General features: G+C 46.9%; 3 protein-coding genes across 3 annotated transcripts; 2 read left to right on the forward strand and 1 right to left on the reverse strand.

The window, feature by feature from the left end:
• Positions 1 to 18,288: 18,288 nt before the first annotated feature.
• On the forward strand, positions 18,289 to 77,804 carry Urb1 (URB1 ribosome biogenesis factor). Its single transcript, XM_087899341.1, has 39 exons — positions 18,289 to 18,478; positions 22,605 to 22,744; positions 23,579 to 23,730; positions 24,625 to 24,757; positions 28,660 to 28,756; positions 31,321 to 31,406; positions 32,667 to 32,801; positions 33,302 to 33,426; positions 36,058 to 36,253; positions 37,829 to 37,966; positions 41,256 to 41,429; positions 42,139 to 42,268; positions 42,888 to 43,004; positions 43,392 to 43,504; positions 45,659 to 45,778; positions 46,992 to 47,108; positions 47,454 to 47,592; positions 48,176 to 48,346; positions 49,256 to 49,449; positions 51,123 to 51,338; positions 52,118 to 52,297; positions 52,746 to 53,595; positions 54,170 to 54,368; positions 55,316 to 55,502; positions 58,157 to 58,215; positions 59,774 to 59,970; positions 60,895 to 61,005; positions 61,114 to 61,177; positions 62,024 to 62,195; positions 62,404 to 62,512; positions 67,649 to 67,809; positions 68,286 to 68,397; positions 69,541 to 69,647; positions 70,140 to 70,283; positions 71,743 to 71,852; positions 73,192 to 73,389; positions 74,312 to 74,553; positions 75,673 to 76,272; positions 77,085 to 77,804. Exons 1-39 carry the CDS (start codon positions 18,361 to 18,363, stop codon positions 77,348 to 77,350), a joined length of 6,879 nt encoding a protein of 2,292 aa, XP_087755467.1. The 5' UTR covers positions 18,289 to 18,360; the 3' UTR covers positions 77,351 to 77,804.
• Positions 77,805 to 81,726: 3,922 nt separating this feature from the next.
• Mrap (melanocortin 2 receptor accessory protein) lies at positions 81,727 to 92,050 on the reverse strand. The gene is made up of 3 exons (XM_048422858.3): positions 91,582 to 92,050; positions 83,183 to 83,282; positions 81,727 to 82,258 (listed from the first exon to the last, which is right to left on the reverse strand). Exons 1-3 carry the CDS (start codon positions 91,685 to 91,687, stop codon positions 82,060 to 82,062), a joined length of 405 nt encoding a protein of 134 aa, XP_048278815.1. The 5' UTR covers positions 91,688 to 92,050; the 3' UTR covers positions 81,727 to 82,059.
• Positions 92,051 to 102,205: 10,155 nt separating this feature from the next.
• Mis18a (MIS18 kinetochore protein A) lies at positions 102,206 to 120,548 on the forward strand. The gene is made up of 5 exons (XM_048422746.3): positions 102,206 to 102,545; positions 104,863 to 104,929; positions 113,263 to 113,385; positions 117,614 to 117,710; positions 120,052 to 120,548. The coding sequence occupies exons 1-5, from the start codon at positions 102,230 to 102,232 to the stop codon at positions 120,124 to 120,126; spliced, it is 678 nt and encodes a 225-aa protein (XP_048278703.1). The 5' UTR covers positions 102,206 to 102,229; the 3' UTR covers positions 120,127 to 120,548.
• The last annotated feature ends 21,428 nt before the right edge of the window (positions 120,549 to 141,976 follow it).

Genomic DNA, 141,976 nt, shown 5'->3' on the forward strand with positions numbered 1-141,976 from the left:
GTGGCCCGTGAGTGACTGTCTTAGAAGGAACCACAGTCTGGGCCAGCACAGGAGTCTCTCTACTCTCAGGCTCCCTGGACACCCAGGCTAGCCTTTTGCGGAAAATGAAGCTCATCCATCTTCCTCTATACCCCCACCCCCAGTACCCTTGTGCCACTAATCAAAAGGAAATTCTACCTCATCCCTTTTCCTTCCCTCAGTCAAATATCCCAAACGTGGCACTCCATCAAAAGCCGTGTGCAGAGGAGTGTGTGGTTCAAACATGAGGGGAACTTTGTAAAGTCAGTCTCAGCCACAGAGAAGATTGCTTCCCACCAATAAAGTTGGTGGTTTGAATATGGAATGTCTCCCGTTGGCTCACTTTGAGCACGTGGTCCCCAGTAGGTGGCGCTGTTTGAAGTTATATAGGAAGTACGTCATGGGGCAGTCTTTGAGAGCTCATAGGCTTGCCCCACCTCTTTTTTCTCTCTCTCTCTCTGCTTTCCGCTTGTGGGTGAAGATGTGATCCTTTGGCTTCCTATGCTGGCTGCCTGCTGTCATAGCTCCCCCACAGTTCTTGAACTCTCCCTCTGGTATTATAAGCCAAATAAACTTCTCAGTAAGTCACTTAGTTACAAACGCGAGGGGAGGGGAGGGAAGGGAAGGAGAGAGGAGGAGAGTCACCCTCTATACCCCTACACTCTTTCTTCTGTGATAGAGTTTGAAAGCTAAAAAATGGCTACAACCATTTGATGATCGGGAATTCACATCAATTCAGTCTGAAAAGCAAATGTCCCTCAATGCTATGGCACTTGCCTAGCATACATACACCTGGACCTAGGTCCAATCCCAGTTTTGGAGAGAAAAAAAAAGAGTGAATTCGGCCTGATAGAGTGAATGATAAATTGTTTTCAACCCTTTGAGACACAGGGAAACTAACAAAAGATATCATTTATCCACCCTTTATAAAATGATAGATAGAAACACTGAGGATACAAGTTCAGCCAGAGAGAGAACCCGGAAGAAGCCCCCTGTACTGAAAGGCACAGCCATCAGGAATAGATGCCAACATAGCAGCACTCCCTCTGTATGCCATGCACCATTGGACAAGTTTGCTTCACCCTGAGTGAATTTGAGGTGCTTTTTTATATCCACTACATTCATCGTTAGTGGGAGAGGCTCCCTTAAGAACATTATAGATTGGGTGTCTTTTTTTTTTCCTTTTGAAACAACCTCTGTGCATTTGCTAGCTCTACATTGCAGGCTTGTTTCTCTCCTCCCTAGAGAGCTTGGCTACCTCTACACATATATAAGTATGTTGTAGAAGATGTTCCCGGTCTTTGAACTTAAATTTCAGGTCTAATCACGTCTTTTCATCTGGGCTATCAAGGTAAGACTTCAGGTTTCTGGTGAAGATGGGATATGGCTATTCTGAGAGGACGTAAGCAGCCATTTGTCAGTCTCAAAGAGACCAACCTTTCAGCTCAGGAGCGGGAGACGTCCTGTTCTCCAGGCCTACAGGGGCTTAGTCTCAGAAAGAAAGAAATAGCTGCTTGTTTTAGAGCTGTACCGCAGAGCCACATCTACAGCAGAGAGCCTGGTTAGTGAGCTGCAGAAGCTGGAATGCACTAGGAAATTTGTGTAGACAATGTTTAGTCTACTGAAGGGGTCTTAAAGAACATGTGTATTGGGGCTGGAGAGAAGACAGATCAACAGTTAAGAATACTGTGGCTGTTTTTCCAGGGGACCTAGGTTCAAGTCCCAGCATTTACATAACAGCTCACAAGTGTCTCTAATTCCATTTCCAAGAGATCCAATCTTCTTACCTCCCCAGGCACCAGGGTGCACCTAGTCCATAGACATACATGCAGACAAAACCCCTATACATGTAAAATGAAGAGGGGAGGAAGAACATGTATACAGTGGCTAACTGATATCTGTACCTATAGTCTGTCTAGAGCCATTAAATACACGGGGTCCAAAAGTATAGTATCTACGGATACTCAAATAGCCATTCTAGAGACCTTCAGTGTAATTCCAGCTCTGCTGAGAGGCAACCACCAGTGATGGTTGTCTGATCCCATTGCAATATAGGTGCATACACACACACACACACACACACACACACACACACACACACACACATTGGAGCTGGGAGGTGCGTGTAGGAACATCCTCAGCTACAAAGTGTTTGAGGCCAGCCTGGGCTACAACAGACTCATTTTTTTTTAAAAAAAAAAAAAAAGTAGGGGGCTGGAGAGATGGCTCAGAGGTTAAGAGCACTGATTGTTCTTCCAGAGGTCCTGAGTTCAATTCCCAGCAACCACATGGTGGCTCACAACCATCTACAATGAAATCTGGTGCCCTCTTCTGGCCTGCAGGCACACATGCAGACAGAACACTGTAAACAAAACAAATAAATAAATAAAAAAACTTAAAAAAAAAAGTGGCAAAAATCCATTTTGTGGAGGTGGAGAGAAGGCTCAGCAGTAAAGAGTTTATGCTGTTCTGGCAAAGGATCCAAGTTTAATTCCTAGCGCCCACATCAGTGGGTTCCTAAACGCCTGTACCTACAGCTCCAGGGGATCCAACACCTTCTCCTGGAGGTGTGAGTGCAGGCCCTGAACTCGCATGAACATATTTCCACTGAAAGATGAGCACACGTTAAATAAAAGCGTTCTTTTAAAGGTTCAGGGGCTGGCGAGACGACTCAGTGGTTAAAAGCTCCTGACGCTCTTGGACCCAGGTTGGTTTTCCAGGGTCCACCCGGTGGCCCATGACTTTCTGTAACTCCACTTCCAGGGCATCCAGCGCTCTCTTCTGACCACTGAGAACACCAGGCACAAGCATTCAGGGAAACACATGAAATAAAAATAAATGTGTCTTTTTAAAAAAGAAGTAGACAGTATGCATTAGACTTTTCTAGGTTTTGGGTGACTTGAAAAGCTGAAGTCACATTCAATTGGTATTTCAAAGAAAAGCAAGGGTCTAAAAACTCGGGCTTGTCACAGAAGTCCTGGTGACAGGGATGCCGCTGGGGAGAGGAGGAGGAAGATGTCAGTCACAGATGGTTGTGAGCCAACTACTTGGGTACCAAGAATTGAACTCTGGTACCTTCAAGAGCTATATCATAAGTACTCTCCATTGCCGAATCATCCCTCTGGCCACCGTGACTATTTCTAATGCAGGTTTCGTGACACTAACTATATTGTCATGGAAAACCATTATTGCCACCCACCTCCAGAGCTCCGTCCATCATGCAGCATGGAACTCTAACCGACGGAACAGTCACTTTCCTCTCCCCTCTCCTAGCCTGAGGCCGTCACCACCCCACTCTGTGGCTGTGTATTTAACAGCTCCAGCAGGCACAGGTAAACAGAATCATACCAGGTTGGCCTGCTCTGGATGGCCTAACTTCTCTGTTCATCCCTGTTGTGAGGAGTGTCGGGATTTCATTTATTCCTTCCTGTGGGTGAACGATGTGCTCAGGGTTACTGATAGTCACACAGCGGATGACCACATTAACAAGGCCGTGACTGAGTCTTCAAAAAAAAATATAAAGGTAGTCACAGACAGCACATGCCAATCCAGTGAGTTTGCTCTTGGTGAGCAGCGGCAAAAGCCTTCGACAAAGGTCTGGAATAGGTGAAGGAGAGGCTGGGAGGCTCAGGCCTGGTGTACAGGTGGGGTGCAGCTTATAGAGATGCCTGAACATTCACACTCAGCAGGGAAGCAAATGCTCCAGTGAACTACCAGCACAGCTCTCTGCAGCTGGGGATCTTAATCTCTGTCTTACAGGTGTTTACAGTGGCCCATGAATTTAAAAAAAAAACATATGTGATGGCAAAATATAGAACCTAAAATTACCCATTCTATGTCTTTGCCGTGTATGCTTCATTTAGTTCGTGCACACCGAGCATCCGGATCTACTGTCCTTCCCCACGGCTCTTCATTGCCTCAAATCTCCAGCTGTTGCGTCGGCTACCTTTCTCGTCCTGGTGACCAAACATTTGACAAGAAACGACTTTGTCTTAGTGCACAGTCTCATGGGAGAAGAAGGTGTGCACTCACCATGGTGCGGTCTCCTGACTATCACACCTAGCTAGAGCCTTGCTAACATCTTTGGGGATCGGTAAGCAGAGAGCTTGGCAGGAATCTGAGTCTGTTTATAACTCTCAAGTCCTGGTCCAATTTCTGCTAGGAAGACACCATATCCAAAAGTTCTATAACATCCCAAAACAGTACCATCAAAGTTGGGGACTGAATATCCATACACATGAGCCAGTGGGACACATTGACACTCAGCTCACAGTAAGTGATTAAATAGCAGCTCCACACTCCTCTGTCCCCATTTCCTGGGAAAGGCTTTCTGTCTTTACTGAGCACGATGTCTTTAGAGCTACCCGTTCTGTATGGTATGTTAGGATTTCCTTCATGTTTAAGGTAGAAGACAGCCATTGCACATGTAGTCTAAGAAGTCTACGGATCTGCTCCCACACCGTGTTAGCATTTATCCCTCAGGACAAATTGGGCTGTTTCTACATTTTGATCATTTTGACTAATCCTGCTATAAAAACTTAAATTATAGGTAATCATTTTCAATGGAAGATTTAAAACTACTCAGAACAAGGGCAATCAAAACCCAACAAAGACAAGTCAGAATCAAACCAAAGTGATCTCTGGCTGGTTAAGGACACAGAGCAGAAGGCTTCTAATTTTCCCTGTTCCCAAAGAGCTTTGTGTCTTAATAATTCCTCATGGGGCCCCTAGTCAAACATACAAATGCCCAACAACAACAACAAAAAAAAAAACCTTGAACATTTTATGTTCATTAAATGGATCCACAGAGCTTAGTGAGCTACAATAACTAATTAGCAGTTTGAAAAAAATACCGTTTAGTAAATTGAAAGGAGGAATAGTTTCATTTTGTTCTTAAAGAACCGCAGTTGTTTACTGACAGGGTGTGTGTGCCTGTTGGGTGTGTCATGGCTGCTGTCCTACGGGCAATGCCACCCTCCTATTTCCTGTTCCGTGTTGACTTCTGTCTGCTTCCTCCCCCCTTCACCGCAATCACAGTCACCACCAAAACCCAGATTGGTGAGCTGCGATGTCAACCAAAGGAAGGCAGTACAAGGTGCTGGAACAGCCGGCTTGAACCAACAGTGCGTGTGGGGACAGAGAGCTGCCAAGAGCTGCCGTGTCTCTTCTGATATGTACCAGTATTCCAAGACAGTCTTTGTGTTTCTTCCTGGATCCTGGGCCCTGTGGTACCCAGGTTGGGAACTGGAAATTGAAATCATTCAAATATTACCAAGACCTTATCTAGTGCCACAGATGCTGTGTGAGCCTTTCCGGAGCTGATTCTCTCACCAACCAGTCTCGACGTGCACCCCAGGTGTAGGGCTACTGCATGGTGTGCTGCCGTCTAGGAGCCCCTGCCAGAATCTGTGCCTTGCTGCTTGGACTGTCGATCTCCAAAACAGTTAGCTAAGGAAACCTCTTCACAGGTTTTATTATAGCGATGTAAAAACTGGCCTTTTGTTGCCCCGCTATGATCATGTTGCATCTCAACGTCTTACTACACCTAATACTCTCTCTGCCAGGTTACCATGATCCTTCTCCCTAACCAACTACAGTGTCTGCTGACCTGTTCATTCCAGTCCCCCATCCATGTTCTCTGTCTGCAGAATACTCTCCAGTTCTGTCAGTCTTCCTGCACCTTCCCCCAAACACCACCTGAAAACATAATTACAGTTGGATTTAGAAGTACAGGCTTCCTTCGGTATAACAAGACAAAACTTGATACTATTAAAATATCAGTGCACAAAAAGGAAGCAGAACAGTAAAGACCAAAGTAAATACAGAAAATGATGTAAATACACGGAGTCATAGTAATTAAAATAGACAAGCCAGGAGTCCTGAGAGAAGCCAGATGAGATGCTGGCAGTGTCAGGGCTGGTGCTGAGTTGCTCCTGGAAACCCACAAGCCCAGGCTGCTTCCCTACAAGTGAGATGTTGACACACCCCAAGAGGAAGAACCCCAACGTTAAAAAGCAAAGAGGTATGCTGCCACCCTGGTGGGAGGAATTTATGACTGCCTTTTGCAGTCTGCCACATCAGCTGCTTCCAGTAGATTTTGAGTGCTTTCTTTATCATCTGTCAAACACGTAATGTCCTCCGGGGGTCTTCTCTGTTCTCAAATCTGGCAAGGTTTCCTTCTTCCGAAAGACGGAATGGTGTTCCACTGGATGTGTCTATCATATTGTCTTTATACAACCATCTGGACATTGACTTCTGTAAGCCAATTCTTGTAAGTCAGGCTATTACCATGAACCCAAGAGTATAGATAGCATTTCACGATCCTGATTTCAATTCCTGATGTTAAGAGTAATAAGCCAGTCACAGAAGGACAGATACTGTATTCCTATTACACTTTCATGCAATATTTAAATAGTAAAACTCACAAAACCAAGAATAAGTTCATGCCTGGATGTAGTGATACACTGTAGCGACCCCAGCACTCAGGACCTGGAGAAGGAGAATTGCCCTGAATTTGATGGCAGCCTATGACACAGACTGGGTTTCAGGCAAGGATGAGCGGCGTGGTGAGACTGTCTCATGGGCAGAGAAAGAAATGGGAGTTTGTTACATGATTGTTATAAAGTTGCAGTTATGCAGGATAGTCCCTAAAGTTCTCACAACCCTAAACACCCTCCAGGCACACAGGCAAACTGGGAGGTGATGGATATGTCTGATACTTTGGTGGTGGTGATGGTTTCATGGGCAAACTCATTAGTTTATGTATGGCCATTATGTGCAATTTACCACTTATCATTTATGCCTGATCAATGATTCCTACAAGTTGTCCTCTGGTTTCAACAACCAAGCCATGATGTGTATATCGCCACATATACTACAATAGATAAGTCAACATAAAGGTAGAAGAACGCAGACCATGATCTGCTGCTGGAATGTTGCTGCTCCTAGGTCTGCCAAACAAAAAGAAACTTATGAATATAGTCATAAACCTAGGCAGAAGACATATTTATATTTATTTCTGTCCATACATCTCTAGGTATGTTAAGATGGACATTATTTTGAAATCTTTCATCTAATCTCTACTAAAGAGTTAATTACAGCCTTACTGACTTGGGGTTTCTATTGCTGTGAAGAGACACTATGGCCCTGGCAACTCTCATAAAGGAAAACATTTAATTGGGGTGGTTTACAATCTAGAGGTTTAGTCCATTCTCATCATGGCGGGACATGATAGCATTCAGCAGACATGGTGCTGGAGAAGGAACACAAGAGTTCTACATCTTGGTCCTTAGGCAACAGGAAGTGAACTGAGCCTACACTGAATGTAACTTGAGCATAGGAGACCTCAAAGCCTGTCTCCACAGTGACACACTTCCATCAACAAGGTCACACCTACTCCAATAAAACCGCACTTCCTAATAGTGCTACTCACTATGAACCTATGGGGCCAACTATATTCAAACGTTCACACTTACTCCCCAGCTCAATGTGTAATACAGTGAGATACATGGCTCTGCCACCCTCCAGATGTTGGCTCAGTTGTGTGTTTTTATCCCAGGATACACAGCATGCTTCCAAGTCATAAATCTACATTTCCATGGCATCATATCTGCATTCTGTTTTGTTGAATCATTTCTCTATTTTTTTTACCACCACCATTCTAGCTTGATGATTCTAAGGCACATATGTCTTCTTGGCAAGATGTCTTCTGCTATTTTGAAGTTGACTTAGCCATTTATAAACCATTATGATTTTTTTTAAAGATTTATTTATTTATTATGTATACAACATTCCTTCCATGTATGTTTGCATGCCAGAAGAGGGCACCAGATCTCATTATAGATGACTGTGAGCCACCGTGTGGTTGCTGGGAATTGAACTCGGGACCTCTGGAAGAGCAGTCAGTGCTCTTAACCTCTGAGCCATCTCTCCAGCCCTAAACCATTATTTTTTTTATACAAGTTAAATCAATGTGTCTTGTTTCTTAGTTCTGATAGGGATGATTAAAACTTCAGAACTGTTTTTAGAAAGAATTGACAAGTTTATAATGTGAAGATATTTTCCATGAACGTAGTATGTCTATCTAATTTGAGTTTCTTGCAATTCTTACAATTTTCTCTTTATAATTTGTTTGTAGTCTTCTTAAATTTAGAGTTAATTTATAAGTTATAACTTTCACCTTTTGTAAATACAATCTTGTTTTCTATTGTACTTTTAAAATATTTCTATTTTTTATAACTTTATTTTTATATGAGTTACAGACGGTTGTTGTAATGATTGTCCTGTCTCTTTAAGAGACAAGCCACGCCCACTCCCTCCCCCATCCGCTAAGGCAGACATGTCTTCCTTTCTGCTTGCAGCCTTAGTTTCTCTCTCTCTTTTTTGGCTCCCTCTCTGAGAGGCAGCTTCAGTCTCTCTCCTCTCTCTCTCTCTCTCTCTCTCTCTCTCTCTCTCTCTCTCTCTCTCTCTCTGCCTCTCTGTTCTTCTCCCCTTCTCCCTTCTCTTCCATAACTACTAAATAAATATCCAGCCTCACTCTGCATGGCCTGCCTGCGTCTGCCACATGGCTTGCTGCCTTCAGAAACCTGTGGCATGGTCTTACGCACAGTCCCTGCCTAGGACTAGCTGTTCTCAGGACCCCTTGCCCACTGCCTGCCACCGCTGGGGATCCTGCAGCAAGCTACTCAGGGATCTGCAGCAATTTTTATTAATCCATTACAGTTGTGAGCCAACCTGTGAGTATTGGGTATTGAACTCAGATCTTCTGGAAGAGCAACCAGTGCTCTTTCCACTATGCCTATTTCCAGCTCCCTTTCTCTTATTTCTAAAATTATGTTTATGTCTGGGCACCTGAGTGCAGTGCCAATGGAGGACAAAAGGGGCATCAGATCCCTGGAACCAGAGGTACAGGAGACGGTCCTCCACTTGATAATGGGTGCTGAGAACTAAACCTGGGTCCTCTAAAAGGGCAGTCTGTGCTCTTAACCACCCCGACCACTCCCAACCTCTCACTACACTTTTAAATTAGTTGTTGTTAGTACAGATTTGTACATGCAGAATTCCAAACTTGCTCTAATATGTGGCAACTTTAGTTTGTATTTCTCTTGAAATTTGGGTGCAGACAATGTTTTTTCTCTCGGTTGCCTTGATTTATCTCCTTAACTAGGACTAGTAGTATAGACTAGGATAGACAGTGAAGAACTCTATCTGTTCTATTTTTCTGTTCAGGATGATGGCTGTATGTTTGGGGATGTGTAATCATATTCAAAGGGAGGATGTTCCTTAGCCTTCAGTTCTATGTGAATTTTAAAGACAACCATGGATAGTTTTTTCGAAGACTCATTTTTATTGCCTCTCAAGAAAGTTGTTTTTCTTTAATCCATTAATGTGGTAAATTATATAAACAAGATATTAAATGAATCTTCTGTTTCTAAAGTGCAGTATTGGACTCAGTTAGCTAATGTTTTATTTATATAAATCTATGTCCATAATTGAGTAAGAACATCATTTTCCTACTTTGAATTTTCTTTAGCTGGTTCTTTTTTTTTTTTTGGTTTTTCGAGACAGGGTTTCCCTGTAGTTTTGGAGCCTGTCCTCTTTTAGACCAGGCTGGTCTCGAACTCACAGATATCTGCTTGTTTCTGCCTCCTAAGTGCTGGGATTAAAGGTGTGCGCCACTACCGCCCAGTTTGGTTTTTTAAAATGTACATTGTGGGGGACCAACCTCGACAAAAAATACCTCTTAGCAGGGTAGAGGCATGGGGATTTAGAAAATATTAGTAAAGAATATTAAGACATGAAATAAAATAATAAAACAGAGAAACATATAGGATAGTATCGGGAGGGAATTCCAGTGAGTAATGAAATTTGCCCACGTTTAATTTCCAACTGCTTAGAATACCCCTGACCCCAAAAGGTAGGAGTGAGACAAAAGACTGAGAGATACAATGAAATGAACAGACCAGTTGAAGGTGCAGGCTGCTGTGGCTAAACATTCTGTTTCAAGAACAAAGCAAGTCACACTCATACCCTAAACCAAAACATTCTCTAGGCAAACCATTCCCTGGGTGGAAGGGTGGAATCCAAAGTTATCTCCTTAAGGAAACTGGAACTTAGTTGAATCCTTAGACTTTTGTTTGAGAAGGGAACAGATCTACTTCTCTAGATCTGGAGTACAGGGTCTGGCTATTAGCCACACCTGTTGACAATAACCTTGAGAGGGAAGAACTCTCTCAAATTTGTCTAGGTGAGACCTTTGAGGTAGAAGCACAATAATCTTGAAGGAACTAGAGTTAAGTTCCAACTCTCTGACCTTTGGTCAGAAATAGGCTCATATTTTCTGGCCTCCACAGTATGTAATGTTTTGATTAATTGTTTGAGAACTTATATATGCTTACAATGTATTTTGATAATTTACCCTCCATTCCTCTCTCTAACCCCTCCTAACTTTGTGCCCTCTGGTTTTGTTTGTTTGTTTGTTTGTTTTGAGATAGAGTCTTACTACACAAACCCAGCTAACCTAGAACTCACTACACAGGCCAGAATGGCCTCTGACTCATTTGCCTCTGCATTCCAAGTGCTGGGATTAAAATGTCACTACTCTGTCTCCTTTCTCTCTCTGTCTTTCTGTCTCTGTCTCTCTGTAACTCACCACGTTCAGTCTGTGCTGCCCATATGAACATGGATGTAGAGGATATGGGGCTATTCACAGGAGCACAGCTGATTTACCACGGGCCATGCCCTTAACAAAAACTACTTGTTTCCCAAGTAGCCATCAAATATCATTAGGGGTGTGTGTGTGTGTGTGTGTGTGTGTGTGTGTGTGTGTGTGTGAGAGAGAGAGAGAGAGAGAGAGAGAGAGAGAGAGAGAGGAACCCCAACTCTGTGCTGTAGTGTTAACTGACTCTGGGGGTTCATGAATGCAGAAGTCCCATCACATCCAGAAGGTCTATTTCTCTTTGGTCCTCCCCAGCCTCTGGCTCTTACATCCTTCCTGTCCCTCTTCCTGGATGGTCCCTTAGGGGAAGGGAATGTGATGTAGTTATCCCACTCCGGTCGAGCACTCCACAGTTACTCTTCACTTTAACTAATGCTGAGTGTCTGCTCCAACTGTTGCCCAGTGCACAGCAAAGAAGCCTCTCTGATAAGGTCCGAGAGCTGTACTACCTGTGGGTATAGAGATAAAGATTTAGAGGGTGTTTCGATACTATGTCCAGTTAGCAAAATGTTATGTTCACCCCTGGGGCCTTAGAGCCTTCCAGCCTTGGGTTCTTAACTAGATTCTAGTCTAGTTCTAGGACAAGGCATGAGCTTCCCTTTGCAAAGCAGATCTTAAATCCTACCAGAAAGGGGTTGGTGACCCTCATATAACGCATGTGCCATTATCGCGTCCATGGGCACATGCCATGCTGGTCATGCAGGCAGTTCGTGGAGTTCACAGCTGGGTAAGACTGTTGGTTAGCAATCTGCATAAGCTGGTTTTCTAGTTTCTGTTTTGTTTTCTCAGTGCTGGGGATTAAACTCAGGTCCTAACACTTGCTGTATAAATGTTCTACAACTGATCTGCATTCCAGCCCTTTGGATTTGTACTTAGGGTTGTCTTACCATCAGAAAATACGTTGAGATTCTTTCTTGTTTGCTTTTGTGGAACAAGCTGAGGAAGTATGGATTTCATTAAAGATGGTTAGAGCTTGGAAAAATGATGAGTATCGTGGGGAAGGTTTATTTTATAACTTAATGACTGCGTATGTTTTCAATTGTTCTAGTTTGTTTTTGTACCAGCTTTGGGACTTTTGTCTTTCATATCAGCTTGTGCATTTCTTTTAGCTTTAAAATTTTGGAGTAGCTATTTATAATTTTAAAGCCTGTATTATTGGGTTTGGAGAGATGGCTCAAAGGTTTTAACCACTTTTAAGTGCTGGCTGCTCTTGCAGAGGACCAGGGTTCAGTTCCCAGCACTCACATAATGTCTCACAACCATCTATAACCCTAGTTCCAGGGGATCTGATGCTTCTTCTAGCTTCTGTAGGCACCAAGCTTGCTTGTGCTGCAAGACATACACGCAGGCAAACCATCCATATCCATACAATTATAATAATAACATTTTTAAAATGCCCATGTTGTGTGCTAATTTCCTCTTTTACTTCTATAGTTTTTATATTCTTCCATTTTATTCTCCTAATTAATCTTGTCACAGGCTTGTATTTATAAAAAGAGAAAACACCAGCTTCCCTGGAAGGCTGTGACTGTTTCTCAGATGTTTGCTTGCCCACTCGTTTATTCTTTTTAGTTCTCATTTCCGTTTATGCTTTGCCCGCTCTCATGCTTTACCCTTTATCACCAGCTCACGTGTTTCCCATCTCCTCTGCCTCCTGATGGACGTGTTTTAAAGCCTAGAGCCTTCCTGTACACTCGTGTGCCCAGCAGAGGTTGCTCCCTAAAGTTCCATTTGTTGCATTTCAACACTGAGTTTTGCTTGTGCTTTCCAAAGACGACTTAGTAGAAATTGTATCCTCCACTCAAGACGCGTGGGAAAACCTCTTCTCAAGGCCTGGTTTTACAGGGTGATGGCAGAGAACACAGCCTGTTACCTTGGGGCTAGTCCAGAATTTATGAAGCCCCACTGTGGCCTAAAGTGGTCAGCTTTTATGACCATTCCGTGTCATAAAAACAACATGCATTCTCTGTGTGTAAACAAATTCTCTTACAGTCTATTAATTTTAAAACACTGTTATTTATATGGTCCTCAAATTTTTAAGATTTCTGTTGGATAATTAAGATGTCAGAGCAGTTTATATAATAGCTGTGAAATGTATCAGTTGATAGTTTCTGAGTTCACTTTAGGTTTTTGCTATTTTGACACTAAAAGTTCTGCCCATGAGCGCTATGACCTAGTGTTTCTGAACATCCCCAGTCTAAGACAACAGCTATCAGCATGATCTGTGTTGACTGAGGATGTAGCCCTCAGAAACACGAATTTAGTACCTTGTGTACCTTCTGAATGGATTTGAAACTCCATCTTCGAAAATGCGCATGTCTCAAGATTGTAAAATGTAATATGAGGCTGGAACTCAGGCAGATTGATGTCAATGTACTGAAGTTATTTTTCTTCTTTGCCTATGACCTGACTCTTAGTTCCACCTACACCTCCCTTAATGACACAGTGACTTAAACACAGCCACTCAAAATTCACTGGGGTAGTGTACTCCAAATCTTATCTTTTGAAGTAGAGAATTATCCGTGGAGAGGCCTTGAAGTCTTACTGTTCTCCAATTCCTGATGGCGAACTCACCAATCGTCCTTGTTTTCCGAAGGTTAGCCCAGAGAACTTTTGTAAGGCAAGACATTTTGGAGGAGGGAGGAAACGCTGGCAGCCTGGGGAGGGAGGTGGAAATAGGAACAAGTCCAAGGACAGACATTGACCAAGAGAGCAGTTCTGGGGAAGCTGTGTCAGTTGAGACCACAGATGATGGGGCAGGGTTGGAGGGGGGAGGCATCAGGAAGATGCTGTGTGTCTGTGCGCAGAGTTGCGTGGGTGAGCAGTGTCCTAGCAAGCTTTCATTGTCAATGGACACAGCCTCGAGTCAGCTGAAAAGAGAATCTCAACTGAGAAATTGCCTAGATCAAATTGACCCCTTGGAGGTCTTTGGGGGAATTGTCTTCACTGTAATCAGTGGCCCAGCCCACTGTGGGTGGCACCACCTCTAGGAAGATGGCCCTGGGCTATATAGGAAAACTCAGGAAGGCCTAGCCATGATGGAACCAGCAAACAACACTCCTTCATGGTTTCTGCTTCAAGTTCTCCTTTGAGTTCTTGCCTCCTTCAGTGATGGACTGTGACCTGAAATGTAAGTCGCATTAACCCCTTGCTCCCCTGTCACTCTTGTTGAGAATGTGGGGAGATCCAAGAAGACAAACTTCACCTACAGGGCTTTGCCTTTAAAATCAGTACTAGCTTCACACAGCCACTTTGGTCTACATTGAATAACAGGAATATTTTCTATTATTCTTCATTGTTTCCTTTGAACGGAAAAAAATTCAACAAACTCTATGTTTCTGCTTTCTCTTCCTCTGTTTACTATCATTTCAGGAAAATATCTATGATGAAATTCCCTGGAGTTTCTGACCACAACGTCTTCATTGCTCAGACAATTGTAATGTGCCCTCTTCACTTCCCATCTTGAATTCTTGGTGTTTTGGACTCTTGGTATGAACTGCTTATTTTCACTGACTTTATCAGATATGTTACACCCTTAGTGACCCTCTAGTGGGGTAGTGGACTGTGTTATGTTATACTTTTTTGAATCTATTATGGTTGATTATAAAAAGCAATGCCCATGGCCACTATTGGTGGAGGTTGGCCTTTTGTGGACTTGAGGGTCCAGATGCTTGCTTCCCCTTGCTGTCCCAGGCATACTGTGTTCTTCACTAGAGTTCATGGACACTGTCTTTGAAATAATGTAGCATTTTATTTATATACCATTGTACAGGTAATTAAACTGTCTTGATCTCAGTGGATATTACACCAAAATTCCTGTCAACATCAACACATATCAGAACTTGAATCAGAATGGAGAAAGGAATTCCATGGCTCTGATTTCTAGAATGTAACTCTGCCCATGAGCTTCTATCAAGGTGAAAGAATGCAGATCAAACTGTCAAGAGAAATTCACCTCAGGGCTGTGGCCATAGATCCCCTTAGCAAAGGGTTGGCCCAACATGCTTGAACCTCCCATGGGCGAGGATGCTCTCTCTAACCCTCACCTCCTGCATCTCTGATAAACATAGTTTAGAATGAACTTGATATGGATTCTAGCTGGGCAGCTCCTTTAATTTAAACCAAGGTAAAAAAAAAAAGCCAGACTCATGGTGTGTGTGTGTGTGTGTGTGTGTGTGTGTGTGTGTGTATTCCAAGATAGGGTTTTTCTGTAGCTTTGAAGCCTGTCCTGGAACTAGCTCTTGTAGATCAAGCTGACCTCCTGCCTTTGCCTCCCAAGTGCTGGAATTAAAGGCGTACACCACCACTGCCTGGCTCAATTTCCTCTTTAATACCTTTTTTTTCTTTTCTCTTTCTTTTTCTTTTTCTTTTTCTTTTTTTTTTCTGGAGCCTGGAACTAGCTCTTGTAGACCAGGCTGGCTCGAACTCACAGAGATCCGCCTGCCTCTTCCTCCCGAGTGCTGGGATTAAAGGCGTGTGCCACCCCCCGGCTCATTTATATTCATATCTGTATAGATATTTATTGAACTTATTGGACCTATATGTGTTCTAGGCAGTGGAAATGGAACCTTGGACTTGTGTCATACATTTAGTGCACATTAATAAAGATTTTTTTTTTGTCACCAAAAGGTAATAAAGACAAAAAAACTCCCACAAAATAAACAAACAAGAAACAGACAAACAGAAACCGGAGGATAGTACAAAGACAGAGTGAAGAACGGACGAGAAGAGCGCAGGTGAAGTGAAGGTTTGAGACACTAAAGGCCAGGCTGAGGCTTCAGAGGCTCTGAAGTGGGTACCAGCCTGGAATGTTCTGAAGCAATGATGCTCAGCCTTCAACAGACCAGAGCAACCTTGGAGACTGTGATTGCTTGAGTATGAAATAACCCTGTTTCTGCGTCTGAGCGTTTGGTCCCCAGCTGCTGGCCCTAGTTAGGAGGTAGAAGCTGATACTGTAGTCTCGCTAGCAGAAGTGAGTCCCCGGGAGCAGGCCTTGAAGGTGATATCTACTTCTGGGTTGTGGTCCATAAACCAAATAAGTTTCTGTTTCCTGATTTCCCAACGCGTGAAAAAGTTGCGCAGCAAGCCCCCACCTCCGTGGCACCTCCGTGGGTGAGCTGCCCCCAACACTGAGTCCTTCCTCCCATAACGGATTGACAGTCTTTGAAGCTCTTAGCCAAAAGAAATCCTTCTTCCCTTGTTCCTGCCAGGTCTTCAGTCACTCACAAGAAAAGTAATTAACACAGGGACAAATGACAGAGCTTTTCCTGGAAAGTTAACTCACTATTGGCTAGAGCGCTTGGCGTTGGGCTAGCTATCGAAGACCTGGCACTGGTGATTTAGCGAATTCCTCTTAGCCAGTCTTAAACACCCGTCTGTAAGTCTGAGTCAGTATCTCCCATTGAGTACTTATTCAGCTAAGGCTAGGTCAGACATAGCAAGCGTCTATGCAGTTGGGGTCAGCCTGCTGGGTGTACTGGTAAATTCCTCAGTCTCCCTAATTCTCATCTGTCTGTCTGTCTGTCTGTCTGTCTGTCTGTCTCTCTCGCGTGCGCTGTGTCTCTGTGTGTGTGTGTTGCACTTACCACAGCATGCATATCGAGGTAAGAACACCACTTGTGGGAGAGGGTCTCTCTTTCCACAATGTGGATTCTGGGGTTTGAACTTAGGTTGTCTTACCAGCCCACTCTCACTCTTTATTACCCCAGTACAGAGAGATGGTGATTTTCCCCAGCATCACAAAAACTGAACTCGGGGTTTTTGACTGCTTTTTACTTCTTCCTGCTGCTTTTTTTGCGGGGGTCCTGGTGACTGTCAATGAACATTAATTAATCATCAAGGAGGATCCCTATGGACAATTGGTTACAAATCTGCCTTTATCCTCTTCTCTTATTATTACGTGGCTTTGGTTATTCTTATTTTTCTGATGAACCTGTCACCAAAGTATTTCCATAGGTGCAATAGTCTTTCTAGGCCATAGGCTCAGAGTTAAACACAAGAGTTTTTTCTTTTTTTTAAAATTCATTTATTTTATACACATTGGTGTTTTTTGCCTTCATATATATCTGTGTGAGGGTGTTGGGTCCTGTGGAACTGGAATCACAAACAGTTGTGAGCTGCCATGTGGGTTCTGGGAATTGAATCCTGGTCCTCTGGAAGAGCAGTCAGTGCTCTTAACCGCTGAGCCATCTCTCCAGCCCCCAAGAGTTTTTTCTATTAGGGACTCAGAAATCATAGTAGCCACAAAGGACCACATTCTTAGATGCTTAAAAGTTATTTGCTTCCTGCTGGGCGGTGGTGGCACACGCCTTTAATCCCAGTACTCGGGAGGCAGAGACCAGTGATCTCAGTGAGTTCCAGGCCAGCATGGTCTACAAGAGTTAGTTCCAGGACAGGCTCCAAAGCTACAAGAAGCCCTGTCTCAAAAAAAAAAAAAAAAAAGAAAAGAAAAGAAAAGAAAAAAGATGTTTGCTTCCAAAACCCAAGGCAGTGTCTCCTCAGACTAGAAAAGCATAACAGAGAATTTCAGGAACCATCAAAATGCCCAAGTCACAGGCTAGTTCAGGGTTTAAAATACGTATCTCATTATTGATATGATCTGTTTTTAACAAAATGTAGCTGTCTGCTTTTACTCATTTTTACTTTTCCACATTATGCCAGAGCGTTTAATGCAGCTTGTAAATCAACAGTTTACAAAAACAAAAAGTAGCATACTCCCTTTCCCTCTCAGAGTCATTCTTTAAACATTATGTTACTTCCTGTTCTTCAGCCCAGGACTGGGGAGAGCGGGCTTTGCTGTCTCCATTTTAGTGAGGGAGCGGAGATGTGGACACCCTACTTTGTCCAAGGAGTTTTCTTAAATGTTTATTTTATTTGATCGCCCCCCCCCCCGCACTACAAGAAGGACTATATGTAAGCCCACGAGTCTAGGAGAGCTTCAATAAAGTTTATTTGTAGTGACCTTTTACCAGCTCTGCCCATTTGGCTAGGGGTGTGACATAACCTGGAATTCAGGGTTAGGGACGCCAGCCAGGGCTTCTCAGCACTAAGTGCACTTGACACCGGGCCCGCGAGAATCACCCGGCCTACACGCAGGGGCTCGAACCGCAAAATATTAATCCTGTGGAGTTGTTCAGGGGACACCATCAAGGAGCCCAGAGATAAAAAACTGAGCTCTTTCTGGGCGTCGGGGAAGTGGCGTTCGGGAAGGGTCTGGAAGTTCTTCCTGCTCAGGGACCCCAACAGCACTGCTTGGACAGGGGGACCGCTTTGATCCGCCCAGACTGCCGCAGCTAAGGCTGTGTGGGGGGCGTGTGCGCGGTTTGCTGGGACGAGAAGATGAGAGCCACAGGTGAACCCCTGCCCTCCAGGCCCCGCCCTCAGCACTAAGCACCGCCCCGCGACTCTGCCCCAGCAGGCTCCGCCCTGTAGGTATTTTTACTTCCACGCCCCCTCCAGCAGGCCCCGCCCTTTCCGTCATTCTCCACCCTAAGACCGCCCCTTCCACCGGCTTTCCCACTCAGGCTCCGGCTTTTCCTCCAGTCCCGCCCCTTCCTTGCCGCCAGCGCTTCCGGTCGCGTGGGTTTTGGGGAGCGTGCTGGTGCCTAGAGCCGGCGGTTTGGGCCATGGGGGTCCCCAAGAGGAAGGCGTCCCCCGCGGCCAGAGGCAAGCGAGCACGTGTGGAGGAGTTCACGGGCGTGCAATTCAAGACCCAGCTGAGGGACGCGCAGGGCCCAGGGCATGGTGAGTGAGGCCGGCGTGGGGACAGTCCGCCACAGTCCTCTCACGGTTCTGGGGGACACGGGGGTTCCGGTGACCGCGCGTCCGTGCTATGCGGCCACACCCCGGGCAGCCTTCCAAACCTGCCGACCGGGATGGTCAGGAAAGCAGAGGAAGGGATGTCGTTCACATGCGAGCGTCAGCCCGGAGCAGTTGAGCCGGAGAGCTTTCTCACCCTGGACTGTCGGTAGCCGGCCCCTTAGACACCCCTAACCCCCTGCCAGCCCGGAGAACGACCGGGGGGGGGGGGGTGTCACGTGTGACAAGTCCCGTAAGGACCTCCAGCTCCTTGTCAAGTGACTAGTGACTGAGATGGACCAGATTCTGTAACTTGTTCTCACTTGGTGAAGAGTGTGACCACACTTCACAGCTTTTTATAAATTGTTTCACGTTGGTTATGAGGGAAACCAGAGTTGAGCATGTTGTGCTGTTTGGACATGAACGCTGTGGTAAAATAAGCTAATGAAATATTTCTCTCAGGTTAACTAAACTAGGTAAATATAAATAATCTTTCATAGGGCTTGGTGGCGCAGGCCTTTAATTCAGCACTTTGGAGAGGGAGGCAGAGGCACCCGATTCTCTGTGAGTTCGAGGCTTGCCTGATCTGCCTAAGAAGTTCCAAACCAAGTACACCTGATTTCCTCCGTTAGGAGTGCTAGTAGGTCAGGAACAGATTTGGAACTTGGTACAAGTGACATCCAGGCAGGGAGCTGCTGCTGACATCCTGAAGAATAGTAAGCTGTCTGTGTTCTGAACTGCTGTGGGCTGACTGACAGCCTAGGGACTCAGGAAGCACTGTCCAGAGAGACTGTTTCAAAAAGGATTCTCAACTAATTTTTTCTTACAGTTTTTATTTCTAAACTCTTGGTGCCCACCCTTGATAGTTTGCTTGGGAGCTGATGCCTTTTTCAGCACAGACTCCAGCCTTCCACCTTTGCATTGGCCACACATTAGCAGCTGTTATTTGTGAGGTAGAGATTAAATGGGTGAACAAAACTCTGACCCGGGGCTTGCCATTGTGGATAAAACCGGTATTGGTAAAGTCACGCAATCGCAAGTCTTCCAGAGTAGACAGCCATGCGTTGTGTCCAAGGTGCCTGGGACCTTCATCTGTGAGATCGAAGGCCTCCCCCAGGAAGTAGGTTTTCAAGATTGTAGAACCGTGTAGGAGTCTTTCTGGCAGGAGCAAAGAGCAAGCTTGGTTACTCAAAAGCCTATGTCTGCATCTCAGGGTCTGACTAGAGAGCAGCATGCCATCTGAGCAGGTGTCAAGGGAGAGCTAGCATGACAGGCGGTGGGCAGTGTGAAGGAATTGGAAGATGTGGCAACATTGACGTCTAGGTGAATGTGGGAATGTGTAGGTTTTTGTTTGAATCTAGTTTCAGATTTTCCCCCTCTCCCTCCCTATTGGTACTTGTTGACTTCCTGTGCTAGAAATGCTGCCAAGGATAGGATTGGTGGGTGGATGTCAGGGATTTTTCCTTTATGCTCTCTTCGTGCAGTGGAGGGGAGCTTTGGGGTCCTATTGGCAGAGGGTGCTCATTGGACCGGGGTCAGGACTAAAGTGATGATCAGTGAGTCAGGATCTAGAGCAAGAAAGGGTCTGCTTACGTCTGGTTCTCTTAAAGATGCTTGCCCTTCCCTGGTGATGGAGAAGGCCTTGCTGTGATGCTGGCCCTTCCCTGGTGATGGAGAAGGCCACGCTGTGATGCTGGCCCTTCCCTGGTGGTGGAGAAGGCCACGCTGTGATGCCCTGGTGGTGGTGGAGAAGGCCATGCTGTGATGCTGGCCCTGCCTGGTGGTGGAGAAGGCCTCACTGTGATGCTGGCCCTTCCCTGGTAGTGGAGAAGGCCACGCTGTGATGCTGGCCCTTCCCTGGTGGTGAAGAAGGCCTTGCTGTGATGCTGGCTCTTCCCTGGTGGTGGAGAAGGCCACGCTGTGATGCTGGCCCTTCCCTGGTGGTGGAGAAGGCCATGCTGTGATGCTGGCCCTTCCCTGGTGGTGGAGAAGGCCGCACTGTGAATACGAGTGTACTAAAGGTTAAATGTTCCTCCCAGATCCCTCCTTGTGCCCGGTCCATCCGTTCACTTGGCGGTCCTCCTGGGTGTCTCTGGAGCGTCCTCCGTGGTCTTTAGTCTCTGTTGTGCTTATGGCCAGAGCTGCCCAGGCTTGGGCTCTTTCCATAACTCCCATTCCACAAGCAGCATGAGGTGATCTCTGAAAGCCGTTGCTCTGTGTCGCTCCTCTCATGGCGTCTTTTGATGCGATCCTACTGCACTAGGTTAATAACCAAAGCTTTTGCTGCTATTCCATCTCGCCTGCCTGCTTGTCTTCATCTCAGGCCGTCTTTCCCACTCGCCCAACCCCAGTCCCACTGTGCCTGCCCTCACTTTGTGCCCCCAGCTCACCCTTTCATTATCAGGCAGCAGCAGGTGCCACCTTCCTAGCCCTTGGTCAGAATCACACTCTGCAGTTATAAGCTCTCGGCAGCCTTGCTCCTGCTTGTCTTCATAGCACTCACTCTGTAATACATGTCTGCTTAAGGGAATGGTAGGGCCATAATAGCAGCTACCCATGGAATGAATATTGGTCTCATGCAGTCTACCTTGTACCACCTTGGTGGAGGCCATTTGCGGTTCGGTGACCAGCTCATCCCAGGTCTGGTATAGTAAGTGCTCAGTGTACAATGAGTGGAAGGATGGGTGTGAGCTGGCAGGTGTAATAGACAGCAGTTCCCACCCCAGAATACCCTGCTCTTCTTGGAGTTTGAGTTTGGCAAGGGTTTCTATAAGAAGGTGTTAGAAGTGCTCTCCCTGCAACGGCAGCCCTTGGACTCCGTGCTGTCTGGAAGAGGAGTCGGTATTGTGAGTGAGTGAGTGGCTCTAGGACCTGCGAGTACAGCCGCCAGGATACGGGACACCTCCGTGACAATGTCATGGCCCTTGCTTGTTTCCTCCCTGGTCTGCCGCAGGTGCCTAGGGCTTGTTTCCTCCCTGGTCTGCCGCAGGTGCCTAGGGCAGCAGCACTGCTTAGACAGAGCGCTTGGAAAGGTTTGAGCTGGGAGGATTGCTGACGGGGAAAACGCTGCACTTGTGAGGTCGGAGCAGGCCTTGTGAGGTTAGCAGAGACCTGGATGTGAGCAGACGTCACCTCAGTGCTGCTGGCTTCGAAGGGTGCACTTTGTACTGTATGTGAACCAGAATTAGCCCCTTTATACTTTATAAGCTCTGTTAGGTATGTCCCTTATCCCTACTCATTTCATAGATGAGGTACTCAAAACTCAGGGTTCAGTGACTTGCCCATCACCGTGAAGCTAATAGGTTGCCACTCTAGGATGTAGGTCCAGGTGTTTGGGTCAAATTTAGGTTTTTGCCTGCTATGTTCTCACCTGGTATTCTTGTGGTATAAGGCCTTGCTCCTTGATCCTCACACCTGACCGGATGTTACAGAATGGCTTGAATCAGCCACATAGAACTGCTGTTCGAGAAGGAAGATGTGGTTGTCTCTATGCAGCTTATGACCCTCACCTGCAGACCCAAGTCCTCTTCTAAGGCTAGAGCCGTGGTTGCGGCCTGAGTTTGCTCACCACCGGCTTCATTCCTATGTTGCCCTCTTTGAGTGTTTTTATGATGTTCACCTGGGTTCATCTGTGAGGGGCTACCATAACCAAATACTGCATGCTAGATGCTGAACAACGTTTATGTTCTTGCATTTCTGAATAGAAAGAACTCAGAATCATGTGCATGAAGGCTCTTTCTGGATTGCACAGAATGGTCTCTCTCCATGTCCTCATATGACCTCATCTCTTCAAGGAGGATCTCTCTGGTGCCTCCTTCTTAGCATTAGGATGCCAGTCCTATAGGATTGGGGCATCAACCTGATGACCCCAGTCATCCTTGTTTCTTGGGAGCCCTGTCCTCAGATAGTCTTGTAGGAGTTACAGCCTTAACCTGACCCTTCAGTTCAGTGGGTTCTCTGCCTCTTCAGGTACGTTAGGTGTGGGAATCGCAGAACAAGGAAAGTGTGGTTTAGTAGGGGCTGTGAGGGTTTCTGAAGAGATGTCTCATTGGCCTCTTATCTCTTTCTTCAGCTTTGGAAGCCTTTGTCTCTGCTGCCAAGCAGCTACCACAGGAAACCACGTGTGATGTTGTTGAGGGCTACATCAAGATTTCCATGGAGTGTGCAGAGATTTTCCAGCTCCTAAGTGGAGAGAAGCGGCCTGAGAGTGAAGTAAGTGCTTCTTACCTGTGTGATGAAGAGAGGCCGGCGTGTGTGGCACAGAGCTTGGCAGTGTGATAGCAGCTGCTTTAGAAGTGAGCTCTAGTCCCAGCGCTTTGCCTCTGTGGCCTTTGAAATCGTTTTAATGGGAAAGAGCAGCTTTTCTTTAATAGTTTATAAGGAATGTCGTAAGTCAAGGTGACAGTTTGTTAAAAATATTTATTCATTTATTTTTATGTCTATGAGTGCTTTGCCTGTATGTATGTATGTATGTATGTATGTGTACCCGTTGCATGCTTAGTGCCACAGGGGCCAGAAAAGGGCGTTTGATCTTTGGGAACTAGAGTGCAGACAATTGTGAGCTGTCATTTACGTGCTGGAAACTGAACCCAGATCTTCTGCAAGAACAGCCAGTGCATTCAACTGCTGAGCCGTCTCTCCAGCCCTAGGGTTATAGGTTCTCAGAGTGCACTTGGTTTGCTTTAGCGATAAGCCCTGCTATACTCAGAACACGTGTGGAATTGATTGGTTTTACAGAGGTTGGAAATTGGAACTATTTTTGAGCTTGTTGATCTCAGGCCTCTTGTTGTAAATCTAGAGAACTGAATGTCCTCAGAGCGGTGAGCTTCAGTCTCAATAGAGTTTTGTCCTTTGCTTTCATCTTGTGCTTGTGAAGCTTTAAGCAGCCTCTTGTCTGTTTCTGGTTCAGAAACAGACGGTGGCTGAGGCTGGTAAACTCTGGTCCACTTCCCTGTTGTTTAGGCTCAGGATCTGGGGAAGGCCTAACTTTGTAATTTGGTAAGACAAGAATGAAATGATCAATAATGTTCACTTATGCCTTTGTAGGTGCAGCTAATATTTCAGGTTTTTGAGGCCATATTACTGAGGACAGCCAGTGATCTTGCGCATTTCCATGTGGTGGGTACCAACATCGTGAAGAAGCTGCTGAACAACCACATGAAGCTCCTGTGTGAATCCCTCTATGCCTCTGGTTACAGGTGGGTGCCTGCCTGGGTGGCCAGACACCAGCCTTTGTGTATGCTGTTACTTAGACTTTAGGGACTGTGTCTTTACCAGCCCCCCCCCCCCCTTCACCAGTGACTAGCAGGGACCGTTGCTGACTCGTCACATCAAGTGTCCTTTCTGCTCTAGCCACCTTGTAACATCCTTCACTGCCCTGGGGCTCAGACATGCCTGTCTTGCCTAGATGGTTCTTCTCTCGGGTGGTCATGGGCTCTGTGTTCCGCAGCACTTTGCAGAGGCGAAGTCTGTGTGGTCTTAGGTCAGTAACAGTCCCGTCAGTCTTTTCTGTCTCCATGTCCCACTTTAGTGTCTGCATGTAGACAAATATCTGTGCAGCTGACACAGGGGTCCACATCTGTGCACTGTCTTCTTCCCCTAAGTATGTATATGGAGGATCATAGCCTCTTACTTTTCCAGTGTCTAGAGCATCACCTTGTGTGGAGCCACCACTTCTGGCAAGCTCACTTTTGGAGATACCTCTTTGAAGTGATCCTTTGTGTCTCCAAAACTCAGTGACTTATATTAAGGCTTATACCTTAATCCCAGCACTTAAGAAGCAGAGGCAAGCAGATCTCTGTGAGTTCAAGACCAACCTAGTCTCTACATAGTGAGTTCCCCTTCAGTCAAAGCTACATATATAGTGAAACTGTCTCAAATAATAACAATTTTTTTCTTGTCTTTGTATTAGAATCTTTCCTTGGCTTTTAAATTCCTTTTAAAGTTTTGTTGTACTTAAAAACTATGAACGAAAAGAACATTTGTGTTTCCTTTTTCCCGGTTTTGGGTAGCAAATCTAAGCCAGGTGTGTACTGGGCTTCCTGATAGTGCTTGCCTCTCCTCCTCACACTTGGTTTCCTGTCCCTGTGCAGGTTGGCTCGAGCCTGCCTAGATCTGATGGCTGCCATGGTGACCCAGGGTCCTGAAGCTGCCAGGGATGTGTGCAGCTGTTTTGATTTGAATAAAAAAGCCTTGTATATCCTGGTGACCAAGAGAGATTCAAAGGTGAGAATCTCCCAGTGTTGTACTTGTCCACAATTCCCTTCCCTTGGTCTCTACACCTGCCAAAGACCATGCCTTTGAGTAGGGCAGCAGCCTTTCCCCACCCGGCTTCAAAGAGAGGCCTCAACAGAGCCTGAACAATTGGGACATCCAGGAAGATATAGGCCTTGCTAAGGAGGCGAGGTGGGCTCTGGGCTCAGAGAAGAGTTTGTAAGCACCCTCTCCTCTGAATTTCTTGAAGAGCCTTGCTCTGCCCTAGCTGGGGTTGTCCAGCTCCCAGGCCTCTTGTCTTCTGTCCACTTTAGAGAAATCCTTTAGAATTCAGCCCAGAGGACTCCTGGGCTTTGTGGTACGCTTATAATGGGTAGAGGCTGGATGTGCCTGTAGTAAGGATTTGCGGGCAGGCCTGCTTTTCGCCTCACCCGGCTCCCGCACGGCTAGCTTAGTCCCAGAAATAACAACACACAAATTGTATTCATTTAAGCACTGCCTGGCCCATTATCTCTAGAGAGTTAGTTACTGACTAACTCTCATATCTTGATATTAACCCATTTCTAATAATCTCGTGGTAGCACCACGAGGTGTGGCTTACCGGGAAAGATTCAGCATGTCTGACCTGATGGCTGGCTCCATGGCGTTTGGCTCATAGCCCTCTTCCAAGCATTTTGTTCTGTTTACTCCGCCTACCTAATTTTCTGTCCTATCAAGGGGCCAAGGCAGTCTCTTTATTGACCAATGAAAATAACACAATAGACAGATAACCCTTCTCCATCATGTGCCAGTGAGAATGAGGGCAGGAATGCTCAGTTTTCAGGAGCACTGCGAGAGTTTAGTGGTAGCTCTAGAGGCGTCGCGTGGGTTTGACAGAGCTCTGGGGAAGGAAACCCAAGACCAAATCTAAGTTCCCAGCACAGAGGCCAGCTGCAGGTCTTGGTAGCGCCTGTTCATGCTTGCCAGATTGGCTCCTAATGGTGCCCAGTGGTGTGCATGGCCTAGGCCCAAGTGCTCCCCTCCTCCCGAAAACAGAGCACAGTGAACACATACCACCCCATTTGTTGAGGTGGAGTACTATGTTACTCTGTATTTCCTGTGTAATGGTATGCTAGCTAGTTGTCCCAGTATGCCTGGGGATTAAATTTCATAATTGTTAAAAAGTAAACTGAAGGGTTAATAATGGTGCCAGGTGACTCTGATGGCTCTAGGAGACTAGCCTGGTGGTGAGGGAAGAAAGTCCGGGTCTTAGTGCCTCGTAGGCACTGTGCTTTATTAGCATGTCGACAGAGTCCCATCAGTGGGTAAGGGTTTTGGACATGAAATGCGTCTATAATGAAAAGAGTGTTTGCTGTTTACACAGTTAAGGCAAATGTTGAAGTTCTTTGGTCTTATCTGGCAGTAGGCCTAGCAGTGAGTATCTATCAGATAATCTATTCTCCCTCTCCCCCTGATTTAGTTATCCAAGCTGTCTAAGTAAAGTAGACTAGTGTAGAGGGGCCACCCAGACAGCCTGGATGATGGAAAAGCTCAGCTCGGGCTTCCCCTCCCAAACCCTGGCTGCAGCAGCTGGTCCACCTCCGGCTCTCAGGGTGGGCTATTTTACCTCTAGGACCTGTAAAATGGAAGCTGTCACATTTATTGTCACAATTCTTATACTGAATTGTGTGGTCTGCATAGGCTACCTTAGGGGCTTTGTATATGTGGTCAGTGACTCCGTACATCAAGGTTTTGTTTTTGTTTTTTTTTTTTTTAAAAGACACCAGGGGCTTTAAAAATAGAGCAGCACAAGGAAGCCTGTGTCCCAGCCTTAGCTGGTGCCAGCGCCTTTGCCCACTTAGCACCGCACCTTGTCAGTTGACTTTTATAGCAAATTGCAGACATGAATCATATCTCAGTATAAATATTTCAGCATGCACTCTTAGCAGAAAAATGTCTGTTTGAAAACAAAGCCACAATGCCATTATGGCACTGCCACCATTAATAATTTCTCACCATGAACACCCAGTTTGGTCTTCCTCGCTTAAAGAACTTTTTATACTTTTTATACCAGTTCCAACTGGTTCCAAACAAGATCCATTTGTTTGTTGTATTTGGCTGGTAGGTTTGTTGAGCGTCTTTAAATACCTCAAACACCTGACTTTCCCCTTCTTTATCTGTGGTTGGAGATGGAGAGTCATTCTGGTTTGTAAGGTGTATTTCAGTGTTCATGAAGAAACAGGTCAGGGCCCTGTTTACCCAGCCAGTGAGAGCATTGGTAAAGCCTGTGCTAGGGAGTGGCTTTGCCAGTGTTTCAGTCTATTTTAGAAAGTGTTTCAGAACAAGCGTAGAGAATGTCAGGATGTTTCCTTTCTGGGGTGACAGCCCTGTGAGGTCATGGGGTGGGAACGAGGAGTAGGCATGGGCTGTCTTTCCGTGAGAATGGGATACCTTGGAAGGATCGGTGGAAATGGAGGCCTGGCAGTGGCCAGCCTGGGGAGGTGGACATCCTTGTCTCTGAGATTTGTCAGGCTAGTTTTTCTACAGTGTAGGATTTGAGGTTAGTTGTCGTATAGGATGGGAACCAACAGGCGGTAACCAGATTCTTTTCATTTAGAAATTCTTTGTTGGAGGAACCACAGGAAGATCTAGTCTAACTCTGCTTGTATCCACAGTCTAGAAAAATCTCAAGTGACAATAAACTGGGACTAGGGATCCCAGGGCCCTGACTCTCAGTGCTTCAGTGGATGCTGCTGCTAATACTGCTGCTGCTGATGTTGATGTGGATGCTGATGCTCTCCTAACTCATTCGCACAGTGTGTGTGCTCCCCTTGGCTGGTGGTGAGCGCTGGATGAGATGACAGTGATTCAGTGTTTGCCATAGTGCTTGGCATGCGTGGAGCAGGTGCTCAGTAAACATTGTCATTGTCCTCACCACCATCACAATGACTGCTACCACCTCTTCTGTTGCTGCCAAGTTGGCCAGGAGGGTCTGGAAGGCAGGGATGCTGACTTCTTGTCTTAATATTTCCTGGCAATGCATTAAGGCACCTTGGAATAATTTGGGACTGAAACAGTTTTCAGTTTAAGTGGTGGAGGCTCTCGGTACACATTCAGTGCTGGAGCAGCTGTGGAGACCTGTGCCTTCTCTTCTTGTGTTGAGACATGAATGTATCTTAACAACACTGTGGGAGGGAAGCTGATCACATCCTACAAGTAAACAGAAAATAGAGACAAAATAGGTCCAGCCTGCCACACTCAGGAAAACCTGCAGCCTTCGGTCCTCAAGGGTATGGAAGGTCGATACCTCCTGTCTTGTGTGTGTGTGTTGCCCTCAGCCTGCTCACTGACTTCCTGGGAGCCTTTTGTGGCTGTTCTGTCCTCACTGTCTTGTCTTTGTGTGCTGCCTCCCTGGGTCATGCTGATGCCTGTGGGCTGTATCCTGGGCCGTCCGTGGGTTTTTAACATGAAGCATCTGTGCTTTAGTTTTTACTGTGATTTAGTAACTTATTTACAATATTTAATAAAAACCAGATAGCACCACATTGGCTTTTCATCAAAAGCAGCACCATGTCTCCATTATCTCTGGCTTTTCTAAAAACACAATAGATTATTTTCATTAGCAAACAAGAGGGAATGGATCCCAGCAGGCCTAAGGATCTTTGGCCCTATCCTAGAGTGAACTAAAGAAATGTATGTCATAAGTCAGGGAAGGGGCACAATTGTTTTCAGCCATACTTTTGTATAGAAAATAGGACTCTAAAAAGAGGAAAAAGCAGAGAAGACTTAAGGGGTTGGGGAAATGCAAAGAAAATTAACTTCCCATAAAGAATGACGAGACCACAAAGCTGGCGATACTAATTTGGAAGGTGAATGTGCCTCTGTGTTCCTGTCTCTAATGGCTGCCTGTGACATGAGTCTCCTTTGTCCTCCAGGGAGTGCATGACGTCCGGCTGGCCTACATCCAGTTCGCCCTCTCCTTCCTAATTGCGGGTGATGACAACACTATCGGGCAAGTGCTTGAACTAAAAGGTGGGAGTTCCTCTCTGTCCTTTGGAAAGCCTGGAGTTCAGAAAAGCCTACTGCAAATGGTTTCTGCCAAAAGAATCTGCAGCCTTGGTAGCTGCGGTCTGCACTGCAGAGCTCAGAGGTCGTGTTTGGGGGCAAGGCTTTGAGCAGTTGTGTGTTGATAGCACTGGTTGGTGGCCTTTGAGGCTGTCACAGTGCTGGGCACAAGCTGGGGCAGGTGAGGAGAGGATGCCCAGAACCATGGCCTGGTTGCCTGACCTCCTTAGCACCGCAGCTTTAACATCCTGTATTTGTCTGTTTTTCTGTGTATGGGTGTGTGTATGTACACACCTGTGTGTGTCCACACCACATGCATGTGCTACCTGCAGAGGACAGAGGAAGGCGTCAGATGTCCCGGATCTGGAGTTAGAATCAGTTTTAATCTGCTAATGTCGGTGCTGGGAATCAAACCTGGGTCCTCTGGAGGAGCAGCTTGTGTTCTTAACCACTCAGCCATCTCTCCACTCCCAGTAATTGCATTTTTTTTTGATTTTTTTTTTTTTTTTGAGACAGGGTTTCTCTGTAGCTTTGGAGCCTGTCCTGGAACTCGCTCTTGTAGACCAGGCTGGCCTCGAACTCACAGAGATCCGCCTGCCTCTGCCTCCCAAGTGCTGGGATTAAAAGCGGTTGGGATATAGCTCAGTGGTATAGCACTTCCTTAGCATGTACAAGAAGTTTGATTCCCTGCATCATCATAAGTAACATAGATAGATAAATTTAATTGCCTTAATGACTGCTCCCCATGCTATCAGAATATCAGGGCACCAGGGAACTCCAGTTTGACCACCTTCTGATGACTGCTTCCTTTGTGCAGCCTTGTTAGAGTTTATTTGGAACATTAGTGTCTTACTAAGCATTTCAGAAGGATAGTGACTGCCCTGGGGTAGCACATGGCAGTTGCTCAGTCAGAGTTCTACAGTCACACCTCATGTCCTGGCAGAACACTGGGCTGAGGCCTTGGAAGAGTCCTCAGTGTGTTACAGCCTAAGTGTTTGGTGACCAGTCCTTCTGTCTCCCCAGGACAGGGATCTGAGCTTCACGCAGCAGGTGAGGGTAAGAGTGGAGGCAGGACTGTATGTAGTTAGCCTGGGCTGTGTGGTGGCTCTGCTGCTCTTGTGGCAGAGCATTATGGGAGGAGATCTACAAATTTGCTTAGGGTCTGCAGTAATGTCTTTCCTTGCTGGTGTGGCAGAGTACCCAGCAGAAGCAGCTGAAGGACGGAGGGGTTTGTTCTGGCTTGTGTTTGGGGGGAACAATCTTTCGTGGCAGGGAAGGCATGGTGGCAGGAGCATAAGGCAGCTGGTGACAGTGAATCCATGGCCAGGAAGCAGAGAGAGAGGAATGCTGGTACTCAGCTCACCTTCTCCTTTTTATTTAGTCAGGGAACCTAGCCTATGTTGTTGACAAACAGGGCGGTCTTCCCTCTTGAATTATACTTCTGGAAGCGCCTTCCTAGATGTGCACAAGGTTTGTTTCCATGGCAATTTGAAATCTAGTCAGGGTGACAGTGAGAATTGACCATCGTAGAGCCTCAGTTCCCCTGCTCTTCCCGGGAACTAGCTCAGGGTTAGGCTGTTGCTGTTAGGGCTCCCCGTGGATCATCTCACCGCCTGGCCTCTAAAGGGTGAGCAAGTGCCCGTTTACACTGCCAACAGACAGCTATGCAGGGCAGTGGGCCTGTGCGTGAGGCTTTAAAGACGTTTGATGCCGCAATTCTGTGTTTAGTCCGTTGTCCAGGGAACTAATTAAGGATGTGATAGAGGATTGGTTATAACTGGCGGACAGTCGGTCTCCTGACTGTCCATTAGCAAGGGAGGAGGTGAGCAAATTGAGTACTAGATTGTCAGGTGGAAAATACACACAGATGTCAGTGTTTGAGTGACAGGTGGCTGAGTGTAGAATAGCATTTCGTGAACGCTGGACAGAGACTGTGGACCCAGCAGAAACCAACAGTCAACTCAGATATCACAGTGGATCATGGTTGACTTGAAACATTGGTTTGGCTTTAAAAAAAAAAAAAGAAAGAAAGAAACAAAAACAACAACAGCAACAACAACAAAAAACCAAAAAGATGTGTTTTCTGGTGTAGAAATTGTATGTTGCTTTAGGCAGGTGTGGATCAGGTGAAACTGTAATTGCTTTGGCGCCCGTGTCACCTCTACGCTTTAGTTGTCTTCTCGGTAGAGGAAAAGGGCTCGTCAAAGTGAAAGGCGAATAGACTACTTCCCACCCCACCATCCTCAAAAATGATGGTTTGCTTAAGTGGGAGAGGGGTTCTCAAGGACTGTGTCACAGGATGCTCTCCCAGATAGGACCGAGTTGCTTTTGCTTCATGTAAGAAAGCATTAAATGTGGCTGGGCCAGTACCAAGCATCCTGCAAGTCCTGTGGTCATTTTGCCCTGGGCCGTGGAGCAGGTTTGTTCTTGAAAACTTGTGTAATTAGTACAGAACTGGAACCAGGTGTGGTGTTGTTTGCTCCTTGTTTCAAAGCACCCCGTGTTTAATTCTTTGCAACTTTTATTTTCAGAATTTATCCCCTGTATTTTTAGCTCAGGCATAAAGGAGGATAAGATTTCTACCATCAACATTTTGTTGTCTACACTGAAAACAAAGGTATGTGTCGACCTGGGCTGTCTTTGAGAAGGCCTAGAGGCCTGCCTCGCCCCCCCCCCCACCACCACCACCACTTGTATTTCAGAGTTGAGACAACACTTATTAGGCTTAAACTTGGTCTTGGTGGGGAGTTAGTCCTGGAGCTGGTCCCATCTGTTACCATAACAGCAAAGCTGCCGGTCTGAAGTTCATGGTCCCTCAGCCGCAGTGCTTTGACCTGTGAATGTAAGTGATGCCTTCTTTACTCATCTGCCCGTGCTCACTTGAGTCGTGCTGCACATTCCGCCTTTTTCAGGTGGTGGAAGGATCAGGACTTTTCTACTGAGATGTTTTCAGTGATCAATGAAAAAAACTGACTCTCCAAAATGAAAAGTCAAAAGCCAAGGTTACTAAGCACGGACAATACATTAGGTAGTATTTGCCGTAGTGATTCTCAGCTAAGGATGTCTGACTCCTTCTCCACCAAGGGGAGACCATTTAGAGATGTCTGGAGGTGGTTTTGATTGTCACAATGGGACGGTCCCACTGGTCCCTTGGGAAAGAGACCAGTGATGCTGCAACATCCCACAGTACACCTCCCGGAGTGGGGCTTGAGAAACCTGCTTACACCTGAACCTGCGGTTAGCTTTTGCATCAGTACCACCCAAGGATACATTTGGAATACTTGTTCCTGGACCACAGTGACAGGGATTTGGGGTAACTCTGGCTGGGGCAGAGGTCCTGAACGGGATCCTCTTTGTAAGAAACAGTGCCTGCTCCCTAGACAGAGCTGTGGTGAAAATTGTTCAGCAGGATGCTGGTCATGGCTTTGTGGGGATAGCCGAGTGTGGGACCACTGATATAAACGCCACAGGGAGCCGTGGCGTGTCCTCCAAAATGATGCTCTGATGCAATTTTGAATGATGTGAGAAAAGATAAACCATGTAAATAAAGAAAACACCCAAACCATAAATAAACATAACCTCAGGCAAAAAAAGATAACCGGTTAGCACACATGTGCATTGTGGGTGTAGGTAGGCGTGGCTAAAAGGAAACACACCAAAATGGTAAGTGGTCTAAGATATTTGGGGATGTTGGCAAATTCTTTCTTTTCTCCTTTCTTTCTTTCTTTCTTTCTTTCTTTCTTTCTTTCTTTCTTTCTTTCTTTATTGGTAATATTCATCTCCCCTTGGTATGCGTACTTTTATAATAATAGAAAACACTGAACAGTATTATAAAAATGATTGACTTTCTTTTTCTTTCTCTTCGTACTGTTTCCAGGTAATTCACAATAAAAACATCACGAAAACCCAGAAGGTGCGCTTCTTTACGGGGCAGCTTCTGAACCACATAGCCGCTCTCTACAACTGGAATGGGATCACAGATGTCCTTCCAGAAAACCCAGAGAGCACTGAGGTAAGTCTGGGTTTGCTTATCTTTGTCTCTGTGTGACCCTCACAGTCAGGAGGAGGAAGCATCCCAATTACTGCAGGCTTTTAATGAACTCCGTATGATCGGTTCCCTTTGACTTATGGCTAGATAGGTAAATTAGTGTTAATTCTTTGCATGATGTGATACAATTTACGAGGTTTTTATTCTAGTCTTAGAGCAATGAGCATAAACCTCCTTTTGTTTTTAATGAGAAAAATAGTTATCTCCTGCTGAGTGATATCCTGGTGACCCTGTGGTGCCTGCCTAGTAGGCTTAGAGGACTCATTTTTAACTTTAACTTTAAGCTCAGCCCTCTTAAGAGTATTGTTTCATGGTGATCAGTGTATCCTTGGTTACTTGTTTTCATTTTAAACTGACCTCAAGTATTTGTTTTAAAATAGTTTCTTAGTTGTCATCTGGTGACACTGCCCTGTTTTTATTCTGTAGCTAGGACTTTGGAATTGATAGTTTGTTAAACCTTCTAGGTGTCTTCTGAAGAGGCGGGGAAAGCCATGGTGAGGGACCTCGTTCATAACTTCCTGATAGATCTCTGTTGTTCTCGAAAGCATGGGATTAGTTTTTATGACGCCTCGTTGGGAACTTCGGGCAGGTAAAATCCATTGCCGTGTGAACCTCTGTGTGTGTTCCTTAAAGAGTGGCACATCCTGACTGTCTACTGGAAACCAGCTAAGAGAAGGCACTGATGCTCAAAGAGTCAGAATCATGAGCATGATTAAATTTATTTTAGGGGTGGCTGTGGGAGACCTAGAGAGAGTCTCTCCATCCGTGCCCTTGGGGGCAGAGTGCTCACAATAGCAATTTAGGCACACAGAAAAAGGAGCATTTACAGTGTAAGGTAGTGCATATGCATGCATGGGTGTACTTAAAGACAATGGTGTCTTCTGGATCTGAGAGAGTCCCCAGAGTGGGCCTTCCTAGGCAAGGGAAGCCTGCTGACAGAGGCTTTACAGTAGCTCCTGAGCTTTGTTACCCCACCTTTGCTGAAGAGGAAGGAGGCCACATAGAGGGCGAGGCACTTGTCCTGTGAGCAGCAGAGGGTGCAGGAAATCTGATTCCAAATCTGATCCATGTAATAGCTGAACAGCCCCTGCTCCTCCTACATGCTGCCAGTGGGTAGGACATCAGAGTGGTATTTTTTGTGTATTTCCTAATTCACAGTTATGAGATTTTATCAGTAAGGAAATGAGGTCCAAATCTAATGGTATTAATTCTTTTGAATGTGTTTTCGTAGGCAGATAGCTGTATGTCTTTTTTTTTTTCTTTAACAAGACAAACAATCTGCCCCATCTTCATTCACTGGTAAAAGGTTAAGGTTAAGTGTGTTTTCTTTCTTCTTCTTCTTCTTCTTCTTCTTCTTCTTTTTTTTTTTTTTTTTTTTTTTTTGGTTTTTCAAGACAGGATTTGTTGGTGTAGCTTTGGAGCCTGTCCTGGAACTCACTCTTGTAAACCAGGCTGCCTTCGAACTCACAAGTTCTATCTCTGCCTCCCAAGTGCTGGGATTAAAGGCGTGTGCCACCACCACCCGGCTTCCTTAGTCATTTCTTTTCCTCCTCTTGACTGCATAGCATTTCTTTATGAATTCAGGCTGGGTATGGTGTTATATTCCTTTAATCCCAGCCTTTGGAAGGTAGAGGCAGTTGGATCTCTGTGAGTTCAAAGCCAGCCTGGTCTCCATAGTGAGTTCCAGGACAGGCAGAACTATATAATGGAGAGACTGTCTCAATAAACAAACACATTCGGGCTGGAGAGATGGCTCAGTGATTAAGAACACTGGCTGCTCCTCCGGACATGGTGGCTCACAACCATCTGTAATGAGATCTAGTGCCCTCTTCTGGCCTGCAGCATACATGCAGAACACTCATACATAAATTAAATAAATAAAAATCAAAACACACACACAAAAGAATTCAGTCACTTGTAACCTGGAATGACTAAAGGGACATAATTGATTCCTTCAGCATGGTAGCATGGTGGGAAAGTCTTCTGCCTGTAACTGTGGATTTGTTTTGAGATTATTTTGATTTAATTTATTACATTTCTTTTACTTTTTAATATTTTTTCTGTGTGCTGGAACTCAAGCTAGGGCTTTGAGCATTCTGGGCAAGTGCTCTACCTCTGAGCTGTATTTCTAGCCCTAGCTTTAGAAAAACTTGATAGTAGCTTTTTTCTCAACAGAATGAACTCATTTTCCTGTTAAAATGCAGCTTAAAGATTTTAGAATCCAGCACAATGTTACAACTGTTAGAAACTGGTTACACACCCCCAAGCATTTCCCCTCTCTTAACTGTGCCTCTGCAAAAAGCTGCAGTTAATGTGGGATTTTTGAAGCTGTCAGCAAACAGTAAGTGTTTTTATTTAAGGGCTGGGGAGGGAGCACCGTGCTGGTTGGAAATTGGAAGAATTGAGGAATTAAAGGCAAGGTGGCCCAGCAGTCGTGGGATTCATCCCCTCATTTCTTCTGGTAACCCTTGCTCACATAGCACCCCTCCCCCCCGTTGTCACTGTCATCGTGCCTGGCCAAGGCGTCTGTGACTTGTCACAACCATGTATAGTTATTTCTCTGTTCCTAGTCTGATTGGTGAGAAGTGGTTTGCCATTGCCTAGGGTGGTCGTGCCATACACTAAGTGGTCAACAGACAGGGTTCCAGCACAGAGTAAGGGGTGCAGCCTTCCTCTGTAAGGGTCAGAAAGCTAACTACCCCACACTGCCACTGCGGACGGAAGTGCCCACAGGCGAAGAGAAATGTTTGTCACTGTCGAGTAGGACTTTAAAGGCAGGTGGTAGGCCATAGGATGGCAACCCTGGAGCATCTGGATGCTCTGAAGTAGTAACTCTAAAGCCTAGAGCCTTGGAGTTTCAGCTACAGAGATCCTGGGCCTGTGCTTCCCGACTGAGGTTTACTGTCAGCGGACTTTTCCTGCCGGCTTTTGTTTGTTGGCCAGGCTGGTACAGAGCTTGCGTTCTTACAGTCATCTCCCGACTGGAGCCTCCTGAGCAGGGTTTCAGGAACACCTTATCAGGCCCGGCTTCACTCTCAGCTTCTTGTGCTTGAAGATGCCTTCGCGTGTTTGGGGACACCATGGCTCTTTCCCCATGGGATTCCTTCCCTAGGGTTCCCCTGCAGGCCATGTCATACTCCATCGGGTACTCCCTCTTATGTGACTGCTGTGTCCCTGAGAGCGACTTCTCTTGCTGACCCTCTGGCCTTGTTCCTAACAGAGGAGGCAACTTGACACTCTTGCACTTCTTGTTGAGTTTGAAAACTGCGACTGGGGATGAGCTGGTGGCCAGTCTGGTGGTGAATATTCTGAAGGTGTGCCCGGACCTGCTGACCAGATACTTCAAGGAAGTCACCTTTTCCTTTCTCCCAAGAGTGCAGTCCACTTGGCTAAACAATATGAAGCTGCTAAACAAGGTACAGAGCACAGCGCAGCTGTTACCTGCGCAGAGCAGTGTCTGAGGAGGCGGGACTGGTGTGCATGCTGGTCTGTTGGGATGTGCAGTGAAGCCCTGTCTCGGGAACAAGGGGCTCTTTAGACATGGAATGTGGTGGCCTTGTCCTCTGGTAGCATCGGCTTTTCCCTGAGCTGTATTTGGGATTCTCCCTTTTGACTGTAGGATTCGCAAGGAGTGATGGGGTGTTAGAGTGGTGTGTACTAGCCCCTTCCCAGCTGCAGGGAGTGATGGGGTGTTAGAGTGGTGTGTACTAACCCCTTCCCAGCTGCAGGTAGTGATGGGTGGTTAGAGTGGTGTGTACTAACCCCTTCCCAGCTGCAGGGAGTGATGGGTGGTTAGAGTGGTGTGTACTAACCCCTTCCCAGCTGCAGGGAGTGATAGGTGGTTAGAGTGGTGTGTACTAGCCCCTTCCCAGCCCCGCTCCTCTGCCAGCACTGCTCTAGATGACATATGCCATTCTTGAATGCTTGGTGGGGGTGGGGTAGATTTTATAATCTTTGTGACACCTCTGCAAGATCTTCACAGGCCCAGGGACCCTCCTGTGTCTTCCCACACGAAGCACTGGGATTGTACCTACGCAGTCATACCTGGTGTTCTATGTGGGTTCTGGGGCATTGAACTACAGGTCCATGTATTTGTGCACCAAGTACTCTTACTCACTGAGGCATCTCTAGAAATCTGCAGTTTGAAATGCTGTAAGATATGACACTTCAGCACTAATGTTGATGTTCAAAGAACTGTGGATTTTGAATTTTCAGGTCAATCAAAATAATAAATAGAATCATAGTAGTGACACCTGGTGTGGCTAAATAAACTTTCTCTCTGATTTATGGTCTTCCTGTCAGGGAAAGTCCCATAATTGTTTACTTGTGTCTCCGTTTGGTCCTGGCATTATCTGTAAAACCAGCTATTTTATTCATATATTCTCTGGTTTTCTTAGAGCATCTATGTGTGCAGGCCTCTGCTGAATCCCATGAGAAGCACTCACCTTGGGAAAGCTGCCTTGTGGCCAGCATCTATCCTAAGAGCTACTTCTGACACTGTCTAGCCCCATGGTGCTGAAGGGGCACTTGTGTGGTTTTATAGCCTGGCTTGAGTCCTTATGATGTGGCTTGCTTACTAGGTGGCTGGTAATCCCACTGAGGTCCAGCTTTGATACCATGAACCTCTCTGAAGGAGAGGTTAAATATCTCTCTCTGAAGGATTTTTGTGGAGCTTTAAAAGGACAGTGTGATTAACAGGTCAAAGGTGTGTTGGCTCACACCTTTAATCCTAACACTCAGGAGCCAGAAGCAGTTGGATCTCTGTGAGTTCAAAGCCAGCCTGGTTTACAGAGCCAGTTCCAGGACAGGCCAGGAATTCACACGGAGAAACCCCATCTTGAAAAGGGGGAAGAAGAATGGTGTGGTTTGTCAGGCTGACACTGGAAGCCCTTGTTCTGGTAGCTTGTGTGACAGTGTGTGAGTGGATCTGGGGTTCTTACAGTCAGTATTTTCTTCCATCCATAACCCACTCTCTTTCTTTCCTTTTTCAGATATATGAGGCCCAGCCAGAGATTTCCCAAGCCTTTTGGACCAGAGAGTTTATCCCCTTACCAAGACTCCTTGCAATGGTGATGGTGACCACAGTGCCTCTGGTGTGCAATAAGGTCATGTTCACTCAGGCATTAAATGTAAGTCACAGGGAGAGAGATATGGATCGGTGAAAGGGCACTGGCTGTTCTTCCAGAGGACCCAGTCTGGTCTTTGCACATGGTGGCTCACAACTATCTGTGACTCCAGTTTCAGGGGATCTGATGTCTTCTGGCCTCTGCTAGCATTGCACACATGTGGTGCACAGACAAATATACATACAGGCGAAACATTCACACACATAAAAACAAAGGTACATCACACACAGACACAAACACCAGCTTTCTCTCGCAGAGTCTTTTGCTGACCGCACTTGACTGTTTTATCAGACAGGGTTTTAGTTTGAAGTCACCTGTGAGGGGCAGATTCATTCACTTGCGATTAGCATTCCTTCCAGAGGTGACTAGCATGGTGTCCTCATCCCTGCTTCAGCGTACTGTGAGGACCCCATCCCTCCACACACGTCTGTAGTCCCGTGTGGGTATGGGAAGTTTCTGCAATAGAACTTCACTATTTCAGGCTCTCTGGAAACAGTGGAACCAAACTCTCTTCTTTCTTTCCTTTTTTGTTTTTTTCAAGACAAGGTTTCTGGAGGCTGTCCTGGAACTAGTTCTTGTAAACCAGGCTGGCCTTGAACTCACAGAGATCTGCCTGCCTCTGCTTCCCCAGTGCTGAGATTAAAGGGCATGTACCACTACTGCCCGACTCTCTTATTTCTTTCAAGGGCCTTTTGGACCAGGTGTTAGGATTTCTGGGGAACATTTACTTTGAGGGGCAGCTTTTTTCAGGCAGTGTTGGAGGAAAAAAAATGATACTTAAATTTCACATCATTTCTTAGTAGCTAAGAGCACTTGGTTTTCTTTCAGAAGAAGTTTGTGCCAGCACCCATGTTGGGCAGCTTACTGCTGCCTGTAGCTCCAACTCCAGGGCATCTGACACCTTCTCATGACCTCTGCAAACATCTGCATTCATGTGCCCATACAGACACACATGCACATAAATAAAAATAAACTTCAAAAATTCACATCTTATTTCTGATAGGGGTCCCCCATTTCCCACCAGAAGCAACATTCGGGGGGTTCCTGGTTTTTTGTTTGTTTGTTTGTTTAACCAGTGTTCTAGTTTTACGTGAATGGTTGTTGATTATTGACACTTGGTACTGGACTCTGGCAGCCCATTCTAAGCCCAGGTAGTCTGATGTCCACCGAGGGTCTTGGCACACAGAGAGCCATCCCCAGCCTTCCAGAGAGGGCAGTTGGTTCTGTGACAGGAGCCATGGTGCTCTGCACAGGCGTGTGTCGGCATCAGTTCCTGAGACTGCAGGGAAATCCTTTGATGCCCCATTCAGGGTTCGTGCTGAGTGTGCAGTGTGTGAGGAGAAGTGACCTGTGTGGGACTAGACAGAAAAGTCTTTTGTTCTCTGTGACAAATCATCGCAAAATCAGGTCCCATCTGCTGTGTGGAGAGATTAACATTTTCCTAGGGGCCTCAAGAAAACGGGAAAGAACTCAATGGCTGCACTTCCTTGGAGGCCTCGTTTGCACTAGTCCCTGCAGTCAGATGAAAGGCTGCCCTTCCCTTCCAGGACCAGGGGTTTTATCTCTAGAGGGGTGTCCCATCTCCTGGACTGAGTGGCTTGGGAGGGACTGAGCACGTAGCTGTCTCTCCTAGTGGCAGCCATTCTGTGCTGGCCCAGGTTCGTTGAGCCAGAGCCTTTGCCCTTCCCAAGAGCCGAGACCTTTTACGTGTTGGGGACGCAGTGAAGTGAATGGCTTCTAAGGGGTTGTCTTGTGAGTTTTGCTTTGCTCTCTGCTTTTCTCTGAGAAATTTTCCAACAGCACATATTTCAGAGTTAGAAAGAGAAGTGTTTGCTTGTAGAAGTGGGAAATGAGAAGGATTTGGCAGCAGATTCTCAAGTCCTGGGTTAGTTCTGTGGTCCCTGCACTGTGGGCACTTGGGAACCCTTTTTAAGGCCTGCCTTTGAAGGGATCCCAGCTATGGAGCCATTCCTGGGTTTCTGAACACGTCTCTGTCCTTAAGTGTACAGCATTTGCTTAAAACTGAAACTGCCCGGAATCTGGGGTACTAGGCCGTCACGGTTAGTAAGCACAGTCAGAAGACCTTTTGTGTTTTATTGTGAATCTCTACTATTCCAGCCAGAGCTCCACACACTCTCCCGTGGGTGGGACCCCTGGGGGTCCCAGAAAGGTGAACATTTTGCTAGAATTGGTATAGGGCCAGGGTCTCTGCTCCTGTGTGCCAGACCAGCAGGATGGTTGCTGAAGAACGCACTAATCCTGGCCAGGGCCTGGCCCCGTTTCCTCTTTTTGATAATGGGATCTATGGTCCTTGAGCCTTACTCAGTCTCTGAGGTCATCGAGGACCTTGACACCCTGTTTGTCTTCTGACTGGAGAGGCATTCTGACGGTCAGAAATCTGCATGGCTGCGGTTTGTGCTGCGCCATCCTCTGTCACTGTCACGACACCGTAAGTTGTGTGCTTGTCACATCTTTAGATCCCAAGGGTGAATGACCGCACACGTGTGTGTAGACTTTAGTGATGTCCCACTCACTGTGTCACAGACAGTGGAGAGGATGAGCAAAAAGAAAAGTAGAGTGCATGGAGAAATGGGTGGGAACACATGGTGAGAAAGGAAGCCAGAGGCCAGGGCAGAGCTGCTTTCGTTTGCTTTGTTTTTGTGATGGTCAGGTTGGTTCTCCTGCCTGGGTCTCCTGGGTGCTAGAATATATGTATGCTCCCCTAGGCTTGCCTCAGTTTTGTTCGTTCCATGACAACACTTTCTCTCATGAGAGCTGTGTTAGTTCATGACTGAAGCCTACTCAGTGATCCACTTCCTAAAGGTTCTGTACCTCTCAGTACCACCATATTGGAACCAGGCTTCTAGCATGTGAACCTCTGAGGGACAGATTTTATCCAAGCCTTCACAGTTGCTTAGTCCTCATAGAGGTGGACTTCATCGTGAACGGTCTGACATCTTCTCTTGCCTTCTTTCTACCTCTCTTCCTGTGAATGCTTGTGGATGCCAAGTGGCTGCTGAGGAGATCCTGTGCTGTCGGTGCAGTCTGTCCTGGCCGAGTGGTTGTCAGAGAAGGCTGACTGGGAAGTACAAGCTCCTTTGGAATTGCTTTCCTGGCGATGGCTGTAGTCAGAATAGATGTCTATGGGGAAGATCCCCACATCACCTCTTCTCAGTGTAGAGTCCAGCCAGCTCCTATGCTTTTCCCCAAGTAGTAATCTGAGGAACAAGACCTGCCATGCCCAGGTGTCCACCTAGAGACATACATGGATTTCACTCTCTTCCCTTCCCAGTTGGACAGCACACCTGTGAAACACTCAGCATTATCCCTCATTTCGGTCATTTTGAAGAGAGCATTGAAAACAGTTGACCACTGTCTGGATAAGGAGGCTTGGCAAGATTCCGGAGTGTACACAGCTGAGATGATGGAAGAGTTTGTTCAGCTCTTCAGAGAAGCCTTGAGCAAGGTGCGTGCAGGTCCCTATCTGAGTTTTTGCTGCAGACCCCTTCACCAAATACAGAAGAAAGGACTGCCCTGGGAACGTGGGTGGTAGCCAAGGAGTGTGTCCTCTTAGCTGCTGATAGTAGAAGCCAGTGGGTAGGTGCAGCTGATAAGTGTTCACTTGTATATCTCACATAGAACAGGTCCTTGAGTGAGCTTCGAGTCAGACCGTGCACTCACCTTTGCGTAGAAGCATTGGGCTCTGGTTCTTGTGGGACCTGTGGCTCGTTGGGGGCTGTGCTCTGCCTCTTCCCCCTGCCCGTGAGTGCACGCACACTGATGGTACTAGGCTCAAGTAAAAGCAAATGCAGGTTTCCCCTCGTGGCTAATTCTGCTAATAGCTATGAGATCTGTACACTGGCAGTGCCGAGCACCCTGGCGGTGCTTGGCCATTTAGTTACTAGAGCTGTCCCAAGAAGGGTTCTTTCTGCTCCACTGTCTGGTCTGGGTGAAAGAGCAAGTGTAGTTCTAGGATATACTGCAGAAGCAAGCTTGCAGGCACGAGTCTGTCCTCACCCACCCTCCTGCTTGTGTACACTACACTTGCGTTCACACATGCTTGCTCCTCTTTCCTCTCTGGCTTTGTTTTTGCTTTTTCCCTGTTAGTGCATTCAGTGTCATGATTTCTTTTCATGTTGTAAGTGACTGATTCTTTACTTCTCTTTCTCACTTAGATTTTGCCAGATCTGAACACGGTTATTTGGGTCTGGCAGTCATTTAAAAAGCAAGAGATTAAGCAAGACCATGGGAAAGGGAAGAAGAGCAATAACAAGACTCCTGCTGCCTCTAAGGCTGTCCAGCATGGTGAGGGCTTCAGCTACAGGCATCCTGGGATGGCTCCTCCGAGAGAATCCTCAAGTAGCTCTGTTTCAAATCTCTTCTGGCTATGAAGAGATCTTGCACCCTTTTTGTTTAGGGAGAAGCATTAGATGGAAGTGTAGATTGAATCTTAGCATCTGTTAGCAGTACCTGAGTCTATGCCAGCACCGTGTCTTTCTGAAGACTTGACTGCTGCTGCTCTGTAAATGGGTGAGGACTCTAGGTGCTCTGCAGACGGACGCGGGCTCTGAGGCCACTCTTGTTTTAAAAACTGGTGTTGGCAGGTGTGGTTTTTGCTTATCTACGTCTTGGTTAATTTTTTTTAGCAGCACCACAGGGCATTCCTTGCTGTGTATCTCTATCACTCAGATGAAGACTGGTGGCCTTGACCTGACCAGGCTGCAGCAGTGAAGTGGCCTTAAGACCATGTCCGTGGAACAGTATCTATCCTGTTACCACACTGGTCCTTAAATCTAGTTGTTATAGTTTCTATAGCTTGAGTGTTCAGCGTGCAGTTGGCTATCACTTGTGGGATGAATGCTCCACTGATCAGGGACAAAGAGGAAGTATTTGTCCTAATGCAAGCTGTCTCCCTTTGGTGCAGATGATGCAGAAACCATCCTTTTGAAAGCTGTTCTGCTCCAGGTCATATGCCTCTACCAACAGGTTGTCCCTCACATGATCATTCAGTACAACTTTGACTTCAGCAAACTCCTAAAAGGTGGGTCTTAAGGGACGATAGGCAGGCTGCCTCTGTTTCTGCCAGTGGGGATAAAGGACATTCCAGTAAACTACAGCAGAGTCTAGGAGCTGAGGACCAGGAAGGGCAGTTTACTGGCAGATATGATCCACCACCATTACTTATTTGTACCACTATTTCTTTTGATAACTGGGCCCCCATAAGTACACATTGAGTGAACCCTTAGGATAGCAGTCAGAGTACAGGAGGGAACGCCAACCAACCTGTGGGAGCTGCTCAGGGCTGTCCCCAAGATGCTTACTCCCAGGCAGGGCTGCATGGGCAACAGAAAGGAGAGCCCTGTCGAGGATATGTGGGCCAGGGTGTCAGCTCTGGGTAACCTTGTGTTTTCCTGATCTCTGTCTGCAGGAATCATCTCTGAGCAGGGCCCTCCTAAGGAGGTCCCTCCCGTCTTACAGCACCACATGCTGAAGGTGGCCCTGGAACTGCCTGCTAGCAAGTTTCTGTGGCTGAAGGCACAGGTAGGAAGTGGAAGTTCCAGTCTCCTGCTGCCAGCTTGCATGGCTGGCTTCTCTCCATCTTCTCTCAGCTTTGTCAGTTAGCACATTTGCAAACCTCAGTGGTCAAGGTGGGATTGCCACCATGCCAGCATAGAGCTGAGACTGGCAGAGATACCAGTCTCTCTGGGTTTGCATGTCTTCTGGGATCAGAATATTACCTCACAGAGGGAGGTCAGCAGGTATTGGATGCTCACTTGAACCCCAGATCTGTCCCTGCTATGCGCTGAGGGCATGACCAACAAGCTTAAGTGTGCTTCTGAGTAGCTCAGATCATATAATGGCTTGGTTCTTATGTACAATTTTTATATGGAACCAGTAGCCTGGAAATGTATGTTGGCATTTATACACATGAAATTTCCAGAAAGATCTAAGAATGCTGTGGCACTGGGGTCTGTGTGTTTGCTGATGCTCTCTTCCTGAGTTGAGGACAAGTCATACTGGATAAGGACTTACCACATGGCAGGCTGCACAAGGGTGCTTTGCCCGCTCCACCCGTATCCCATCAGACAAGAGTGCTCAGGACGGTTCTGCAGTACTCCAGCTCTATGTGGTGGGCCCAGGCGGTGCCGTCCTCCCAGCCTTCGTCAGTCTCCATCCTGAAGTGACACGCTAGATGTTGGTAGAGTTTCATACCAGCGGAGCTGGACCAGTAGATCTTGGTGATACACTTAGAAAGTTCTGAAAATTATCTTTTTTTAGGGCTCGAACCCAAAGCCTTGTTGATCCTGGTTAAGCCACTGAGCCACCTTACCTTTACACATTTTATTTTCTTTTAAATACAAGAGACCTGGACCTCATCTTAAAAACAAAAGCAATCCAAATTGTAGTATGCTGTGGAGTCAGCAGCAAGTCAGAGGAACACAGGTATTTGCAGGGAGGGTGTGTGAGTCAGTGCAGATATGCCGATAAGACAATAAAAGAAAAATAGTTATATTTATCATTTATGTTTTTAAAGGGGGAATACAAATATGAATGTTTGTACATGATGGCATGCTCACTAAACTATTCATTCACATGTATGTGCACAGATCCTTACTAGAAAGGCATGACGGAAAACAGGACACCTGTTATCTCTAGAAGAAATAAAGGATTGAAGAAGAGAAGTGTAATTCCTATACTCCTGTATAGGAACTTCTAAAAAGAAAACTTTGTGGAAGTAAAAATAAAAGGGCGAACATGTCCTCTAAAATTAACGAGACACTAAGGAATAACCACACTGTCTTGTTTGTGTGTCAAGAAGTCAGTGTGTGGGGCAGAATCCACTATGACATTCTTCTGGTGAATCACCTGCCTGAGTGTGTTCAGGAAAGTCTTTAAGAATGACAGAAACAATGAAGGCAGAAGCAGTTACCAGGAGAAAGGCTGGCGAGTGACACAGTGCTGTGTCCTTTGGTGCTCTGTGGCGTGGCTTTGTGAGTGGTTTCAGATCTTGACTGTCACAAGGAGTGCCGCACTACGACAGTCTTTGTACTCCAAAGAAGCCTCTTACTCTGAAAGCAATGGCAGCATTAGGACTCCAATTGCCGTGCTCTGCTCCACCCACCTCATGCTTCTCAAGTGCATCTTCTCTGCTGGCACTGTGTCTTACTGGGGGTCAGCCTCTTCACCGAGGGCTGTGACACATTACACAGTGGCCCGGGCTCTGAGGCCAAGGCTCTGCACCTCTCTAAGGCATGTGTTCAATGCCTGGAAGTTTTTTTAGAAGACTCTGATAAGTCCACTGAGTGGTTACTATTGACACAGTGCAGTCTTGGCTGAGGCGGCTCTTCACTACCTACACTGTGCCGCATGGGAGAACAGCTATGCCACTTCCTAGGTTGAAGGGAAGATTAAGTGAGCCGTGTGCACGAGGATCCTAGAGCTGCGGCCCACAGAAATGCTTATGTGTTGGTGCTGCTCTGGCTTGTCAACATGGCTGTTGGAGGTTTTGAATGAGTGACTTAACCTAAGGTTTTCTATGTGTAAAATCTCAGTACTCCTCACTGAATGGTAGCTAAAATGAGAAAAAGTGAGGGGCCTGGACATGTCCTGGGCATGCAGTCTCATGTTTACTCAGTGAGTAGTGGCCCTTGTTAACTGTACATCTAACAGTTTGAACTAATGTCCAAACTCTAGGAAAGCCACGATGCAGAAATCGTTGGAGGAGAACGCTCGGTTTTTTACCTGTTGATGAAGATGTTTGTGAATAGTAGCCATTTGCAGCTCAAGTCATCCACTAAACTTCTCATCATAAAGGTCAGTAGCAGTAGCGGTTTCTCATAGTGGGTACGTGGCCTTCCTCATGGTGGGTGATTGGGTGTGTGGTGGAGTGCAGTAGATTAGCGTTTGTGTATGTGCGTGCATGCATGTGTGTGCATACGCATTTCAGGAAGGTGAGTTATGAAACATTCTCAGCTTGCACAGTACAGACTCTCCATATATTCTGTTCCCATGGGAAACTGTTTGAGAATGTGGCTAGTCCCTCATTCCCACATGGTTCTTCTCCGAGCCTTCCACGTTTTTGACCTGGTCCGTTACCTACAACTCAGGTGTCTCCAAAGTCAGTGTGCAGGAATGAGGATTTGGTCCTCTGCCCTTCTTTCTTGTTGCCTGTGGCGCTCACTCTTCCAGGACTACTTTTTCAGGCAGGCATCATAACATGTACTGGTAGCCGAGACTCCGTGGGTTTGAGACCAGATTTCCACACCTGTTGTTAGTGTTGAAGACACACTGACAGTGGCAGTTAGTGCTGTTAGAGCGCCACAGTGTTACTTTGCAGCTTTCCTTCAAAGCCTGACGGCCTTTTGAGCTTCTTCTCTGGGCTACCTGGAGGCTACCCTGTTTGAATCCCTGCCCCGTCTTCTCATTTCCTCGCCGACCACTTAGACGCCCCAGCCATATGCCTTGACTGATAACTGCCGAGGTGCACAGTTAGAGGGAGTTTGGTGCACACTGTTGCAGGCCCTGTGTCATAAGAGCATGTATGTAGCCCTGAGTCTCCTTCAACCACTAAGGGTATTATTATTTGGCAAACTGAGGTCCTGCCTCACACCAAGCTCTGCCCTGGTAGGAATGATATTCTTCTTGCCTAGGCTTAGAGTTCCCCCAGTAAGAGTTGAGTCACTGGGAGGGGCCATGACATATACGTATCTAGTTTTCATGAAAATCCAGATTAAAAAAAAAATAGTTCCCTAAGAACCACCTGGTTCATTCTCCATCTTCTACAAAGTTAGGAAAGGAAAATGAGTACACAGCAGTGAGAAAGGAACCATGTTGTCCTCACCAGGGCATGGAGTGATCTCTTTGGCCTGTGTCCTCAGCAGTGGGGGTCCCATCCTAGGAGACGAGCTTGTGAGGTACACCTGAGGCTGGTGCATGCAGCCCTGTGGTCTGGCACCTTGGTATGAATCTTGCAGCTGCACAGCAAACAGGATCTGTTCTGACATTTACTTGGTTCTGATGCCAACAGATTCTCCGGGACACAGGTGTGTTCGAACACACGTGGAAGGAGCTGGAGCTGTGGCTGGAGCACCTGGACAGCACTGCAGAAGAGCACAGGGAAGCCGTCATTCAGTTCCTGGAGCGTGTGAGTGCTCGGGGGCCGCTGACTCAGCCCGTGCCAGATGCTGCTGACCCTGAGAGCGCACTCGGTGCTAGCATCTGAGATAGCAGTATGCTACTACATGCTTCTTCATCTCATTGGGAAGTTTGTTTTTGCATGGACTAATAAGGTTATCCAAAAAGCCAAGTTGCAAAGCAGTAGAATAGAAGAGATCCTTTTGAAATTATATAACAAAAAGAAAGTTATGTTACTCTTAATAAGGGCACCTACCTAGCATTTTCTTCCTCTAATTTTGACCAAGGGCGTTTTGGGCTTTTTCTCCTTACTTGTTGCCATTTGACTGTCTTCGCCTGTCCCGTTTGTGTTCAGATTTTACTGACACTGGTGATGAGTCCGCACTCATACACGGACAAAGCTTCTGAGTTTGTCCAGGAAGCCAGCACCCTGCAGGCCTCTGTGGGGAAGCAAGATGCAGATGATGTCAGCATTCCCATCTCCCATATCGATGGTAGGTTCCGTGCCAGAGCCTTCTCTCCGGCTGCAGTAGCAAGTCAGACAGGACAAGATGCCCGCAGACAGCCTGTTTCCTTGTGTGAAAGAGGAGCTACCTCCCACTGTGCTGCGTGTGGAGAATTTACTGCTGAGTGTTTCTGTTGACTGACACTGTTCTCTGTAGAGCGCACAGAATCCTCATCACAGCTCTAAGACGGAAGGAGTTGCTGCCCTCCTTTAATACATACTTAAAAGACTCTCACAGTTACTTCCTAGCAACCTGAGGATTTGAACCTAGACGCCTCCATGCTGGTCTGTGCTGTAGCCCTCTCGAGTGTCAGCTTGCTTGTTTGAACATGGGGTAATGGGCTGTAGTTAATCTTTAACTGGGTAGCCTGTACTTTGTCAAATACCATGAAAACTGAAGACAGCGTCTTAATCTCTCAAGGTCTAGGAAGTGTTTTCCCCTGAGAGAAGTTGGAATTTTTTGTTTATTCTTATTTTTTAGAGTATTCTCTTGCCTCTTTCTGTCTTGGGCTGTTTACAGTGGGGTCCTCTGGCGGCTCCTTGACAGACCAGCATCCTCTCCTCTGTCTCAGATGTGCTGGACATGGTGGATGTCCTGGTGGAAGGCAGCGAAGGCCTGGACGAGGATATCGGGTTCCTGTTAGATGAAGATATGATTCTGCTCACCTTCCCCTTCAGTGCTCTGGTTCCTGCCGCTCTGGAAGCCAGGAACAAGCTGCTCCTTGGGACAGAAAGCACAGCAGGTACCTGTGCGTCGTCAGGGTTTCTGTGGAGGTTGGGGTTGGGGTGCCGGGGGCTGAAAGTGTGAAGAGCCACAGACAGATAGCCCTAGTAAAAGGACCTCAGCCTGCAGCTCAGAGCACGGGAGGAGTGTACAGGTGAGCCGGCTGCTGGCCGTGCAGTCCTTGAAGAATGGTGTTCACATGTCCCCATGGAACCAGCTGTTACCCTGAGCTTTTCTCAGGGTTACTCACTCCTGCTTTCAGGATAAGGATGAATCTTGGCTATTTATTGGGTTTCCCAATTATCTTAGACCTGAGAGCACTCATAGATCATAGGAGTTCAGAGTACCCAGACTTTACCATAACACATATGCCCCTGTGGCAGTGGTTTGAGGGTAAACGTCTGTTTTCTGACCTTGTCATAGGCAAATACAGACCAGGTAGCTCTTGTGGTGGCTGTATTCCTCAGCCCAGGCCCAGGGATAATGGACTGTTCTCATCTTATAGCCATGCCATCTGCAGCATAGTAGCTAGGCTCCCTGCGGAAGGTGATGCTGGCCAACCCAGAGTATCTGATCAACTGGGGGATGCTGCACTGGGAGAGGGAGTCAGGCGGTACCTGTTCCCACCTTACTCATGGAAAAGACCTATGTGTCAAAGCAAAGGAAGGGACAGGGGAGCTACCAGCAAGTCCCAGCTATACATATGCCTGGGTCTCCTCTTCCAGGCTGGAGGACCTGATTTCAGACCATGTGCTCTCTGTGTATTAAAACTATAACCAGGACACTGCAGGAGGCTGCCCCTTCCCGTGGGGGCATCTGACCCTTCATAGAGCCGGCATTCAGTCTTCCGTGGAAGGAGGCTGTGTCAGTTTGTCATAGAAGCGGTCCAACTCTGCTCTCTGACCCTGCCCACCTATTTCCTTTGTAGGGGAAAGCATCATGGCGTATCTGATTATGGTGCTGACTGACCTTCTTCATACCCAGAGGGATCCCCTGGCTCTGTGTCTTCTGCTTCAGTCTTATGACAAGTTTGAGTCAGCCAGCCTGCTCTGCCGTCAACAGCTTGCCCGGTTTCACAGATACTACAGCCTCTGGATTCCTGAGCAAGCCCAGGAGGTCTTGGTGAGCTGCACTCGCCGCTTCTCCAAAGTGTTTCTTCCTGATGCTCTAGCTGGATGTGCTGCTGCATGATCCAGTGCTGTACAGTTCACAGAGTGAGAGGGATGCCCATCATCTCTGCTCAGCTGGTCTGAGTGAGCATGCCCCTGTGGCATTAATTGGCTCGTCGCTGTTTTGGCTTAAGACAAGAAGTGGCCTTTTCCTCTTCGTCCTTACCAAGTACAGTGAAGTGCTTGTCTCGACTGTCTTCTGCGACCTTAGTGTCCTTGGCCAGCAGACCTGTCCCATCAGTACCCCATGAGCTCCACACTGAAACTGGGAGAGTGACGGCAAGGATTCTTGCTGTGATGCTGTGTGTCAAAACTTGCTGTGGATACATCCAGCTATAGCATTTGGTCCATTTCCATTGTGTTTAGAAATGCAGATAGCTTAGGACTTTTGTCTTGTGATGGTAGCCATGTTGATGGTGTACCACGTATATTTTAAACCATTTGATCTACCTCCTCTAAGAGATAGGTGAAGACTGATCACCCCTTATACACACATGAGGAACCTAAGGTGCAGACAACTTCTGTAGATAGAGACTGTTCCCAACTGTCCAAAACCAAAACAATCACACAGAAACTGTATTAATTACAACACTGTTTGGCCTATTAGCTTATTCATATTTCTAGCTCACTCTTATATCTTAAATTAACCCATTTCCATTATTTTATATTTTACCACTCAAGGCTTACCGACAAGGTTCCAACATGTCTGTCTCTACATAGCTTCTCTTCCACTCCACCTTCTTTCTCCCAGCATTCAGTTTAGTTTTCCCACCTAGTTCTAGTCTGAGAAGAGAAAAAGCTTTATTCATTAACCAATGAAAGCAACACATACACAGAAGGACTTCTCACACCAAACTTCCACCAACAATTAGTGGTGGGGCAGGATTTGATCAGTTTGCTTCCAGAGCTGATGTCTAGACAGCCACTGCCACCCTCTGCACAGAGGCATGATCCCCACCAGTCAGCAAGCAGCTGAGTTCAGTGCCTCTCCTCCTGTGTGCCAGTGGGTGTCCACCTTCTCTTGAGTGGATCCCAGCTGAGATTCACCCTTTGTGATGCTGAGTTAAACCTGGCTGCCAGGCCCTGACCACAGTGTGAACTAGTTAACAGGGATGGGTGGATCTTGAGAATCGACCTTGGTCACACTGTCCCAGGGATGCTGCCGCTACGCTGGTCTCCAGACCATGCTCTGAGAGCCACTGAGCATCTGTGCACAGTGGCCCTGAGCTCGTGAGCTGAAAGAAGTCAAGCGGCCTAAGTCCCGTGGGTAGATTTAGATGGCAGCTGGGTGGATCAGGACTGTTCTGGATCCACTTCCCAGTCCTCTTGACAGGATACTAGGGGCAGGTAGGTCGCTTGTAGCAGGGCTTTGCTTTGGGTGGTCCTTTCCTAGTTTCCAGCAGTTTGTCCTGGTCACAGCAGTGATCAGATCCCAATTTTGTGGCAGTCAGCTCCTCACTGAGAGGTCTGTTCGCACCTCACTCTAGGTGCTCTGCACTCTGGGCAGGCACACTGTTAGTGTTGGCATGGGGCTATGCCCTTCATACGCTACCCAGTTGTCACCAGTGTGTGCAGCCTTCGCTTCTGAGTAATTTCTTTTCCATTCTGTTCTCTTTGATCCCTCAGCCTCTGCAGGTGCCTGACAGCTCTGTACCCCATGTCCCCCCATCTTCTTGCTTTCCCACCTTGCTGCAAACAGCGTATGAGAGCCACACCCTTGGGGACAAGAGCGTTCAGACACAGCTGCTAGCTGCTGTCCCGTGTCTAGCTCTGCAGCACATGGTGCGCTCAGCTAAGCAGGTGCTGCTCTACCTCAGGAGCACTGTGGAGAACTTCGGCCAGGTCAGTGCTCTCCTCTTCCTCCCAGCCCTCTGCCTGCAGAGTGCGCTCATAATACACCACCAGGCAGACCCCAGCTCTGGAACCTGGACTCTTGGCTCTGCTGCTCCTTTGCTGGGCCCCGTCCTCAAGCAGCCGTGCTGAGGCGGCCAGTGTGTGTACTCAGGACAAGGGTCCTCCTGTGGTAGCCTGGACAGTAGTGCATAGCCAGGCCCGCTCTTTCACGGTTTGTCAGTCCGGCAGCTCACTGAACTTTCTGCTGATGGGCTGTATAGCACTTTAGGTTTTGTTGTTGACCTGTTCCCCTTATTAAAAAAAAATAACAAAACCACACTTAATACATTTATTTACTTACTTATGTGCATGTGCTTGTTTATTGTTTATTTATGTGCATATGCAGGAGCATGCATGTTGAGCCCAGAGGATGGCATGTAGAAATTGATTTTCTCCTTTTACATACGAGTCCTGGGGATTGAACTAAGGTCGTCACTCTTGGGGACAAGTACCATATCTTTTCCTCTATTTTAGCCAAAGTTAACATTTGTATTTCACTGAGGTTTAGGAACACAAGTTTCCTTTATCCCATGCTCCCATAAATAGCAAGTATATACACGAGTGCTTTCTTATGTACCTCTTAGGCCAATCTGGGAAGCGTGGTGAGGTAATGGAGGAAGGCAGTCTTCTGTGTGAGGGGAAGCCCTGTCTATGACCTGCCCCTCCAGTCTCCTGACTCTGCTGGCTAGTCAGCCCTTCCTTGTCTAAGGGTCACGTGTCTCTTACAGCTGGGCAAAAGTGTGGGCCCGGCCCTCCTACAGCTCCTCCTGGATCTCCTTAAGCACCTGGTTGTCCACGCTGAGCAGTTGGATGCCCAGAACCAGCAGAAGGCAGAGGCCATCCGTGCTGAGTCTGATCTCTTTTTGGACCTGGAGTCCATGACTTCACTTGAGCTGGCTGCTGACAAGGTACCGCTGGTGCAGAGAGTAGCTGTCCGTTTCTGAATTTAACAGTGTGTCCGCCGTCGAAGAGTAGAGAGATGTAGAAAACTATGGCTGAGATGCTGTAACCCCTGCCCAGGGATGACTACTTTATCTGGGTTCTGTCTTTCGATCACTCCTTTATAGCCATGCCCGCCTGCAGCTTTTATTTGTACCTGTACTGACTCTCTTGAGTGGGTTAGGGTGAGGCTCAAGTAGCTGTGTCCTGTGCTGACTGGGGCCTGTGTAGCACATGTATGTGGCAGTATGCAGCAAACTGGCCTGCGAGTGGCATCAAAACTTGGGGCTAAGATAGAGCAAGTTTGCAGAGTGCTTCCTGCCTTGTTTCCCTGAGAACACAGAATGCTTTTGGGTAGCTGTGACCTCCCCTGCCCCTGTGTTACACATGAAATATACCCCTGACCTTGTTTTTTAGACAGTAGAAGAGGTGCTGGTGGCCATCCTTAAACATCCCACACTGGAGAGTTGGTTTCTAGCCCTGGAGCGGAAAGCCTTGCCTCCACACACGCTCAGCCCCATCCTTGTGAAGCTCCTAGCAGCCCACTTCAGTTCAGGTGTCCTTCAGCTACTGGTGGCGAGTTCCCCAGTTCTCCATAAACTGGGTCAGTTGGGTCTCCTGGCAAAGTACTCAGAAGCCATTACCCAAAGTGTGTTGAAAGAGCTGCGCGCCAGAACTGTGAACTCTGCCACAACACCCAAGACCCTGCCTCAGTTGGAGGCCCTGCGGGAACTGCATCCATACATGGAAAGTGTCCAGATTCGAGAGGTCACGCTGGCCCTGCTGGGCCTTCCAGAGGCTCACCTGCTGACCCAGCAAGCCGTACAGTCTCCAGAAAAGGAGAGACAATTGAGCAGTCTTGGGAAGACCTTGGTACAGCTATTGACGAGCAGCCCACAGGATCAGCTGCAGCAGAATGAGCTCCTCTGGTGGGCCGAGTATGTTCGCGGTCTGGGGGCTCTGCTCCCCACTCTGGCTGAGCATAAACTGGACACTGTATTCCTTCAGACTCTGCAGAGAGACCCTCTGCTGGCCTCTGTGGTCTCAGCTGACCTGCTTGAGTACTGCTTGGTCCGACGGACAGAAGCAGCCCTGGGCATTGCCAGCCTGCTCCTGCAGCATAGCAGCACCCACCTTCTGAAGTTTGAGCTCTGGTGTAGGCGGCCTGGTGTGGGGCTCCTGCAGGAGCACCTGGATGACTTCCTCCCCCTTGTCCATGTGTATCTCCAGCACAGGACACAAGGATGCTTCGTGCGGCCAGCAGGAGGTATGGAAAGAGCTGGCTTTGAGCAGCTGGGAGTTTCTCCCTGAAAGGCAGATTGGCTTGCCATCTTAAACCCTGTCACTTGTGTTCTGGGGCATGGTACAGTTCTGTTCCTCCTTACTGTAATCTCTTTAGGCTGAGAGTTGAGAATTTTCAACATTCTCTCTGTCTCCTGACCTTGGGAATTGAGGTGTAGCTGGGGGTGTCTACCCGTTCCTAATAAGAAAAGCAGGGTAGGGTGGGCAGTAAGTGGTGGTTTGGCTGTTTCTGATTCAGTGGAAGTAACTGAGGGCTAAGTCATCCTTTGTCCCATTACTCTGTCCTCTGCCTCAGGGAAGTTGTTGGGGAGTTCCTACTGAGTCCAGGCAGTGTGAATCTAATTCTTTCCCCTGCTGAGCCTCAAGTCTGGCACCAGTCGCCTCCAACTTCATCACTTATAGTAAACATAGAAATGATTCCCTTACTGCTTTGTATTTTCCGTGCCAGGTGCTTCCTAGAGGGAGGTTCCCTACGGGCAACCACTTGTCCATAGGCGCCCTGCACTGTGCACAGTAACCTCTGCTTTGTGTCTGCCTAGTGTGCTCCGCTGTCACTCCTGTCTTGAAGGCCCTATGGAGACAAGTGCGAGACAGGCTTTTTCATACTGATGGGCTCTCCAATCCTGAGCTGCATCTGGAGTCCCTGGCTCAGCTCATTCCATTTGCAAGAACCAAAGATCTGCATGTTCTCATGGACCATTTACCCAGCATGCTTCGGACTCTGAGTAGTCACAAGAGGTATGAAAGCCAAGGCCATTGGGTGGTCTTTCCCTTCTTAGTGTCCCTTTTTCTCATGGTCTGTATAAGAAAGTTAATGAAGTGTCTGTCTTCCTGTTGTGCCAGTGGATGCCAAGGCAGTTCTGACTAGAGCAGCCATGATGGCTGGAGACGTGCATTGCTGCATGTGGAGGGCTGGGGCTGACGCCCTGAGAGTAGTGTTCTATTAGAGTGGCTTCCCCCAGAAGTTGTTTTGCAGTGTCTACCTGGAGTGAGGTGGTGTGGTCTCTGGTCTCCGTAGGGTAGAGAGGACAGAGCCACTAAATATTGGAATAGAACAGCCTTCCAAAAAAGCAGCAGGTCTTGAATGTCACAGTAGGGAGGTGGGGGAGACCCTAGATAAGAATGAGTCTGGAGAAGCCCAGTGACTCATTGCAGTGAGCATTTGCCAGTAAAGCTGATTGGACAAAAGGGGTATATTATGTGACACAGTGCCCCCAGGGCCACCAGGATGAAAGAAGGAGAAGGAAAGAGGGTTGTTGTTGGGGTTTTGTTTGTTTGTTCCTTTTGTTTTGTTTGGTTGGTTGCTTTGTTTTGTTTTGTTTTAAATTTTCTTTGGGAGGACACTTCAGGGGTGAGGGGAGGCTATGGGGAAAACAGGTGAGCAAAATTGGGGACATAATGTGAAATTCCCAAAGAATCAGTAAAGAAATTACGTTTAAAAAAATAACTGCCAACCCAGTATTCTATACCTAATGAAACGATGTCTCCCCCCGCCACACACACACACACACACACACACACACACACAGACATGTCTCTGGAGAGACTGTCTTTTCTCTGGTGTGCTACTCCCACTGACAGTGTGATGTTAAGTAAGAGTGGCCCGGGAGAGTGGGCAGTGCGGGCCTTTGTGCCTTACAGACAACCTTAGAAGTGTAACCCTGCCACTTGGTCTCCTGCTGCAGTTGGATCGTGGCCGACTCTGTCGCAGCAGCCTTGGCAGAGTCAGCAGAAGAGCTGAGTGCCTGGAAGAAGACTCTTCTGGGGTCCTGTGTGCAGTGGCTGACTGCGTCCTTCAGTGCCAGGGAGCCAGGGGACGAAAACACCCAGAAGCAAGAGAAGCCAATGCTGCTCCGATTAAGCGAGTTGTTGGTAAGTGTCTCTCCTTAGAGATCCTGGTTATGTGCTGAGGTGACATGTAGCCAGACTTGAAAGGTACGTTCCCAGCTGTGTGTTAGGACTGTACCTCAGAGGAAATGAGGAAGCAGTGTCTAGGAGCTGGCGGGGGGGGGGGGGGGGAGACACACTGATTTGTAAGCCATCTTTATTGGGAGTGGATGTTGGATTTTACCAGATTTTGTTTTTATCTACTGAGACTGTTTTTGATTAGTCTGTTAATGGGGTGAATTTTATTAGTTAATGCTAAACCAGCCTTGTATTCCTAGGATAAAGTACTTGGCCATAGTGGAATAGCCTTGTTCTGTGTTGTTGAATTTGATTTGTTAATAATTTCCACTAGGAATTTTTGCTCCTGTGTGTATAAGGAATAGTTGTGTTTAATGTATCTTTTTTGTGAGGCCTCTGTGCTTGGTGAGGCAGGTCTCACAGGATGAGTTGGGGAAAGTTTTCCTGGGTTTAAAATTCAAGCTGAAAAAAGGATGAGTTGGGGAAAGTTTTCCTGGGTTTAAAATTCAAGCTGACAGTTATTTTTTCTTAACTATTTTATCAGTACTGCTTTCTTATCTTATGAATTATTTAGTTTTCTGTAAGAAATCTGTCATTCTTACTTTCATTCATCAATCCATGGTGCTTTTTTCCCTATGACTGATTTAGGGTTTTTTGAAAATGTGGGCTGAGCAGTTTGCTTATGATGGCCCATAGGCTTTCCATCCCTAGTTTCCTAAGCACTGGGTTCAGGAAGCTCTCTCTGCAGCTTAGTGATTGCTGTAAACTTGAGAGATGGTCTGCGCTGATTCCCTTCTGTTAAAGTTGCCCTTTTAAAATGTGATGTTTTGTATAGAAACAGTATCCTAGAAGTTAGTAGTCACCCCAGAGGCATGGCATAGAGCTTCCACATGGCTACCAGTCTAACTGCTTGATGGTTTTATTTGTGGGTTCATTATGGATCACAAAGTGATGTGTGTGTGTGTGTATGTGTGTGTGTATGTGTGTGTGTGTATATGTGTGTGTGTATGTGTGTGTATGTGTGTGTGTGTATGTGTGTGTGTGTATGTGTGTGTGTATGTGTGTGTGTGTGTATGTGTGTGTGTATGTGTGTGTGTATGTGTGTGTGTGTATGTGTGTGTGTATGTGTGTGTGTGTATGTGTGTGTGTTTGTATATGTATACACACACATATAAAGAAACTCTACGAGCTGCACTTTCAGACTGAATTTGTTATGTTACAGGTTTGTAAATTTAAAGTAACAGGAACCCAAACATGGCATAATTTCAACATGAACCCTTCAGTGTCTCTTCTCCTGGTTAAATAATATTTTATAGATATTCCATGTACGATGTCTAACATCCTCTCCTCCAATCCCATGAAAATTTAAACTTACTAGGTTTTGTGATCATAAAGCTAACAAACATAGCAACTACAGACATCAGCAGTGCAGGGCTGGGGTGTGGCTGAGTGGTAGAGTAGGGCTTAGCTCTGTAGGTCCCTGCTCTCCACCCACGGTGCCCTGCCTTCAGCACCAGGAAAAGTAAGAAAACTACGGGAGGCTGTTGCACCGTTTCAGGTGATCATCCTCAAGGTGCTCTGTCTCTGCGTGCGTGTAGTTGAGATAAAACTGAGTCTGGAAGGTTAGCTCCCTCGCAGCCACGTCCGGAGGTTTTGTCTTCACATTATCCTACATCCTGTCAGACTCAGTACTGAGCACCACAGTCCCTCTGTGCGTTTGGTGGGTTGTATCCAGGTGAATGCCCGAAAGAGCACTGATGGGGCGTAGAGAGCAGGATGCAAGATGTGATGAGGCAGAGAAGTCCTCAGTGGACGCTCCAGTGCCCTGGGAGTCCTTCACAGTCTTTGTCACTGAGGACTCCTGGCATGGCTGGCCTGGTGGAGACAGTGCCTTAGGTGAACTGTGCTTAGCTGCTGCCTCAGGGCAGACCTCCTCCCTTTGTGCAGTGTCTCCTGGGCAGGGTGAGCGTGTCCTCCCAGTAGTCTCCACTGGTTCCTCAGTGAGAGGCTGGATGCGAATTCCCTCGTGCTGCCTGAGAAGGCAGACATGGAAACATAACAGGACCGCTCGGGAAATGTCGCTTTGCATGTTTGGTGTGCTAGTATAATGTTAGTGCTGTTTTTTCAAATAATGAAACGAGGGGTTGTAGCTCAGTGGGTAGAGCTCTTGCTCAGCATGCACAAAACCCTGGGTTTCATCACCAGCACGGAATAAGCACCTGTAATCCCAGCACTCGGCAAACAGGGCCAGGATGATTCGACGTTCAAGCTCCTCCTCAGTTAGTTCAAGGCTGGCTCCATGAGACCCAGTCTCAAACAATGCCCCATAATAGTTTGGGTACTTTGCTTATATTTGCTGTTGAACCCAAAATCTGCATGTTGGTCTTCGTTGTAAGATCTTGTTAGTGTCAGTAGGAATGGCAGCAGGGTAGGCGGACAGACAGTAGGAAGGATAGCAGGGCTTTTTGTAACCCTGATTCAGAAGGTTATGGAGAAGAACCGGAGCTCATTCACTGCCCCCTGAAGACTGCACTCTGGAGCCCTCAGTGTTTCCAGCTCACTGACATGTTTCATGTCCATTTTTTATTGCTTTTTTTTTTTTTTTTTTTTTTTTTTTGTAGCACGAACTTAAAGAGATTGAACCTGATGACTGGCAGCAGTTTGTGAAGACAGGACTCAAGTAAGTTGATTTGATTTTTCTGGTGCCGTTTAGAAAGATGTGGGTGTTCCAACCATGTAGGTCTCTTTAGCTTGTCATTAAAGTACCTGTCACAGCATAGCTATTGCCTTGTCTGTAGAGAAGAAAAACATCTTTAAAACACAGAAATGGAAATGGCGTGATGGTGCGTGTCTGTAATGTGGCACTTGGGAGGAATTTTGAAGTCACCCTCACTCAGCTACATAGCAGGCTCAAAGCCAGCCTGGGCTGCATGAAACTATCTCAAGTAAACAAAACAGGCTGGCAAGATGACTCAGTGGATAAAGGTGCTTGCTGCCAAGCCTGACAATCTGAGTTTGATCCTGGCCCAGGACCCACTTGTTCTGACCTCCATATGCATGCTCTGACATGTGTGCATGTGCACACACTCTCACACACACATAGTAAGTAAAAATGAAATTGAAAAAGCTTGAAATGTAGAGATAAAAGCTATATTCAAACATAATGAATGTTAGTTTTCTCTATTATTCCTAAAGAATTCTTGTCTCTTCCCTGCCCAGCCACATGCTTGTCATCCTCTGTTTATTTTGTGGTTTTGTTTGCTTGTTTTTGTGAATTTCATTGATTGTTTTCTCAGTACTGGGGATTGAACCTAGGGCCTTACAAATGCTAGACAAGTGTTTTCTAGCACTGAGCTGTAGCCGCCGGTCCCTTTATGAAGCAGTGTGTGTTCTGTCCCACGAGTAGTAGCCGCCACAGGAGACAGACACCGGACACCTGACAGAACTTTACCTGTAGGCCACAACCACATGCTGATACACAGATTAATAAAAATGGATTAATTTAAGATATAAAAGTTAGCCAAAAATATGCCTAAGCTAATAGGCCAAGCGATGTTTTAGCAATACAGTTTCTGTGTGATTATTTCAGGTCTGGGCAGCCAAAAAACAGCCTCTGACTACACTTGATGCAGCTCAGAACTTTCTATTTTCTTCAGAACAAGTATAGGAACGTCCTAATGCTCTATGGAGAGAGCTACAAGGATTTTTCATAGATTCTCGCTCTGGTGGGTTTTGAAGGGATTTAAGATATAGCTCAGTGTAGTTCAGATGGCTGAAGGACCAAGGCAGATGGACCTGTTAGGATCCACAGAGTCCTGTGCTCACACCCACTTCTTCTGCCTGCTGACTCTCCAAATGGAAAGTTCTTTTTGATGTATGTGTCGCAGAAAACTCAGGCACACGCCGCATAGGATGGTTTGCTCAGCGATCACTGCACGGTGGTGATCCCACATGAGGTTGTGTAGCTAGGGATGTAGCTGTCTTAGTCTCTGTCCGCCCATCCTGTGATGTCTGTATCATGACAGACTCTCCTCATGATGTAGGTTAGTGACCCCACCATAGTGGACAGATAGGACTGTGATTAAACAAGGATGAGGCCATGTCACTGACAACCCAGTGATGAATGCATACTCTGTTAAATTCTCAACTCTGTACTTTCGGAATTCTAAGAGCAAATTTTGTTTCTTAAACAATTAACTTCCCTTCATGACACTCTTTTCCTTTGGCTTATCTCCCAGATTTCGGTACCAGGACCTCATCTTTTTGAAGACTCTGCTTGATGCCACAAAGCTCCTGTATAGTCCAGAAAGCTCTGTGCACACAAAGCTTGTCCAGCTTCCAGTGGTCCACATGATGCTCACCCAGCATTCTCTGTTCTTGCCAACCATGCTGACATCTGAAGAAGAGGAAAATCTTTTGGACAGTCAAGTAAAAGGTGACCCCACACTCTGCCCTCCAGTCTGTTTTCAGAGTGTAGTAATGGGATCTCTGTGTCTGCCAGATCCAGGGCCCAGGCCACTCCTGTCTTCACAGCGACACAGAAGTTGCCGTCTGTCTCGAAGGCTTTGTGTGGTTTCTGGAGGTTCTGTGGGAGGTCATGTGGCTCTGTCATGAGCTGCTATTAAAAGTCTTCAGGTTAGGAGAGGTTGGCAGGGATGGGAAAACAAGTGTGGACATTTGTCCTGCGAGGACTGGATTAGCCTTGTGAATCTTTTAGGGACGATTGAATGAAAGCGGAAGGAGTTTGAACATCCCTGGTGGTAGTGCGCTGCTGTCCTTTCCAGCTAGACTTACACTCTGTCTCCACCTCAGTCGACATGGACTTGTGCTCATGAGTCCTGAGTGCAGTGTAGACTGTGTGAATGTCAGAACACAGGCTGAATGTCCCTGCCCACTCAAGGCAATGCCATGACAAAGCCATCACCCTGGGATCTGAGTGTCATAAACAGTTGGTTAAAGACAGAAAACGGTTAGATACCAATTATTGGTACAGTAGTTAAAAAGTAAAATGGGCTCCACACCCCGTGCAGGCAGGAGTATAAATGCTGGAAGTTGTGATGGCATAACCAGGGAGTATGCTTAGATCTTAAAATCTTGGGTTTTTAAAAATTTGGTGGAAAGGGGTGGGTAGATCCTGAGCCTAAGGCCTGTGAGACCTAGGGAGATGGTGATTCTGAAGATGTGTTATTACAAGAATGCATGTGATCCTGTCAAGGAGGCTGGTGGACTTACAGTCCAGCCCACAGTCCAGCCTACTCAGAAAGGAAAGTACCAGCTTCCAGAACCACTGCAGTGCCCCCTCCTCTGCTGTCCTGAGAATGTGTCTCCTTGGTACTATGTCCTGGGTTGTTTCTTCCAGAAACCCTGGTGGACCTGATGTCCACAGTGGTGAGGATGTGCCCTTCTGTCTGTGAGAGCAGCCACTTTGCCGTGCTACTTGGGACCTACAGTGCTACACTTAGTGTCTTGGGTGAGGAGGACTTGATGACCAGGCTGTGTGGGCAGAGCTGGTGGGGTGTGCCTTCTCTTGTGTTTGAGAGGTTCAGTTTCCTAAAAGTGACCTTCGTTTGTCTTCTAGACCAGAAGATTTTACTTCTCCTTCGGGCATATGAGCAGAACAACCTCAGTCTCATCAGCTTCAGGTGAGCGTTGGTTTCACAGGTGGTCATGATCAGAAGGACGGTGGAACATTAGGCCCAGTGATGAAGCCCCCTCTTCAGGGAGCTCTAGATTTGAGCCTTCTCATTCCTTTTTGTTGTTGTTTAAACTATTATTGATGTATTTGTATTCCTTATTTTGTATAAATGTAGGCATATGTGTAGCATGTTCATCCCACAGTGCACACTTGGAGGTCTAGAACAAAGACTCCACATCAGTGTTGGCAGGAACCAGACCCACACCATAGTAGCTGCCCCGTCTCTTAGATCTCTGTGGGCAGCTGCAGGGGATACCGGGCTGCACAGAGTGGGTTCTCCAGGCAGGACTGACCAAAGACTTGTGCAGCAGTCCTGATGGCTTGGTCCCTCCTGTGGGCACTCTGAGGTCCTATAGCTCCTAAAGCTGTTTTAGCCTGGCTTGGAGCCACACCCCATCATGTAGAGACCCTGCTCTGCTACTCGTCCATTGGCAAGTGAGCGGCCATGCAACTTCCCCAGTCCTTTCAGTTCTTATTCCCCCCACCGCACAGGAGGTGGCAATGTAAGCTACGGGATCCTTGCACAGAATAAGTGAATCAGTGTGCACAAAGGGTCAGAGTCAAGCCAGATACACCAAGAGTAGTGTGTGGGTGCTGACTTCTGCTGCCATCACCAGCTGTCCCTGCACCCCCAGCAGCCCCATCACCATCATCCCATTTCAGAAGCTGTTGAGGATTAAGTGATAGAGCATGCATGCTTACCCAGAGTGTCACTTGGCATGAACTAGGATCTTGATGTTGGGGTTGTTTCTGGTGTGTCCTGTGACCAGTCTGCCCTCCTCTCTGGCTGTAGGGTTCTGCTGTGGGGCCCAGCGGCTGTGGAACATCACAAGACATGCCGAAGCCTAGGCAAGTCACTGTGGCAGCAGCCAAGTGTCGGGGACATCCTCCGCCTCCTGGACCCTGACCAGATGATGCAGACCATCCTGCACTTCCCACAGTACCGGAGGCTGCTGCCCACTGAGGTGTGGTCTGCTCTTCTCCCCTCCCCCTTGCCACTCCAACTTTGTACAGAGGTACAAACTGTACCCCGTGCTCATACGAGTCTCAACGATAACATTACCATGTGAAAACTTTGTTTTTTATAGAACTACTTAGGCTTATGTGCTCTGACAGTGGGGTCAGCATTCAAATGATCAACGTCCATGATCATGTTGGCTTGGGCTGTTTTAGGACACAGGGGAGCCGCTGGTGTTTAAGGATAATACTGTGCGAGTGGACCTTGACAGCCTCTATGACCCCTGCTTTCTTCTCCATCTGTTTGGGGAACTGACCAGACCAGGTGAGTGTGCCGGCCTCCTGCCGTCAGACCAGGTGAGTGTGCCAGCCTTCTATAGCCAGGCCAGGTGAGTGTGCCGGCCTTCTATAGCCAGGCCAGGTGAGTGTGCCGGCCTCCTGCCGTCAGACCAGGTGAGTGTGCCGGCCTTCTATAGCCAGGCCAGGTGAGTGTGCCGGCCTTCTATAGCCAGGCCAGGTGAGTGTGCCGGCCTCCTGCCGTCAGGCCAGGTGAGTGTGCCGGCCTTCTGTGTGCAGGCCAGGTGAGTGTGCAGGTCTCCTGCAGCCAGATTGCTGTCACTTGTTATCATGGCTCCCAGGTTAGTCCTGAGTCAGAAAAAAAATTCTTTTAGTGTAGACAGCTTGTTCGTTCCCAGCTGCCCGGGCCCTAATAATCACACAGAAACTATATTAATTGCAACACTGTTTGGTCTATTAGCTTAGGCTTCTTATTAACTCTTACATCTTAAATGAACCCGTTTCTATTAATCTTTGTATCGCCACAAGCCTATGGCTTACCGGAAAGATTTCAACTTTGACAGCTACATGGCTCCTCTTTGATTCCGCCTACTCTCTCTCTCTATCTCTGTTCAGATTTCCCGTCTGGCTTTACTCTGCTAAACCATTGGCCCAAACAACTTTATTCCTCAACCAGTGAAAGCAGCACATATACAGGACATCCCACATCATTTTTGGGTTTTTGTTTGTCTTGAATTATGTGGCTGGGTTCTTCAGCACCAAATCTGGGGCCTAGGGACACACAGTCCGCCTTGTCATTTCTCGGGCCTAGAGCCCTGAGCTGTTGCCAGTCTTCTCAGCAAGCACCTTTATCCTCTAAGCCGTCTTGCCTGCCCGTGGATTAATTTAGTGTTATGTTCAAGGTCTTTAGCTATGCTTATTTGGAAAAACAAGGGATATTGATTCTTTTGTCCAGAATTGAGAATTTAATTAAATTTAGTGTTGGACATGCATTCCCGTTTTAGATGATAGAAAATTAAAATGTTAAGGCATACAGTCAAAAACTGCTGCATCTGACTTTTAGGCATGACTTCCCTTTTGTTTATTTGCACATGTGTGTAGCAAGAGGCCCTCAGCAGTCTGTTTGCAACTCCACCATGGCCAGGTACTGCTGACCTTGTCCTACGTCAGGCCCTTGATTCTTCTGTCTTATTGCTCCACTTTCAGCCCTTTGAGGAGAATGGGAACCTGTTTTCATAACCTTACTACCTCCCACCCTCACCCCCACTTTGAGTGCTTGGCCAAGAAACAGGCCAGCCAAGGTTGTTAGCAGTGGCAGTGACAGATGCCTCTTCCACAGCAGCCCTGGTGCAGACAGAAGGGGCTGCAGTCTGCCAAGGCAGCCAGCACAGGGTGAGCCGAGTGCCACTGCCAAGTGCCCAGCGCACCAGCCCTGTGGACTCTGCTCTCTGTTTGCAGTTTGTGAGCAAGGATGTCGTCTAAAAAGACGCTGAGGTGCACTTCCTGGAGCTGCTGGAACAGCCCCAGCCCCGTGACTGTCCCCTGACCCCGGGCGCCTTTGGTGCTCTCCGCTGTCATTGTCCTGGAGCTGCTGGAACAGCCACAGCACCGTGACTGTCCACTGACCCCGGGTGCCTTTGGTGCTCTCCGATGTCATTGTCCTGGCTAAGCCGTCTCAGGGTTTGAAAACTGTCCAAAAGGTTCTTAAGATAGAGCAGCATTTATAACCACTTTTAAATAGCCTTATATTTTCTACACCCAAGGGCATCCTTTTTCCATAAGTACAAAGCCAAGACCATAGAGTCACAGAGAAAGTCACAAAATAGGAAGTTAATCTTTCCTCATGGCCACGTGGAAAACTCATTTGTCTTAGAGTGTCGGTAGCTGCTAATGTTATGCCGGCCATCGGAGCTTTAGCTGTTCTCATTGAGTGTAGAGTAAATGTTTGGACTGTCCTCTCTCCCAGACACGCTCTGTTCATGAGTGCTTAGTTATCTCCTAACTACGTTTGTTTTCCAAAGCATGTTAATTTTATCTACAGTTCGGTGCTTAAACAAAAACTTCCTAGTTCATTTTCCACATCAGAATTCATCAGTTGTTAGAAATTGTGAATCTGAGTCTGTACGTTACTGGAACAGTTACCTGGTTGTTCCTTCCAGTCTGTGCTTTAACATCAAGTAGGTTCTCATAAGCAGCATGTACTTAGTAACGAGTTCTGGTTTTAATCTGATCATCTCTCTTTTAGTTGAAGTGTGTACGCTGTGCATACCTAATGAAATCATAGCTTTGGTGGAGTTTTATCTTTTCTAAGGGTGGGAGTGATTGCTTCAGGACTCATGTCATATGGTTGATCACAGTTTACCCTCCAGCCAGATCTCTTTGCTTCGTGCACTGTGTCAGGGGCTGACCATAGCGCAGACCGTTTCTCCTTTCCTAGTGTTTTAGTTAGGCTTCTGTTGCTGTGATAAAGCACTATGACCAAAAGCAAGTTGGGGAGGAAAGGGTTTGTTTGGCTTACACTTCCAGATTATAGTCCTTGATTGAAGGAAGTCAGGACAGGAACTCAAGCAGGCAATATCTGGAGGCAGGAGCTAATGAAGAGGCAGTAGAGGGTGATGCCTACTGACTTGATTCCCATGACTACTGAGCTCGCCTTCTCACAGACTCAGGGATAGCACCATCCACTATGGCTGGGCCCTGCTTCTTCAATTCCTAATTTAAGAAATGCTCTTCAGGCTTGTGTATGGCCCAGACTTATGGAGGCATTTTCTTAATTGAGGCTCCCTTCTTTCAAATGACTTTAGCTTGTGTCAGGTTGATAAAACTAGCCAGTGCACTTTTGTACCATTCTTAAACCTTTTCTTTGTTACCTGTAAACCTCACGATTGTTACTTGGGCTTCAGTTTTCATAGTTTTCTCTTGTGTCGTGTTTGTGCTGCTGGAGCTCCGCACCGTGCAGCCCCGCTGGGCTGGCTTGAGAGAAGCGTGGCCCTGTGTCTGCAGGTTTTTTTCCTCTGTATTTGGGCTCAGATAGATTTCTCTGTATTTGAGTTCAGATAGTTTCTCCTGCAGTCTTCTAAGGTACTGGTCTATTCTGATCTTGGTCCCAGCCAGTGCACTTCCTGTGGGTGAAGTTTTTCATCAGGACCATGGGTCAGCTCTGTCCTATCAACTGCTCCCAAATACACAGAGTCTTATTATTAATTATAAGTGCTTGGCCCATAGCTTAGACTTTTTTCAGCTAGCTCTTAAAACCTGAATTTGCCCATTTCTATTTATTTGTTTCCATGTGGCTCATGACTTGTTACCTCATTTTGTACACATCCTGCTTCCTCTGCATATGGCTGATGACTCCCTCATTGCTATCCTCCTGGATGTGTGGTTCCCCTCTGTATGCTGTGAATATGCTTTATTACCATTGGTTAATAAAGAAGCTGCTTTGGGCCTATGACAGCGCAGAATAGGGCAAGGCAGGAATTCCAAGCAGAGATGGAGGAAAAAAGAAGGTGGAGTCAGGGACACGCCATGTAGCTGCCACAGGAGACAGACGCCAGGAGACAGGTGCCAGATAGAACCTTACTGGTAGGCCACAAATTAATAGAAATGGGTTAATTTAAGATATAAGAATTAGCCAGGGGGGGGCTGGTGAGATGGCTCAGTGGTTATGAGCACTGACTGCTCCTCCAGAGGACCCGGGTTCAATTCCCAGCACCCACATGGCAGCTCACAACTATCTGTAGCTCCAGATTCAAGAGAATCTGACATCATTATACCAATGCGCATGAAATAAAGTTAAATAAATTTTTTTTAAAAAAAAGAATTAGCCAGGAATATGCCTAAGCTATTGACCAAGCGGTGTTGTAATTAATTCAGTTCCCATATGATTATTTTGGGTCCAGGTGGCTGGGAACGAACAAACAAGTCTCTGCCTACACTCCTTCCCAGCATCTTCTTAGTTTGACTCTCATACATAACTTCTTCCTGCCTAGCTATTGGTTAGTCCACTCTTTATTAAATCACTGAGAGTAATAAATACTCCCAGCGTATATAAAGGATTATTCAACAGCAACTTTCAAATTCAGTATCCCAACAATGGCCTCCAGAAACTTCTGGTTTCCTCCTTCTCTCCACCTTTGTCTTAGCGTGTACCGTCTTTGCTTCAGTTTTCAGTTATTGTATTGATAATCTATCCCAAGAGTGTTCATAGAAGACACTCGCTTCCGTCTGCCTCTGTTAGTTCCTGTGGGGCACTGGCCACTCAGTCTAAAAAGCATCTTTATGAAGAATTACCACCAGGTTACTCATTTTTCAACAAGGGAAACTGCTCTCTTCTGAAGTTTTTAAACGGAACTATTCCTGGGGAAAAGGAAGGCCTGAGTTCCCACTAAAGTGGAGCTGACAAAATCTGGCTTCTGTTGGTGAGGATCTGCCCTGAGCTATCTGGATTGGACCCCCTGTGTGTGATCCAGCTGTCTTGCACTTTCTCATAGCAGTTGGAGCTGCCTTAAACCTCACATAGAGCAAAGGGATGTCAGCCCCCAGGTGCTCCCTGATCCTGACCCTGTCAGTGCTGGGATCATCTCATGGCCTTGTGTGGTAGACAAGTCCTGTGCCACTGAGCTGTGCCCTGGCGCCCAGCCCCGGCAGACATTTTGACTGTTGATTTTGTTTGAGCTTGGTGAACCACACTACAGAGAATTTTGTTGTGTGTTTAAAGAATAAAGGAAGGAAGGTTGCCAGAGTGGAGGTAGGGAAATCCTTTGTATACGGAATGGACCCAGGTCCCACTGGTTTGCTCTGGCTGAGTTTCCCACTTTCTGCTCCTTCTGGTCTTCACATGGAACAGAGGCACAAGGACTGAACAAAGTAGGCTCCAGAAGCCAGGTCCTGCTGTGTCCCGTTCTGCTCACTCGCTGAGGTTCATAGTGGGTCTCAGTGTTGCCCTCACTCTGCTGGGACATTTGTGGTTGAATTGACCAGTGTCTTAGAAGCGGTGTAATCCACAGAAGAGAAGATACTGCTGTCTATTCTCAGCAGACACTGTTTTCAGTGTCCTGCCTGTACAGCTGGCATCGATAGGATGGAAAAGAAAGTGAATCCTGAGGTTGTACAAGAATCATGAAATATGGATCATGTGTTTAATGCTGTAATTTACTTTCTGTAGAGTTTGTGGTGGATTGTCGAAAATTTTTGGATTCAAATGCTCTGGGCCTCACTGTGGCTGCCCTCAGCAGCTATGACCCCAAGATGCGTGCTGCGGCCTACTCTGTGCTGGCAGCCTACTACTCACACCTAGAGGGAGCGCGCTTCCGGGAGCAGTCACAAGTAAGTAGGAATCGAGTGTCTGGGGATGCAGGTGAGGCTTTGGAGAAGGTGGCTGTCACCTGGGGCAGGGGGAGGAGTGCAGAGAAGGCATGAATGAGAGGCATAGCTCAGCCTTGGGAGGCTGTTTCTAACCCCAGGGTCCAGTGGGGAAGGGGTCCCCTGCACCCTGGTTTCTTGTGGATAGACAGATGGCTTGCCTTCTCTTGAATGTGTCTTTGGTCTAAACTCAGCGGTGAAGGCAACTGTTATCCACACTGTCTAGCCCAGAAACTCACACTCTTGGTGCCAGAGGGACAGGAGCAGATTGGTAGTGGTGTTCGGCTTCTCTCGGCCCCTGTGCAGGTCTGCTCCTAAGAGAAGAAGGCAGGAGCATCTCCAAGAGGAAGGCACACAGTGTCCTGCTGTGGCTTCCTGTTTGTCCCCTGCAGAGCTGTGACAAACACATTCTGAAAGTGCTCGTCTTTTCCCCTGTTCAGGTTCTGTACCTGTTGGATGTTGTCCGCAATGGAATTAAAGCTCCGAACCTGAGGCTTCCCTTTACCGTGGCTCTCTTCATTGCCAAGGCGGCACTACAGATCCTGAAACCAGGTGCCTTCTTAGATTCCAGGGGAGGAGAAACAGACAAAGCTGAGGTTCTGGGAGTCAATCCCACAGGTTTCTTCACTGTAAAGCGCCCCCTGCCTCTAGGACTCTGAGAGGGTCAGGAGTCGTGTCCTCCAAAGCACTTATAGAGTGCCCGGCACAGCACGCACCCACCTGAGCCAACAGCAGCTTGTCTGACACTGCTGCTCACTGACCTGTGTGTGGCAGAGCCATGGTTTATGGTTCCAGGTGCTCAGCTGGAAAGCACACGGGTCACTCTGTAGCTGTAACCAGGATGTTGAAACACAGCTCCGGAGAACTAGGCCGCCTCTGAAAGGATGTGCAAGTAACAGGCCTTGATTCACCAGAAGGCCTTGTTTGGGTTTAGCCAGAGAAAAATCAGTAGAAGGTTGGTACCATTGGGGGCCCCAGGGCTCTGTTAGTCCAGCAGGGTCATAATCTCAGCTGAGAAAACAGCCTCCAACCGACTCCCCCATCTTCCCACCCTCTGAGGCCCCCAGGAGAGGTAGCGTGTCTCAGGCCTCTCAGTTAGTGTGTAGTCAATTGTGTAATCAGATTGCTCTTAGAATTCAGGTATGATTTTTATCTGTGATATAATTCATGTGACATAGCTTTTCCTGCCTTGGAATCTTGTGGAGGGAACTAAATTGTTATAACTTGTCGGATTTAAAGGAGTCTGTTAGGAGAAAATACATCAGAGTTTAGATGTTCATCGTTGTAGCCTCCCATTGATGGTGCCTGGGGTATAGCTGTCCACATCAGTCCACATGCCAAGGAGGCCATGTGTTGATGACCAGGCCTCCCAGCTGGACTTTAGATTGCAGCAGAAAGAGTGTATACTCTCCCTGCCTTGTATTCTAGAGCCAGATGTCTGAGCCTCTCTCCTTGATTCAGCTCCTTTCTAGGAGAAGCTAGAAGCAGTGTGGGCCCTGTGCTCTTGTCTCTGTGGCCAAGTCCAGGGAGATCCCTAAATCATGTGGAGAAGGCTATGTACAGAAGAGGTCTTGGGTTTCCAATCTACTGTGGTTCTTAGGATGCAGAATCTCTGCTGGGTAGGGATTTATCCCCCAGTCCAGATACTGCCAGGCTGTAAGGAGGACGTTAGTGACTGTCTGCTTGTATTCTCAGAGGAGCACATGTACTGGAAGATCAGCAAGTTCCTGCTATCGCACGAGAACCTGAACATGGACAAACTGCCTGGCTTTTACCAGTTCTTCTACAGCTCTGACTTCCAGGTAGTGTGGCCAAGTCCTCAAGGTCCCCATAGACTTTGAACAAGATTACTCACTCAGCCCTACGTCTCCTCTGTCCCCCAGTAATGCAGCTTGCTACACAATACCATTGCACAAACAGTGCAGAGCAAGGTCGCAGAGAGGAACCGTTTGTGCTGCCCACAAAGCCAGACACACTCCTGTGTCCTGGCACTTCCCAGACCTGCTTATTAAAAGTCTTGAGTCTAGGAGCCTTTAGCATCCCTCTTGTGTCTTCTTGCTGAGTCCCTGGACTAAGTATTACATATCCTTCTGTAAAATTCCCACCCACTTAAACATGCTCAGTGTTTAACTTGACTTGGTCTTTGATTTCTGAGCTGATAATGGAATCAAAGGACAAGACTCTTAATGATGTAAGGCCAGAGCTGTTGGCCATCACCTGGAAACACGGTGTTTGCTTGTCCCATAGAAGAGCCATAACTTATCTAACAATGCTTTCTTGTTTGTTTGGCCTAGCAAAAAACAGAACAAGAATGGGTGCTGGGAATCCTACGGCAGGGGATTAGAGACAAACACTGTTATGAGCTGTGCTCTAGGAGAGGGGTGTTCCACATCATCCTGTCGTTCTTCAGCAGCCCCTTGTGTGACGAAGTGGCTAAGGTGAGCATGTTCCTCAGAGTCACAGCACACTGTGGTGGATAGGAAGAAAGACATTTGCCTCTTTATTTTATCAAGGGAAAGGAGCTAGTTACTGATCATAAGCCTGTGGAGTTGACCAGAAAGCCAAGATGCAAATTATCCCACCTGAGTGACAGGAACCCTCTAGCTCCCAGTTTTGCCTGTCATGTCTGGAGACATAAAACCTTTGTAGAAGAATCCTAGCCCTCAGAAGGCTGAGGCAGGAGGTTTAAGGCCAGTGTGGAATGCATAACATGAACCATGTTCCAAATAAATAAATGTTGGCTGTAGACAGTCACACTTTGTGTTCGGTTTTATTGGTTCATATCAGTTATATTTTTCTTCTGGAATTTACTCTCTTTGTTTTTGAAACAGGGTCTTACTTTGTTGCCCTCACTGACCTGAAGTCTGCTTTTCATGTTTCTGGCTTTGAACTTGTAACATTCCTCTTGCCTCTCATGTACTAGGGTTGCAGTCATGAACATTCTTGAAGTTGACTCTTAAAAAGTGTATACTGTATGTAGTCCCTAAAGTAGTAAGCACTGGACACACATTGTCTTTAGTTGTTTGAGGTCATAACTTCTTGTGTCCCTTCCCTGTCACCATACACTGATTGCGAGCTTCAGAGTAGCACCTCAGACAGGATCCCTGTCTTTTTTGGCTGTCTGGTGTCAGCACCATTAAGTAAATGACAGTTCACAGTTTTCACTAAAGCTTTAAAAGTCAAAGGCACTCTGAATTTTAATAAAGATTTAATTCTTAATTTGCTTTTGATTTGGGGGAAAGCATAGTAAATAAGAATAGAGAGTTGGGGTTGCCTCCTCTCACCCATTAGGAACCAGTGAGTATGCCCTGCCCCTGACTGTCCCTGGGACCAAGAGCTGATTTTATATTTTCTAAATACACAATTGCTGAAAGAAGTAAATGGGAAAAGCCTGGCAAACTTTTATTTCTTATGTGGGGAGTTAACAGTCAAGATTAAGAAATACATTGTAATAAATGGAATTTGAATATGGTACCTTTTTGTTTTTATAGTAAGAGAATTCTGAGGTGCTAAGAAACATTTAGGGATAAGCCCATGTTGATGTCTCCCTTGGGTAGATAGGACAAATGAGTTACCAGCAGCTCACAACTGGCCTGTAAATTCTGGAGTCTGTGCTGCATCCCATCTGGACCATCTTGTATCTGGGCTGTGTGGTTTTTATGGTGCTTGTCTGCTGTGGGTCAGTTCTCCCCAGGTATGCTGACTGCTGGGAGTCTGTTTCTGTCATTTGTGTGCTGATACACTTCTGGAGCTGGGCCTATGGCTAATAATGCTTGTAATCCCAGCCCTCAGAAGTCTGGGACCAGTGTGAGTCTCTATCTGAAAACTATTAAAAGTTAAACCAGTGAGAGGGGAAATCACTGTTGTTCCACTAAGGAGTGACTCTGAATTTTGCAGAATTGGATTCTGGAAATTCTGCAGAATGTTGCCCATATCACCAGATCTGCCTATGAAGTCATCCGTGACTATAGCCTTTTAACATGGATTTTACACATCCTTGAGAGCAGGTAAGTGCTTTTTGCCTGGGCTGTGTGTTCATGATGCCTCTAAAGGTTTAAGCATCAATAGATTGTGTGCAGTGGGGTCCCACCCATACTCCTGTGAGCTTGCAGTCCAGCTCCTGGTAATAGCCAAGGGCTTTTCTTCCATTAACGCCTGCTTTTTGGAATCTCTTGTATGCCTTGGATTGAAACACAGCTGCATCCACTTTGGCAGGACCCCGCTAGCCTTCCTGTTTTTATGTCACACTCAGCCACTGAGGCCAGCTGCATAGAGGGTTTGACACAGTATCCAACACCCAAGCCTCCCGCTTCTAGGCTTGTTGAAATGCCCAGTGAAGGTAGATGAGTCATCAAGCACTGGGTGGGGGGTTGGGCAGAAGATGCCTGTCATTCCTCATAGTCTCTGTCACGTGAGTCTGTGTGCAAGACTGGGGTCCCTGACACAGTAGCACTGTCAGGAGGACTCTGTCTGTGACAGGGCAGCTGTAATATGCCCAGGGGCCACTGGGTCTTTTTGTTCTTTTTCCTTTTTCAAGAGTAATTTTCAGCTCTTTGAGAAGCAGGCTCCCATGCACATGTGCAGGCTCTGCCCTGGGAACTCTGCATGTTTCACAGTCCTGTTTGTTACAGCACTAGGTGACTTCTTAAGGGTGCCTGCACCTCAACCCCGCCAGGTTGTGGCACTGTCACCTCATAACGCTGCTGTTGCAGAAGATGGTTGTTCATTGTTTTTAACCAAAGGTTAGAATCAGCGATCTTTTACTCTGAATATAAAAATATAGAAAAAGTATTTTTCTAGAGTTTCTTATGCAGAATGACCCATGCATGTGATCCCACCAGTCAGGAGACTGTGGCAGAGGATTTCAGGGGGTTTGAGGCCAGGCTGGGCCACAGTGCCAGACCCTGCCTCAAAAAGACAAATAGAGTAAGATCTTCCTGAAAGAAACAGCTGAAACTGTCTTCCAATGTCAACAACTTCAAGACTTTTCAGATTTTTTTAAGGCATAATTGGCTGTTAGCTAATAATAATAATAATAATAATATCCCATAATAACTTTGTTATATTCGAGTTGCTACCATAACCACACTGCTGTTTCTACTGTACTTCAGGGACTTGGTACAGTTTTCTGGTTAGAAGTGGCCTGGCCGCCTCATCCTGGCTGGACGCTGCATTTCTACGTCAGGCACCTTGTTTTTACTTAGAGGGTGGGCTTTGTGCTGAGGGATGGACAGGTCAGACTGTCGAAGGCAGGGCTGTCACCAGTGTTCTGGCCCACTCTGTGGTCCACATCTTACTTTCACACATTGGCCTCCCTGACTAGGCTGCTGCCATATTTGATTTCAGATTTGTGGAGACTCGGCTGCTCTCCAATGTGATTTCCTTGCTGCACACCCTGTGGGTGACCAACCTTGGCAACAAAGCACCGGAGCAGGGTGGGCAGCCACCATGCCAACCTGGCTCCCAGGAGTCCCAGAAGATGCTTGCCCTGCACATTGTCGACGAGTTCCTGTATGTCCTCATTGCGCTCACAACGCACCTGAGGTGAGCCCGGTGTGAGATGAATACCCCGCTGTGCAAATCAGGACAGTGGGGCTATTGCTGCTTATTCTTTCCTGCCACCCGTGGTCACCACATCCCTCTCACAACCCAGCTGTGGTCCCTGAGCCCCGGCTTGATGTGGTGTGGGCCAGAGTGCTGCGCCAGCATCAGGACATCCACTGTAGCTCTATCTTTATTTTCATTTCCGTCTCAGCATCCTGCGGGTCCACAGAAGAGCGTGCTTTCTGTGACCTTAGTCTTAGCCGTCTCCAGAGATGCACGTGTGCTCGGATCCGAGCTCCTCAGTCGTCGGCCCTAGGAGCTGAATCCGCCTCAGATTCTCTGTTGGAGAAAACATGTTCTTAGATTTCTCATGTTGGGAGCTGACGTGTGTCAGTGGGTAGAATGGGGCTCAGAATCGGAGACTTTTTTTTTTTTTTTTTAATAAGAACAGGGCAATTGGTTTCATGTTGTCCCAGATTAAATTAAGACTCTGCTGGACAACCATATCTTGTATTTTGGGGTTGTCTGGCACATTGCTGCCCGACAACTGATAACTGTTAGCATTCATCCTTGTGTAGCAGGTGACATTAAAAGACAGAAAGCTCTCTTCCTCCACTGAGCATCTTTCAGGCGTTGCCTGTGTGGTGATGCTGAAGAGAGCCTGCCTGAGCTGGAGAGGAGTCAGCATCCTTCAGAGCTGGGTCAGTCTCATGGCTTAGCTTTCTAAAGAGGTTTCTCTTCCTCCAGAAGAGAATTCAGATTCTAGATCTCTAGAGTGCCTCCCTCACTTTTCCTCTTCTGTGTCCTGAGCACACATTGGTTTGGCCTTAAAAAGAAGTGTAATTTGTCTGACCCTGACCTTCCTGGGCTAGTCAGGACAGGGTCGACTTTTGCTTAGTCTGTAATATTGACTTTCAAACAGGCCCACCTTGGCCTCTGCCCATCTGATCAACTTCTTTTGGACACTTGAGTCTGTGCTGAGTTATCGGGCCACCATCCTAAAGACCTTCAAGGATATGGGTCGATTCACTGTGAACAAGGTGACACTTTCCACCAAAGATGTCCTGGTCCTCTTACATAAGTGGAGCCTCATTGAAAGAGACATGAAGCTCCAAGGGGCCCTGAAAGCCGTCATTGAGCAGCACCAAGTCAAGGACCTAATGAGTAAGTTCTAGACCTCCTTACTGCCCTTTGCTGCCTGTCCACCAACATGCCCCTCCCTTAGCCACGGCTCCAGAGCAGAGGGGTTTGAATTCTTCCCCAATGCCTGGTGACCTTTTTGCCTTTAGATAGGCAGTACCCAAGTGTGTTAGCTCCATGTTACTGTGACAAAATGCCCAAGATGATAAAAAAGGATCGGGGATCAGACACACCCTTAAGGGTCCACTGGCAGTGATCTACTTCCAGTGTTTCCACATCTCCCTATAGCCTGGTAAGCTCTAAGTGCAGGAATGTACTAGTGCCTTTGCTCACAAGATCAGGGCCTTCCTGAACCGCTCTCTTCAGCACTGCTGCCTTGGAGCATTGGGGATGGAGAGGATCCAGATGTGGTGTGAGTACTGAGGAGCTTGCCTGGGAAGGAGGTGCCCGGGAGTGGCTGTTTCCCTTGTTCTCTGCTCTGAAGTCAAAAGAGCAGATTGGGGGGAAGTGCAGTCTATACGGTGCTTGTCACACACACACACACACACACACACACACACACACACACACGTAAGGACGCTCACAGAAGCTGAACACGGCAAAGCATGTTTATAATCCCTGTGCTGAGGAGGTGGAGACAGGTGGATATCTGAGGTTTGTTCTGCCAGCCCATCCAGCCAGATGAGTAAACCCAGGTCCAGTGAGCTACCTTGTCTCAAAATGCAAAGTTAAGAGTGCTTAGTGTTCTATCAAAGGGCCGGAGTGTGCACTCCAGTGCCCTCATCCCTCATCAGGCAGCACAGAAACACCCTTAACTCCAACTCCAAGGGATCCAACGCCCTATGTGTGCATGTGTGTACACACGTACACACACATTCTCACTCTGTACGGATATGGCAGCCCCACCCTCACTTTTTTTTTTTAAAAAATATATTTATTTATTTATTTAGTATACAATATTCTGTCTGTGTTATGTCTGCAGACCAGAAGAGGGCACCAGACCTGATTACAGATGGTTGTGAGCCACCGTGTGGTTGCTGGGAATTGAACTCAGGACCTTTGGAAGAGCAGGCAATGCTCTTAACCGCTGAGCCATCTCTCCAGCCCCCCCACCCTCACTTTTTTCCTCTCTGTCTTTAACAGAAATGCTCAAGGATAAGAACAAGCCTATGACAGCTGCCCATGCCAAAGGCCCACGAGGCCGAAGGAAGAGGCATGGAGAAGTGGAGGAGGCTGCTGAGCCTGAGCTGGAAGCATCTAGTTTGGCGGCATGCAAGGACCTCCTGAGGGCCACCCTGACTCACTGGGGGCCAGTTGTCCCCGTCCTGGGACCCACTCAGGAGTCTGTGGGCCAGGCTGCCCCCAGGAGTAAAACACTGGACTCTGCTCACGCTGCAGCTTCTTTGGTGGCCAACTGGGTGCTGCGGTCATTGGCTGAGTGCCCCCTCAGCAGGACAGAGGCCACAAGACTCCTTGACTGGCTCGAGAGCCACATTTTGCCACACCCAGTGGTGGTAGCGGACCTTCTCGGGGACAGTGCTGTGACGAGTGGCATCTTTAGGCTGTATAATCGCCACTGCAGTGTCCAGGGCCTGGCAGAGCCTGCGCAGGATGTAGCTTGCAAGTTTAACACTATCATGCTGCAGCTGTTGGCGGCCCAGGGCCGGATAGATAGCCCTTTCCACCCAGTGGTGGAGGCCCTGTGCCTTGATTGTCTGGATGAAAAGGATGAAGCCAAACGAGGTAATGTGGACTCTTTGGTCAGAGCTAGAGAAATACGTGGGGTGGGAGGGGGTGGGCTAGAAAGCTCTTCAGCTTGGTGCCCGATTTTTAGTCCTCCCCAAGACTGGGAGTTACAGAGTGGATGTAAAGGGAGAGCCGGTCTTCCTCCTTAGTGACAGTCATGTTTATGACAACAGGCACCCCCTAGAACCTGAGGGACACTCCATCCTACAGAGCAGAGGGTGTTTTGACCATAAGTAACCTAGGCAGAGGACTGGTGCATTGCATAGTGACCACACACATATACCCATGTGAGCACATGCCCACACATGCATCCAGAGACTTGGAACAAGAGTGAGTGGATGAGTGACCTGCTCTGGCTTTGGTGGCTGTGAGGTGGAGTGGCAGCTGTGTCCTCCATCTGGGAGAATGGATGCCTTCACAGGGAGGGAAAAGCCAGTAGGCTGGGCTGTGACCCCACCTGAGAGCAGAAGGGGCCTGTCAGGTCTCATCTAGCTGCAGCAGGAATAGAGTCTTTCTGCCTGTGAACCAAGTCAGTGATGGCCGTGACCATGAGGCCTCTGACCAGGATGGGACTTGGAGTAGCTTCTTTTTTAAGATCAATATACAGTCATCAGAAGAAAGTCAACCTAGATGATCAGGAAGGATAGCACAAGAGGAAATTCATTTTTATTCACATGCTCGCCTGTGTTTCCACAGGCTGTGGCGTAGTGTATCTGGCAGCTGTGCAAAACCCTGGTGCACTATGGGTGGGTGGTTTGCTTTACATCTGAGCAAGTGCACATCCTAATGACCTGTCCAACTCTCCCCAGCTCCCACAGTATTCCTGGTGTCTCTGTATGTTAAGGACATCTGGCTGGGGGCCCAGCAGCCAGACACCTTCCTCGCTCATGTCCGAATGGCCTGTGAGGCTGTGAAGCGCCGGCCACATGATGAGGCAGAGGCGGAGGCCATTGTTGCACTCTGCAGGAACATCGACTCCTCTGCCCAGACGCAGACGCCTGACTCACCCCTGCTGACCAGCGCCCCAGTCACTTCCAGGAAGTCTAGGCCAAGGTTTCCAGGAGGCGTGAACTGATACATTCAACTACTTCCAGAAAGCAGGTTACGTGGACTGAATTAGCTGACCAACAAGAGGCTCAGGTGACCTTATAGTCACAGTTGTAGTAGCTTGGCACTACCAGGCCATGAGCTCACAGAGTGTTCAGATGGCTGCCACCCACCCCGTCCCAGAGTCCCTGGCAGAGGACTTCTAGGTGGTGCTCGTAGGTACAGAATGGGTTCACAGTGTTGGAGCTGATGTGTGAAAGCCCGAGTCTTTGGACGCACATGGCAGATGTTTACAGTAGTCCCTGTGACCAAGTGAGTGAGCTCCTGTCTGTGTTTGCTGTTTTATTTAAATACGGTGCACTGTGCCCCTTAGGTAAAATGCCTTCACCTCTACTTTGGGAAGACGGTCTATTTTTTTAAGTTATATTTCAAAGAGGATTTTGAGTTTATAATGTTTTGATAATAAATAGCAATTTTTGTGAGTCGCTTTGTATTTTGCTTTCATTTTACAAACAGTTTTTAATTGAGAGGCCTGCAATTTAATGTCATAATTTAACTTTTATGGCTCACTGTTACTAGATGTTGTTTCTGGTAGAGGTCCATGTGAAATTTCATGAATTTTGCAGATGAAATATTCTGTATCCTGGTCCCTTGTGTTTGAGCTGCCGTTTGTGAGCTGGTGATTTAGTGTCTGGTGTGCTGTGTGTAGTACTGGTTTCGACTTCAGTGTTTGCACTTCTGTGTGTGTTGTCCTGTTCCACAGACAGGCTCATGTACAGACAGCCATTCACCTTCAATTGCAGGGACAGACAGGAAGCCCAGAACACTGAGGTGGAAAGGGCCTTTAGGTTGTGATTTATTGGTACTCTCGTGCTTAGGGTACCTCTGAGTGGCTGGAAAGACAGGATCTGGAGCATGTCCCTATAGACCAGGCTTCAACGCAAAGAAGTGGCCACCAGACCCCAGCAAGTTTCCCCAGTCCGGCACAAGCTCCAGTCCTCAGCCACCCCCTGGGCTCATGGGTCCCGGTGACTAGGTGGGGTGAGCACATGTGCACGTGCAGTCAGATTGCATCAGCCTCCTCTGTCTTGACCCTGGGTAGGACATGGTGAGAGGTCATGGGTCATGTTCCTTTCCTCCCCTCTTCTGGCACAGCCTGTGGCCAGTGCCTAGTAGAGATGCTGCCTTAAGAGGGAGCCGTGATCGTAGGACAGCCTGTGAGCTCAGCAGCACCCCTTCTTTCCTCTCCCCAGTCTGGTGAGAGCACGCCTGACCCCTTCCCCTGTGGGTGAGTGTAGCATGAGGGGGCCTGAAGGCCAACTTGTTGGGGTTCCTGTCCCACCCAAAACAGGAACTGTTTTGCTATAACTGTATGCTATTACAGCAGGCATAACCCAAAGAAAATCATACAGAGTCTACCTTAGGTTATAAACTGATTGGTGCATTAGCTCAGTCTTCTTATTAACTAATTCTTACATCTTATGGTAACCCATAATTCTTGTCTGTGTTAGCTGTGTGGCTCAGTACCTTTTCCAGCAGGGCAGGTTACATCTTGCTTCTCTGTAGTCTGGGCAGGAATGGAGGAATGGGCTTCCTCCTTCCTAGCCTTCTCCTGTTCTCATTGCCCCACCTCTACTTCCTGTCTGGTTGACCCGCCTATACTTCCTGCCTGGCCAATCAGCATTTTATTAAAATACATGATTGACAGAATACAGATAATTCTCCCGTACCACTTCCCCCTCTTTTTTAAAAAAAGAAAATGAAAATATCCATAGTCCATTTGTTGGGAATGTGGGCATAGTATTTCAGGCTACTTCCGGCTGGTTCGGGGCGCTGATAATCTTATGGGGACCTAAAGAAAATTTAGAGTTATAATCAAGTCCTGAGTGGAGTATCCTGTGAGTCTCGATCATCTCAGGCAGCATCTTGAATTCATTCTGGATGTAGAACTCAGACATCTGGGCCATCTGCTCCTACCGGAGATTTCTCAGGTGGTCTTCCTTGATCAAACTGGATTTTTCTTATCTCAGAATGAATCCACAGCCTCTCGTTTTCTGTGGAAACAAAAGCAAAATCTCTTCTCCAAAGTAACATACCTTTTGACTTCAGTTTTGAAACCAAGGTATTTTCAAAATACCTATCTTGGGTTAGTTCAGCAGCATTTATAAACAAAAGTCTTTTAGCAGCTGTTGCTCCTTCCTCAGCATTCAAACAATTCAAAGAGAGCATAATAGCATACAGTATGAAGATTCTCTGTGTATTTTCCATCTTTATGCGGCTTTATTTTAACCTCTATTTCTTTTATTTTTACTTTTCCTTTTTGAGACAGGTTCTCTGTATATATCTTTGTCCTGGAATAACTCTGTGGACCAGGCTATCCTTGAACTCACAGAGATCCACCTGTCTCAGCCTCCCCAGTGCTAGGATTAAAGGTGTGTGCTACCACACCTTGAACTCACAGAGATCTGTCTGTCTCTGCCTCCCAGGCATTGGGATTAAAGGTGCATGCTACCACACCTTGAAGTCACAGAGGTCAATATGCCTTTGCCTCCCAGGCATTGGAATTAAAGGTGTGTACCACCACACCCAACTACTCTTTCTTTTTTACTTTTAAGAACTTTAACCTTTAGCCTGCATATATTTTTAACACACTGTAAACCATTTAGGTTTTTTTTGTCTTTGAATCTCTCTTTACTGTATATCTCTCTTTTTCTGACCACATGAATCTTTATGGAGAGGATTAAAGTCGTGACTTTGATGGCTGAATCCAGCCCATTCCTTAGCTTTTCAGCTTCATGGCAGAGGTACTGCTGGAGCCATTTTTATTGCCACAACTCTGTGGCGTTTCAAGGTCCCTGCCAGCAAGCAAGCTGCAGCATTCTGCTCACAGACCACACTCAGATGGACTGCCTGCCTGAAAGAGTCAGAGTTTGCCCTGTCAGGACGGCCCAGAAAGCCGGCATTTTAAAACGGCACAGTTTTTTTTTCCTGCTACAACTGAAAACCAACAAGCATGCACTCAGCTTTTATCAACACCATTTAAGTGTTTTGTGGCAGGACCTCTTAAAGAGCTGCAGAGTTTTGCACCTAAAGCTGAGTCAGGAAGCCTCTCTTAGATGGGAGAGCTTGCTTGCCTCTAGCAAGCATAGCAGACCTGAGAAATTGCTGCTACCAAGAAACCATGCGCAATGCTGTCATTTTGTTCTAGAATTACTTCCCAAGCTGTCTCAGGCTTTATGTGGATGCAGCCATCCATGTTGGGTGCCATTTGTAACATGAAGGGGCCTGCTTGTTGGGGTTTCTGTCTCTCCCGGTACCCCAACAAGTAGGCAAGCCCCAAAGAAAATCACACAGAGGACTCCATAAGTTATAAAACTGATTGGCCCATTAGCTCAGTCTTCTTATTTGCTCTCGTAGCTTATATTAACCCATTATTCTTATCTATGTTAGCCACATGGCTCCATACCTTTCACAGCCAGGCAGATTATATCCTGCCGCTTTGGTGGTCTGCACAGGAGTGGCGGAATGAACTTCCTCCTTCCTAGCCTTCTCCTGTTGTCATTGCCCCGCCTTCACTTCCTGCCTGGTTGACCCGCCTATACTTCCTGCCTGGCCAATCAGCATTTTATTAAAATACATGATTGGCAGAATATAGATAGTTCTCCTGCTGAGAATCTCCAGATGAGAGTGGGTCCTGCATGGTCTTCCGCACCTGGCGGAAGTAGGACAGCCAGCTTTCTAGAGCCACGGTCAGCATCTGTGGTCGCAGACGGACTGCCTCTGTACTGTGGCAACTTTCCTCCTTCCCAAAGCAGTCGCTGCACACCTCACTTTCCCACTGCCCCAATGGAGGGAGTATAGGGATGGTTAAAGTGTGCCAGAAGTGCACTTGCAAAGATGGTACCATTTTACAGAAGGGATTTGCTCCTTGTGGTTTTAGCATCACCCCATCCCAGTCAGTACCAAGAGGCTGCCTTAGCCTGAACACGGTGGTGGAAAGCCATTGTTTAAGAAGAAAACATACCAACTCCTGACTATGCTAGAAGGTACACTTGCCAGTTTTCTGGGCCTTGTGCTTTCTCTCTTCAGGCAGGGCCGTTGGTACTAGGCCGTTGGTTGTTTCAGGCTCTCAGAGCCACGGTCCTTAAAGCAGCAGCTAGAATGGGAAGCCATTTGTTAGCTTCTAGAACTCAGCATTCTGGGACAGTGCTGGAGGCTGGCTGGCTCCTGGATGCAGGCCCTGCTTCTCACAAGCTCTGTGGGCTCTGTCTCGAAAGACTGTCGGGAAGGGAAAGTGTGACCCAGCAGAGCTGGCCTGGGAGGGCATGTGGGCGGTCTGCAGACTTCCCAGCATTCTCACATGTGCCAAGTGTGCTCAGGCAGAAGGAATGACAGAGGCAAAGCAAAGGGTAATACTCATGTTTTATTTTCCTATTCATCCCAAAGCAAATGTAAGCAGCAAGCAGATTAAGCATATTCAACATCAGCATAACTGTGTCTGGGGCAGCTTCTCCATTTTAGCTAGACTATTAACGTGTGTGTGATGGTCTTCTTTGTAGACTTGGTTTTCACCTAGTCCGTTTCTTGCTGCATTGTAAATGGCCTTAAAAAGAAATAGCTGTCCATGTTGGTTTGAGTTATCAGTTCACTCTGACTGGCTCCCTGGCGTCAGCTCTACAGTTGAGAAGTTCTGTCTCCAGGCTGCTCATCATTACACCGCTTTGTTCGTTCCTGAGGTCAGCTGATGCTCTGGGGGTCCCAGGGGAGAGCCAGAGGTGCAGGGGGTGAGGCGGAAGGACTCTCCTGCTGTAACCATTGATCAGAGCCAGTTCTGCTTCCTGGTTCCTCTGTTGTCTGCGGGGAGGCCTTCCGGAGGCAGAAGGGGAGGTGGAGGCTGTGATTCCACGGGCATATTTGGTGGGGCTGGGGACTGTGTCTGTGGATAGAGCGAATGAGGCAAACATCAAAGGGACTGGCTAGAGAATAGGTGTTAGTTAGAGGCCTCCTCTGTCCCCTCCATGCCTGCCCTGTCCCTGGGGAAGTTAGCTTTGTTGGGAGTCAGGCCTTTAGTCTTTCCTTCAGTGGCAGTCCTCGCTTCTATGTTCATCTCTGCTTACACGGGAGCCTACTGGCCTTTATTCCAGACACGGATCTGAGTCAGCTTCTATGGCCACACTAAGTGTGTCTTAGGCTAAGAAGTCTGTCTTCTGGATTTCCACGCCCTCAGGGTACTAGGGACAATGACCATGAGTGCCTGGCATCAACCTTAGCCACTGTTTCCTGCCTGCATTGGATTTTATTCTCAAATGGGAAGATTCTGCCTCCTAAGTGACATCAGGATGAGCAGGGGTCAGGGACTAGCTAAGCTGGAGAACCATTCTCTGTGTGGCTACAAGCTACAAAACGATGATGCGGGAGAGGAAGCTGCTGGGGTGCTGAAGCCCTTCTCTGCAGTGGGGGGCAGGGTCCTCACACAGTGCCTTGGGGGTCATTTTAGATTTCTAAAAGTAATTGTCTTTATGTGTGTGTCAGAGTAAGTCTGTGCTGTGCCGAGAAGCCAGAAAAGGATGACATAGCCTGCAGTTCGGTATCAGGCCATTGTGAGTGCTGGGAACCCAGCTTGGTCCTCTGGAAGTATAGCAAGTGCTCTTAACCGCTAAGAAGTGGATCCCAAGGGGATCTCACTCTGGATGTCACAGGCCGTACCCACAAACTTGTGGAACACTGCTCTGTGTGTAGATTGTCATTGTGAGGCCACGGTTAACATGGATGGCGCTGTCCCGTCGTGCCGATGCGTACGCATGCCCTACACTACTGTCCTTTAACATCTGCATTGTCCGAGCTCCCACCTCCCACTTACCTCATCTGCGGGGAGCCTGACCAGGACATGTAGAGCAGAATGAGGAAGAGGAGCACCACAAAAGTCACCAGGGTCACCCAAAAGGCAATGACAATGGAATCTACAGGAAGAAACAAAATCAACTGTGTCAGCCTGACAGCAGTCCGGGCCTCAGCAAGAAGTCAGGAGACCAGGCATTACAGAGCCAGTGTTGACTGGGAGGGTCTCCAGTAGCAACCTTAGAAAGAGAGAAGTGTACCAATGACTTTCTCAGTTTAGGGTGATGTCTGTTGATGACAAACTAAATAGAACCTTGGGGCTCCCACAAGCTTTCTCTGGCTACCCTGTTGTTTGGCGGAAATATCCTGAATAGTGATTTTATAACTTCCTTTTCTCATTGTGAGCAGCTAGGTCACAAGGACCCTCTCTGAGCCTTGGTGACAGCCCCAGTAGGGTAGCCCCAGGACAAGATGACCAAGCTTGGGGAATCTATACACCCCTCAATGTGTGACAAAGAACTTGTTGAAGATAGTATGGTAGTTTGAAGGAAAAAGGCCCCCACAGGCTCACAGGAAGTAGCTGCAACTGGAGGTTTCTCTCCCACCTGCCAGTTCCCAAATACCCACTTTGAGGCTTAATATTAATTACAAACTGGCCAATGGCTCAGGCTTATTACTAACTAGCTTTTGCATCTTAAATTAACCCCTTTCTATTAATCTGTACATTGCCATGTGGCCATGGTGTTCACATCTTGCTTCTCTGGCAACTGCTGGCATCTCCCTAACTCCACCCTTTTCCCCCTGTGTCTCTGAATTTTCCTATCTGGCTCTGTTCTGCCTGGCTATTGGCTAAATCAACTTCTTTATTAGCCAATGGTAATAAAACATTTACAGCATTCAGAGAGACATCCTACATCAAGTAGCACATGTTCTTATTGGAGTAGATGTGGCCTTCTTGGAGGAAGTGTGTCACTGGGGGTGGGCTTTGAAGTTTCAGATGCTCATGCCAGGCCCAGTGTCTCTCTTCCTGCTGCCTGTTCCAGATGTAGAACTCTCGGCTCCTCCTCCAGCGCCTTGTTTGCCTGCGTGCCACCATGCTTCCTGACATGATGATAGTGGACTAAACCCCTGAACCTGTGAGCACCGGTCTGTGGTCGTGGTATCTCACCACAGCAATAGAACCCCTAACTAAGACGGACTAACCCAAGCTTCCACTAATATGAGTTGTAATGCTGCACAACTGTGAGCTAGCACAAAGGAAAGGGACCGTGCCGCATCAAAACAGAAGATATTTATAAATGTACAGACGAAAGAGAGAAGAAATGGTTTGCTGTGAGGCATGTGTAGGGCATCAAGATGCAGATGAAGCAGGGCTCTGACTGTTACGGCATCCCTGCTTTTCAGACTCTCCGGCCATTTCAAGGCCCCCTCAGAGGATACCAACCTCTTCAGATGCTCATGTCCAGTATGGAAGCCTACATGGTACGTGCATAGAGCATGTACAAGACTGCATCAGCTTTAAATTATCCAGAAGATTCTGGAGACCCAGTTCAGCATGGCTGTGTACAAGCGCTGCTGTGTTCTGGGGAATAGGACAAGAGCAAAGTCTGTCCCCTTTTAGTATGTACCCAATTTTTATTTCAGATCATTTCAGTCTGTTGATACCTAGCACTGGCCATATTTGAAGTGTCAGCTCTGTTTTCCTATGACCCTGACAGATTTAAAATTAATAAACAAATGAAACAAAAACAGCCAAGATTTGCAAAAGTGAATGACCTTGGACCTGAACAGTTAATGTCAGAAATGAGGCTGAGGGTAGGGGAGAGGCCTCAGCTGTTAGAGAGCCTCCTGTACATACATGAGGTCCTGAGGTATATATGGAAAAACCAGGTGGTCATCTGTAACTCTGCTGCTGGGAATCAGGGGTGAAGGCAGGTGGGTCCCCAAAATCGCCAGCTGGCCAGCCAGGCCAACTGCTGAGCCGCTGAGCTTCAGGGTCAGTAAACGACCCTATTTCAAATTAGGTAGCAAGCAATTGAGGAAAGACACCCAACACTGAACTCTGGTTATATAGATAATATGCACACTTGCACACTAGACTATTACACGCATTGTAATCTCAGTCCTTTACAGCCTTAACACTCCAGGGCGGCAAGGACAACAAAGACCCATGCTTGCTCTGGCATCTTCTTGTCTTTCTGCCCCAAGCTAAGAAACACTGAGCACTTTAGGGGACCTCTGGGCTGCTGGGAAGTGGGAATGAGGCCATAGTGGATATCCTAAACTGAAACGTGTCAAGTCCAAAGGAAACTCAGTTCCCCAAACCCCAAAGGCAGTCCAAATATCCAGAAACGAGCTCAACCCATGAAGATAGTTCCCACCTGCCAACGGAGTCATTTCCTTTACCTCTGCCTGTGTGTCTATCAGCACTTCAAAGCTCATGCTGGCCCCCAGGCTTCCTCAGCATCACCTCCTCCCCAGACCCCCTCCAGCTCACGGGCTTCCCTCCCCCAGCCACTCATTCTGCTTGTAGTCAGCTCTTCTCACCGTTTTCTCTCTCTGCCCTGCTCCTGCTCACGGTTTGCTCTGTTCCCTGTTCTCCCTCTCGCAGACAGCTCTGGCCACATCCAGTCTGCTGGCCATGTTCCGTCTACTTTCTCTGCCCTGGACTCTGACTGTTCCCGCTCATATCTACAATAAAACCTCCCCCTTATCCACAGTGGTTAGTTTATACAACATCCCTTCGAAAGACGCCCTGGCTTTCAGCATGCCTTGTGACATACCCACATTCCCAGAGAGTTCCAGTTTATTTTGTAATCTTCCACATTTGATCATGTGCTTTCTGAAACTTTACTTGGGGATTTTCTTCTGGATGGGTAATTTCTGTGGACATTAATGCTCTCTTTTCCTCTTCATAAGAACGATTAAAAGTGTGAGGTCCATAGCACACAGGTCCTCATAAGTTCAGAGGACACAGCTTCAAGCGCTTCATTCCTCTCAACTGTCTGCCACAGCCCTGGTCATCATCCCTGATTCTGAGCAGGAAATGAGACGGCCCCTTGCCTGGAACCTACTGCCTATGGATAAGTGAAATTTGAATTTTGTCGGACAAAACAGGATGAGGAGCCACTGCTCAGTTTCTGTGCTGCTGCTACATTGTGTGCCTTTGAAAAGAGAAAGCCAAGAAAAATAGTTTCTTCCTCTACTGTTGAGAGTTCATCTTGAGTGCTCACAGGGAACATTTTGTTCTAAAGGCAAGAACCCTCATCCCCAGCGTCTGAAAGATTCTCACACCCACAGATTTGTTTTTACACAGAACCCCTGGCAGGACTTCTGAACGAAGCCAGTTCATTCATGGAGAACCCCCATCTTCCTCTCCCTGCCGTCCTGCCCATTTTTTTCTCTTCCCTCCCTCTTTCCCTTCCTTTCTGCCCCACCCCTCCAACCCCTTTCCCTTCTCTCCTCTGCCCGTCTTTTCCTCTCCTTCCTTCCCCAGGTCACACTTTACCAGGTTCTGAGCCATGTGCAGCATTACGTGGTGTAGGCCTGGCTATTTAGGGACTGAGGCAGGAGGACGGCTGGAGTTGAGAAGTCAGGAGCAGCCTGGCCACCATAGCAAAACCCTGCTTGTTAAAGGACAAATTCTAGCAAGCACGAATGGGCTTCACCTTCCATCTTAGGGCTCCTCACTAACCTCGAGTGTGTCAGTTGCACAACGCCGTGACAAGATCCCTGACACACACAACTTTAAAAGGGCACGGTTTCTTTGGTCATGGTTTTAGAGACTTCAGTCTGTTTGCTTAGTGTGTCACTGTGGTGTTTCGGTGAGGCTGGGGCCACTCCACACCATGGCAGCTGGGGAGCAAAAGAGAGTCCAGGACCCCAGGCTTCTCATGGAGGGCATGCCGCCATGACCTCACCTTCCGGCCACTAGGCCCCGCCTCTCAGAGGTTCTGTTCTCAGGGGCTTCTCAGGCATTGACTGGGCCATTAGCGGGTAATCTTAGGAACTGACTAAACCCCTGAGAGAAGGTGCTTCAGCGTGCAGCAAGAGTGAGTAAGCTCTGGTGTTGTCCGACATCACCAGCGTCCCAGGGTTCTGGTAAGACGTCGGCTTCGGGTGTTGCTGTGCTTGTTGCTTATGTTTTTCTTGGTTGGGGAATAACAAAGTGGTAAAAGCCCAGGCAGATTGGTTTTGCGTTCACATTCTGACCCTTTCATTTTCTCCTTATGACCTTAGTCAATGTGACATTTTCTTAAACCTCTAAGTCTTATTTTCTTCCGTTATATTTGTTTGTCTGCAATAGTGCCAATTAAGTTGGATGATTAAATGAAATAAATGTATTAGGATAATTCCCTGGTGTGATTTCTTGTTCAGTGAACACTAAGATCCTTGTTGCCGTTGGGAGTTTCATGCAGGTGATACGGTGTCACAGTGTCCTCTGACGTCGCTGAAGTGGGGTCAGAACAAAGGTCACTGCGAGAGTGCTAGTTATCAGTCCTGGGGTCTGTTCTCTACCTGGTTTGTCTGGGTGCATGGCTGTCTGGGACAAAAACTACATCTCCCAGCCTCCTATTCGGCTAGTTCAGTCTAGTGGGAATGAGAACTGGTCCTGCGGTCTTCCTCCAGCCACAGCTGGTCTTCCTGAACCTTGCATCCTTCCTTATTTCTCACTCCGTTCTTCTGCTCAGCTGTGGATTGCAAGGTCACAAGTGAAGCCTGGACCGTGGAGTTGAGTGACGTGTCTTGGGAAAGATAAGAGGAGTGAGCCCCAAGTCGTTGGTTCCTGAGGATTTCATGGGGCCCCCTCACCACCCTACTCTTGCAGGCCCGTAAGAGAGCCATCACCTCGTGTTGCATCCGCTCTTCTCTGAGTTGCCTATCAGTGGTCCTTACCCTGGCTTTCTCATGGAACGTACCAGAACAACGGCAAGGATAAATCCAAATGAAAACTCTCGTTCCACTATGGAGAGAGATATCTTCCCAAAGTGTATCTATTCGTCAAATATCCACAGCCCTCCTCTAGCTAGTGCCCAGAAACAAGTCACCCAGAAAACTCGCACGTCGGTCTAAATTCAGTTTCAAGTCAAAGGGTCCGGGAACAGAATCTTTCAAGTATTGTGCCCCACAAGGACGTCTGATGAAAGTCTGTTCCAAAGCAAACACTGTGACATCTTTCTTTAAATGTCACCTTCAGGATTTATGTCAAGTGCATGGGTGGGCCATTTACTGAAGACACTGAAATCATGGGTAAAGTCTGAAGTTGACATTCCCCATGCGAGAAGGGAGTTACATGCAGCCCTTTGTTTTATGTGTTCATTGAGTCCCCTGCTGTTTTCGGAAGAGACTGATTAATGGTGTGTTTCTGCTCCCCTTCCCTGAGCTCTGGGAGCAGCAGAGGTCGGTTTGTACCGTGACAAATGCTTCTTAACACTTAATTAAAGGGAAGGAGACGTGTGGACCATGGCGGTAGATGCTAGAGCCCTGAAGCCAGTTGTCCTAGAGGGAGGGCCACCCATCTCACTGCTCTCTGGATGGGAACACTAACCAGCCATTGGAGACCCATCTTACCAGAATAATTTGTTTGTCTCTGTAAGACTGGAATATAGGATCAGTTTTCTTAGCTTGGCATCCAAGAGGGGGATGGATACAAAATCAAACCCTCCAACTTCGAGGGATTCTTCAAAAGCCTATCTGCATATGTTGACACATCTTCATGAAACGGTCCTGAGCAGCATTGAAAACTACAAGGCTAATGTCCTTGTAAAGTGCCTGTAACAGATCACACCAGATAGTGACCTGTCGCTGTGTGTGGCCGCCCACAGCCTTCAGCTCAGTGCTGATTTCCTCTCTTCTGAGGCAACAGCAGTGACTTGGGTGGGGTAAAACTTGTTATCTGTTATCCTTTGTGACGTAGTTAGAAATAGCCTCCTAAGAAACCAGGGCACCTCAAATGTAATATAACATTGTGTATCTGTGACGTGTGAAGGCATGCATTGCCATGGCATACATGTGGAGGTCAGATGACTTGGTCCTTGCCATCTACTGTATTTGATACAAGGTCTCGTTGCTCATGTGTACCCCAGACTAGCTAACCCATGAGTATTCCCGGATTTTTCCTTTCTCTGCCTTCCATCCTGCCGTACGAGTCCTGGGATTACAGATCGGGCTACCATCCCCAGTTTGTATGTGGGTGGGGGGGGTCCAACCTTTGGTCCTCATACCTTTGCTTTAAATGCTGAGCTCCGTCCTCAGCTTGTAAATTAATATATTCTTTACCACATGTATGTATTGTGTGGCACAGTACAGCATGTATGTGGAGGTCAGAGGACAGTCTGTAGGGTCAGCTCTCTCTTCCTACCGCAAAGGTCCTGTAGGGTCAGTTCCTACCGCAAGGGTCCTGTAGGGTCAGCTCTCTCTTCCTACTTCATGGGTCCCAGGGAATTGAACTTGGGCCATCGGGCAAGGCTGAACTTGCAGACTCTAAGGTGGCCAAGAATCCTCCCACCCAAAACGGCGGAGCAGCTTTACAGAGCAGGTGGTGGCCGAGTGGGACATCCTCCACTGTCAGAAAGTTCCAGTGACCGAAAATCTCTCTGCTTTGCATATGTGTAGTGTTCTGTTTTACAAAGCCTTTCTGAAGACAAACCTCCTTTTGGTCCAAATCAACACAGCTCCTCAGGTTCAGAACTCATGGCAATATTTACAAGGAGGTGTGTTTTCCAGCCCCGCCACTCCCTCCCTCTGACTACGTCTTCTTCGTGGTGAGTCATGTGTGCAAAAACCTGCCCCGAACGCCACAATTCTCTAACTTGCATCAGACAACACGTAAGTCCCCACGGAGGGCTTCCTGTAGTGTTGGGAACAAGGAAATCCTCAGGCAGGAAACGTGGATGGGCACCTGCATCAATGCTGCCAGTTACAGGCTATTCTAAAAGACTGTCCAGGAGCTCCGCCTGGCTCGTGCTTACTGTCCTAAACACTTATGTGTTTGGAGCTGATCTGTAACCAGCTGTCTCCTATCCATATGGCATTCCATTCCTTTGAGACATTGCATTTGCAGCATGGGACATAGCCCCAGAACCTAAGACATCTGATGGAGCAGGCAGAGGCAGGTCCCCAATCAAGCGCACTGCTCCGGGGTTGTACCTTTCTGCCCATCGCCTCAGCTGACCCTTGGCCTTGGCCGAGGAACTGGACCGATCAGGGAAGAACATCCACAAAGCGCCAAGTTGCTCAAGAGATGAATAAGCAGACGAGAAGTGGATGTTAACGCACGCTTGTCCCTGAGAGCAGCAATGCTGGGCAGCTGTGGTCAGTTTAGCAGAGATTATGACTTACGTCTTAGAGGTGGGGAATACGTCTCTCAGATCTAAATATGAACAGTGAAGAAAAGTGAACTCTGCAGTTTGAAGAAACTCACCCAGCTTACTGGAGCCCCAAACAAATGCAACTCCATCAAGAAATGGATCTTCAAAAGAGAAGTGGAGGGGGTGGGGTGTAGCGAAGTGGTGGGGGCTCCTGCTTAAATCCCCAGCATGGCAGGGGGAGAGGAAAAAGGGTATGGAAATAGGATGGGCAACTGTTTGGGGAAGGGGGAGCCAGGGGCGAGGAATTGGGGATGAGGGAGCATAATAGGGGGCTGAATATGGTCAAAGTCCATAGCTGACCATAGTAATACACACCTGTAGTCTCAGCCCTTGAGTGACTGAGGCAGGAGGATTTCTGTGAGTTTGAGAAAAGCCTGTGCTATATAGTGAATACCAACCGAGCCAAAGCTGTATAAGATGTCATCTCAAAGAAACAAGACCAAAAGAATTAAACCACCTACACGTATGAAACTATTGTAACAAAATCCATTATTTTGTACAATTAATATACACTAATAAAAATAAATGGAAAAATAAAATGAAATAAATAAATGAATATTTAAATGTATTTAATATTTAAAAATATTTAAATAAATGAATAAATAAAAATAAATGAAAGTTAGTGTGTGTGTGCTGTGTGCGCACACGTGCGTTCTGCCGGGCTAGCACGATAGCTCGGAGGGCTAAAGCTGCCTGCCGCCAAGCCTGACACCTGGACTTCCATGCTAGAGACCCATGTGGGGGAGAGCTAGAACACCTCTTCCAAGCTGCCCCCTGGCCTTCACAGATGCCCTGTGGCACCCCCACCCCCTAAATAGATATTTGTTCTGTAAAAGGACCATTCTGCTCAGTTTATAGCAAGTTCATTGATAAACTCACGACTGAAAGTTACAGGTGCACCGTGAGTCCCGCGCCTGGCTCATTCCTATCTGTGTGCGCAGTATTATTGCTGCCGGGTGAGCCTTCTGGAGTTGGTGAGTGGACACAAAGCCTAGAGCGTCTCATCTCAGGCCCAGCCTCTGCCTGGCTGCCTTCCCAGGTTCTGACTTACGCTTGTTGGCTTTCAGCTTCTTCTCGTCCACAGGAATGAGGTCCAAGTAATCCAGGTAATATTCATAGCTGGTGTACGGGACAGAGGCATTGGTCCTGTTGGCCATGACTGTGGTTATGGAGGCCAGTGTCTGCCAGAGACTCACATCCGGAGCTGGGCTGTGGGCCCCAGGGACAACATTGCTTCACTCATTTCTGTCAGAATCACCCGGGCTCCTCTGTGAGTCTCCAGACATGGGGCCTGCTTATCATAGCTTCGCTGGAAGGTCAGGAGGCTGTTCCCATAGATGGCCTCTGGATCCTGCCCCTCCTAGAAAAAACTCCAAAGAAAGAAAAGCCGACTGCCAGCGACACGGTTTCCCGTTCAGCTCTGGCTTGCCTCTCTGTGGAAGGACTGGGACGTGGGCAAGAAATCAGATGTCAGAAGCAGAAAATGACTCATGGAGCGGGACAGAGCCACATTTTGCCTCCAATACATGAAAAGTTAATAAAGCTGCAGGAAAGCCTGCCAGTGCCCTTGACTTAGACCAAGGCTGTTCTCGGTATTATTAGGCAACCAGTAGACCTCTGGCTTGGATTCTGAAGACAGGCCCGGTACTTGCAATGTCTGTCGTGTGCACAACCAGTCAGCTAAGGCAGTAAATCCCTTTACTTGGCTGAATGTGCCCCCCACCCTCCAACTTTTACAGGAGTCACCTGGGTGGTGGCCAGCCGCATTCGTTCAGACCAGAGAAGCAGTGTATCTGCATCAGCATCCCACTGGACTGAGCTCTTGGGAAATAAGGTGCAAGGGTCTACACAGCTCTTAACTGATGCCGAGTGGAAGGAGGAATCCAGGTGTCTGTGGGGCCCGCCCTAAGTTATGCACCCACTCGTTCACGTGGTCTCTAGACGCTTCCTGAAAGAATACGGGGGGGGGGGGGGGATACTGGAAGGAGCAGAGAGTGCGTGAAGCACTTTGGAATTCTGCCTTTGAAAGTTCTGCACCAGTCCTGGGCCTTTCTGCTGTCCTACTTGTTTTCTAAGTGTTGGTTGGCCCCGGTCTCCATTAGTGGGCAGCAACAGATACACCCCAGACAATGCCACGGCAGATACTCTGTGGGAGGTCTGGGAGGTCCTCAGTGGGCTAGAAGTAGGGGGCTGTGCTTGGATTTCCAGAGCAAAGTGGCAGTCTTTCCTTAGAAAAGCAAGGGGTAACTTGTGTCTCACCTCTCAGCAGAAGTGTAGGGTTTTCATACCAGGCAAGTTCCGGTGGTCTACAGATGCTGTCCTATAATTGAGCGCGGTTCTGATAGTAACTGCCCAAGGTTGAAGAGCCCTCAGGGAATGGGCCCAGTCCCACAGAGTCACCTGCCTCTCCCTACTTCAGTTTTAATTTCAAACCCCAGGTTGTCACCTCAATTTGGTTTAACAAGCCCCTCCCCTCCCCTGGTTCCCAGGACTCCGTTTATCATAAAGGGATACCACTCAGGTATAACCAGACAGAAGCTATCACTACCAGCCCAGACCTAATTTGTACACTAGTGTGTGACAGTCACTGGAAGTGGTTTTTACAATAGAGAATCTTTTTGTGAGGCAAAGATGGAGGACACAGAAGACCCAAGTCTCAATTCTGTAACCTGAGGATGGGGGTAGGGACTTTTATGGTGTAAAAAAGCAGGCTGGTGGGGCTGGAGGGATGGCTCAGTGGTTAAGAGCACTGGCTCCTCTTCCAGAAGACTAGGGTTCAATTCCCAGCACCCACATGGCAGCTCACAGCTGTCTGTAACTCCAGTTCCAGGGGATCTAACACTTTGACACCAACACACATAAAATAAAGTTAAATAAATTATTAAAAAAAAAAGAAACTGGTTGGTCTGAGACAGGGGAAAAGATGACAGAAGGGAAGGGGTGATGGAGGGAAGGGGGGATGGAGAGAAGAGGGGATGGAGGGAAGGGGGATGGAGGGAAGGAGGATGGAGGGAAGAGGGGATGGAGGGAAGGGGTGATGGAGGGAAGGGGGGATGGAGGGAAGGGGTGATGGAGGGAAGGGGGGATGGAGAGAAGAGGGGATGGAGGGAAGGGGGATGGAGGGAAGGGGGATGGAGGGAAGAGGGAATGGAGGGAAGAGGGAATGGAGAGAAGGGGGATGGAGGGAAGGGGTGATGGAGGGAAGGAGAATGGAGGGAAGGGGGATGGAGGGAAGGGTGATGGAGAGAAGAGGGGATGGAGGGAAGGGTGATGGAGAGAAGAGGGGATGGAGGGAAGGGGGATGGAGGGAAGAGGGGATGGAGGGAAGGGGTGATGGAGGGAAGGGGTGATGGAGAGAAGAGGGGATGGAGGGAAGGGGGATGGAGAGAAGAGGGGATGGAGGGAAGGGGTGATGGTGAGAGGGGTGATAGAGGGAAGGGCGATGGAGGGAAGGGGGGATGGAGGGAGGGGGTGATGGAGTGATGAGTGGCCTGGGCATGTGTGGTCTAGCCTCATGGCTCGTCAGAGGCTACATTTTCAGAACACAGTGACATTGGTTAGGCTTTAAGGGTGGGTTTTTCAGCTCTCTGATATCAAAACATCACCCTTTGTCGAGGAACAAGTCAAGGGTAGTGTGCTAGCTCACCAAAGACAGACAAGAGGGGCCTCCAAATTCTGAACCAAAACATAGGCAACTGTTAGGACATGCCAGAGGCGTGACCTGGAGGAGAGCCATGGGAGGGTGATGTTAGCTGCGAGTCCTCTAAGGCTGGTGCTATAAACATAGGAAACAAAGGGGTTTATTTGGCATTTCCCTCAGTTTTGAGGTGTTGGGCAGAGGTAGGGAGCTTCCTGGCCTTCTCCATGCACAACCCCATCACCTAATGCATCCCATCCTCCTGGATAGGGTCTCGAGATTCTGGGGTACAGATGTGAAACATTAAATCACTAGGTCCTGGTGGCTGGTCTCAAGTTCACAGTGAGAGGTAGCCTTCCCTCCCTGGAGGTTAAAGTGTGGGCTGAGTCCTAGTTCTCGTTAACTTGTGATTGGATCCTCTGACAATCACGAGTCTCCACGTACCACCTCTTTAGCATAAAAGCCCAGCTATAGATCAAGGAAGTTGGTTGGCCACTCCTCTCACCCTGTCACACAAAAATCTCAAATAAGACCCATATACGTGATCGCTCACGTAATGCAGCCCAGCATAATGCCTTTGATCTCTGATGTCGTCAGTGTAGTGCATGAACCAATCGCCCCTTTTTGTTCCTCGGTAGTGTTATAGAGATATTGCATAACTCCCTTTCCCACAGTGGTGAGCCCTTGGACATGAGCTGCCCTGTGACTTGGTTTGACGTTGAGTAATTGATACAGCATCTGAGGTTATGTTGACCTGGGATGTGACTCAGTGGCAGAGCACAATGCAGAGCAGCCACAGGGCCTTGAGCTCATTCAGTTCCCAGCACTGAAAACAAAACACAAAGACATTGTGTAAGTTCCAGGCCAAGGTCTTAAGACAATAGTTCTCAATGTGGGTCAAGACCCCCTTGGGGGTCACGTATCAGATATCCTGCATATCAGATATTTATATTATGATTCATAACTAGCAAAATTACATTTATGAAGCAGCAGCAAAATAATTTATGGTTGGAGGTCAGCACAGCATGAGGAGCTGTATTGAAGGGTTGTAGCGTTAGGAAGGCTGAGAACCGCTCGCTGTCTTAAGGTCTGACATACTCATTCTTCTGTAGCCTCAGCAGCAGGGCCTGGCCTCCTGGGAACCAGGGTGAGATTGCACAGTCAAGAGCCAAGCAAGCCCCAGTAGCGTGAGTGGTGATATGATATACGTCCTCTGTCTCTCTCTCTCTCTCTCTCTCTCTCTCTCTCTCTCTCTCTTTCTCCCCTTTCTGTCTTTTCTCATCCTTTCCTCTGTGTGTGCCCGTGCCCAAGGACAAGGACAATCAAGTATCATTTCCTCAAGAGCCATCCACCTGATTTCCCACTGACCCAGATCTCACCCAGTAGGCCCTGCTGTCTGGCCAGTGAGTCCTAGGGTGCCTGTATCTGCCTCCCTAGTGCTGCGATTATAAGTGTGCACATCCATCACATCCAGTTACTTTCTGACATGGGCTCTGGGGCTTGAACTCAGGTCCTCATGTTTCCAAGGCAAGCACAATTTACCAATAGGGCCGTCTCCCGTGCCCAGATGGCTATTTCAAGTCCCTAATCTCAGGGTGCTGTCTTACACAGCACGAGGTGACTGGTGAAACGCCCATGTTGCTGTTCCTTTACATCCTCGGTCTTTCCGTCCCTTCACCTAATCCAGTCTGGGCAGTTTCTGCTGAGTTTTTAATCCATTCCTTTACTTGTCTTAACGTCTCTGGGTGCTTTGTAAATTATGTAAGACAAAGACTATGATTTACCTATTGTCAGAATTTATTGATAACATCAGTCAGATTAAACATGTTCCATAAAATTTTTAAAAAAGCTGCAAAAATTCCGTAACTGTCAACCATTCTAAGTTGTTTAAATATGAAAGTATTAAACTAAAACCCCAATCAGGTAGGCGCATATATATATATATATATATATATATATATATATATATATACACACACATATGTGTGTGTGTAGTGATATTTCATTTGTATATTAATAAATAAAGCTTGCCTGAGTTCAGAGAGTAAAATAGACACTGATCAGCCTTACTAACCAGGCAGTGGTGACACACACCTTTAATCCCAGTAGCCACACTAGTTTGCCTTAGAAACTGGGCAGTAGTTGTGCACACCTTTAATCCCAGTCCTAGAAAGGAATATAAAACGGGAGGAGACAGCTCTCAGTCACAGTCTTATTCTGAGACTCCTGGAGGCAGGATCGCCACTGAAGTCAACGTAAGAGCCAGTGGCTGGCTGTTTTGCTTTTCTGACCCCAATTTCTGTCTCTGGCTCTTTATTAATCATTCTCTCTGTCTCTCTCTCTCTCTCTCTCTCTCTCTCTCTCTCTCTCTGTGGGTGTGTGTGTATGTGTGTGTGTGTGTGTGTGTGTGTAGTAGCACATATCCTACTAATGGGTCTCCAGGTAATAACTACAAAATATGGATAAGATATAATAAAACAACTATTCAGAGGCACCAGAGAGGGCAGAAAGCCACAGAAACAAAGGGGTTAACAACACCGAGAGAAAGGAACGTCATGGGTGGGATTTGTAGTTATAGAAAGATCAATTTCCTGGGTGCATCCCACATCCATCACAACATAAACCAGTGTGACCTCAAGCAGAAAACAAAAGTTTAATTGGTTTTTAGGAGTCAGGGGCCGGAGCTTGGCATAGGAGGGTATTTAAGTGGGCATGGGGTAGAGGAGTCTTGGAGGGTGAAAAGCCATGGTTACTCCTCATCTGTTTATATTGTTCAAGGCATATGTAGCTCAGTGGTAGAGACAGAACTTGCCTGCCAGTACTCCAGGCTCTAGGTTCAGTCCCTCATCCGCAGTTAAAACAATAGCATCCGTCACATCCTTGACTGAGAAAAAGAATCAAACTGAAACAGAAAATCACCCTGTCAAGGAGCACATCTATCGGAGAGCAAGACTCTGGCGGCCCGTAAAGGTGGAGGTCAAATTTGCAGGCGAAAGTTTGCCGAGAAACAATATTTGCCTAATTTAACAAGGATCTCCAAATTGTTAATCACTAATTTGAATAACAATATAAAGTAATACTGTTTACACAGAGAAAAACAACTACAAGAAAGATCCAGGTGCTGCATCTCAAAGTACTGACCGGCAGTGATGGCTGGGTCCCTGCCATGTGCACCGAGGGACACATCGTCTCCCTCTGTGGTGCTCTTGCTAAACGTGTGACCCCAGCAGCTCCGACTCAGACATTAGGCAAAGCTAAATCAAGTGTTAGTCGTCTGCTGCCACTTTAAGAACTAACCACGCCCACCCAGACACTTCTGACCCCCCCCTTCGCCATCTTTCTCTCTCTCTTGTGTGGTTGTCTCCTGTCATGTGCACACGTTTTTCTCTGTCTCTGTGTCTTTATGTCTTTATATTTGTCTATCTCTGTCTTTCTGTTTTTCTATTTCTTTTTAAGTAATAAATGTTTACCCTTATGTTTATTTACTATGTCTTGTGAGCCTTTTATCCGCTGTAACCACCCGCCTGACTCCCCCGGCCGCATGGCGTTGCAGGGACTCACGGCCATCCTTGCCGGACTCTGTGAGCCGCCCGGGACATCCCATCATCATATTCTTTTTAAAAGAACAAAATCAAGGGTGTCCAACAAAGTGACTTCCTGGTCTCCGTTAGAAGAGTCCAAGCCGGGAAGACGAGAGGAAGCTTAGGATGTGCTAGAGACTGGGATAGATGAAGGAGACAGACACCTCACTGCACTATGGCATTCTGGGTTGGATCTTAGGGAAGGAGACAAGACAGTGGAAAATCTGAGGAAGTCCAGAAGAATTATATTTGATTAATGAATAGCATTTTACTAATGTTAATAACTTGACTTTAATGAAGCTGGAAATGCTTGGCTCCTTTTAAAACCATTCTGTAAGGAACATGACTTAAAAGCCATGTTGTGTGACTGGGAATCTGGTGGCCGAGCAGCCATCTGTTTGGGAAACAACTCCATGGGTAAAGTGTTACTTGCCTTGCAAACATGTGGAGCCTCTCAGTTCAGCCCCTAGAACCGTGTGCATTTAGTGCTGCCTGGTTTTTGTTTGTTTTGTTGCTGTTTTTATAAATGTGCTCGAATTCGGTTCCTCATTCTTGCATGGCAAGCACTTTGCTGACTGACCCATTTTCCCGGTCCCAAGAAATTAGCTTCATGAGTTCCATTTGTCTCTAAAGTATGACACAGTACTAGCTGTGTGTGTAACCTGAAATCTTGTGGTTTTCCTTGGGTACACCCTAAGAGTCAGGGTGTCTCATGGCCTACACTCATTTCTCCAGAAGTTTGCCTATACCATAAGGCACCCCAACTCTTATTTAGTGTATACCAGCAAGATTTGTGGGGAGTGATGGGGGCTCAGGGTTGAAGAAGTTTTCAGGAACTCTTGGACTTTCCTAAAAGTCATCAAGTTTCTGTAGGTAACTAAGTGTCTGTGCTGAATTTAGCAGGTCAAGGGAGGGAGGGGAGGGCTTCACATCCCTGTGCAGGTGTTTTAGGCTGAGGAGTTGGAGATTTTACCTCTCCACCCTCTTGCTCTCCTTCCTTCATTGCCAATTGAGCACAATTTGATTAGATTTTTGAAAATCTAGTTTGGAAATTTGGCTTCTGTCTAACGGTTTACCAGCTGTTAAGGTAAACTAGTCCGTGTGACAGTAGATTTTAAAAAAGAACATATTAAACATATTTACATATTAAACAACTCCTCCCACCTTTTGGCCTTAGCGGAAGCTAATCTCCCACGAAGGACGACCCTGAGATAACAAGGGCTTACTTACTCTAACAAATGCCTCCAAGGTCTTGACCACTAGCATCCTTTCTTCCGGTTTAAAATCTTGAGATGTGGATGGTTACACTATCCTTTTCCCTGGAGAAAGGGAGCAGCTTCCCTAGAAGGAAAGGGGTGTGCTCAGCAGTTAGCAGTCCAGGCTCTCATAAATCTCAGCCAGTCTTTTTCATCACTAGAACAAGAAGCATCGATTAAGGTTGTTCAGCCCCATCGTATTGCAGTTTTGCTGAAAACCACATGCTCTCCTATTTGTTCTTAACCTTCACGAGGAACAGGAATTGGTTGAGGACTAGGAAATTGTGGTTCCACTCATCAAATAGAAGAACGTCCTGCCTCTGAGGACTTTTAAGAAGGTGAGACACAGTCCTGGTTTCCACCTGGAACACAGATATAAATATCATGCCCCCCAGTCCCCCACTCCGATTATCCTCCAGTGGGTTGTATCCCCTAAGAAGGGCTCTTTATGGAGACAGAAAGTCCTTGGGGGTTTAGGACACAGTGTGTCATTCTCCTGGTGCCGGTTGGTCAGGGAAGGTAGCCTTGGGTACCATTTGGATCCCCACCCCAAACACACATCTAAATGGTCTTTGAATGCGGCCACAATCAAACCTGCCTTCCAGAGAAGTCAACCACCGCCTCTGGGGACCTGCAGTCACATCTTATTGTCATTCTGGTGTGCATGTGTTAGGAAGCGCGTGCAATTAAAATCAGCGTGATTGTAATCAACAGTTATTAATTTCTCATTTTTCTCAGATGCCGGCGCACTTTTGAGAATCCATAATTCAGGGTGGTGAGGTGACTCAGAGGTTGAAGGTGCCCAGCAACAAGCCTGAGTTCAATCCCCAGGAAGAAAAGAACTGACTCCTAGGTGTCCTCTGACCTCCAACATTTGCATGTCCCCTTTAGATAAATGTAAATAAAATCAATCCACAATTCTTCCAGCAAAATGGTCAAGGCCTCAACTATTCATTCTTAAAGTTTCTTCTTTCTGTCTCCCAGCTCTCTTTCCTTCTCTTTCCTCCCACCCCATCGAGTTCGGCAAAACATGGGTTCAAGAGTGTTTGGCAATGAATACTATCTCCTGCCCCCACCAGCGATCTTGGAACTCTGAAGGAAATTCCTGGAAAGAGGCAGAGATCACAAAGGCCAATTGAGGAACCAGAACTTTGATGACGTGCAGTGTTTGGAATACTGTTAAATTCAGAGCCCAATTATTTTGGGTTATCCTTAGTCCTCTTAGATGGTCATTTATTGCCCTACCCTGTATGTAGTAACTACTTTGATATGTACAAACAGATCTCCAGTTTCCAACCCCAATGCTAAGAATATGGCCAGATAGCACTGGAGTCTCCAGCAGAGGGTTCCCATTGCCTGCCGTACCTACCAGTGTATTTGAAAAGCTGCTTAGTTTATGGTGTTCTTTGTTCTGTTACCTTATTTTTAAGTCTTGGGAAGAAGTGCATATATACTGAAATAACAGGTCTTGGCCCACCTCAAGCTGGACCACAGAAGGATTTCTGGCAGTTAAATGAAAGGCAACATTTCTCAGAACTTGTGAAACAGGTTCCAAGAGGAGTCATCCCCTGCCTCTGGCAGAAGGAACATACAGCTCTCCATTGACAAATGCTGGTGGTTGCATATCAAAGCCCATGCTGGTTTTGGTTCCTAGAACCCCTGTTCACAAGTAGCTGTCATACACTTCAAACCCCGAACTCTAGCATCTTGGTCCTTCTCACCTCCTCCTCGACCTCAAATCCCCAGATCTGTCCCAGCCCAGAGGCTTCCCTTCCCCCAGACACACGCTCATTCTCTATATAATGACAAGGTTCCCCCTCCCCATCTCACCATCTCTACTGTTCTCTCCTGCTAGTCTCCCTTCTCTTGCAGACAGCTGTGGCCATGTGCAGCATCTCTTCCTCTCTACTCTGGAACTCTTCCAGATGCCTCTGGACATTTTCTCTTTCTTAACTACAATAAAAGCCGCCCTCTTTAACTGTCAAATGGGCACATTTTCTGTGCCTCCTCACATACTATTAACACTTGATGACACTGATGCCACATTGGACATGGAATCCAAGTTCTTGGGCCATGGCCACTCCTAGTTGGCTCCATAATAAACTCTGTTAGCTGCTTTGAGGTGAGAGCTGTGTTTCTTACAAGATATTTTTGCTGAGAATGAGGACTGACGTACTGGGATATCCCCTACTATAGCATTTTTAGTATTGACCATAGAATCCCTAAGTCTGAGGCAAATAATCATCCATTGAATTTCAAAGATACTACCCAACCTCCACTACTCATGTGGGTGGTGTTGCTCAGGTAACGCAGACAGTGTAGGGCAGGGTCACTCTACAAAAACAGTAGGGAAAAAAGATAATTCGCTGGGTGGAAACACCCTATATTCTTTGAAGCATTTTTCTTCTACTTGGAAGCTAATTAACACAGGCATGGCATCCTCACACATATTCCAATGTTTGGTCTTCATTAATAGCTCAGGGATTACTGATCATTTAATATGGGAAGAATCACTCAAAGACTGGCCTGTAATCCCAGCATTTGGGAGACTGAAGCAGGAGGGTCACTGTGGGTGGACTACATAATGAATTCTAGGGCAGCCTGAACAACACAACAGCTTCAAAAACAAACAAAAAGTTAAAGTCATATTTAGAGAAGGCAAAAATAGTTTCCTGGCGTGTTCCCAACTTGTGGAGGGGCAAGGTCAACCTGAAGACTTTGGATTCAAAACTTTTTGCTAGTGGCCAGAGACACTAAACTCGGAAGTAAAGTTTGGTTTTGCTTTTCGAGACAGGGTTTCTTTGTGTAGCCCTGGCTGTGCTGAAACTAGCTCTGTAGAGCAGGCTGGCCTCGAACTCCGAGATTCGCCTGTTTCTGCTGTGCTGGGATTAAAGGCGAGCCCCACCACCGCCCGGCTCTGCTAACCCCGCACGGGCGTGTCCACTCGTGCTCACAGTGGGGAAGGACTAGGTGAGCTCAGTTGAGACCCTCGACTTCCTCCACGGTGGCAGAAGGAGCTGAGACAGACGCAGGTCTCCCTCTAGGGAGACCGCGGGACACTGACTAGCGCAGCACAGCTCCCGCCAGCTCGACGACGAGCATGCGCATTAGCTGCTGTCGGGTCCTCAAGCCCCACCCCTCGCGCGCAGCCCCGCCTCTTGGTCCTCGCGCGTGCGCAGCTGCGCATTTCCCGTGAGCCTCTGGGGCGCGGTGGATTTGTAATCCATGGCGGGTTCTTGCTCGCTGGCTTGTCCCACTGCTTCTTGTGCAGGCCACCGCCAGGACAGGAGGGACGACTCCTCGTTTCTGGAGAAGCGGCTGTCAGAGTGCTCGATCCGCCACCAGCTGCTTCAGCAGTGGGCGAGCATGTCGAGCGCGGTCACGTCGGAGGCGGAGCCGGAGCGGTGCGAGGAGAAGGCGGCGGCGGAGGCGGCCGGGGACTACCCGCTAGTGTTCCTGTGCGCGCGCTGTCGCCGGCCGCTGGGCGACTCGCTCACCTGGGTGACCAGCCAGGAGGACAAGAGCTGCATCCTTCTAAGTTGTCAGTCCTGGCTCGGGCCGGTAGCGTCGTCTCCGGCGGGAGGGCTTCCCAGAGGGGCGTGAGCAAACGGGGAAGAGGGGAGTCCTGTCCGTGGCTCACGAGAGACGGGTCCAGAACGGCCTCGGTTGAGCATCACCGTGGACATTATTCAGAAACAAGTGACCGAGCGTTTCAGGGCAATGTCGAGGTTTTTCAGATCTGACGGGCCCCGTTAGCCCATGCAGCTTCAAGTGTTAAAATCATACAGCTGCTGGGAGTGCGGGGATTGTGGGCCGCCGTCGACTTAGCTAAATGTTCTTGGGCTAACTATCCGACAGCTTGTGCCTCAGTTGTCTCTTCTCCAAAACGTGGGATAATAAATACATGGGACAACGGGATGATTAACTGAGTAGGCGATTTTTTTAGGAGTGATCCACCCTGTTAGCCTCTTTGATAGAAGTTTAGCATTGCCACCATTAATTTGGACAGCCTAAAATTGTGTTGAGATTTTTGATATAGTATAATAATGGGTTTATTTTGTTTATGGGTTTTAAAGAAATAACGTTAAGACTTTCGTTTTTTCCGTTTTTTATAGCTTTTCTATCTTGCTTTCTGTATGTATTAATACTGTTGTTAGGTTTTAGAATATAACGTGTATAAACTAGATGAGTTTATTTATCCCCATATTAATAATTCTTTCTGAGTCTTTTATAAAGTTTCCCATAGTGATTCACTGGAATTACCCTCTCTGCATTTATTAAATAATGCAGAAGGGTGTAAAAGTTTCAAGGAAAGATTAATTTTTAGATTAAATTTTATTAATTGTTACTAATTAATTTTCAGATTAATTTCTGTTCCCTCTTGCCCCAGCTGGAGTGTTTTATTTAGCTTTGTTCACATTTATGGCATTTACAATTCTTAAGTTTTTTTTTTTCCTGTTTTGAAATGGTTTGCTGTGTTTCCCAGAATGGCTTTGAACTGCTGATTCTACGTCAGCTTTCTAAGTAGTGAGGATTATAGGTGTGATTCTGGCTCAATACTTACATTATATTAACAGCCACAACATGCTGATTTAACTTTCTTGGTATATTTATAAACCCATTTCTCAACCCCAGTAGTTGTATTAACATATATAAAAAAAATAGGGGCTGGAGAGATGGCTGGGGACGAGTACTTGCAGAGGACCAGGGTGCAGTTCCCAGCACTGGCAGGCTGGTTTACAACTCTTGCTAACTCCAGTTACAGGGGTCTGGTGCCACCACACACGGCTTGCTGTGCATACATACGTGCAGGCAGGCAAAACACGTAAAAACGAATTAATAAAAATGAAAAAAAAATGTAACTTTCCCATTCCTGAACCGCTTGTTTAGTTCTCACCAGTATCCTTCCAGTCCCCAAGGAAATGTGAAGTTTGGAGGCCCGAAAATTTCTTTTTGATACCTTTATCTATAGATGCTAACTTGGGTCCTACCCTCCCCTTTCCCACCCCCCACGGGACCCAAAGGATCTCAGGCCTGTGTTGCCAAAGTGCAACTAAATGCAAGCTTCAGAAGGGTCCAGGAGGTGAAGGGACCCGTAGACTGTCATGAAGAATGGGGATCTATCTGATGAGTGGACACGGGGCAGAGGAGGGGCAGAACGGGCTTTCCTGGACCAGGCAAGGAGGGAAGGAGGCTAACCGGCTCTGCTACACCAGTTGTCCCGCAATAGGCAGTGCTGGTGTTTCCGGGCTGGAGTAGATTTGTGAGACACAACTGACACCAGAGCTGTAAAAACCAAAATAGACTCATGGACTCCATCTCGGCTTCCAACCGGAACAACTGAATATGTGGGTGTGGGGGTTACCAGGGCAAACTGTGGAAGGGGTGACATGGAGTCATTGACTAGGTGATGCTGCTTCTTCATTTCCCTCTGGGGGTGTTTTGTACTGCTTCTCTGGTCCAGCTGTGAGGTCCAGACAAGCACAAGATGTCTGGTGGCTAGGAACTTTTAGAGAGAGGAGCTGTGTGTTGGAGGTATTGGGACGACCATCTTCCTTGATCTCTGCCCAATTTCACTCTCCCTAGCATGTGATTCTCCATCATTGATGTCCTGGTAATTTTGTTCACTTTATGAGTACTGTTAGTTTTCAGAGATATAAAGTTGTTATTCTACCTCTCTTCCCAGAAGGCCGCTGTACCTTTAGTGTTGAACCATGTATGCCCTGGCAATTCCAGTGTTTGGGTCGTTTTTTTCCCTAGTGCTCTGACTTCTACAATAAAAGTTAAAGTTGAGTTAAAAGTTCCCTTTCTTCAGTTGTATTGTAAAAGACCACACTAACAAAGTGTTGCTCTTCCAGGTGTGTCCCCTAATGTGTCTGTGGATAAAGAACAGAAACTGTCCAAGTGCAAAGGTGAAGATGGTTGGTAAGTAAGGTATTTATGTGAATATCATTTAGAGAAAATGTTTAATTTTAAGGAAAAGTCTTCCACGATTCTGTGAGGTTGCTTGGGATGTAACTTTTCATGGTGATTGAACACATATAAAAGTAAATATCCATTATTCAGTGGTGACAGCCCTTTAGATAGGATGTGGAAGCTTTTAAAGGTGTAGCTAACACTGATTTAAGGCTTTGGTTTACTGCTGAGGAAAATGGAAAGTAAACGTAGAGCATGTCTGTCTGAGAATCTCCAAGCCCGAGGTGTCCTGTTCAGTGCCGCCTGCCTCTTCCGTGACCTGGCACAGACAGACTGGCTCTGGCCATAAACAACTAGTCCCAAGCACAGACACAGCAGCCCTCGGTTCTGTGTGACCACTGCTAGGGCTGAGGGGACAGAGCCCTCGTCGTGGCTGTCATCTAGTGGTTGTCCTCAACAAACTGAATGGGAAGTCCTGCCTTTGGTAATTGCTACCCCAAATAGGAACTGTGTCTTGCTGAGGCATAGAAACTAACTTTAGGTAGTACCCAGAGAAGCAAAAGGTGATACTGACATTAAAGCTTTAATAATGCTAGATACCTTATTCAGATAAAGTGTAGTTCAGTGGTACAGAAACTCAAGGAAAATTGCATCGATATTGGGAAAGATGACATGTAGGTGTGAGAGGTTATGTTGCTGGCAGTAAAAAAAAACCTCACCTTTATTTATTTATTTATTTTTAATATTTTTATGCATACAGTATCTGCCTACATGTGTGCCTGCAGGCCAGAGAGGGCACCAGATCTCATCACAGATGGTTGTGAGCCACCATATGGTTGCTGGGAATTGGACTCAAGACCTTTGGAAGAGCAGGCAATGCTCTTAACCACTGAGCCATCTCTCCAGCCCCCTCACCTTTATTTTTTAGATTTTTTATCCTTATTTTATATGTACAAGTGTTTTGTATGTATGTATATATGTTCACCACATGTGTGCCTGAAGCCCACAGAGGTCAGAATAGGGCATTGGATCCCCTGGAATTAGAAACTGTGTGAGCTGCCATGTGAGTACTGGGAATTGAACCTGGTTCTCTGCAAGGACAGCCAGTGCTCTTGACTGTTCATCTCTCTGGCCTAGGGGTTGCCTCTCACTAGGCTGTAGCGCTGGTTCTAGTAAGTCCAGGGTGCTGGAGTTTACCAGCTGCCTCTGCAGTGTTCCTTTCTCTCTGCTTCCCTGCTCGAGTCTCCATTTGTCATGCCTGTGGACCAGGTCCACTGTTTTGTACTTAGTATGTTTTCATTAAATCAGCTCTGAAGCAGCTCTAGAGACTACAGTAAAGCAGATGTTAGATCTCACAGCTATTGTGTTGGGTTCTAAGCCTGTGGTCAGGTCTGTTGATGCTGGACAGTTTACAGCTATGTTGACTGCAGTGTGGTGTTAAACCTAGGCTGCTCTTTCTGTAATCAGAATTGGTAGAGATCTGAGAAGGGAATTGCCTTTCTCACCCAGTGATCTTTACTGTGTCATCTAGGCCTGTCCTTTGAAATGCTGTATTGCTTTAGGAGGTCCTTTCTGTTTTTTTGTTTGTTTTTTGTTTTTGTTTGTTTGTTTGTTTTTTGAGACAGGGTTTCTCTGTGTAGCAGTCCTGGCTTTACTGGAACTTGCTTTGTAAACTAGGCTGGCCTTGAACTCACTGAGGTCCACTTGCCTTTGCTCTCAAATGCTGGGGCCTTAGGATGCCTTCTACTGAGTGACTGCCTGGGGCATTCCAGTGGTCAGCCAGAGCACAGGGGTGGGCTTCAGAAGGCTTAAGTTGTGAAGGAACTGTAGGCTCCTTGCTTTTCTGATTCCTGCTTTATTGAGGATCTTATGATTGAGCCAGTTCCTTGATTAAAGTCTTTTATGGTTTCTAGTATTGCTTCTCAGTCTTGCTCGTGATTGTCTGATAGTGGCTACCCACCCGCTGCTGTTCCCTAAGATTATTCTAGGGTCTGGATTAGTGTGGGTTGTGATGGAGTACCTGACCATGCTAAGTTATAAAGGAGGGAGGCTTGCTTTGCTGAAGCACAATTAATAAAATCTCAGAGATAGAAATTGGGGTTCAGCTTGAAGATCAGAAAAGCAAAGCAGCCAGCCACTGTCTCTCACCTCAACCTCAGTTTGAAAATGGCGATCCTGCCTCCAGGAATCTCAGAATGAGACTGTGGCTGAGAACTGTCTCCTTCTGTATTAAAAGCCTCTCTAGGGCTGGGTTTAAAGGCGTGTACTGCCTGGATTCTATGGCAACTAGTGTGGCTACTGGGATTAAAGATGTGTGTTTACTGTTTGTGTACCTGGTCTGTAAGGCTGATCAGTGGGGCTGTTTTACTCTCTGATTTCAGGCAAGCTTTATTTATTAAAATACAAATGAAATGCCACTACACTTTGGCTTATGGTTCTGGGGGTACGTTGTCTAAAGACCATGTCCAATGGTAGCCTTCTTGATGACAGAGCCCCAGATGGTGCAGAGTGTACTGTGGCCAGATTGAAACTAGTGGGTGGGTATCTCTTCTGGTCTCCCTCTTATAAAGCCACCCGGATTTAGTCACTGGGACTCTACCATGATGACTGTCCAGTTTTAGTTACCTTCAAAAGACCCCAGTTCTGAGGGCCATGCACTGTTCACTTAAGTTTCTTCACCGGCTTGGGAAGACAGACCACATTCAATGGGACCAAGATGTGAGAGGGCTCGTGTGAGCTTCTGTACAGGGTGTGATTGATTCTGAAAATTCAGATTACCCACTTTTTATCAGTATATCCTTGGAGTTCAAGTCTCAGGGTTTTCTAAATCTTTTTCTTGATTAACAATCTTGATAATGTGTTGTAGCCTCCTAATTATTAGGAAGCTTGATGTATACATAGCATGTAGATTTGCGTGTTCATCATTGGTAGTGTAGGTGGGGTTTTCTACTTGGGATCAACTAAGATGTTTGTGGAAGGATACTGAGAAATATACTTTATTTGACAAATTAAAAGCAATAAAATCAATTCCATACACGGAGCAAGAAACTCAGAACTCACAGACAGGGAGCGGAAACTGGAAGCTGCACAGTCACCACGCAGCAAAGATCCACCCAGGGAATGCAGCAGTTGTGCTTGCGCTTGGGAAATTTCCAAGTTGCCACATGCAGTAAACTCTGCTGTGGTGGGGATTCTACAAAAAACCAGTTAGATAAAAGCAAGCTAAGTGGGCAGGGTTGGGAGACTGTCTGGAATGTGGACTGGCTAGGCCGTTAGGCCGTCCACCCAGGAGGCATGGAGTCCGGCCCCACATTGGGCACCAAATGTGGAAGGACGCTTAAAAGAAATCCCACACTATATCGGAATAGGTGGTTATTTATTTAGGGGTAAACTCACAAATCAGAATCCTCTGCTTGAATGGAGAACAGAAAGCGAATCCAGCAACCAGAAAGATCAGCTGGAAAAGAGGCCAGACACAAGCTCAGCATATATAGTACAAGAGCCACGCCCCAGTGGGCGGGAAACCACTGGCTGTAAGACTTCCTACAGCAGATGTTTTTATTTGTTTGCTTTTTTCTTTAAAGGTTTATTACTTTATTTATTTATTTTGAGATAGGGTTTCTCTGTACTTCTAGCTCTTGTAGACCAGTCTAACCTCGAACTCACAGAGATCCGCCTGCCTCTGTCTCCCGAGTGCTGGGATTAAGGACATCTCCCACCACCACCTCCTGGCTATTGCTTTATTTTATGTGTGTACATGTTTCTCTTGCACGTATCTTTATGCATCACAAGTGTGCCTAGTGCTCCCAAAAGTCAGAGGAGGGCATCAGATTCCTCTGGAAGTGGAGCTGTGGATGACTGAGCTACCATGATGTGGGAATCCCCTCTGTATACTGTGGATGTGTTTTATTACCATTTGTAAGCGGAAACTGTGCTTTCCTTTTCCGGTCACAGACCCAAACAATCACACAGAAACTATTAATTACAGCACTGCTTGGCCAGTGGCTCAGGCGTAATTTTAGCAAGCTCTTATATCTTAAATTAACCCATTTTTATCTTATATTTTACCACGAGGCTATGGTTTGTTATCTCTTGATTTTTGGGCAGCTACATGGCATCTCCCTGACTGCGTCTTTTTTCCTCCTCTCTCTGCTTAGATTTTTCTGCCTTGCTCTATTCTGCCCTGCCATAGGCCAAAACAGCTTCTTTATTAACCAACAGTAATGAAACATATTCATAGCATACGGAGGGGAATCCCATATCTCTAGCATGTGGGTGCTGGGAACCAAACCTGGTGGTTCCCTGGGAGAGTAACAAGTGCCCTTAACCACTGTGCTATCTCTCTCCAGCCCCTAAGATATTTTATATTTCTTTAAAAAAAAAAGATTTTATTCTTATTTCTAAGTTCTGTGTATGTATAAGTTGGCTTGTGAATGTGAATGCAGTGCCTGCAGAGGCCACAAGAGGGCACTAGATCTTGTACTGGCTCTGTATGTCAACTTGACACAAGCTAAATCCATCTGCGAGGAGGGACCCTTAGTTAAGAAAATGCCTCCCCAGATGGTGGTGGCAGCACACACCTTTAATCCCAGTTCTTGGTAAGCAGAGGCAGAGGGATCTCTGTGAGTTCAGAGGCAGTCTGGTCTACAGAGCAAATTCCAGGACAGCCAAGGCTACACAGAAACCCTGTCTTGAAGATCTCCACATCAGCTTCTTCTTCCAGGTTCCTGCCCTGTCTGAGTTCCTGCTCTGACTTCCTTCAGTGATGGACTGTGGCTATGGAAGCATAAGCCAACACACCCTTTCCTCCCCACATTGCTTGATCATGGGGACAGCAGTAGAAACCCTAGGTCAGATCCCTTTTATGTCTTCCTTACACTGTGTGAATGTGTTTCTCTGTGACTGGTTTAACAAACAAACTGACTGGCCAATACCTGAGCACAATACAGTTGGACAGGAAAGCCAAACTGAGACAGATGGGATGAGGAAGGGCGGAGTCAGAGGTTGCTGGCAGATACAGAGGGAGCAGGACGAATGTGTCATGTTAATAAAGGTACCGCCATATGGCAAAGCATACATAAGGAATATGGATTAACTTAAGATATAAGAGCTAGTTAGTAACAAGCCTGAGCTATTGGCTGAGCAGTTATAACTCATATTCAGCCTCTGAGTTAGTTATTGGGGACCAGGCAGCTGGGACAGGAACTTCTGCCTAGAGATCCCCTTGAAGTTGGGCGTATAGGTTACTACCCATATGAGCTGCTATGTAGGTTCTGGGAACCTAACTTAGGTCCTCTGCAAGAACAGTACATGCTCTTAACCACTGACCTATCTCCCCAGCCCCAACATGTTATTTTATCTCTTACGAAAATTCCTTTTAAAACACCGTAGAAGCTTAATATAGGATAAGTAGCTAGCAGATTACCTAGCCAGTTATATCACTAGTGAAATCTTACCAGGTGGCCATCAGTTTTGATCCTTGTTGTACCATAACTAAAACCATCTGAGTGTCTGTGGGAAGGTGATGCTGCCTGTCTGACTCTGTCTGGCTCTTGGGTGGCCCTTTGACATGACGGCAAAGACAGGTACTTAGTGAAGACAGGTCCAATATTAAGCAGGAGTTAAAACCTTTTTGAAATAATAATCCTTTGTGGTGTATATTTAATACTTTATCAACAGTAGATCTAAAAGTCCAATAGTGATGAATTTGGTGCATGTTGGGACTGTAATTCTCACGTGGAGTGGTAGTTTAGATGCACAAGTTTGGGGAACCCTGGGTTGTAAGGACAGTTTGAAGATGTGCGTGGACCTGGAGGGAGAGCCAATGTGTGCAACGGGAGCTGGAAGACTGGAGGAGCAGTTATGAGGAGAAATACAGAAAACTGAGTCCAGTGATGTGATGAGTAGCCTGTATTGGACATAGCTCTAGTTGACAGGAAAGTGTCTCAAAATACAATGTAAGGGAGCAGACAGTTCTAGCAGTCACAGTGAGTTTATGCCAAAGGTTGATTTAACTAGCTTGGTGAAAGGAAAGGCACGGGCTCAGGACGCCCAAGACCAGGTTCTCAGGCTTATTTGCCCCAGATGGACGGTGGGCAAGGAATAAGAGACAAACCCAGGAGACAGGATGAAGAAGGGGTCACGGGAAATGGGGAAGGGCTCTTTGTCCTGTTTGTTCTGGGGTGGGAGAGCAACAACAAAGGACTGCCCCTGGGGAAAGGAGATTGACAGGACACTTAGGAAGATGCAAGGGGAAGCCCCTTGATAGGATGAGGGGCTTAATTTTTAAATTATTTATTTATTTTATGTGCGTTGGAGTTTTGCCTGCTTGCTTGTCTCTGTGAGTGTGTTCGATCCCCTGGAACTGGAGTTAGAGACAGTTGTGAGCTGTAGTCTGCCGTGTGGGTGCTGGGAATTGAACCTGGGTCCTCTGAAAGGGCATCAAGAGCTCTTAACTGTTAAGCCATTTCTCTAGCCCCGGAGGTATTTAATTTTAACTGGGCATGTTAGGTGAGCCAAAGAGGGCTTTTGATTGCTGGACTTTCATACTTTGATAGCTGAACCTTCGTGGTCAGCCTCAGGAGGAGGAAGTGGCCAAATAAGGGAATTGGCCTTGGTGGCAGCTTCAGGAGTGTAATCTAACAGTTTTTTAACAGCAAAGGGGATAGGGGAGAAGGGCAAGGCCTGCCAGAGCCATGCCTGCCACTTCCAAACTGGCCAGAGTCCCTTAACTGGCTATGGTGAGACACACCTATAATACTAGCATTTGGAAGTTTGGAGGCAGAAGGATCAGGAGTTTAAAACTATTCATAGCATAGAGACGTAGCAAGATTAAGGCTAGCCTGGCATTCATAAGACCCTGTCTCAAGAGGGAAAACTATGAAGCTGTATTTAACTATTTAATAAGGGACCAGAATGATGCTCAGTGGGGGATAATGCTCTTTGGACAAACCTAGTTAACACTGCATGGGCCAGTACAGCTCAACCTTTGCGGCTGTCTTTTCTCCTAGCAGAGTCCTTTATGCCTCAGCCAGACGAGAGTATATGTAGCTAATCTTTCCACATGCCTTCACCTAACTTTGGAGAACTTTTCTCCTAAGGTCTGCAAACCTGCCTGATCCCCACTAGAGTAGAATTGCACACTGGTGTGGGGACTGGGTGTTTGTTTGTTTCTTGGTTTTTCTTCTTTTTTTAAAAATCTATCTATCTATCTATCTATCTATCTATCTATCTATCTATTATGTATATAATATTCTGCCTTCATTTGTGCCTGCATACCAGAGGAAGGCGCCAGATCTTAATTACAGGTGGTTGTGAGCCACCGTGTGGTTGCTGGGAATTGAACTCTGGACCTCTGGAAGAGCAGCCAGTGCTCTTAACCTCTGAGCCATCTCTCCAGCCCCTGTTTCTTGGTTTTCAAGACAGGGTTTCCCTGTACGGTTCTGACTTCCCTGGATCTCGCTCTGTAGACCAAGCCTCAAACTCATAGATCCTTGCCTACCTCTGCTTCCTGAGTGCTGCCACCACTCCTGGCCTGGCCTGGGTTTGTGTTGTGTGACTGTGTTAGGGGAGCAGAGTATTGGGTTCTGTTTGTCTGCTGCTCTCTGCCACAGTACAGAGTTGATGCTTACAGCAGACCCTGGTAGTCTGGAATGCACCTTCTCTGTCATTGTAGGGAAACCGCCTACCTTCCTACCTAGAGTATTAATGACCCGAGGTGATTGCTTGGACATTGTAAAGGATGTGTAGACTTCGTTGATTTTCCAGATTTCAAATAGTTTGTATTAATAGTAGATCAAGCACTATCGATTCTGGAAACCCTGCCTCAGCCTTTTGTTCATGTCCTTGCCATTTGCTTTCCAGAGCCCTGTGGCCTAGAGTGGCTGTTTGCATTCTCCTGCAGTCATATTACCTCGTTTTTCTTCTTCCTTACATATGACATCATACAGTCAGGATGAACCTGCTTGTGGTGGTGCTTGCTTGTCACCTCAGCACTTGCCATGGGAAGATGGGGCAGGCAGAGAGCCACAAAAGGAAAACAGCAACTCGAAGATAGCTCCTTTTCACCTCACCTGAAGCAGCTCGGGGCTTGTGGAGCTTGATTTCATTTTTGTTTCTTTAAATCCTGTCTGTCTGTCTGTCTGTCTGTCTGAGTCTGTGTCTATGGAGGTCGGGACAACTCTTCTTTCACCATATGGGTTCTGGGAATTGAGTCAGGTTGTCTTGCTTGGCAACCTGCTGAGCCGTCTAGCCAGCCCTCAGCGTGTGGGTTTTAGCAAGGAGGATTTTTATCATATGTATTTGCTACTTTCTCCCTAAGCAGTGCCATTCCTTTATTGCAGCATTCTTGAGACTCTGTACTGCACAGGCTGCTCCTTGAACCTCGGCTATGTGTACAAATGCACTCCCAAGAGCCTGGACTACAAGAGGGACTTGTTCTGCCTCAGCGTGAAAGCCATTGAAAGGTAGGCTGCCTCGGGATTGATTTCTCACAGTTGAAAACAATGAAATTAGTATTAGAACAACAGAACTAAATCAACACTGTTGGGCTCAAGTATATTTTTGAGTAATAATTTCTGACAGAGTCACCCCCTCCCCAACACACACTTTGTGTCTAATTTATTTGGTATCGGGAAAGTCAGACACTAAATGAGAGGCAAAAATATGAGAAATTTTTTGAAAGTAAATATTGCGGTTTTTTTTTTTTTTTAATTTTTGATTTTGTTTTTTTGAGACAAGGTTTCTCTGTTTAACCCCTGGCTGCCCTGGAACTCGGTTTGTAGACCAGGCTGACCTCAAGCTCAGAGATCCATCTGTCTCTGCCTCCCAAGTGCTGGGATTGCAAGTGTGTGTCACCACCAGTTTCAGAACACACTCTTAGCTGATTTCAAAGTCATGGTCTCCTGCTTCTGCTTCCCAGACACTGGGATCAAGTTGTTTTGAAGCAGTTGTGTGGACCAGTGAGTACTGTCCCCACTTTCCTATCCCCATCCTGCGCCACCACCGCCCGGCCCATCCTTGCAACTTGGAATCCCCCCTGACTCCCAGAAGGTTGTCAGGAAGAATTGGCATTTCAAAATTGGTTCAGAAAGGGGTTCCTTTGGTATTGTAGAAGACTAGAAAGACAGACTTAGTTATTTACTATAATAAAATTGGTTCACAAAGGAGTTTCTTTGGTATTATAGAAAACTAGAAATATAAACTTAGTTATTTACTGTAATAAAGTTGGTTCACAAAGGAGTTCCTTTGGTGTTCTGGAAGACTAGGAATACAAGCTTAGTTATTTACTATAATAACAATTGTCTGGCTAAGTGGTGGTGGCGCACACCTTTAATCCTAGCACTTGGGAGGCAGAGGCAGGCGGATCTCTGTGAGTTCGAGGCCAGCCTGGTCTACAAGAGCTAGCTCCAGGACAGGCTCCAAAGCTACAGAGAAACCCTGTCTCGAAAAAATTGTCTGGTGTTTTTTTGTTTTTTGCTTTGCATTTTCTGTTTTTTTTTTTTTTCAAAAATTCAAGAAAATGTATTCTTCAAGATTTCTAAAAAGCATTAGGGAACAAGGTGAACAGGTGCTACAGGCCCCTAATTTCAGATAGTTTTTTGATTAAAAGTTTTTAGTGGTAATGTTATACAATGTGTCGACCATATCCACCCTAACTTTTCCCAGCTCCATCCCACTGCTTCCCTCCAAAGCTTCCAAGCCTCTTTGTTTTTTTAATTTAAATAACCTATCAAGTCCAGTTTTGTTGCCTCTGCTCCTGTGTGTGTGGCTGTCCACTGGGGCGGTCCACCTGCCAGGGCTGCTCCTTAAAGAAAATGGCCATCAGCCATCCGTAGCTTCTTTGATCATTTGAAAAGGCCACATGGAAGCCTGCTATTTTATTATGTGTGTGTATGTTTCTGAGTTTAATTGGAATTCCCTACACAGGGGATTATGCTCATTCCAGAAGCCCTGGGTTGCCAGATAGAAAAAGCCAGTGCTATATATGGGAACCCTTACCCCTCAGAACAATTCCAGATGTCTTAATGACCTTCCAATTGATTGACCTTTTTAAAAAGGGAAATAAAAATTAGATCAGCTCATACCAATCCTCAATTTGTCCTTATAAAGATGTGACGCTAAGACTTTGTGCATCAGTAAAGGACATTTTAAGGAGAAAAGGACAATACTTTCCTTGCTTGAGGTACTTTTGCCATGCTTGTTTAATTTCTTACATTTTTCTCCTTAATTTTTTTAAAGCAGTGATTTTATCCAGTAATTAATTGGTAGTTTTGTTTGGCATCTTTTAAAACCAGACAAGTTTAAATCAAAATTTTATAATCCACAAATCAACTCACATGGATGGATCACTAAGCAGGCTGTGCTCCGTGTTACAGAGCAAAAGGCCGGGTCCCAGATTTGTGCTCACCAGGGTCAGTGACAGTGACCTGAAGGTGGGCAAGTGCATAGAAGAGAGGGCCCTTCAGCCCAGCGTGGGGACGCACCAGTAGCCGCAGCACTCCAGAGGCGGGGGCAGGAGGGAGCTGTGTCGCGGGTTACCCAGTAAGATAAAATGGAAGGAGGAAGATACAAATTATTTTAACACCGTAACCTTCCCTTTTTTTGTTTTGCTTTTTTTCTTAAGACAGAGTCTCGTTGTAGCCTTGACTTGCCTGGACCTTGTGTAGACCATCTTGGCCTTAAATTCTTAGAGATCCACTGCCTCAGCCTCCCAAGAACTGGAAGGAAAGGTGTGTGCCACTGTGCCCAGCTGGCTTTCTTGGTAAGACAGAATGGTTTGTTTGGACTCAGACGTTGTGGGTCCAGTCAAGCCATGGGGAAGATGGTCCTAGGAGCTTGAGGCAGCTGCCCATACTGCAGCTCAGTCAGGAAACAGAAATAAATTCCCAGCTTGCTTTGTTGTTCTTAGATGTTGTTAAGGTTGGAGGTGGTGGTGTCCCTGGCTAGCCTTGAACTCAGTCTTCCAAGGGCTAGGATCACAGGGACGTGTCACCATGCTAGTCTAAAACGTTTTAAAGTGATACTATCTGTATAAAAAAAACGGGGTAGAATATTTTGCTCTAGAAGATCACAACATTGAAGTTGTTTTTCTCCTTAAGAGTTGAGTTTAGGATTGGGGCAGAGTTCATGCTGAGGAGCCTGGGTTGATTATGGAAGTGTTTGTCCAGTGTGACATTTATTTACCGTTTTAAAACAGTGCTTAAATGGCCTGGGCTTCTCAGGTCATTTCTTCTTTTCTCTTTTTCATAGGGTGACTTTTTTCTAGTTCTCTTTTTTCTTTTTTTTAAATTTTATTTTATGAGCATTACTTTTTGCCTGCATATATATCCTGTGAGGGTGTTGGGTCCCCTGAAACTAAAGTTACAGACAACTGTAAGCTGCCATGTGGGTATGGGAATTGAACCCAGATCCTCTGGAAGAGCAGCCAGTGCTCTTAACCATCGAGCCATCTCTCCAGCCCCAATTTCTTTTTTTCTAAAGAAGATGTTAATTGCCTCCTGTGGTGTTGTTTACTGTGCTCTTTTTCAGGAATATAATCCATAGGATTCCAAAGAAGACCTATTTTCCCTTTATTATCTCATGGGTGTGGGTGTTTTGCCTATATTTATATCTGTACATTGCATGTGTGCAGTGCCTGTAGAGGCCAGAAGAGGGCGGTAGTGCTCTGGGGGTGGAACTGCAGCCATTGTGCGCTGCCATGTGGGTGCTGGGAACTGAACTCAGATCCCCTGGAGAACAACCAGTGCTCTTAACTGCTGTGCCATCTCTCCAGCCCTAGAAAATGTCTTCCTTGACAAATGGCACCAAGTCATTTTATATGGCTTTATATGGATAAAAACCTTAAAGAAATGGGAAGGCATTGTGTGTCTTTCCTTTTGTTGAGATTTATGTGATAGTTGGCACCAGACTTCCTTTTCTTATGGTCCAGGATGCTGCTTTTTTTTTTTTTTTTTAAAGAAATTTTTAGTACATTTTCAAATGATAATACGCCACAACCCTAGAGAGCTGTGGAAAACACAAGTTGGAAGGCAGTGTTGAGGTTGTCTAAATCTTATTTTTTGACACTTACTTTTTTATTTTATGTTTATGGGTGTTTTGCCTGCGTGTATGTATGTGTGCCACATGCAAGTCTGGTTCCCTGGAAACCAGAAGAGGTCATGGGATCCTCTGAACTGGAGTCGGGAGGGTTGTGATCTGCCATGTGGGTGCTGGGATCTGAACTCAGCCCGTCCAGGAGCAGCAGGTGTCCCCAACTCCTCCCAACCGCCTGTCTGACCCTGAGGTTGTCCGACTCTTGGTCATTATTACTACTTATTAAATAATTACTTACTAAAAGTCAAACTTGGAAATATTCGTGTTTCTAGAAAGTCACATAAAATAAGCTTTGGTTTCCTAGGGATGCTCTGCTTGCCTTTGACCTTGAGCCGTGACCCTGAGCTTTGCCTGGGGAGGGGGCTTATTCCAAAGGGGAATATTTATAATGGAAAGTGGATGTGTGGGGCTACTGGGAAGAAGCCATGAGAGGAGTGAGATGATGTGGTCCAATGTCCTCAGAAGGGCTCCACAAACAGGGAGTGTGGTCTTCAGTTACTTGGTGCTTGTAGTGATGGACTTGGAGCTGACATTGCTGGCTGCTGTGAAGTTGGTGCTAGATCCTTCTCATATGTTAACTCGTACTGTTCCACATCTCAGTTACACTTTAGGGTCCTCTGAGAAGCAGATCGTGCCGCAAGACAAGGAACTTTTCAGTCTGGAAAGCAGAGTTGAAATAGAGAAGTCTATAAAGCAGGTAATTTTGCTCTAAATTTGTAACATAAGGGGCTGGCTTGTTGGGGTTTCTGTCCTGCCCAGTACCCCAACAAGCCAGCAAATCCCAAGGAAAAATCACACACAGGACTCCATAAGGTTATAAACTGATTGGCCCATTAGGTCAGGCTTCTTGTTAACTCTTATAACATATATTACCCCATTATCCTTATCTATGTTAACCACATGGGCTCAGTACCTTTCTTAGTGTGACAGCTTACATGTTGCCTCTTCAGTGGTCTGCGCAGGAATGGCTGAGGAACCTCCCTGCTTCCCAGAATTCTCCTGTTCTCATTGCTCCACCCCTACTTCCTGTCTGGCTTTCCCGCCTATACTGCCTGCCTGGCCAATCAGTGTTTTATTAAAATATGATTGACAGATACAGACAATTCTCCCACACCATTTCCCTCTTTTTTTTTTTTTTTTAAACAAAGGAAAATACCCATAGTCCATTTGTTGGGAATGTGGGCGTAGTATTTTAGGCTACTTCCTGCTGGTTGGGGGCGCTGATGATCTTATGGGGACCTAAAGAAAATTTAGAGTTATAATCAAGTCCTGACTGGAGTATCCTGTGAGTCTTGATCATCTCAGGCAGCAGTCTTGAATCTGTTCTGGATGTAGAATTCAGACATCCAGGCCATCTGTTCCTACCGGAGATTTCTCAGGAGGTCTCCCCTGGTCAAAGATGATTTTTCTTAACTCTGAATAAATCCAGAGCCTCTCGTTTTCTGTGGAAACAAAAGTAGAATCTCTTCTCCAAAGTAGCATACCTTTTGACTTCAATTTTGAAGCCAAGGTATTTTCAAAATATCTATATTGGATTAATTCAGCAGCATTTATAAACAAAAGTCTTTTAGCAGCTGTTGCTCCTTCCTCAGCATTCAAACAATTCAAAGAGAGCATAATAACACACAGTATCAAGATTCTCTGTGTATTTTCCATCTTTATGCGGCTTTATTTCAACCTCTATTTCTTTTATTTTTACTTTTAACTTTTGGCTTTTGAGACAGGTTCTCTGTATATCTTTGTCCTGGAATAACTCTGTAGACCAGGCTATCCTTGAACTCACAGAGATCCTTCTGTCTCTGCCTCCCCAGTGCTGGGCTTAAAGGTGTGTGCTACCACACCTTGAACTCACAGAGATCTGTCTCTGCCTCCCAGGCATTGGGATTAAAGGTGTGTACCACCACACCTTGAGGTCACAGAGGTCAATATGCCTCTGCCTCCCAGGCATTGGGATTAAAGGTATGTACCACCACACCCTATTTCTCCCTTTCTTTATTTTTTATTTTTAATGACTTTAACCTTTAGCCTGCATATATTTTTAACACACTGTAAACCAGTTAGAGGTTTTCTTTCTCTTTGAATCTCTCTTTACTGTATATTTCTCTTTTTCTGACCACATGAGTCTTTAAGGAGAGGACTAAAACTGTGGCTTTTACGGCTGGAATTAGCCCATTTCTTAGCTTTCCAGCCTCATGGCTGAGATACCAGCCAGAGCTGTGTTCACTGCCACAACTCTATGGCGTTTCAAGGTCCTTGCTAGCAAGCAAGCTGCAGCATTCTGCTCACAGACCACACTCAGTTGGACTGCCTGCCTGAAAGAGTCAGAGTTTGCCCTGGCAGGACAGCCCAGAAAGACGCATTGTTTGAACAATTTCCTACAGTGACCAAATGACCCCTCCACTTGACCCTGTGATGTCATCTGTTTTGCTTTTAGCCCTTCACAGTGAGAAAGTGCTCATCGTCCATTAGGGAGTTGAGCTGTAAGCTAACGCTGCCAGCAGAACACCGAGCACATTCATGCTGAGCTCAGAACAGTGCTCATTCTAACCCAGACCTGTAACCTTGAGCAAAGCAACATTTAAATTGTTGAAATGGTTTTTTATGTGTCAGTGTGTCTGTGTGCTTTGCCTGCATGTATGCATGTATGCATGTGCCATGTGCTTGCTTGGTGCCTGTGGAGGCTGAAGGAAGCTGTGGAATCCCCAGTCAGGTCTCAGGGTTGAACCCAAACGATCAGGCTCAGCAGGTAAAGGTACCTTGTGGCCCTAAGCGGATTGGCCTGCCTGGCATTCAGCTCAGTGCTGAATACCAACGTTCCTTGAGGCATGTGTAGCTGTAGATGTGGGTTGGGTTGCAACTAAAGCTAATGAAATTATGATTATGTTTTATTCAAGTTAGTCTCACTCCTCTGAGGAGTTTGTTAGGCTTAACATCTTAATGTCTTGCATAGCATTCAGAATGGCAAAAGTTATTTTAACCATTAAACTGTGAGAATCATACTCACACTTGTGTTTCTTCATGCTCTTTCAATTTGGTAGATGGAAGATGTTCTGAGAGCCTTGGAGACGAAGCTATGGGAGGTTGAATCAAAACTGACCACTGCTGGCCGCTGACCGTAGCTGAGCTGTGTTCTGTACCCCACCCTACCCCACCCTTGTTCCTAATATATGGTCACACTCTAAGTATTTTAGAGGAAAGAGGTAACTGTTACCGGATTTGAATTTTTAAAGCCAGTTTATGATATATGCTGGTATGAGGTGGGTTTTTTTTTTGTGAGTTTTTATTTTCATAAAAAAACAGGGTGATTTTTCTGTCTTCTTTTTCTTTTAAATTCATTGTGTGTGTACATTTTTCTATCTTTTAAAACTTTGTGACTTTTAATACTTTGTATATTTATGTCAGGGTCGTAAGAAAATCACTCATCTCTGGGGTAGGATTTTAGTGGAATGTATTAGATTTGGATTTTCTATAATGTAAAACTTTTATAAGGAACATGTATTTTTATAATAAAGAAGAGAATAAAAATTTAAAAGTGCTTGAAGGTTCATTTGTTTGTTTACAAACTAAACTGATATTTAAGTGAGATTAAAAAAAAAAAATTCCCGGGCCGTGAGCTCCACTTACTGACTGAGCATGCACTGTGGTCTGCCCGGCCTAGCCCCCTTCTAGGTGTGGCGGGTGAGGCTTGTCTCAGCACCCTGTAGGCCTGACTCCTTGGAGCCTTCTGAGAGCGCTAGAGTCACAGCAGGTGTACGTGAGGGTGTGCTGTGCCTCGAAGGCTTTGGGACCATTTCAGACCCAACAGTACAGAATGTATGAACTACTTTTAGTGGTTTTATTTGACAATTGAATATATGCATCAAACAGAAGATGGGCCACGGAAGGGCCTGTGGTATGCAGGCGTTGGCATTTGAAATGTTCAGAAATCCCTGAGCTGCTGGGTAAACCACTGGCAGGTTGAAGTTGGGCAGAAAGGGGTGTTGTGGTTATTACACTAGAGAAATCAGGGTTCCCCTCCCTTCTGAGCTGGTTTCCTAGCACTGTAGTCTATTTTAATCTTGCTCCATCCTGTTTAACTTAACATTTAGAAGAAAATACTTCAACACACAAAAGACCATTCTTAACATCTTGTTCAGTAAGTAAAAAAATGAAAGTGTCTTACGACCATAGGATTATAGCTGCATTCTTCATTTCTTCCAGAGAAAAAGCAAAATACTTGAAAACAAACAGCTTGGAGTCTTCCATAGTTGCTGTCATATACATCATTCTTATTCTCCGCGAATAAGGACACTGGTCAGCGTCTGCCTCCACAGGTGGAGGAAGCACTCGCCCTGCCTGCCGAGCTGTGGGCGGACAAGTAACTTCCACTCCATCCAAGCACACACGTGGACACTCAGCCTGTGTAATGCCGCCCTTTCCCTCTGTGTGTGCTCATGCACGCTTGTGTGGGGGCTGGAGGCCGGTGTCCTGTGACTTCTGACACTAACCCCGGAAACTTGGCAACAGAGAACCTTCCACCTCTGCCTCTCAGGGCAGCTTTCAGGAGTCGTCCTTCCACAGAGCGCCTTGTCAGCCCACCCTGTTGATTGCCCCTGAGCCGCTTTGTGGCTGGCTGGCTGAGCTTTCCTCGTAGGTATCTGCGCCTCACACCTGCTTCTCCGTAGGTGCCTGCGCCTCACCTGCTTCTCCGTAGATCTCGTCCCCTTGAAGCCCAGCAGCATCCTCCTAGAGACTGCAGGTTGCTCAGCCACGGTGGCCATCATTCCTCCATCAGTGAACCACTGGCGTCACTATCTTGCTATCGTATTTTAGATTGGGGGGAATTGTTCCTTCAAGACTTAAGATGCCTCCAGCCCTGCCTGAGATCCCGAAGTGTCGGGCCCTGTACATTGATCGGAGGCATTAATAATGATTTCTTAAATGAAATCCTGTCTACTTGTTCATCAGTTACAAGGATAAATGGCACCATCTGCAAAAGTTAGGCCTAGGAAGACAGTTGTCTAAATTCCCCTTCATATTTTAGGATTAACATATAAGAATAAAAACCACCCCCAAATGGAGTGATAGTGTAGGACTTCACATTAAACATTAACTGTAAGGAGGAATTCAGGGAAATCACCAAACTCCACTCATTTGCATGTGTAATTACCCACCTGTGATCATTCTCCTGTTGTGTCTATTCTGTCTTTCTCCTCCCACACAAGTTAAAAATACTTAGTATTCAAAATTGTTTTTTTCTAACCAAATACAATGAATTCTTAGAATTGGAGATAAAAATATGACTATTTGAGACAGGACTCTGACCACAGCAGGTGCTCACTGAGTGTGCCGAGTGTGAGTGAGACAGGACTCTGACCACAGCGGGCGCTCACTGAGTGTGCCAAGTGTGAGAAGCCCAGCAGACAACCCTCATAAGCAATTTGCAGTTGTGCAAATCTCAAGAGGGAATTTGGAGGTGTATAGGCACCTACTGCACTTAGTGCCAGGAGAACCAGCCATAGCTTTGTTCACATAGATCCCACAGGGTACAGACACAGCCTGCCTGAAACGTCGCCCCTCCCCTAGGAAGACTCCCTGTGTTAGCTGATGGACACTGCTCCCCACAAGGACCCTTTTCCCTGAGAAGGATGATCTCAGCAGGGTTCTCAGGTTTGCAGGAGGAAGTGGTCCCCGGGTCTCAGCATTGACAAGGAATTATACCACACACACACACACACACACACACACACACACACACACACACACACACACACACACACAGCCTTCCCTAGGCTGGGAGGACAGGAGCTTAATGAGAATGCCATCCTGTGACATGCAATCCCAGAATGACGAGGCCCAAGCGGAGCTGTGCTGAATGACATCTCCATGGCAGTGGCTTCAGAAACCCAAACTCCAGGCTTTTCCTTCAGTGGCCCTTATCACCTTCCTGACTGGCTAGTGAGCTGGGGCTGCTCCGTCCTCTTTACCTCTTCCAAGAACAGTGTCACTTAGGCGGAGCTAGATTTTTTTCCCTTCCTGAATCAGACCACAAGGGGGCGCACTTCACCACATAGCTATCCACCATGTCTGGCTGCTCACTAGCAGCGGGCCAAACCAAGAGGCTGCTGGAGTCTCTAACCAGGCATACCAGAAGCCCCCCCAGTCTCTTTACACCCCAGCCCCCCATCAGATCACTAACAGTGTTTCAGCTCATCCCCAAACTTTCCTCCTACGTTCCACAAGCAGTCTCCCTGAGACTCAGATTGCACATGGGAAGTTAATTATGGTTTCTCTTTCACTCGCTTCCTGTGCTTCTGTGACTCAGGTTCATTACTAAACCCCCTTCCCGAATGCTGACTCCCCAATACCTGTGTCTGCCAGCTCCATTTGCCAGCTGAGAGGTGTTGGGCTTTTGGGGAGATACACTTCTAATCACCCCACCAAAATGCCTAACTCACTAGGGACTTCTCAAGAGTTCTCCCTATTTGTCTCCATGTTACTAGTTTCTTTGGAAGGCCTAGGCAATGGTACTGTTAACGAACAAGGTGTCCAAAGTACCTTCAGCCAGTCCATTTTCCAAAGTGTAAGTAGCTGAAGGCAGCTAGAGTTGGCCCCCTCTCTCTGCAGCTTCCGTAGCCAAGAATCTAAAGGACCACAGATGAGAAATATGGGAGGTGCTGGGAATGGAACTCAGCTGGTAAATGCTTGCCCAAGCATGAGGATTGGAGTTCAATCCCTGGGACCCATATCAAGGGCTGGTCAGGGTTCTGAGTGCCTGTCATCCTAGCCCTGGGGAGGTAGAGATAGGAGGATCTCTAGGACTCAATGGCCAGTCCGTCTAGCCTAACTGGTGAGACCCTGTCTTAAAAACAAGGAGGATGGCTACAAGGAATAGCACCCAAGGTTGAACTCTGGCCTCCACAGGTAACTACAGCTGTGCACGCACGCAAACACACACTGTCCACTTCCCACAAATACTTGAAAAAAGTTATAGCTGTAGATTTCATTGTTAGTTCTTATATAATAGCATATAACATTATTTTCATAGTGTATACATGGTATTAGGAATAAAAAGGAATTGGGAAGTAATTTAAAGTGTGTGCAGATGTGCCTCGGTTATGTACAAAATATAGCCAAAATATAATGCCGTATTGTAGCAGGGTCCTGTGGGTACCGAGAAAGGACTGTGTTTTATGTTTCCTGAAACATTTGCTGAAACACATGTTTGCATTCGTGTATTACATTATGTCCAACATAACAGCGGAGGCAAAGGTACAGCCAGACAGAGGACCTGGATCTCTGCAGTCTGGGTCCCACCATGGCTTTAACAGATGGCCTCTTGTTTCCCAGCCTTGGTCTCATTCCTTGTGTAATGAGGAATTGAGTTAAAATGACTTTCAAAGTTCCCTTTCAAATTCATTTTAAAAATGGAAGAATGTTATAATTTTTTTGTTAAGTATTTTTTTTGTGTGTGTGTCTGTGTATGGAGGGAGTGCATGTTACAGTGCATATGTGGAGGCCAAAGGACACTACCGTGCATGTGTGAAGGTCAGAAGACACTACCGCACAGGTGTGAAGGTCAGAGGGCACTACCGCACAGGTGTGGAGGTCAGAGGGCACTACCGCACAGGTGTGGAGGTCAGAGGGCACTACCGCACAGGTGTGGAGGCCAGAGGGCACTACCGCACAGGTGTGGAGGTCAGAGGGCACTACCGCACAGGTGTGGAGGTCAGGGGACACTACCGCACAGGTGTGGAGGTCAGAGGACACTACCGCACAGGTGTGGAGGCCAGGGGACACTACCGCACAGGTGTGGAGGTCAGAGGGCACTACCGCACAGGTGTGGAGGCCAGGGGACACTACCGCACAGGTGTGGAGGTCAGAGGACACTACCGCACAGGTGTGGAGGTCAGAGGGCACTACCGCACAGGTGTGGAGGTCAGGGGACACTACCGCACAGGTGTGGAGGTCAGGAGACACTACCGCACAGGTGTGGAGGTCAGAGGGCACTACCGCACAGGTGTGGAGGTCAGAGGGCACTACTGCACAGGTGTGGAGGCAGCTTGAGGAGTCGCTTCTCTCCATGAGGGTCCCAGGGGTCAAATCCTGCTGGTCAGGCTGGTCACCAAGCACCTGTACCCCTTGCCAGAATCCTGGTCCCTGCTGTATTTGTTTTAATTAGGTAAAGGTATGAGTGTTACTGATTTGAAAGCCTGGACTCTGAAATCCAAATCTTTCCAAGACTGATGTAACCCCACGAGGGGAAATTTCCACAACCAGTCTCATGCACTGGGTCTCAGTGAAAAATGCCCGAGGCTAAAATGATTGTGTGTCGTTCCCTCCGCGCTACCCATGAAAGATGCGTATGAAAACAGTGTTGCTTTTCTGTCCAGTCTCAGATCCCATCCCCATTTATTTTACTTTTAAAATAAATTCTCATTTTATTATGAAAATATTTCAAAATCTAAACATATTTGAAATATCAGGCCGTTTTTCCCCAAAGCATTTCGGATAGAGGGCACTCAGCTGATGCTGATTTGAAATGGACCGTGCCTGGGCAGGTAGAGGTTCCCAGGCAGCGGGAGTCCTGGTGGGCATTGGTCATATCCTGCCTATTAGAGCAGGAGACCAGAAAAGCGGTTCGGAATAGAAGTGCCGCCCACGCGGCTGCTGCGGCGTGGCAGCTGTAGCTGGCTGGCAGGTGGCAGGTCTTGAAGATATTTTTGAATCGGCTCATGGAATTCTGAATAGAATTCAAACGTGGGCACGTGAGTGCTTTGTTTCCCGGCATCTCCGGCCCCCGACATTTCATCCACCATCGTGACTGTCAGGACACCCTAGCGGTTTCTCTTGTCATAACTTGCTTTGTTAAAGAGAGCTCTCTTGCTGTAGTCATTTCACGGGCTCAAGTTCCCCTGTTCTCTCCCCTCCATCACTGTGTCCCCCAACAAAGCCATAACCAAGTCAAACTGAATTAGTCAGCATTGGCTGAGAGCCGTATGGAGCAGGACCCGCAAAGTCTCGTGATGCCAGCCCGCTGGGCCCCGTCTCCAAGGCAACAGCGGCTGTCTCGCTCTCGGAAGGGAAGCCTGGAAGAGTCTGGTCCTGATGTGGTCCTTCAGAGAGTCGGTGTGGGGGAGACGGTCTGTGAATGAGGACACTGGCTGCTTTGTTCTCTTCTCCTAGCTAAGGATATGTCTCATTCACATTAATTTCTCTCTGAAATCAGCCTTTGGATTGAACTGTTTGTGATGGGCGGTAAAAGCACGTTCAGAAAGCACCCAGACACTAGTCTGAAATGCCCTGATTCACTGCCTACTTTAAAAAGCAAAAGATTCAGAATTCTCTCAGGAAAAGCCCAGATGAGATTAGCATGAGCCAAGACACATATAATAAAAAGTGCAAGTCCTGGTCTCCAAGCCCAAGGCCTCCCCTGCAATGATCTTCACGTCCATAGACTATAAAGTTTATTGTCTAAGCCAGGACACATTACACGGTGGAAGAGGAAACTTCATAATTAAGCAATGTGACAGACACATACTCCCTGCCATCCAGGTGTTTATCACCCCCCCACCCCCCACCCCCGCCTCAGTGGGAACTCCTTTGAACCAATGCTTTCTCAGCCAGTGGAGTTAGAAGACGTCTGAGCTCAAGTGATAAAAGGCTCTCCTCCAGGCTGCGGAATACGATCTAGTCGGAGGTCTGGAACAGAGAGAGGCGCTGCGGCAACTCTGAGGATCAAACAGACTGAAGGGAAAAGGCTCTGTGGTGCAGGATCCCAGGAAGGAGGGCTGGTCGAGTTGCCTGGCTCAGTGGAACTGCCATTCTGTCTAGCAGAAAAGTTTTGCCTTATGTCTGAGCAGGGCCACATGAAGCAATGCCGCCACAATAAACAAGACAACAAATTTACTGCTGATGAAAATTTTTTTCTAAGCATTTGCTGAAGGTAGACAACCAGCCAGCTGGGAAACTTGTTTAGTTTTGAACAATGATGCTAAAAGAAACTGGAAAAGCTGTATATGTTAGTGATGGTTCTCTAGAGGAAAGGAACTGATAGTATGTATGGATTTATTAGGATAGCTTATGGCTATGGTCCAGCTAGTCAATGACTACCTACAGAAGATTCAGGAACCCAGTAGTTGTTCAGTCCACAGGTTGGACACCTCAGCTGGTCTTCAGTTTGTGCCAGAATCCTGAAGGAGCAGGCTCCTTTTTCCATGTCTTTATACAGGCTGCCAGCAGAAGGTGTGGCCAGATTAAAGGTGGATCTTCCCACCTCAAGAAATCCAGATTAAAACTGGGTCCTCCTACCTCAAGTTAGTTAGTTGAGAAAATAAAAATCCTTACAGGCGCACCCAGGTTTAGTTAACTCCAGATGTAGTCGAGTTGCCAGCCGAGGCTTGCCTTTTCCACCCTGTCACGTGTACTCATCTCTGATGTAGATGCTCACTTTTTCTTTGACCATAGGCTTCCTGATAAAGCAATCTGTACTTGGCTGAGTCTGAACGGAAAGGAGGGGATCCAGGTCTAGCCTGGAGTTCCCATCACGCGCGGAGTCCTGGGTCAATGCCCAGCATAGCATAAGCCCAGCGCACTGGTGGATGCCTGCGTGGAGGAAGAGAAAGGAGAGCCAGAAGTCCAAGTCCCCCTCAGCTACACAATGGGGTGGCCTGGGATGCATGAGACCCAGCCTGAGAGCAAGCAGCGTGCCAGCCCAGGTAATGGAGACATAGCATAATCTGTACTTTTAACCAGGAATGGACACTAACAGAGTTTATGTAGGTCCTTCCTCACTGTGGCTTATACGTTTTAGACCATTATAGAAGCCAGCTGCCAGCATATTCTGTACTGTATTATGGACAGTTCTCCATCTCATCAAATGTACGCATGTATTTGTCTGCGTGCTGACAATGGCATTTCAAGACATGGAATAGTTCTAGAAGCTGAACTCCCAGCATCAGGTCTGTGGTTTTTCCCAAACCCTTTCTGCTGTAAACGGTGAAGCCACACATGTACGGGCAGTCTGGGCTGCATGAGTGCAGAGAGTCTGTTATTCTTATGCTCTGGTCCCTTTAAGGGCAAGTCACGCCCACTCCCAGCCACTTCTGACCTCCCTCGAAGCCATCTTAACCCTTCCTCTTCTGTCCCTCTCTCCTGGCGTGTGCACACGTGTCTCTGTCTCTCTCTCTATGTCTGTCTCCATGTCTCTCTGTCTCCCTCTTCTTTAAGTAATAAATATTTAGCTTTATGTTTACCCTTGCATTTATTTATTATGTCCTATACGCCTTTTATCCGCCAACTCCACCCGCCAGCTCTGCCACTCGCCGCGTGGAACCTGCACCCGTTCTGGCAGCAGCCTCGCCTGGACTAGCCTGCCTCGGTCACCCGCCAACATATTATTTTTTAAGAACAATAGAGTCCCCAACATTCTCACTCTGGTTCTGTTTATGGCTCACTGATGGGATGGACACATGATAAAAGGCAAAGAGAGACATGCTCCTGTCTCATTCAGACGCACCCATAAGCCCGGCTCTAATCTCTCTGCTTAGTTTTCTTAACTCGCCACCTTACAGCCATTAGAGGAAATGAAGTCTGTTCTTCGAACTGACTACTGAAGGGGTTGAAGACTGAAAAGCGACTTGTTTATAAAGTTATAACGCGACTTGTTTCTAGAAGGATTTGTTATTTTCTTTTCAAAATGGCGTTAATAATTCTATTAAAATCAACCTCTTTCAAGATTTTTTTTTTTTGTTGTTCTCAATAAGTGGTTGGGGAAGACAGGGTGCCTGACTGGACCTTTCTGGGGAGAAGCTGTTAGAAAGGTTTGGGTCTGGTCAGGCTGCTTGTCCGTCTTCTGGACTGTCACAGATGGAAGTCAGGGGAGCGACGGGCTCGCTGTGTGGTGGGTGGTCCGCTGGTTCTCTTTCCTATCCACACCCCTTGCGGAGACTGTGCTCTGGACCGCTCTCAGCCCTCAGTCTGTGTCAGGTCTGATGCTCTCCAGCCCTAGGGACAAAGGCCAACTTGCTGTCAAGATAAAAACAGCCGTTGGAAGGGGAGTCTGGGAAAGAATTTCAATGAAGAATCCTGGGGATTCCAGCCTCACATGGGAGAGGGCTGGAGGGGGTGATATGAATGAAGAAATTGGCAGTCGGTACTGAATCCCATGAGCCAGCTGTGTAGCTGGAACCGCACGAACTCCGGTACCTGTGTCTTCTCAGCGCAGTGGGAAAACCATGGGGGGAAACCACAGACCACACACAAAGGGGCCTGGAGTTTTCCTTCCCCCAGTGCTCCTCCTCACAGACTGCCAATGTCTAACCTGAGAGTTAGGTCATGCTGGGGCACCCCGACTCCAGTGCCGGTGGGAAGAGCATGCTGGACCCCCTCTCCAGTGCCCGTGGGAAGTGCACGCTGGGGCATCCCCTCTCCAGTGCCCATGGGAAGCTCATGGTGGGTACCCTCTCTCCAATGCCCACGGGAAAGTCATGCCGGAGCACCCCCTCTCCAGTGCCCATGGGAAGCTCATGGTGGGCACCCTCTCTCCAATGCCCACGGGAAAGTCATGCCGGAGCACCCCCTCTTCAGTGCCTGTGGGAATGACCTCAGTACACAGACTGTGAGAGGTTCTGAGGGAACCCTTTCTGCTGGGCCCAGACATCCAGCCCATGTAGAGGATGCTATACCCTTACCAAGTGTAGAAACGGGTAGTTTTGCGTCCAGAGAGAGGACGCCGCCACAATCCACACCACTTTTGGGAGACCTACTGCCACCAGCCTGCCAGGAGGTGGCGTGTAGGAATTTCACAACCCTGTAGTCCCTTAAATAAAATAATATCTCTTCCTATCCACGTGGTAAAGTATTTTGGGTTAGAAGGAAGTAGAAACCCAAGTTAACAGAGAAAAGAATTTTTGAGTTTTTCTACAAGATAAAGCAAACATGTTTTCCTTTTCCATCTGGGCTCCCAAACATTGAGCTCAAGTGTCCGGGAGATGGTTGTGGGGATGGGGGTAAAGACCCTGCAAGCCTGGTGACCTGAATTTGCTCCCCAGAACCCATATAAAGGTGGAAAGAGAATGAACTTCTAGATGGAGCTCAGCGTGAGGGAGCTGACTCGGACTGACGAAATGATGAAGGAGAATGTCTTTCTGGCCATGGCAAGCCGGCATTTGAAGAGGTGGAAACATGGCCACCCTCCTGGAGTGGAGACCTTAGGAGAGCCTTCCCTCCGATGGCTCCCTTGCAAGTATCCAAAGTTCTTGATTGATTATCTGTTTGTGACGTGATACGGACTGAGCATAAAGCTGTATCAATGTAAGTGGGTAGTGATGGCGCAAGCCTTTAATCCCAGCACTCAGAAGGCAGAGACCGGCAGATTTTTGAGTTTTAGGCCAACCTGGTCTACAGAGTGAGTTCCAGGACAGCCTCCAAAGATATACAGAGAAAGCCTGTCTTGAAAATACAAACAACAAAACAAAATTGTATTAATGCGTTTTCACCAAGTTTGGAACCACGTTGGTGGCAGCCTGGGAGAAGGGGTTGTTACTGAGTCCCCCTAATAACAGTGAGTTACAATTCAGTCATTTTTAAAGTCTAAAAAAAAGGCTTATAGTGTCTCTCCAGTACAGGAGGCAGTAAAATCAGTCTTTTCTTCAGTAAGGAGAGCCTGAGGAAGCCCCTAACTTGGAGTAATAGCTGCCTTTTGGGATTGTCTTCAAACGTTAAGTGTTTTCTTTTTTGTTTGTTTGGTAATTTTATCTTTCCATTGACTGACAAATTATAAAGAGAGGGGTGAGTCATATTTTCCTGTCAATGACATGACTGTGTGATTCATGGCTGCGTAATATCCCATTGGTGTATATATGCCATATTTTCTTAACTCATTGACCCGCTGGCTGTCTACACTGGTTCCATACAGTAGGAATTATATAAAGCACCCACACAGTGGCTCACACCCATCCGTGACTGCAGTTCCAGGGTTCAGTGCCCTCTTATGACCTCCAAGGATACCAGGCACACACACGGTGCACAGACATCCACACATGCAAAACACTCAGACATATAAAGTTAAAAAATGAAATGAAAATGAATGCACCCATATGGGATGGCGAAGGGAAGGCTGTGTCCCTGAGAAACATTTGTTTCAGAACTCAGGGCTGAGACTGCCTGTGTCTGGCTCTTGTTCTAACTCCATCCCTGTGTCACTAGAGTTCTCGCAGGCTCTGTGTCTAGTGACAGGTCTTCAGAATTCCAAAGGCAGCAGCCACATCTGTGCTGAGACCCAAGCCGTGTCAGCCAGGGCCGGCACCAGGGCAGATGAGCCTGTGGCTGATGGGAAGGAGCAGAATGTGCCAGTTTAGGCTTCATGAAAGGACCCTGCTTAAAAACATAACAAAACAAAACAAACAAAACCATAAGACAACTTTCTTAGAGTTTCTATTACTGTGAAGAGACACCATGCTCACGGGAATTCTGATAAGGAAAACATTTAATTGGGGGCTGGCTTACAGTTCAGAGGTTTGGTCCATTGTCTTGGTGGAAACATGGCCGCATGCAGGCAGACATGGTGCTGGAGAAGCAGCTGAGATCTGGATCCAAGGCAACGGGAAGAAAGAATGACATTGGACTTGGCTTGAACATCTGAAACCTCCAAGTTCACCCCTAGTGACACACTTCCTCCAACAAGAACACAACACACCTAATAGTGCGCTCCCTATGAGTGCTGGGGCCATTTTCATTCAAAGCACCACCACCACCATAAAACAAAACAAATTTTAAAATGTTCTCAGCCTCAGGCACTTTTTTGCAACATTGGGAAACAGACTGACACAGGGGCTGAAGGGTAGATAGAGGTTGGTTGTCCTGCTTCATGGTGGGAGGAGGGAAGAAAGGCTTCCCTCCAATGCCATTGCTTTCCTCAAAACAATCCAGTTTATGTGATATTCAGGGAGAGAAGTGTTTACTGAAGGCTTAGCATGACAGTGGGGGAGCTCATGTTACAGGACTCTAACAACTTAACCTTGATGGCCAGCGCTCCTTGTCTTTGGTAGTCCACAGGCTTGCTTGCGGTTAGCAGTTCTTCATTCTGCTGCTTCCAAGGCTGCAGTTTGCTTTTGTATTCTTGGAAGTCCTCTCTTGGGATGGAGGGACGGAGTTGCAGTGCTACACCCCTCCAGGGTACCTTGACGAACATCAGAGGGCTCAGCTAACTAAGGGCAATCATCCACCTACTCGATTTCCACTTGCTGATGCCGCAGAAGGACCAGCAGGGACCTCGACATTTCGGCACTTCCGCTGTTCTCTCCTCTGTCTGTGTGGGTGGAAGGGCACAATTTGGATATTTATCTTCCCACTGAGATAAATGATGCCATTCCCATTAAAAGGTAGTGCTGACTACAATCAGCTTGGGTGGTAATAGCATTCTTTTCTTTTATAGTAAAATCAGAACATAGGGTAATCAGTGGCCTCCTAAACATTTACCAGGGTCAGGAAATGAATAGTGTGAGCCTTAACGGCTAGGTCAGCTATTAGATAATTAATTTTCTATTTTTAAGCACAGCGTGTCTTGTGTAGATAACAATTCTTTTTTCCAATGAACTCAGGCTTGAAGAATTGTTCTCCCTTTGAGCTCTTTCTATCTGTCAGGCTGTGTATCTATTGCTGTACCAACAGTACACTTGAAAAATTGTAGGAGCTTGCCAGGTATGGTGGTTTACTTCTGTAATTCCAGTACTCAGGAGGCTGAGGTGTAAGACTGCCAAGAATTTGAGAAGAATCTTGGTTACAGAATGAGACCCTATCTAAACAAAACAAAACAAAAAAGTATGGTAATTATATGGTATATGTGGTAGTTTGAAAGAAAATGGCCCTCAAAGGGAGTGGCACTATTAGGAGGTGTGGCTTTGTTGGATGTGGCCTTGTTGGAGGAAGAGTGTCACTATGAAGGTGGACTTTGAGGTCTCATATGCTCAAGCCACACCCAGTGTCTTAGTTCACTTCCTGTTGCCTGCTAAACATAGGACACTTGGCTACTTCTCCAGCACCATGTCTGCCTGCACACCCTGTCACATCATGATGACTATAGACTGGACCTCTGGAAATTAAATGTTTTCCTTTATAAGAGTTTCTTCACAGCAATAGAAACCCTCACTAAGACAGTATATTTTGATACTTTTCAGAGCAAATTCTCCTTGTGCTTTTCCCAAAAGATCTTGGCTTCATGCATGGTCTCTACCTCCCCACTGTTTTGGTACTGGGATTGAACCTAGGACTTTGTTCATGTTGGGTAAATGCTCTACTGCTGAACTACATCCCCAAATTCCTTTCACCCTTTTTGTCATCTTGTTTCAGTTTTGGGATAGATCTTACCAAGTTACCCAGGTGAGCCTTGAACTCATGCTACAGCCTAGGAAGGCCTCGAACTGGTAACATACCTGCTTCGGTACCTTTCAAACAGCTGGAATGCACATCTTGCATCACCTGGCTTGATAGACATCAGGTGTGTGTGTGTGCACGTGTGCACAGGCATGCATTGCTGGAAATTGAACACACAGCCTTTGGTATGCTAGGCAAGCACTCTGTGCCTGAGCTGTGTAATATGTATACAGATATTCCTACTTTCTTAAAGCATAGCTCACACATAATAAAATCAGCCAAAAATGAGCCCCGTGTAGAGTTGTTAGCTTTGACACACGAGTACCATCGTGTAATCACCCTTATAGTGAAGGCATATCACATTTCCTTCATCTAAAAAATTCCCTCCTGCTCATTTGCAGTCAACCTTCCCTTCAACCCTGACCGCAGGCAACCATTATTCTTTTCCCTGTTCCTATTATAAAAGGAAGTCCTACAGTGTGTAGTCTTTTGTGTCTGGCTTTTCTGCAGTGGCATAATGCTTTTTGAAACTGTAGGACTGTTCATTTGCTCCTTTTCATTGCCGGTGGCCACTCACCCTGCGGATATGTGCTGTTTGTCTCCCCTGGTGATGGCTGCTTGAGTCATCCCCATTCTTTGTCCACCATGAACATGGTGATACATGGCTCAGCAAAATGTGGAATCGGGCCCTTCACCAGTGGATGGACGTCAGGGTACTTACACAAAGACACACGACACTACAGGGGGATGTAGAAGAGTGGACCACCCATCTTACAGTCTGTCACCAGTGGAAACACTGGTTGACACCGACCTTACTCTGAATATAGCACACCACCAGTCCGTCACTTTCAGAGACTGAATCATAGAGGATGACTGTTTTTAAGCTGCCCCTTGGGGTCCCATCTGTGATAATTATATTTGTTACCCTTTCTCCCTACCCCCTTACCTTTTGGGGGTAGGGCATCATGTAGTGCAGCTCATACTTAGACTTGATATGTGGCCAGAGCTGCCCTGAATGCCCACGTCCTCTGATCCCACATCCGGATGGCCAGAGATGCCCCGAATGCCCGAGTCTTCTGTTCCCACATGGCACCTGTTGGAATCTCAGAAGTGTACCACTGTGCGCAGACCCTGGAACCACTGTGCGCAGACCCTACCACTATCTTGAGTATGTCTGACCGGCGACCAGATAGATACTTTCCTTGGAGTGAAGTGGGGTGCCACAGAAATCTCACCTGGATTTTAGATGAGCGTCCTTCAGGTAGTGAAGAATTTGATGTTCTACTTTCAAAATAATCAAACCAAACCATTTACTTAAATCCAAAGCCAAATAGCTCTCTATGCTTAATTTTCAGAGCCATAAAATCTCGTATGAAAATTGTGAGCAGACAAATGCTATCTGCATGGGCTGTGGAAACGCTAGCGCTGAGCATGGCGGTCTATCTAGAAGTCTGCCTGAAGGTGATCTCCTCTAGAAGTCAAATACAGCCACAGTGTTTAGATGTAGATTAAGGAATAGGGCTGCATTTTCAGCAGCTTGGCAGGCCTCAGCTTCAGCTCCTTTCTTTGAAGAAAAATGTCTAAACATTTAACCAGCATTTGCCAAGCTTTCCAGAAAAGTCATGCAAACCTTTGAAATCCTTTTTCATTTTAGGTTGGTTTCGTGTAGCTCAAGTTGGCCTGGAACTTGCTGTACAGCCAAAGATGACAGCGAACCTCTGTTTCCCCTGTCTCCGTCTCCTAACTGCAGGAGTTATGGATGCTACTACATCCGGTTAATGCACAGCGCAAGCTCTGCCCCAAGGGAACAGCATCCAGAAGTGAACCAGGGCTAAGAAAGACTTCAAAACTCTGGGTATTACAACAGCTGTGAGAAACACTGCCATAAACAAATCCAAGGACGAAGGGTGTAAATATATTTTGAGGTGACAGTTCGCTGCAAAGTGACAGCACACATCGTCTTGACGACACATTTAAAAAGCTAATACCAAATGGGATTTTCAAGCATGAATGTTTGCGGTATTTCTCTCTGTCTGCATGCAGAGATAAAGGCGTCCGTGGGCAGGTAGGACTGGGCAAGTGAAGCAAAGAGGACGGCAAGCATTTACTGTACACGCAGGTCGTACGTAATCCTCACACATACCTGGAGGGCACTGGAATCATCCTCTCTCACGTGGGGAGCCCATCTTGCTGTCCTTTGACCTTACACAAGATCACCGTCTTAGACCCTTTAGGCTGCTGTAACAAAACTTCGGAAGCTGGGTGACTTATATACAACCAAAAACACTTCTCTCTACTACGGAGGCCAGAAGCCCAATATCAAACTGCTGGAAGATTTGGTATCTGGTGTGAGCTCACTTCCTGATTCACAGAGGATGTCTGTGTCCACCACAATGGAAGGTCAAACTGGTCTTCGCAGCTCCTGAAAGGACACAGATCCTCCTCTGGGGTCCCCATCTTTACCATCTTTACACACAGCCGCCTCCCGAAGGACAAATCTCTTAGCGCCATTGCTCCGCAGATCCATTTCATCCTGTGGATTTGGGGAATGGATTCATTCCAATGTTCGTACGACATTGGTTCATTTGTCTCTACCATCTCACGGTGGTGACAGGTATCGAGTATGCTTCCCACAGACGAGGGTCTCCTTTTCTCACAGGTCCCCAGCAAGCGCAAGGCAGCTCTAGTCTCATGACAGACGCTCATCTCCTCAGCCACAGCTTTCTTTGTTTGCACCCTGCCAAACAGAACCAGAAGCCTGTGGTTCAGGAAGCACTGCCAGGAGTCAGGAGAGTCCCTTCCAGTAAGGTCGTACTGTAGTTCTCTTTGAAACCACAGAAGCTTTTCTCCTCGGGAAAGCGCCCTCAGCTTATAATCACTGGTCTGGTCCTGCCGTGCTTTCTCTCTGCAGAGGGTTCTGTGGAGTTCCAGCCTTCTTTTTCCAGCAGTGGCAGCAGCAGCAATAACAAATGCTAACCCCAAGGGCATACTCAAACCGGGCTGGTGTCCCATCCTGTGTTCTTTGTGTGACTCTTCCCAGGCCAGGATAATCTCAAAGCCGCTGGTGACTCAGTCAGTCAAGATCTCATTTCTCTTCCACCATAGCTCACACATACCAGGCAGTGACAACCCTGTCCTGGGAGCCTTTCAGGTAAGAGTCTCATGAATAACTGAGAAAATGGCCTTAGAGAGTCTTAGCAACGGGGTTGCTATTTTCTCTTTGGGGTTTTTGTTTTGTTTTGTTTTGTTTTAATGTGTAGAGATTTTGTTTTTATTTTTAGTTATGGGTATCCTTGTGTGTGTGTGTGTGTGTGTGTGTGTGTGTGTGTGCGTGAATGCAGTGCCCACGGAGGCCAGAAGAGGTGCCAGATGCCCCTGGAGACAGAGTTACAAACAGCTAAGAGCCTCTGGACACAGTGCCGGGAACCTGAAGGGGATACTCTGAAGGTCCAGGCTTTTAACTGTGGAGCCATCTTCCCAGCCCAGCCCTTGTTTTGTTTTTGAGTTGGTGTTTTGAGCAGACTGTCCTCAGCTCTGGAGTTTCAGGCCATGCCCCTGCCTCAGGCTCCTAAGTAGTTGGTACTACAGGTGCAGGAACCTACCATAGTCCCAGGTTCTTCAGTTTTCCCTCTGTTGCGGAGTGGAAATGATTGTTTTTTTTCTAATGGAATTTTTTATGGATTTTTGCATCATCCTTCCACGGGAGACATGTTCTCTATGTGGTTCCAAGGGTTAGTCTATGTGTTGCTGAAGTGAGCACAAAGATTTATCTGTTAGCTTATTATATTGTATGTGTATTAGTTTGCCTACATATACATGTATGTACATCACATTTGTGCCTGGTGCCCACAGAAGCCAGAAGAAGCCACAGAAGCATTGGATCACCTGGAGCTGGAGTTACAGATGACTGTGAACCACCATGGAGATACTGGGAACAGAACATGAGTTCTCTACAAGAGCAGCCAGAGTTCTTAATCATTGATCCACCTCTCCATCCCTGGGTTTAGTTTTTTTTTTTTTTAAATCTAACTTTACTGGTGTCAGCTAGCCTCTGGAGAACTTTCAGGCTAACTGGAAAATTGTTTCTGGGAATCAAAAATTTCATAAATGGTTTCAATTTAAAACTGATATTTCAAAAAACAATACCTTCCCCCTTGTTGCTGGTACCCACCTTTTCATCAGAGAAAAGATCAGAAAAAAAACCCAATAACTCTTGAAAGTTTCTGCACAGAATGAACTGGCCAGGGTGTGCCTGAAGGGACAGCTACACAGCCGATCCCTTAGGTTGACTCACCTAACGTAATCACTCTTACTTTATCCTTGAAGGACTACATTTGCACCCCAAGAAGAATACGAAGATTAGGGACTCATGGGTTCTACCACAGACTGCTAATCTGTTGGCCACCAACAGACCTGGAAAGGGGGAAGCACGGTATTTAGTGGGCACCCACTGGTCAGCCCCCAGGCCCTATTGGCTAGTTCCAAACTCAGTATCACAGTGGCTACCCTGACCAAATCCTGTAGGACATGAAGCCAAAACTAGCAAGTGGGATAAAGAGATAAAAACAAATAAAAACCAAAAGAAAACAGATAGATGTAAGCCTGGCGGCGGTGGTGCACACCTTTAATCCCAGCGCTTGGGAGGCAGAGGCAGACAGATCTCTATGAGTCTGAGGCCAACCTGGGCTACAGAGTGAGTTCCAGGACAGCCAGGGCTACACAGAGAAACCCTGTCCAAAAATAAATAAACAAATAAACAAGGAGAAGAGATTTAGAGATTTCTAGGGAGAAGCTGAAAACTGGTAGGGGTGAGGTGAAATGGCGGAAGGGGGGGCAGCGAGTCTGTGTGTATGAAAATGTGAGAGAACAAAATTTACCGACAAAAATGGGAATGAAAATTATCCATAATGCCACTACACAGGTATAAATGTTGTTACTTTTGCTAAGATTAATTTTTTAGCATATCTCTATTGTTCTTTTGCAAAACACTGTCTTCTAATGTGAAGATGGTGGTTGGGGCTATGGCAGCCTTCCTGTACCACGAGGAAGGCATCACAAGGATTGCAGAGCAGAAATATAAAAAGAACAATCAGTTAAGAAACCAGTTTTGCTGATTTTTTCCCTGCTCACAAAGTCTCCTAGCTGTCCCGCCAACGGGAGGTAGACTATTGTCAACCGTATTGTTAACATGGCATTTCCTAATTCTTGGGAGCATCGTGTTTTTGGTTCTCCATCTGTGAAAAATCGAAAGTTAGAAAACATATTAAATAGACAGAGTTTAGTTCTCTAAAGTTCCTTGTTTTATGTAAAACTTCATCAGACAACATTGTCTCAAGAACAAGTATGCTGTGTGCATGTGTATGGTCAACTCTGAAGGAAAACCATGGAAGCATCCTCCAGCTGAGGCCGAGAAGATTTTCCTTGTGTTAATAAAGCCATTGGGCTCATTGTAAATGTTCAGTGAAGGGCGGTGTCTTAGTCACTGTCCTGTTACTGTGAAGGGACACCATGACCAAGGCAACTCATAAAATAAAGCATTGAATTGGGGACTTGCTCAGTTTTAGAGGGCTAGACATTGATCGTCATGGCGGGGAGCAGACAGGCAACTTTACAGTCTAATCCACAGGCAGAGAGCGAGAGAGACAGACACACACACACACACACACACACACACACACACACACACACAGAGAGAGAGAGAGAGAGAGAGAGAACAGAGACTGGGCCTGGTGTGAAGCCCACTCCCAATGACACACCCTCTAATTCTTCCAACTAGTTCATTAACTGAGAACTAAGCATACAGATGCCTTCTCATCCAAACCACCATAGGAAGCCCCCACTACTACTGTGCTTATGGTAAAGGGTTGCATGTATTGAACAAAGATTCTACTATTAGTCGGCTGGCAAAAGACATGGTACTGTTCCTGCCAGGCTCAGCTTGAGCAGGCTATGGATGCACTAATAACCAGGCTAAAGCAACACAATCTATCAATCCTTCTTGCTGGTGACTGTTCCAGGTCCGTGCGGCTCTGCCCACTTTGCAGCTCTGAGCTCGATAGAGACGGCCTGCCATCTTACTGGATCTTGTAGCACTGAGATTGATAGGGACTGCCATCTTACTGGATCCCTCCCTGATTTCACCAAGAGGGAGAGACCAAGAGCCACGTGTCTGCTTTTATAGACTCTGCCTGAAAGTGACCCGTACCACCTCTGCTGAGATCCCATTGGTCAAAACAAGTGGGTGGCAAGGAATGGGCGTGGAGAGGAAGGAGGAATGTGGTCATTTCCGAGTAGATGCTGTTTCTCTTCAGTCAGCTGCATTCCTGGCATCTAGCCCCCACTAACTGGCCACCTACAGCCTCCATTTTCCAATTTGTAGATGGGCTTGTGACTTCCAAATTAAACCCTGGCTCCTCAGCCTCCCTTGCGAGGATGTATGGCTACCTTTTCGACAACAAAGGCTGAGCCAAAGCAATAGACTCACACAGGAAGGGGCATGGTCTTTCTCGTCTGTTTCTCCGCAGCTGCTGTTGGCGGAAACCGTGATTGACGTGCAGGTGAACCCTCACCTGAACGTCTAACCCTGAGGATGAGAAAGGCACAGAGGCAGCGGGAGTCCGCGCCCTCATGGACGTCATCATCAATCCAAACGGCAGCCTGGATGTTCACAAAAGCGATAAATAGAGAGTAATTTATTCCTTTTGGTCATGGTTATTCTGGGTTTCCATCAGTTCTACGCAGTTCCTATCCAAACATTTTTTTTTTTAAAAAAAGACTCAGCTGGCATTAAACAATACCAGAGGCAAAAAGCCAGGCTATATTTAGTAATAGATATGCCCAACTGTGAGATTGTTTCCTGATGCCACACAGTGACGCTGTTCAAGCACACCTGCTCCTAAGAGCACTCAGCCCGGGTTCTGTGTGTGTGTGGGAATGGCGGGAGACTCTCGTCACAGACGATGGCTGGCTGCTGGAAGCGGGGGCCACATATCTCTAGCATCGCTCTCTTCCATGTGGTCCTGCAGAACAGTTTGTCATGAGTAGTGACAGAAGCTGGTGTTCTAGAGGGACACGAAGGATGGACAGGTCTCTGAACAAGGCCTGGACACTACGTGTCAGGGACCTTCTCTAAGAGCAGTTGATAACTTGGGAGGCCGTTTGGGCCCCTTAGCCTCTTTGTTGTGGTGGTTGGTGTCAGCCAGACAAAGTTCCATGGGAAACGCCCTCACCCCCGAGCCTGCCTGAGAGGGTTTTCTCAGTGGGAGTAAGTGAGATGGGAAGATCCGTACTCAAGATGGGCAGCACATTTCATGGCTGCATCCTGAGGTGAAGGAGGAGGAACCAGGGAGCAGAGCATCCCCCACGCGCTAACCAACACATTGCTCGCTGCTCTTGACTGTGGGTAATGTGGCCAGTTCTCTCAAGTCCCCGCCGCAGATACATCCATACATCTGATGGACGGTGACCTGCAGCTGTGAAGCAACTCAACCCTTTCTCCCGTAAGTTGCTCTGGCCGACGTATTTTATCACAGCAACAGGGAAAGAAGCCAGAGAGTTTGGTCCTTTTGTGCTGTAATGAACTTTCCGATCTGCACATTATCCCTGAGCTGAAGCCAAGCAGGTTTTGTGTCGTGGGTCAACTCTTACACATCGCTGGTGATTACACACGCCGCCGTGTTGGGATGGCTTGTGCAATACAGAGAGGGTCTGGATGATTCTGACCAGAACCAAATATGTGACTACTGTGTTTTATTCTCTTTTAAAACTGCATGTATTGATTTATTAATCATTCAGTGTGTGTATGTGTAGGTCAGATGACATCATACAGGAGTCTGTTCTCTCCTGCCACTGTGCAGGGCCCGGGGTTCAAACTCAGGCAGTCAGGCTTGGCAGCAGGTGCCAGTCTGGTCCATTTTGCTCTCTTAGAACAAGCCAGTGTGCCCGAGGTGCCTCTCACTGGGAGTCATTTCGATTACAGTATCACTCTACACAGCATCATGACAAAGCCCCAAATTAAGCTTTCCTACCAATTATGGGATAGATTTAATTTGGTATTTCTTTTGTTTCTTCCTGCAACCCCCAAAGATTGCAGGCGCCTTGGTTAAAAAGCTCTGAGAAAATTTGGAAGCAGGTCTGTTTTAAATAGGTCATTCACACGGTGGACAACGGTGGCGTTCACTCAGGAGCCCACCCAAGAGGGTCATTCAGTTAACCCTTGTTTTGTGTGACAGATGTCTGCGGGTCCCTGGAGCGCTGGACTGTGGCTTTGGGCTTCAAGGCTAAGTCCATAGCAAGTGTTCAAACAGAAGTTACTGCAGAGGGTATGCCAGAGCTGGGCAAGATAAAACCGTCTCTTTTTGGTTCCTAATGATTCCCGGCCTCTCGCCTCATCCCGTGTGACGGCGTGTAGAGGAAGAGGGAGGAAGACAGAGCTGGAGGTGACCATTTTTAGCCTGACACTAGCTTTACTGAGGCATAATTCATAAGCCTCAGGATTTACCCACGCAGCGGTTCGGCTTTCTTCTCGGAGCTGTCACGCCGTGACCACAGTCAATTCTTAGAACACCCTTGTCTCTTGTTCACAAGGGCAGACTCCTGCAGCCTCCAGCT

The sequence above is a fragment of the Myodes glareolus genome, chromosome 2, assembly GCF_982192425.1.
Source record: "Myodes glareolus chromosome 2, mMyoGla1.1, whole genome shotgun sequence".
NCBI classification, from domain to species: domain Eukaryota; kingdom Metazoa; phylum Chordata; class Mammalia; order Rodentia; family Cricetidae; genus Myodes; species Myodes glareolus.

Bases quoted from the DNA above. Each gene is read 5' to 3' on its own strand.
- Urb1 (XM_087899341.1), top strand. From the start codon at position 18,361: ATGGGGGTCCCCAAGAGGAAGGCGTCCCCCGCGGCCAGAGGCAAGCGA. The intron at 58,216-59,773 runs GTAAGTTGATTT...CTTATCTCCCAG, and splicing joins TTTGTGAAGACAGGACTCAA to ATTTCGGTACCAGGACCTCA. The intron at 61,178-62,023 runs GTGAGCGTTGGT...CTCTGGCTGTAG, and splicing joins CTCAGTCTCATCAGCTTCAG to GGTTCTGCTGTGGGGCCCAG.
- Mrap (XM_048422858.3), bottom strand. From the start codon at position 91,687: ATGGCCAACAGGACCAATGCCTCTGTCCCGTACACCAGCTATGAATAT. The intron at 83,283-91,581 runs GTAAGTCAGAAC...TTCTTCCTGTAG, and splicing joins GAAGCTGAAAGCCAACAAGC to ATTCCATTGTCATTGCCTTT. The intron at 82,259-83,182 runs GTAAGTGGGAGG...CTCTATCCACAG, and splicing joins TCAGGCTCCCCGCAGATGAG to ACACAGTCCCCAGCCCCACC.
- Mis18a (XM_048422746.3), top strand. From the start codon at position 102,230: ATGGCGGGTTCTTGCTCGCTGGCTTGTCCCACTGCTTCTTGTGCAGGC. The intron at 104,930-113,262 runs GTAAGTAAGGTA...CCTTTATTGCAG, and splicing joins TGCAAAGGTGAAGATGGTTG to CATTCTTGAGACTCTGTACT. The intron at 117,711-120,051 runs GTAATTTTGCTC...TCAATTTGGTAG, and splicing joins TAGAGAAGTCTATAAAGCAG to ATGGAAGATGTTCTGAGAGC.